Source organism: Salvelinus namaycush, chromosome 42 (assembly GCF_016432855.1).
Source record: "Salvelinus namaycush isolate Seneca chromosome 42, SaNama_1.0, whole genome shotgun sequence".
NCBI classification, from domain to species: Eukaryota; Metazoa; Chordata; class Actinopteri; order Salmoniformes; family Salmonidae; genus Salvelinus; species Salvelinus namaycush.
The window spans coordinates 6,444,973-6,560,803 of NC_052348.1; the positions used below are offsets into that span (position 1 = coordinate 6,444,973).

At 44.4% G+C, this 115,831-nt stretch overlaps 7 protein-coding genes across 12 annotated transcripts; 4 read left to right on the forward strand and 3 right to left on the reverse strand.

Annotated features, from left to right (window-relative positions):
• Positions 1–5,768: 5,768 nt before the first annotated feature.
• LOC120034954 (GTP-binding nuclear protein Ran-like) lies at positions 5,769–16,178 on the forward strand. Of its 2 annotated transcripts, none has more exons than XM_038981671.1 (7): positions 5,769–5,886; positions 14,085–14,143; positions 14,323–14,407; positions 14,674–14,799; positions 15,001–15,188; positions 15,427–15,597; positions 15,840–16,178. In XM_038981671.1, exons 2-7 carry the CDS (start codon positions 14,117–14,119, stop codon positions 15,882–15,884), a joined length of 642 nt encoding a protein of 213 aa, XP_038837599.1. In that variant the 5' UTR covers positions 5,769–5,886; positions 14,085–14,116; the 3' UTR covers positions 15,885–16,178. The 2 variants fall into 2 exon arrangements, with proteins under 2 accessions (XP_038837599.1, XP_038837600.1); XM_038981672.1 differs by having other exon boundaries at positions 5,862–5,898.
• A 6,208-nt stretch (positions 16,179–22,386) lies between these two features.
• Positions 22,387–26,307, forward strand: zgc:165520 (uncharacterized protein LOC571872 homolog). Its single transcript, XM_038981325.1, has 10 exons — positions 22,387–22,416; positions 23,100–23,174; positions 23,284–23,383; positions 23,585–23,659; positions 23,890–23,960; positions 24,129–24,237; positions 24,737–24,810; positions 25,282–25,416; positions 25,541–25,651; positions 26,230–26,307. The coding sequence occupies exons 1-10, from the start codon at positions 22,387–22,389 to the stop codon at positions 26,305–26,307; spliced, it is 858 nt and encodes a 285-aa protein (XP_038837253.1).
• A 2,084-nt stretch (positions 26,308–28,391) lies between these two features.
• On the forward strand, positions 28,392–48,720 carry kdm2aa (lysine (K)-specific demethylase 2Aa). 3 transcript variants are annotated; one of them, XM_038981661.1, is made up of 21 exons: positions 28,392–28,524; positions 34,815–34,953; positions 35,186–35,264; positions 35,417–35,463; positions 37,835–38,013; positions 38,234–38,340; positions 38,516–38,609; positions 38,747–38,900; positions 39,161–39,276; positions 39,422–39,548; positions 39,865–40,097; positions 40,265–40,342; positions 41,679–41,930; positions 42,189–42,323; positions 42,591–42,674; positions 43,646–43,678; positions 43,793–44,979; positions 45,720–45,883; positions 46,451–46,597; positions 46,852–47,067; positions 47,240–48,720. In XM_038981661.1, the coding sequence occupies exons 1-21, from the start codon at positions 28,519–28,521 to the stop codon at positions 47,419–47,421; spliced, it is 3,759 nt and encodes a 1,252-aa protein (XP_038837589.1). In that variant the 5' UTR covers positions 28,392–28,518; the 3' UTR covers positions 47,422–48,720. The 3 variants fall into 3 exon arrangements, with proteins under 3 accessions (XP_038837589.1, XP_038837588.1, XP_038837591.1); XM_038981660.1 differs by lacking the exon at positions 28,392–28,524 and adding an exon at positions 28,713–29,945; XM_038981663.1 differs by lacking the exons at positions 28,392–28,524; positions 34,815–34,953; positions 35,186–35,264; ... (1 more) ...; positions 37,835–38,013; positions 38,234–38,340 and adding an exon at positions 38,423–38,448.
• Positions 48,721–50,328: 1,608 nt separating this feature from the next.
• tcirg1a (T cell immune regulator 1, ATPase H+ transporting V0 subunit a3a) lies at positions 50,329–66,667 on the reverse strand. The gene is made up of 21 exons (XM_038981888.1): positions 66,523–66,667; positions 63,601–63,723; positions 62,873–62,951; positions 62,452–62,600; positions 62,116–62,211; positions 61,574–61,638; positions 60,525–60,651; positions 60,230–60,312; positions 59,955–60,048; positions 59,172–59,384; positions 57,226–57,379; positions 56,967–57,106; positions 56,234–56,391; positions 56,061–56,151; positions 55,507–55,625; positions 55,170–55,383; positions 54,875–54,988; positions 54,566–54,652; positions 54,202–54,322; positions 51,257–51,428; positions 50,329–50,927 (listed from the first exon to the last, which is right to left on the reverse strand). The coding sequence occupies exons 2-21, from the start codon at positions 63,715–63,717 to the stop codon at positions 50,846–50,848; spliced, it is 2,475 nt and encodes an 824-aa protein (XP_038837816.1). The 5' UTR covers positions 63,718–63,723; positions 66,523–66,667; the 3' UTR covers positions 50,329–50,845.
• Positions 66,668–66,885: 218 nt separating this feature from the next.
• Positions 66,886–82,132, reverse strand: LOC120034723 (pre-mRNA-processing factor 19). Its single transcript, XM_038981326.1, has 16 exons — positions 82,114–82,132; positions 80,317–80,466; positions 80,016–80,092; positions 79,761–79,902; positions 77,871–77,935; positions 77,538–77,606; positions 77,294–77,335; positions 76,972–77,046; positions 76,611–76,686; positions 76,243–76,352; positions 75,919–76,074; positions 75,683–75,752; positions 74,640–74,813; positions 68,785–68,867; positions 68,324–68,429; positions 66,886–68,010 (listed from the first exon to the last, which is right to left on the reverse strand). The coding sequence occupies exons 1-16, from the start codon at positions 82,130–82,132 to the stop codon at positions 67,913–67,915; spliced, it is 1,512 nt and encodes a 503-aa protein (XP_038837254.1). The 3' UTR covers positions 66,886–67,912.
• Positions 82,133–86,839: 4,707 nt separating this feature from the next.
• Positions 86,840–105,168, forward strand: wu:fc21g02 (DNA-directed RNA polymerase II subunit RPB1). Its single transcript, XM_038981964.1, has 11 exons — positions 86,840–86,943; positions 94,714–94,759; positions 95,565–95,767; positions 96,079–96,160; positions 96,677–96,961; positions 98,623–98,834; positions 99,096–99,131; positions 101,115–101,195; positions 101,479–101,592; positions 102,558–102,659; positions 102,791–105,168. The coding sequence occupies exons 2-11, from the start codon at positions 94,714–94,716 to the stop codon at positions 102,884–102,886; spliced, it is 1,257 nt and encodes a 418-aa protein (XP_038837892.1). The 5' UTR covers positions 86,840–86,943; the 3' UTR covers positions 102,887–105,168.
• A 3,661-nt stretch (positions 105,169–108,829) lies between these two features.
• LOC120035088 (transmembrane protein 109-like) lies at positions 108,830–111,005 on the reverse strand. 3 transcript variants are annotated; one of them, XR_005474108.1, is made up of 4 exons: positions 110,371–111,005; positions 110,041–110,143; positions 109,499–109,576; positions 108,830–109,288 (listed from the first exon to the last, which is right to left on the reverse strand). XR_005474108.1 is itself a non-coding variant. In XM_038981857.1 (3 exons), the coding sequence occupies exons 1-3, from the start codon at positions 110,620–110,622 to the stop codon at positions 108,930–108,932; spliced, it is 702 nt and encodes a 233-aa protein (XP_038837785.1). In that variant the 5' UTR covers positions 110,623–110,990; the 3' UTR covers positions 108,830–108,929. The 3 variants fall into 3 exon arrangements, 2 of the variants coding, with proteins under 2 accessions (XP_038837785.1, XP_038837784.1); XM_038981857.1 differs by lacking the exon at positions 109,499–109,576 and having other exon boundaries at positions 110,041–110,131; positions 110,371–110,990; XM_038981856.1 differs by lacking the exon at positions 109,499–109,576 and having other exon boundaries at positions 110,371–110,983.
• Positions 111,006–115,831: the final 4,826 nt, after the last annotated feature.

A 115,831-nucleotide genomic window follows, 5' to 3' on the forward strand; every position in this document is an offset into this window, starting at 1 on the left:
AAAAAAATCCACAAGTGCATACATGTTTGGTGATATTTTGCTATTTTGCAAAGTGCAAACAGAGTAAACCGTTGTCTTTGCTTGCACCTAGTTTTTTTTGTTAAACTTTCGCCTTTTATGCTTTGCCGCAAAGTTTATTTTATAGCTAGCTACGGAATCAGTTTCATTAGCAGTTGACATGATGCAAGCAGTTTTCAACAATTAGCTCATTTGCTTAGTAAGAAATGCCTCCAGTCTGAGTGATAAGGAGACCATATAAAAAAATGGATGCGTGATGAAAACTTCCCTTTTCCTCGACAGACCAGGTCAAGCAGGAATATTAAAGTATTGTTGTTATATTGCCTTCGCTCGGTGTGAGCTCTAGAAAACTAGATAATTTTTTTATGTAGCTACAACGATATTACTGTTTGGTGTGTTCAATTGCTTATGCTATGCTGTTACTGGTATGTATACACTAGCTGTATATCTGCTAGCTAGATACAGTAGCTAATTAACTTGCTAGCTAGATGGTACACTGACAGTGTTTGTTTTCAGTATCTAGTTTCTAGCTAGCTAGTTACAAACCTCAATCAACATGGCTCTGATTATTTAGAGCCATGTTGACCCACACACACAGACATTCAGTTTCTTAGCCTCACCCTTGTGAAGTCAGTGTCATGTATTCTAGCTATTATTTTCATTAGATAATGTTCTGTGTTGGTTTTCTCTGTTACTTTTATAGGACCCTCTAACACACCCCAATCAACCTGGCTCTGATGATTTAGACCGTGATAATGCCCCTGAGATGGTTAGTGTCAGGTGCACAAACACACGCACGCACACACACACACATTTGTTTTTCTATCCTTGTAGGGACTTGAGACCTAAACTTGACCCAAAAAAAACATGTTCCCTAGCCCTAAACGTAACCCTAACTCTGATCCTAACCCTAACCTCAATTACCTAAATGTTAAGGCTAAAAATCACCTGGCCCTAATGCCTAACTCTAAACTTAACCCGCAATGCCTAAACCTAATAGTAACCCCAATTCTAACACTATATCCAATTGTATGTTTTTCCCTAAACTTAACCCCTAAGCCAAAAATCGTAATTCCCCTCATGGGGACTTGCCAAATGTCCACACGAGGTCCAATTTGTCAGGTTTCTGTATACATGTGGGGACATCAGGTACCCACATAAATGTGGTACACACACAGACAGACATTCAGTTTCTTAGCCTCACCCTTGTGAAGTCAGTGTTATGTATTCTAGCAAATATTTCAGTTACATAATGTTCTGTGTTGGTTTTCTCCATGTATTCCTAATTTAGGACCCCCTGACACACCCCAATCAACCTGGCTCTGATCATTTAGACTATGATGATGCCCCTGAGATGGTTAGTGTCAGGTGCACAAACACACACAACTCTCAGGCCTTAGCAATCTGTTCTACCTTTGCAGATTTATTATATGTTTCCTTCTGGCTTAATCAAATGTCTAAATATACTTTGCATCTAACTCTTTTCAGAATGAAGAAAGGATTTACCCTGGGGAATCAGTAACAAAGGGGCAATGCCTTATGGCAATAATGGTCTTTGTTCTGCGTCATCACCTGACTGGAACTGCCCTGATAGACCTACTTGCCTTGCTGAATTTGCTTGTCTCCAACATCTAAATATCTCTTCAAAAAGTTTTTGGGTAATCCAGCCCTGACAGCTGTCTCTCATTTCTTTTGTGATGAATGCCAAAATTACTTAGGAAAGCAACCCGAAGACACAAATTGCTCACATTGTGTAACGTCCTTCATCAGAGAAACAAAATGTTTTAATTTTGTCAATACCTGTACCTGCGAGATACACTGGAGAACCATAGAATATATATTTTGAGGAAACCGGTGAAGGAAGAAGAATATGAAATCGAGGATGTCATGGATGGAAAGATGAACCAAAGATTACTGAAAGAGAAGAGGCTATCTGCTGATGATTTAACATGAACCTGGAACTGTGATGGATTACCCATTTTTAACTCCTCAAATTACTCAGTTTGGCCCCTTCAATTTACCATAAATGAACTGCCTTACATACATTGGAAAGAAAATGTGATGGTTGCAGGACTTTGGTTTGGCCCAGAAAAACACAGAATGGATACCTTTTTATTGATTCATGTTGCGATTTAGCCCGAAACCCATACATTTGGAGAGAGAACAGTGGGATTCTGAAGAGGACAAAGGTCTTCTCCTTGATTTGTTCCTCAGATGCAATTGCCAGGCCAATTCTTCATTACTGTAAGCAATTCAATGGTGAATATGGTTGTGACTGGTGCTTGCACCCCGGTAAAGTTGTCCCCAAAGGCAGAGGATATGTAAGATCCTTACAGTCAACAACTCCAAATTGAAAGATCACACAATCAATTTAAGGATAATGCTCGCACTGATATTCCGCAAAATGGTGTAAAGGAGTTGTCAACACTGTTTTTGCTTCCGTTGTCCAACCGAAGAGACAGAAGTTGTAGAGTTATGCCGAGGAATGCATGTAGTCAGGCACAAAACCAAACACAATGTTGAACAATGGAAGCAAAAACAGGATACATGCAACTGTTTGAATCCATGGTACATAGGTCGACAAATGACAGAATTAGACTCTCGACTGCTAAATCTCAAGCCACCAAAGGAAATCACAAGAATGCCGCGATCACTGTATATAAGAACATTTTGAAAAGCATCGGAGTGTTGTGGATTTCTTCTGTTTTATTCAATGACTGTCTGCCATTCAGCATGCATATTTTGCTTCAAGGATCTATTTCACAGCGTGACCTTAGAGTAGCTCACATTTATTTAGTCCTCTTTGTCAAGAAAATGGAAGAATTATATGGACAAGAAAATGTTTCTTTCAATTGTCATCAGCTAATCCACCTTACTGATAGTGTACTGAATTGGCGGCCTCTCGGGGCAACGTCATGTTTTACATTTGAGGGTAACAATGGAAGTTTGAAATCTCTTTTCCATGGGACGCAGTGTGTTCCACAACAAATTTGCAAGCTTTTCTTACTTTGGCGAGTCATTCCCAAACATTCTCTAACGTTGTAGGATTTCACCCAGAGTCAGAGTTCGGTATATTCCTTACGAAGCTTGCAGACAGGAGACTGAAAGGAGAAAAAATCTCGGGCTCCCTTAAAACTCTTGGAAAATCTGTACCTCTTCACCTCACAGCTTCTGTAAAACTTGCTGTAGAATAACTAATTACCGGATCTGTCTCGTCCCAGCCTGTGGAGACATAAGGCCGATTCATTTATGAACAGATTGTTTATCACACAACTAACTACCAAATCTCAGAAAAAAGGGATAATACCTCAGTCGTGTTCAAAAATGGACGTTGTGCACAACTGCTGTTATTTTTCTTTGTTAGACTGAATTGCATTTGTCAAACAAACTGCTTATGTCAACCTACTCCCATTGTTGTGGTTCAACCATATGTAATTCAAGCTGACAGTATGTTCATCAACCGCAATCTAGGCATCTCATCAACAAAAAAAGGTGTGAAGTTGAGAAGTGTATGTACAGTATATATATGTATATATATATATATATATATATATATATATGTACAGTATATACATATGAGATGAGTAATGTAGGGTATATAAACATAAAGTGGCATAGTTTAAAGTGGCTAGTGATACATGTATTACATAAAGATGGCAAGATGCAGTAGATGATATAGAGTACAGTATATACATATACATATGAGATGAGTAAACATTATATTAAGTGGCATTGTTTAAAGTGGCTAGTGATACATTTTTACATAATTTCCATCAATTCCCATTATTAAACTCCAGCCACTTTAATAATGGGAATTGATGGAAATTATGTAAAAATGTATCACTAGCCACTTTAAACAATGCCACTTAATATAATGTTTACATACCTTACATTACTCATCTCATATGTATATGTATATACTGTACTCTATATAATTTACTGCATCTTGCCATCTTTATGTAATACATGTATCACTAGCCACTTTAAACTATGCCACTTTATGTTTATATACCCTACATTACTCATCTCATATGTATATACTGTACTCTATACCATCTACTGCATCTTGCCTATGCCGTTCTGTACCATCACTCATTCATATATCTTTATGTACATATTCTTTATCCCTTTACACTTGTGTGTATAAGGTAGTAGTTGTGGAATTGTTAGGTTAGATTACTTGTTGGTTATTACTGCATTGTCGGAACTAGAAGCACAAGCATTTCGCTACACTCACATTAACATCTGCTAACCATGTGTATGTGACAAATAAAATTTGATTTGATTTGAGGTTGAGACAAAAAAAAAGATATCAAGTGTAAATATATTTATGTGGATGGCTGGCTTGTCCTTCTGCCAAACACTTATGAGCGAGATTAGTTATGGCTGTTTTTTAGTGAGCTGGTTGATGTTATTGAGCTGATTCTCATTTGCAATGGTGACCTGGCCAAGAAAAGCATCAACATACCTTAGTTCAGGTCCGTCCAGTGTGAGGATATGTTAGGGACGTGCAGCTTCCAGTTAAAACGCATGCATTTAGTTTTGAGTAATAGTTGGAGATCACAGAATGTGTGTTGTATGTCATTGAATCTGTGTGATTCTAATAGTATCACACATTGATAACTTATCAGGGACATACATCAGTGATGCAAGGGCCATCGCTTATATATTGTATTGTACATGTTAACCACATGTTCAGTGGAATAGATGTTTTTTTTAAATAAAAAATAAATGAACATTAATATTACTGGTCTGTTTTTACTAAGATGCCACATGTTTTTAATGGATGTAATGTATTTAAAGTATCCATCCCAAAAATGCACACTACTTTAAAAGTAACCTGGCTATACCCATGTTGGCATATAAAATAAATATTTGTTAGCTTTCTGTTTTTGCTTGCAGGAAATGTTTTTCTTGGATAATTTTCATCACCTCAATTAGAATACTATTACAAACCCAACAGGAATAGCCTATAGGAATGCTTTCAATAACTTCAGGGGAATACTACAAAAAATAATGCAGGAACGCTATTTAAATTCATAAGAATACTATAGAGATACTGCATAATATTTATACCATTGAAATCTTATTACTATTGAAAGTTATTATAGGTCAAAATTACATACTATAGATACTCCTATAATCATTCTATAGTATTTTCATAGCAAAATAATATGTCATAGCATACTATACCCTATAACTATAGGGTATTATACAAAACATAGTTTCTTATAGGAATCTTACAGGAACGCTATAGCACTTTTTCGTAATGTGTCGAAAGCGTTCCACAGGGATGCTGGCCCATGTTGACTCCAATGCTTCCCACAGTTGTGTCAAGTTGGATAGATGTACTTTGGGTGGTGAACCATTCTTGATACACAGGAAACTGTTGAGCTCCTACTACCATACCCGTTCAAAGGCACTTAAATATTTTGTCTTGCCCATTCATATTATGAATAGCACACATACACAATCCATGTCTGAAGGCATTAAAATCCTTCTTTAACCTGTCTCCTCCCCTTCATCTACATTATTTGAAGTGACATTAATAAGGGATCATAGCTTTCACCTGGATAGTCTGTCGTGGGAAAAGGTGTTCCTAATGTTTTGTACACTCACTCAGTGTCGTTTACATGTTGTCAACAATCTAGGCCAACCCCGTCGGTTTTGTTGCTTAACAAACAACCCGTCTATTGGAGAAGCAGTTTCTGCCTATACTCATATTGTACTGTCTTTGATAAAACCATCAACAACCTTCTCTGTTGACCGTCAGAGATCACGTGATAACCACAAAAGCGTCACATACATTAGCCAAATTAATCGAAGGCCAATAGCACTTAGCTAACTGTCCCATCCAAAACCGTGGGGGTAAGTGTGGACGTAAGATTTTTGAAAATATTCGAAATTTACTCAGCCATGTCAAAACACAGACATCAATTCAAAGATCTGAATACAGAATGAGAATTATTGTATTGACACTCGTGCCTCGTCCTATTCAAAGTTTACAATTATGTTATTTAGCTAGCTAACGTTGTATAGCTTGTTAGCATAGTCAGAGAAGACTTTGGTTCACGGTGGCTAACGTTAGCATATCGACTTGTTTCGCTCGAGCTGAGATTTATCAGTGCATCATGGTCATGCAGGGTTGTAAATGCAACAGTTTTGTTTTGGTACATTTTCGTAAAAACAAGTTGTTAGGTACTGGACCAAGTGTGACGCGAAGCCTCGTGAAAAGGTGCTGTAGTCCGCTAAATATGGGGGTAGGCGGTTTGACTGGACTTATTGCATATGTAACTTTAGCACGCAGCAAAACGGTGTATACAGTTGGACCACTTCCATAAGGCAACAGTAGGCAGGTTTCTATTGGCCCAGGTTCGTTCGAGAAAATGTTGCAAATAAAATCATTGTAACTTGTAATGGAAACGGTAGATATAATGGCCGTTTTTTAAAGATCAACATTATTTGTATTCGTATGACGGGTGCATTTTTCTTTAATAGAAATGTCCGTATTTGGAGGGGGGGCTGGTCCAGACTCAATGTGTCATAAATATTGATTGATTTCCTTAAATGAACTGTAACTCAGTAAAATCGTTGAAATTGTTGCGTTTATATTCTTGTTCAATATATTTAATACGCAAACGTTTTAATTGTTGCCCCAAAAAAGTCCCGATGATGTGTTGACGGAGATGGCAGCATCCCAACTGGCTCTTACGAAACTCCACTATTTTGTTTGTTCATGTACTATTTTTTTACGCTATTTAGCTCAGGAATTGTTTTGTGTCATTACATACACCTGGGAAGAACTATTGGATATAAGAGCGGCGGTACCTCACCAGAACTTCCAGCATTATGACTTCCCTGAAGCGGATCCTTTGTTTTCTCTCCCCAGGGCAATTTAATTTATTCCAGAGTAGGGTTGCACATTTTGAACAGCAGACTCTGAGGCCTCATCTTCACTGTCACTTTCCAACTTCGTTGTAGATGGCTCGTTGTCAGGCTCAAAAAGCCTCAAATTTGCCTGGATGGCCACCAATTTTTCAACCCTTGTATTGGTCAGTGGGCAAGCGGTATGGATTTCTTCTCTTACATCTGCACGCAGAGTCTGAACATCAGACAGGATGGCATTTTCTCCCTCAATCCGCGCGAATGGCTACTGCTATAGGTTTCAGGCTGCTTACCACTCTCTCCCAAAATATATCATCCAGGAGGATCCTCTTGATGGTGCTGTCCATATCGGCAGACTATGGCCATTTCTTGGAGAGACTCCTTCCCCTCCAGGAGACAGGAGAGGTGGTGACAACAACACCACCCCAACGGGTGTTGCTGGGCAGCTTCAATGTGGTGCTCTTATTCTTCTCACTTTGCTTGGTGAGGTAGATTGCTGCTATAACTTGATGACCCTTCACATACCTAACCATTTCCTTGGCTCTCTTGTAGAGTATATCCATTGTTTTCAGTGCCATGATGTCCTTGAGGAGCAGATTCAATGCATGAGCAGCACAGCCAATGGGTGTGATGTGAGGGTAGGACTCCACCACTTTAGACCAAGCAGCCTTCATGTTCGCAGCATTGTCTGTCACCAGTGCAAATACCTTCTGTGGTCCAAGTTCATTGACTGCCTTCAGCTCATCTGCGGTGTGTTTGTTGTCCCTTGTGTCTGTGCTCTTGTAGAATACTGATTGAGGGGTGGAGATGATGTAGTTAATTATTCCTTGCCCACAAACATTCGACCACCCATCAGAGCTGATTGCAATACAGTCTGCGTTCTCTATGACTTGCTTGACCTTCACTTGAACTCTGTTGAACTCTGCATCCAGCAAATGAGGGGATAAAGCATGTCTGGTTGGAGGGGTGTATGCTGGGCAAAGAACATTCAGAAATCTCTTCCAATACACACTGCCTGTGAGCATCAGAGGTGAACCAGTTGCATACACAGCTCGAGCAAAACATCAGCATTTTCCTGACTACGTTCCTCCATTGAGTCAAAAACACTTCTGATTCCAGGAGGACCATGAGCTGTTGCAAATCGATAAGGTGTCTGATTCATCATTGTCACCTCGAATAGAAGTAGAGGGACTTTAGTCAGAGATTGCTTGTTGTGAGCGCTGAGGGAACTTTATGCACTTGGCCAGATGATTCTGCATCTTTGTTGCATTCTTCACATATGATTTGGCACAGTATTTGCAAATGTACACAGCTTTTCATTCTACATCAGCTGCAGTGAAATGTCTCCATACATCGGATAGTGCCCGTGGCATTTTCCTGTAAAGATTAGAAAACCCCAAAACAATTCCATGTACAGATAAATAGTTAAGCAGTTAGATTAAACAACTCCTTTGTAAGATATTTGTTTTAAGATGAAACATGTATGGAACAGGTGAATTAACACTCCTCAGTTAGCAGGCTCAATCAAACTAAAACTCACATGGTAGCAAAAACGAACTAGCAAATCAAATCAAAGTTTATTTGTCACGTGCGCCGAATACAACAGGTGTAGACCTTACAGTGAAATGCTTACTTACAGGCTCTAACCAATAGTCTAAAAAAGGTATTAGGTGAACAATAGGTAAGTAAAGTAATAAAACAACAGTAAAAAGACAGGCTATATACAGTAGCGAGGCTATAAAAGTACCGGGCTACATACAGACACATGCAGAAATTGTTAACAAGTTAGAAATGATTTAAACACACTTTGCTGTAGGCTACTATTTACTAGTTTAAAAAAAATCATGTATGTCATATAAAATATATTCACCCCACCCAGTATTGTAATCAAAACTTACCAGAAAGCATGTAGTCCTTGGCTCAGACAGCGTAGTAGTGTGGGCTCAATAGCATCTCATTAGTGTGCAAGATCTTGAGAATCAGCTGTACATGTGATGGAAGAATGCACTGTGCATGCAGAGGATTGCAATTCCATTGAATTCGGGATACTTTAACCAAAACATGCCACAAGACCTAGAATTGCCTTGTGTATCCCACAAAAAAAAGGTTCACTGTTATAAGCTTTCTTGTTTGATGAATTTAAGCAAAATTCCCAGGCTTAACTTCCCATGGAAAATTTCTGGAAAAATTCAGACCCTTTGCAACCTATTCCATAGGCTGACCCAAAACAATTCCGGCGGAGGAGAGGTACTCGAGGCTGTCTTCTGGTCTGACTTGGACTCGCTAATGTCCAATCTCTGGATAATGAAGTTGATGAGCTCAAGGCAAGAGTGGCTTTTCAGAGAGACACCAGGGATTGTAACATCCTCTGCTTCACGGAAACATGGCTCTCTCGAGATATACTGTCTGACTCTGTAAAGCCAGTTGGGTTCTCAGTACATCACGCCGACATTATTAACAACTTATGGTGTAACAGGAACTCAAGTTCTTCTGTTCCCCCGACCTAGAATATCTCTCAATCAAATGCCGACCGTACTATCTCCTGAGAGAATTTTCATCAATAATAGCCACAGCGGTCTATATCCCCCCTCAAGCCGATACCACGACGGCCCTCAAAGAACTTCACTATAAACTCTTGACCATTGTTATACTACCTTCTAGAATGCATATAAGGCCCTCCATTCGGAAAATTGGACCACGATTCCATCTTTCTCCTCCCCTCCTATAGGCTGAAACTCAAACAGGGAGCACCCGTGGTGAGGACTTATTCAATGCTGGTCTGACCAATCGGAATCCACGCTTTAAGATTATTTTGATCACGTGGACTGGGATATGTTCAGAGTAGCTTCAGAAAATAATATCGACACGCATACTGATACGGTGAATGAGTTTATCAGAAAGTGCATAGGAGTGGTTGTACCCACTGTGACTATTAAAACCTACTCCAACCAGAAACCGGGGATAGATGGGAGCATTCGCACAAAATTGAATGCGCGAACCACTGCATTTAACCAGGGCAAGAAGACTGGGATTATGGAAGAATACAAACAGTGTAGTTATTCCCTCCGCAAAGCAATCAAGCAGGCTAAATGTTGGTATAGGGACATAGTTAAGTCCCAGTTCAACGGCTCAGACACGAGACGTATGTGGCAGGGTCTACAGACAATCACGGATTATAAAATGAAAGCCAGCCCTGTCGGTGTCTTGCTTCCTGACAGGCTGAACACCCTCTTCGCTCGCTTTGAGGATAATACCGACGCGGCCCGCTATCAAGGACTGTGGGCTCTCCTTCTCCGTGGCAGACGGGATTAAGACGTTGAAGCATGTTAACCCTCGCAAGGCTGCTGGTCCAAATGGTATCCCTAGACGCGTCCTCAGAGCATGCACAGACCAGCTGGCTGGTGTCTCTACAGATATATTCAATCTCTCCCTATCCCAGTCTGTTGTCCCCACATGCTTCAAGATGGCCACCATTGTCCCTGTACCTAAGAAAGCAAAGGTAATTGAACTACGTAGCACTCAGCTCTGTCATCATAAAGTGCTTTGAGAGAGTAGTCAAGGATCATATCACCTCCGCCTTACCTGCCACCCTTGACCCACTTCAATTTCCGCCCCAATAGATCCACAGACGATGCAATCGCCACCATTCTGCACACTGCCCTGTACCATCTGGACAAGTGGCATACCTAATATAAGAATGTTTTTCATTGACTATAGCGCAGCATTCACCACCATAGTACCCTCCAAGCTCATCATCAAGCTTGAGGCCCTGGGTCTGATCCCAACCCTGTGCAACTGGGTCCAGGACTTCCTGACGGGTTGCCCCCAGGTGGTGATGGTAGTTAACAACACCTCTTCGCCAATCCTCAACACTGGGGCCCCACAAGGGTGCGTGCTCAGCCCCCCCCCCTGTATTCCCTGTTCACCCATGACTGCGTGACCAAGCACTCCTCCAACTCAATCATCAAGTTTGCACACGACACAACAGTAGTAGGCTTGATTACCAACAATGATGAGACAGCCTACAGGGAGGAGGTGAGGGCTCTGGGAGTGTGGTGCCAGGAAAGTAAGGAGATGATCATGGAAACAGCAGAGGGGGCACCCCTATCCACATCGATGGGACCGCAGTGGAGAAGGTGGAAAGCTTCAAGTTCCTCGGCGTACACATCACTGACAAACTGAAATGGTCCACTCACACAGACAGTGTGGTGAAGATGGCGCAACAGCGCCTCTGCAACCTCAGGAGGCTAAGAATTTTGGCTAAACACCTAAAACCCTCAAACTTTTACAGATGCACAATTGAGAGCATCCTGTCGGGCTGTATCACCGCCTGGTACGGCAACTGCACCGCCCACAACAGCAAAGCTCTCCAGAGGGTGGTGCTGTCTGCAGAACGCATTACCGGGGGCAAACTTCCCGCCCTCCTGGACACCTACAGCACCCGATGCCATAGGAAGGCTAAAAGAACATCAACCATCCGAGCCACTGCCTGTTTATCCCGCTATCATCCTGAAGGCGAGGTCAGTACAGGTGCATCAAAGCTGGGACCGAGAGACTGAAAAACAGCTTCTATCTCAAGGGCATCAGACTGCTAAACAGCCATCACTAGCACATCCGAGGCGGCTGCCTATAGACATAGATTAGGCATCACTGGCCACTTTTAGGAATGGATCACTAGCCACTTTAATAATGTCTCTGTATCTTGCATTACTCATCTCATATGTATAAACTTTACTCTATACTATTCTACGGTATCTTAGTCACTTTAATTGTGTGTAAATATTGCATCACCCATCTAATATGTAAACTCGGCAAGAAAAGAAACGTCCGCTCACTGTCAACTACGTTTATTTTCAGCAAACTCAACATGTGTAAATATGTGTTTGAACTTAACAAGATTCAACAACTGAGACATAAACTGAACAAGTTCCACAGACATGTGACTAACAGAAATGGAATAATGTGTCCCTGAACAAAGGGGGGGGTCAAAATCAAAAGTAACAATCAGTATCTGGTGTGGCCACCAGCTGCATTAAGTACTGCAGCGCATCTCCTCCTCATGGACTGCACCAGATTTGCCAGTTCTTGCTGTGTGATGTAACCCCACTCTTCCACCAAGGCACCTGCAAGTTCCCGGACATTTCTGGGGGGAATGGCCCTAGTCCTCACCCTCCGATCCAACAGGTCCCAGACGTGCTCAATGGGATTGACATCCGGGCTCTTCGCTGGCCATGGCAGAACACTGACATTCCTGTCTTGCAGGAAATCACGCACAGAACGAGCAGTGTGGCTGGTGGCATTTTCATGCTGGGGGTCATGTCAGGATGAGACTGCAGGAAGGGTACCACATGAGGGAGGAGGATGTCTTCCCTGTAACGCACAGCGTTGAGATTGCCTGCAGTGACAACAAGCTCAGTCTGATGATGCTTTGACACACTGCCCCAGACCATGACAGGCCCTCCACCTCCAAATCGATCCCGCTCCAGAGCACAGGCCTCGGTGTAACGCTCATTCCTTCGACGATAAACGCGAATCCGACCATCACCCCTGTTGAGAAAAAACTGCGACTCGTCAGTGAAGAGCACTTTTTGCCAGTCCTGTCTGGTCCAGCGACAGTGGGTTTGTGCGCATAGGCAACGTTGTTGCCGGTGATGTCTGGTGAGGACCTGCCTTACAACAGGCCTACAAGCCCTCAGTCCAGCCTCTCTCAGCCTATTGCGGACAGTTTGAGCACTGATGGAGGGAATGTGCATTCCTGGTGTAGCTCGGGCAGTTGTTGTTGCCGTCCTGTACCTGTCCCGCAGGTATGATGTTCGGATGTACCTGTCCTGTGCAGGTGTTGTTACACGTGTTCTGCCACTGGGAGGACGATCAGCTGTCCATCCTGTCTCCCTGTAGTGCTGTCTTAGGCGTCTCCCAGTACGGACATGGCAATTTATTGCCCTGGCCACATCTGCAGTCCTCATGCCTCCTTGCAGCATGCCTAAGGCACGTTCACGCAGATGAGTAGGGAGCTTTCTTTTGGTGTTTTTCAGAGTCAGTAGAAAGGCCTCTTCAGTGTCCTAAGTTTTCATAACTGTGACCTTAATTTCCTACCGTCTGTAAGCTGTTAGTGTCTTAACGACCGTTCCACAGGTGCATGTTCATTAATTGATTCATTGAACAAGCATGGGAAACAGTGTTTAACCCCTTTACAATGAATATCTGTGAAGTTATTTGGATGTTTCCGAATTATCTTTGAAAGATGGGGTCCTGTAAAAGGGCTGTTACTTTTTTGCTGAGTTTATATACTGTATTCTATACTATGCCACTATCTTAGTCCAATGCAGCTCTGACATATATGTAAATATATTCTTAATCATTCCTTACTTAGATTTACGTGTATTTTGGATATATGTTGTGAAACTGTTAGATATTACTTGTTAGTTATTACTGCACCGTCGGAGCTAGAAGCACACGCATTTCGCTGCACACGCAATAACATCTGCTAAACACGTATGCAACCAATAAATTTGATTTGAACTTTAGCTAGGTGTCTAACATTAGCTAGGTTAGGGGTTAAGTTTAGGAGTTAGGTTAAAGGTTTAGGGGAAGGGTTAGCTAGTATGCTAAGTAGTTTCAAAGTAGCTAAGAAGTAAGTGTTTGCGCGTTCTAATCTCATCACCATTTTAACAAACTTTGGTTGCTAGACGTTCGCATTATGTACCTAGCTATCCACCCCGACCAACCACCCTCCTATCATATCCTATCATATCATAACTTTCTGTCTTATGTAACCATGCCAAATGTAACATATCATACTAATTTGAGTGTCCTGGACGTATGTTTACAATGTTACGCCTAGTCTGAGTCCAGGCTGGTTTTTCAGCCCCTCTCCACCTTGTCTCAAACAAAACACATTCAAATTGCTTTCCTAGTGCCAAGACTGTCATGTCAACCAAGCATCAGTAACTGAATAATATGTCAATTACTCAAGTAGTTAACACTAATAGGACATGGTTGTCTGTTTGTTGTCACTTTTGCCAGGTATTGTTGTGACGCCACATCACACCAGCAGCACATTTTGTGGCTTCTAATATTGATGATTGATGCTGTCTTTTGAACAGCACTGTAAAGGGAAAAGGGTGGGACACAAACACTGCCAATTGATGACCTGTTCTTCTCTCCTCTTGTTATTTCAGCGTGTAAACACCAACACATAGAACAGACCGCTATGGCAGAACCAGATGTACAATTTAAGGTGAGTCTTTGACTGTGTCTTGTGTCACCCAACTCCATCTATTGTGCACTACCAGGGCCCGTAGGACTCTGGTCAAAAGTAGTCTACTAGAGCTATATTGTTTGGTCTCCCGAGTAGCACAGCAGTCGGTTGTTATTCCTTTTAACCAATGTGTTGTTTAATTACTGTCCGTGTTTCAGCTAGTGTTGTGTGGAGATGGAGGCACAGGAAAAACCACCTTCGTGAAGAGGCATTTAACAGGAGAGTTTGAGAAGAAATACGTTGGTGAGTTTCTTAGAATCCAGACAGTCCTCTCTCCCTCTTCTCTCTCAGCTTTACATACCTCTTCTTTGCCGTCTTCTGCTTCTTCTCCTTCATAACCCCACCATACCTTCAATCAATAATCAGACTTAATTCTCTTCAGAGGGAAATTGAGTTTGCAGGCAAGGGTAGCATGATGGAAAAATATGCTATCCATACAAGAGTTGAAACCCTTCTACATCCCTGAACCATGGCTGACCTGTCCTTCGCTCCCCCTCTTCCCCCTGTAGCGACTCTGGGAGTAGAGGTGCACCCCTTGGTCTTCCACACCACTCGAGGGACCATCAAGTACAACGTCTGGGACACAGCCGGCCAGGAGAAGTTTGGGGGGCTCAGAGATGGCTACTACATACAGGGTACGTCACATTTGTGTGGGTCACATGTCTGTGTATTGTAGTACATACAGAGTAGGTCACATCCTGACCTCAGATCTCTACACAATCTTACCCTCTGGTGCAAAATGACTCGGATGATTACGGGCACCACACATTTAATGATTATCTGATTCACTCAATCACTCTCCCTCTTCTACTTTTCTGTCCCCTACCTCTCTCCAGCCCAGTGTGCGATCATCATGTTCGACGTGACATCTCGCGTCACCTACAAGAACGTGCCCAACTGGCACCGTGACCTGGTGCGCGTCTGCGAGAACATACCCATAGTCCTGTGCGGCAACAAGGTGGACATCAAGGACAGGAAGGTCAAAGCCAAGAGCATCGTGTTCCACCGCAAGAAGAACCTTCAGGTAACCGTGGCAACCCAACGCACACACATTTAGATAGTGTTTTGTACCTGCCAACTACCACACCTGTCTGTACAAGTCTATATTCCTCAGCTGGAGTACTTTGTGTCTGCAGTGTTTCTCCATTCCTGGTTAATTATTTTTAGATGGGAGAGCGACAATAGCGTTTATCATACATATATATATATATGCGAGAGATATGAGACTATACCTAATCAAGACTCTCTCTCCACCTCATCAGTACTACGACATCTCAGCCAAGAGTAACTACAACTTTGAGAAGCCCTTCCTGTGGCTGGCCAGGAAGCTGGTAGGAGACCCCAACTTGGAGTTTGTGGAGATGCCTGCCCTCGCTCCCCCGGAGGTCGTCATGGACGCCTCCCTGGCCGCGCAGTACGAGAACGACCTTAAAGTGAGTACACACACGCATGCAGAAAGCGTACACACACGCATGCAGAAAGCGTACACACACACATGCAGGGGATACGCATGCAGAACACACACAAATGCAGAAGTCGCACACGCCATACTGGGTCAGTGTTTAATGTGTTCTTTATTGAAATTGTATTTATTTACATCAGGAACTTGCATACTAGTATTTAGTTTTACAGGTGACAAAAATAATGAATACACAATTTTTCCTCACACCTCTAGGTTGCCGCAGAAACAGCGCTCCCAGATGAAGACGATGACCTTTAACCTGCGACCTCTCTCTGGCCTCTTCGGTGTTCTGGGGGTGTGGCCTATTGCTGACCTTAACCCTTGACCTTTAATTGTAAAAGCCCCCCCAATGTTTTGTTTTTGTGTTTCAAACTGAAAATGTGTGTCTGGTAGCGTGAAGATTTCAGTAGAGACAAACAGGAGTAGAATTTCACACTGCTCACAGTAGGCGTTACACACACACATACAAATGAAAGACCTTGTTTACTCGCTGTACGATACTGACTATGGGTGATATGAAATCACACTAAATAAAAAGTATTTGAATATAAACTATTTGCTGTATCAATTCATGTGAACAAAATGGGTGCGTGACTGGAATTTAGCAAAAAGCACATTTCACTTCCTTGTGGGACTACCTGACTGATGTTTGACAGCATTTTATTCTTCAGAGGTGCCTGTGGTGTGGTTGACAGGGATTGAAAATGTACTGGTTCCACAACAAAGTTGTATAGTAAATACATGAATACATATTTGTGTACAATAATCCATTTGTACTATTTGTAATATACAGTGCCTTCAAAGTATTCATACCCCTTGACTTATTCCACATTTTGTGTTACAGCCTGAATTTAAAATGGATTTAAATATTTGTTTTTCTTTCTTACCCATCTACACACAATACCCTGTAATGACAAAGTGAAAACATGTTTTTACATAAGTATTCAAACCCCTGAGTCAATACATGTTAGAATCACCTTTGGCAGCGATTACAGCTGTACAATATTTGCACATTTTATTCTTTTTTGAATTCTTCAAGCTCTGTCAAGTTGGCTGTTGATCATTGCTAGACAGCCATTTTCAAGTCTTGACATAGATTTTGTAGTGGATTTAAGTAAAAAATAAAGCTAGGCCACTCATGAACATTCAATGCCGTCTTGGTAAGAAACCAGTGTATGTTTGGCCTTGTGTTCTAGGTATTATCTGGCTGAAAGGTGAATTTGTCTCCCAATGTCTGTTGGAAAGCAGACTGAACCAGGTTTTCCACTAGGATTTTGCCTGTGGTTAGGTCTATTCCGTTTCTTTTTATCCCCCAAAAAACTCCCTATTCCTTGCCGATGACAATGCTTGAAAATATGAAGAGTGCTACTAAGTGATGTTGTGTTGGATTTGACCCAAAAGTAACGCTTTGTATTTAGGACATGAAGTTAATTTCTTTGCCACATTTTTTTTCCATTTTTACTTTAGGGCCTTTTGCATGTTTTGGAATATTTTATTCTGTGCAGGCTTCCTTCTTTTCACTCTGTCATTTAGGTTAGTATTGTGGAATAACTACAATGTTATTGATACATCCATTAAACTGTTTCAAATACACCATTGGCCTCATGGTGTAATCCCTGAACGGTTTCTTTCCTCTCCGGGAACTGAGTTAGGAAGGACGCCTGTATCTTTGTTATGACTGGGTGTATTGATACACCATCCAAAATGTAATTAATAACTTCACCACAGGAGGTTGGTGGCACCTTAATTGGGGAGGACGGGCTCGTGGTAATGGTCGGAGGACGGGCTCGTGGTAATGGTCGCAGAACCAGATGTACAATTTAAGGTGAGTCTCTGACTGTGTCTTGTGTCACCCAACTCCATCTATTGTGCACTACCAGGGCCCATAGGACTCTGGTCAAAAGTAGTCTACTAGACCTATATTGTTTGGTCTCCCGAGTAGCACAGCTGGTTGCCATGTGTTTGATGCCATTCCATTGGCTCCATTCCAGACATTATTATGAGCCGTCCTCCCCTCAGCAGCCTCCAGTGAACACCATGCTCAAAGAAATATATTTTATGTCTTTCTTTTGTAAACATTTTTTGAGACCAATCTACCAATAGGTGCTATTTGTGAGGCATTGGAAAACCTCCCTGGTCTTTGTGGTTGAATCTGTGTTTGAAATTCACTGCTCTACTGAGGGATTTTACAGATAATTGCGTGTGTGGGGTACAGAGATGAGGTAGTCATTCAAAAATCATGTTAAACCCTATTATTGAACACAGAGTGAGTCCATGTAATGTAACTTGTTAAGCACATTTCTACACCTGAACTTATTTAGGCTTGCCATAAAGGGGTTGAACACTTACTCAAGACAAGACATTTCAGCTTTTCATATTTTTTTTGTCAACATTTCTAAAATATAATTACACTTTGACATTATGGGGTATTGTGTGTAGGCCGGTGACACAAAATCTCAATTTAATCCATTTTAAATTCAGGCTTTAACACGACAAACTGTGGAAAAAGTCTAGGGATGTGAATACTTTCTGAAGGCAATAGGTACTTTTCTCATGTTTTGTTCTATCATGAAAAGTTGTCTTGACAAGTTGCTCTCTTTTGAAACAACTAGCAGACAGGATGAACATTTTGTGGCCTGATATATTGGTACCCTTGCACTTTTCTTGAATAATTCATAATTCTGTCTAAAATAAGTTGAAATTGAAAATACATTTGTCTCCACACCTGGTTATTTCTTATTTCCACATTGCAGAACCATTTTTTTGGTTTTGGGGGGGGTCTACAATTTGCAATGGCTGTTTAGCAAATTTTAGAAAATAAAAACAAATGGCATTGTCAGAATTATTATCACCCGTTACTAGTACTTGGTTGCACAGCCTTTGGTCAGCATAACTGCCGGCAAATGCTTCAATTTTGCTCCCTCTTCAGCTGCAAACTGCTCCCAATTCTTCAATATTTGATGGTTGCCTTTGACCAACTGCTGTTTTCAGATCTCGTCGTAAGTTTTCGATGGGACACAGATCTGGACTCATTGCTGGCCACTCCAGTCCAGTGTTTCTTCCTGAACCAGTCCTGGGTGCTTTTTTATGTTCTTGGGTTCGTTGTCCTGCTGGATACCCACGACCTTTGATGGAGACCTAGTTTTTGGACACCGGGTTGAACACTCCACTCCAAAACCCCTTGATAATCTGCTGATTTCATGATGCCTTGAACATGTTCAAGGCCCCCAGTACCAGAGGCATCAAAGCAACCCCACAGCGTTATTGAAACTCTCCCATGTTTGATTGTAGGGAGGAATGCTGTAGGAATGCTTCATTTGGTGATACATTACTGTAGATATTGTTTTTCAATGGGACATGTAAAACAAATAACTGGATTTTTTGTTGTTGAAAAGTGAAAGGGTGACAACTGTACCCAGGGATTGCACATACTGTCTAGACAAACCCAGAGGGGTTGCAACTTTTTATGTGTAAGGGGTTGAGACAGCAGAAAAGAGGAAATACATCTGAGATTAGGATGGAGATTAAGAGGTATGGAATAGGTATATAAGGAAGCAGAGCTGAGTGAAAGAGAGCATCTGAAGCAAGGAGAAGCAAGAATAGAGGAAAAAGACGTTGACATTTACATACCTCAAGGTAAAACCCAAATATTTGATTCTGTTATGAGAAAATGCACCTCTCTCTCATTTGTCTCTGAGTGTGCCGGTGTCTGTTTGCGTGCCCCCACAGATCAGAACTCCCAGTTTCATTTAAAAAATACATATAATAACATTGCTCTTTTCCCAACAGCTGAAGAGAAGTGAAGATCCCATGATCCCATGATGAACCCATTCTGGCCATGATGCTACTCGGGGTGTCTGCCATGGTACTCAATGCCCTAAACTCCACCGGTACAGTAGCCTTCCCTCATCATCTCAACACCACAGTGACTGATGTAGATTCTCTCAATAGAAGATATATTTTGAGGGCTGGTTACCCTGACCGAGAATAAGCCTAATCCTGGACTGAAAAGCATGCTCAAATTAGAATAACCATGTAAAGTTCTGTGTCTGTCCACATAAGAAAATATGTACTATAGTATTCACTGTAGCGTTGTTGCTGACTTTACTGTAGTATTTACTGTAGTATACTGTTTTATTTACTGTAGTATTTACAGTTAACTATAGTATATATACTGTAGTAAAATCTGTCGATGTGCCTTTGAGCAAGGCACTTCACCCTAATTCCTCCTGTAAGTCGCTCTGGATAAGGGCGTCTGCTAAATGGCTAAAATGTAAATGTATATACTATAGTAATTGACGTAGTGTTTTTGTGGATTGTAGTATACTGTAGTATTTACTGTAGTTTTTGTTTTATTATCTTTGACATACAAGTCGAGGCTTTCTCCTTCAGGAAACCTACTGGAGAAATAAGAGCTAAGAGCTAATTTTCTATAACCTGTACGGAACACAATATTTGGTATATACTTGGCATGTAGGTTTCTCACTTATGGGTGGAAAAAATTGCGATATGGGTGAGGGAAATGGGCAGGTTATATGCAAATAAGATAGTGTAGTATTTACTATAGTTTAAAAAAGTGTAGTGTTTTTGCAGACTGGAGTGTTTTGCGGAAATTACTTTACTATTTACTACAATGTTATTTTTTTTGTGGATAATACTGTAGTATTTACTATAGTATTCTACAGTATACTACAACATTCTATAGTAAGTACTACACATGTTTGAGGGATGCAACAGTGTGTAGTATAGTATTCTACAGTTTACTATGGGATTCTATAGCAAGTACTGTAATATTCTATAGTAAACTGTAGTTTCTTTTTCATGTGGGTGGGAAACCAGCCCTGTGAGTATATGGACGGAGCCTCTCTCTCATATCCGTCCTTTTAATCTCTCCCTTGTTCTCCCCTTGTTCTTTTAGAACCTAAACGGGTCTCTGGGAAGGTCAAGGCCTTTCTCCCATGTCCTGGCCATTCTACCTGGTATAAACTGGGTGTCACAACTTCCGACGAAGTCAGTACCTCTCCTTGTTCGGGCGGCGTTCGGCGGTTGACGTCGCCGGTCTTCTAGCCATCGCCGCTCCACCTTTCATTGTCCATTTGTTTTGTCTTGTTTTCCCGCACACCTGGTTCACATTCCCTCATCAGACTAAATGTATATTACCCTCTGTTTCCCCCATGTCTGTGTGTGGAATTGTTCTTTGTGTAGGGTGTTACGCTACAGGCTGTCTTGCGCTAGGTTTGCTTCTAACCTAGCGTATTGTATTAAACGATACATCAAAAGCCTCACGCTACAGAAACAGTAGATAGGCTCATGCCGTTCTGGCTTGGACAAGGCTACTTAGCTACTTATATAGCTCAAAAAGGGACTAATAATGAATAAAACTAACTTTTTAATTTGATCTACATCTCAGTCCAAGGGTGATGGAATGATAAGTCGTGCAGCCAAACCAATTACTTTCTGTGTGCCTTGAAACCTGAGGAAAAGAGAGGAACCGAATGGAGGAGAAGAAAAATTGAGTGGGAGGTTTATCATTTAAAGTAGATGACAGATGAGCAGTATAGCAGTATATACTACCTGTCAGATACATTTTGCGTTTCAGCTTTCTCAGACATCATGACACCAGGACCCTGTAAAATGTTAGAAACAACCCACTGCTCAAAGACTAAGCGTTTGTCAGCTAAAAGTTTTCACCATCACAGTCAGTTTCAGTCCGCCCAAAGATTTAATGAAACAACTGATTGTATTAGAAACCTCTAAACACATTGCATTTGAGCAGTGGTGGGAAAAGGACCCAATTTTCATACTTGAGTAAAAGTAAAGATACTTTAAAAGAAAATGACTCAAGTAAAAGTGAAAGTGACCCAGTAAAATTCTATGTGAGTAAAAGTCTAAAAGTATTTGGTTTTAAATGTACTTAAGTATCAAAAGTATAAATAATTTATAATGTCTTATATTAAGTAAACAAGACAACATGATTTTTCTTGTTTTTTAAATTTAAGGGTAGCCATGGCCACAGTTCAACATTTCAACATTTGTGTTTAGTGAGTCTGCCAGATCAGAGGCAGTAGGGATGACCAGGGATGTTCTCTTGATAAGTGTGTGAATTAGACACTTTTCCTGTCCTACTAAGCATTCAAAATGTAAGGAGTATTTTTGGGTTTCAGGGAAAATGAAAGGAGTAAAAAGTACATTATTTTCTTTAGGAATGTAGTGGAGTAAAAGTATGTTGCCAAAAATATGAATAATAAAGTAAAGTACAGATACCTCAGAAAACGACTTAAGTAGTACTTTACACCACTGCATTTGAGAATCCTATTTGTTTGAGTAGTGTGCTCAAAACAGAGAGCATGCGTGATATTTACTTTGCATGCGTTTTTACGCATGCCATTGATCAGAGAGAGAGGGAGAGATTATTCTCCCTCTACACAACTGTTGCTCTAATCCTCTTTGAGAGGATATGCTTAGTAAAACTACAGGTTGGAGACGCTGCTGCAGCCATATTGAAGAGACATTTTGTAAAAAAAAAAAAAAAAAACGATTGCTATTTTTTTATTTGATTACCATATTCTAATGACCATTTAGCCTACTAAATCTTTTTACAACTAACTTTGAAACTTATTTTCGGACAAATCACTGGATTAATCAGTAGGCTAATAAATTGTAATGGTCTAATTTGGTAACCGTTTAATTAGTGGTTGTAGATTAGAATATCTCTTTTTGATAGTTTAGAGATTGTGACAGTGGCAATACAGTTTTGAAGATGAAGGACCGATTGGAACAGTTGAAGGCGGTAAGCTTAGTCTTTTTATACACTTGTTCATGTTTTCATGGCCTTGCTTGCTATTAGCTTAACATATAACCGTTGCTAATCATATAGAATGATATAATATGGATGGGGGACGTATCTGATTTACTCGTTTGTTTTTGGGGAAGTATCTGATTTACGTGTTTGTTTTTGCGCACCAGATGCAGTTGGTTCTGGATGAGCGGTTTGACCACAACGTTCGATCAACTGTTGATCCCATTTTCAGGCCTAGAAAAGCATAAATAGTCTAGTTGAACATTGCGCTAATAAACATTATAGTATTAAGTTATTCTTGGAAGTAGGTAGGCCTAATTGGGGTGTGATGATATTTAGGCTGTGCACTTGTTTATTGGTGGTGCGTTACAAATGGAGGTGGGTGGGTAGAGAGAGGGGACCAGAAGGGTTGATTAAGGAAATATGAAAGGGTTGTTTTCTCCTAATTTCCTGCACCTCTTCCAAGGTCTCAGGGTCATCGATGTACTGGCTATTCATTGCAGCTTGTGTGCACCGCAAGCTTTATTCTGTCTGGTTTAAAAAAATAACTTTACAGTGGATTCAAATCACATTGTTTCACTGACGTAAGAACCGCTAAAAAAGCCTGTGAGTGTGATTATCTCACCACAAACGCACCACCACAACAACTCTGATGTCTGTGTGTGTGTCAACAGAAAAGTGATGTGGCTGGAGACGATGTGGAGGTTCCAGTGGAGAATCAAGCCTTTATGGATGACTTCTTCGCCCAGGTATTTCTGACCATACTCCTGATGTGTGTGTGAGTGTTCACCATACTGTGTTTGTGTGCGTGTGCGTACGTGTTCACCAGTGTGTCATCATTGCCTGTCTCTGTCTCAGATTGAGGAGATTCGCAGCAGCATCGATAAGATAGATGAGAGTGTGGCGCAAGCAAAGAAGCTGTACTCTACCATCCTCTCCGCCCCTACATCAGAGCAGAGTAATCACCATCATTCAATCCCCCTCTCTCTCTCTCTCTCTATGTCCCTCTCTCTCTCTTTCTCTCCTGCACTCTCTCGCTCTTCATCTCTTTGTTATCTCACCCCCTTTCTTTCCATTCCATATTGTTCATCCTTTGTGGCTTGTTGATACTTCTATGTTACAACCTCTCTTCTTTTCTCCTTTCACTGTGTTCATCCAGAGACGCAAGATGATTTGGAGGCAGTCACCAACGACATCAAGAAAGCAGCCGGGACCGCTCGCAACAAACTAAAGAGTAAGTCCTTCCCTTTAAATATTAAATGCACCATATCTTACCCACAGTCTTTCTGACGACCAACCGTATTCTGACGACCAACACAACAGTCATCAAATTGTATAAATGTAGTTTTCCTGTCAAGATAAGGTGTTTTTTCAATGCCGTGGACGGCAATACCATAGTAGTTATTGTTGTTGTTGTCGATGGCCGTAATCATGGTAACGGTTGCATGTTCCCATCCCTGGCAGGTATCGAGAAGCAACTTGAGACAAACACAGATGAACGGTCGTCAGCAGACATGAGGATTCGGAAGTCTCAGGTAACCCTTTAAGAAACAAACTAACCTCAACCAAACCCTTAACGCTATCGGTTTGCACGTCAATCATGTCCCCATCGTTTTTCCTGTTGGAGACCGGGGTTGGAGACTCAGGTTTCATTCCCACTGGTTACTATAACAACCTCTTTACCCATCTTCACCTTTTCCCAGCATGCCATCCTGGCCAAGAAGTTTGTGGAGGTGATGACCAAGTACAACGAGGCTCAGACGGACTTTAGAGACAAGAGCAAAGGCCGCATCGCCCGGCAGCTGGAGATCAGTGAGTCTGATGCCAGTCGTAGAGACAAGTTATCTGGTATAACTAGGGCCAGGATTTTTGTTCCTGGACAAGTCAATTGTCAGGAAAAAATCCAGGCCCAAGTTGCATTAAGTTGAAGACGGGAGTGCATGTTTCAACCTATCACAGACAGACTCAAGCAAAGCTCAAGCTCTTTACCAGTGCAAATACTTGGAAAATCCTTTCAAATACTTTGAGTGTTTGCTTGAACCTGCCTGGCGTTGGGCAGGGTTGCAGTTTTGTTCATTTTCTTTTCTGGTTTATTAAGCCAGGCAAGTGCTAACAGACACAGATAAAGTATTTGAAGTATTTGTTAAGTATTTGAAACCCAGATCTGCTTTTGATGGCATGTATTAGTTTATTCTATGCCAGCATTAAGGGCCTGTTATATGTTATTAACTTGTTATTAAGCCTTTCAAACATGTTATTAACCCTTTCATACATGTTATTAACCCTTTTCTGTGAAATCTCCATTCCACAGCGGGAAAAACAACAACCGACGAGGAGCTGGAGGAGATGTTGGAAGGAGGGAACGCAGCCGTCTTCACCGCAGGGGTAATTCTGTGTGTGTGTGTGTGTGTGTGTGTGTGTGTGTGTGTGTGTGTGTGTGTGTGCGTGTGTACAAGTGAGAGTGTGTGTGTGTGTGTGTGTGTGTGTGTGTGTGTGTACAAGCGGGAAAGCTTGTGTGTGTGTGTGTGTGTGTACAAGCGGGAAAGCTTGTGTGTGTGTGTGTACAAGCGGGAAGCTTGTGAGTGTGTGTGTACAAGCGAGAAAGCTTGTGAGTGTGTGTGTACAAGCGAGAATGCTTGTGATTGTGTGTGTGTGTACAAGCGAGAATGCTTGTGAGTGTGGGTGTGTACAAGCAAAAATGCTTGTGAGTGTATGTATGTTCGTGCATGCTTGCGAGTGTGGGTGTTAAACCGTTGTGTGTATACTCTCCTATGTGTGTGTTAAACCGTTGTGTATATCTTCTCCTATGTGTGGGTGTTAAACCATTGTGTATATCCTCTCCTATGTGTTTTGTAGATCATGGAGTCAGGCATATCAAAGCAGGCGTTGAATGAGATTGAGGCGCGGCACAAAGACATTGTGAGGCTGGAGAGCAGCATCAAAGAGCTTCATGACATGTTCGTGGACATTGCTATGCTGGTGGAGAACCAGGTAACCCGTCACACCTTTTAGGGTGCATCCCAAATGGCACCCTATTCCCTACGTAGTGCACTGCTTTTGACCTCTGTTTGTGTGTGCCTCTCCCAACACTCCGCTCCGCCCACCCCCTTCAAAGGGCGGTATGATTGACAAGATTGAGAGCAACATGGACCAATCGGTGGGCTTCGTAGAGCGGGCGGTTGCCGACACCAAGAAAGCAGCCAAATTTCAGCAGGAGGCCCGTAGGGTGAGTGGGGCTGAAACCATAGAATTAGAATGAGTAGAATGGCCGTCCCCATTCAGGTCGATGATGCCATAATAGGTGATTCTATTTCTACGGCTGAAACGTCCTGTTTATAGGTCCACTTCAGTCCGGACCATAGACCTATTACCTATCACCTTGGTTCATACAGGAGAAGGGATACATTGGCTTTGTCCCAAATGGCACCCTATTACCTTCATAGTGTATTGCTTTTGAAAGTACTGCACTATACAGGGAAAAGGGTGCCATTTGGGACGCACACTAAATCTACTGTCTTGCTACAGGGGGTTCAGCATTCTCACTGATGCAAAGAATCTCTTAAAACTTCAGAACCTGCAATGACACATTTAGTCTCGAAATACTTATCTTGGGTTATGTTTTCTCTATGCTCAGGTCAATTTTCCCTTTCGTTTTTCTGAGTTTTTTCTCGTTCTGTTTCTTCTCTCCCTTCCCTTCATTGTTTCTTTATATTTCTTCCTCCTCCACTTCCTCCTCTGTGTCCTCTTCCTCTCTCGCATCCTCTGTCTTTCTTTAATACTTTCATTCTGTCTTCCGCCCTTTAGAAGCAGATGATGATCATGTGTTGCTGTGTCATTCTCTGTGTCATCGGAGGGTCCTTCCTCTACAGCTTTATCAAATAGGAAATACCATCCGGGTAAAACTGGTTGTAAAACTGAGATGTGTTCAAAACTCCAATCTTACACTTTTAAATCATGCATTGATGCAGAAGGATGTTAGCCTGGTCACAAATCTGTTTGTACTCTTGCAAACTCCATTCCTGTCTGTGTCAAGCCAAACATGTGTGGCATGATGATGAGTGACAAGGAGTTGGCATGATAGCACAAACAGGCTGGCACTCAGGCTAAAAGGATGCAGATGTGTGTAAAAGATTTCCAGGTGTGATCAGGGCCTGTATTTATAAAGCCTTTCAAAGTATGAGTGCAGATCTGGGATCAGTTGAACCTTTTAGATCACAATGAATAAGATTTACATGGACAACCGGGGCACGATCCTAGATCAGCACTCCTACTCTGAGATGCTTTATGAATACGGGACCAGATTAGATAACGTTAGATCCAGGTTATTCTTAGTCTTTGTCCCACATGGCATCCTATTCCCTTTGTAGTACATAGGGAATAGGGTGCCATTTGGGATGTAGACTTAGGCTGTATTATTGGCCTCAATGTGATAATCACTTGTGACTATGGCCTCAGGTGAAGTTGAAGAGGAGTGTCCCAGATTACCCCCAGTTGAACCTGGGTGGATGGATCAACAGTGGACACTGTCTGTCAAGAGATACATACAGCGCTACTCAGAGGAGATTCACCTCAGTCCGGCTAAAGTCCTTCCACCCTACATTTTCTTTCGTCTTCTCTCTCTCTCTTTCACACACACACTCTCTGTCCCCCTCTTTTCCCTCTCTCTCTCGTTTTTCTTTTCAGGCATGCTTCCCCCCACAGCTCCTTTTCCCACTTCAAGGATTTGTGTCAATTAGCTTTGGTAGTGTGCTTCCTTAATAATCTAGGCGAAAGACAGGTGAACGTTAACACTGTGTAATCATGTCAAGTAACCTAAAGATATTGGTAAACAAAATAATATGATGATAAAACGATGATTAAAAAACTATACCATTTCTCACTGCCCTACTGACAGCTAGTAATCAAAATGACCCCAAAATGGCCCGCTTTTATGTTGTTATTGTATTATTGTGTGTTGAAGTTATTGCATAATATTTCACCCACGCGTTTCATTTTTTATCCTACATGTGTGTCGATGCATGTACCACCAGGGGGCATGCCTGTGTCAAACTGTCACATGCACTCTCTCTAGAAATTATGTGTATAAACCCTGGATGACTGTCAGGGGGCGCTGTATTGAAGCCACCGTGCAGCCATCTTGGTAATCCTCAAGAGTAAAAAATATTTTGGAAGCTATAGAAATGGATTTGTTAATGTCTACATTCGTTTTTGACACTTAAAAAAAAAAAGAAATACACTTTAATGCATACTTTTAAATTATATTATGTGAGCTAAAAAAAAAAATTAAATGGGGAGAGTACTAATGTTACTGTCACCACTACAACAACAAAAATACTTAAATACATGTAATTTTGTCCTTGAAATACTGTAGAATTCCATTAATACCTATGGAGGACTGCACCTTCAAGGGAATGCCAATATGGCCGACCGGTGGTTTCAAAGCATTTCATTGGCCAATACATAGCATCAACAGTCCAGGGTTTATTTATGTAAGTCATTGCTCTATCCTATCTAATAATAGATAAGATAGTATTTTTGTTGTGATGTGAGCAAGCAAGCAGTATCAAGTGAATAGCCAATATATGTGTTTGTGTCTTCAGTCGCATACGTTTGTAGTGATTTTGTAGGCATTTATATGGAAAATGTTATCTGATCAAAATGTAAGGTCAGATTTCAGTTTTAGTAGCCTTTCCCGTCTGTTGACAAAGAATAAAATAAAAAAAGATTCGCCCTTTGCCAAGTGTTTTTATTTGTAAGTTTTCATTATTCAATTATTTTAAACTGCTTTGAAAAATAGAAAATAAAACGAAACGGCTTGCCTTTGACATCTCTCGCCGTCTGTATATTGTTTAATTGGCAGGCCAAAGCCTCCAATTGCTGCCATCCACCCAACTGTGGGACCAATAGACAGCCGCTTCCGGATTACAACTGCCATGAATGGGCGGCTTTGCTGTAGCAACCCAAGACAGAAGTAGCTACCCAGAAAACGTGTCTCAGCAATGCAAAGCTCCGGGAGTCAAGACACAGCAGAAGCCAGGAAGCAGACTACGCAAACTGGCCCGGTCGACCGTCCTTGAACAGTTCTACTCAATCATGGTGGTGTGTAACAGAAATACATTTGATTTTTATGGGTTCATAAGTTGTATGGCTGGTCTGGCAATTTTTGTAAGGTTGAGTTGGGTAACACGATGTCTGAATTGCGTGATAGTTCATTGGCTGCTTTATTGACCCCTTTTGTATGTTGACCAATTATTATTCTCCTCTGAAGATGGTAGCAAAAATGGTCGCCAATTGGAGTTCGAGTCGTCCAATAACTTGCAATGTAATTGGTCATTCACGTGTCGTTTGCACTTTTTGTTGTATGTTTGTCCAGTCCCTATCGACAATGTATTTCTGAGTGACATAATTACCGACCATTTAGCGCCTCGCCGGCTTTGCTGTCGTTGGACGATTTCATTGTTGTAGGCGGGTCTTGAGAAACTAGTGGCGTTTTGTGACGAGATGAAAATGGCGGCGGATGGCCGACTGCCGACTTTATCGGATATTATACATATAAAACTGCGATTTTAAACCAGCGTTCTCTGTCGATTTTAACAGAACTTAATTGTCATTTAATATTACCCGATTTTAATGATTTCCTAAACTCTTTGGGTGGAGTTTTCCAAAAGACAAAACGGAAAGTTCCCTTGGAAATAATAGATTGTTCGCTGTCTGCGGTTGCATTTTAAACTCGGACGTTCGTTTCAGTTTAGCTAACAGTTTGTTGTTCAGCATAAGAAAATGTGTGTGAACTAACGTTACTTGCCGCAAATAACCCAGGACTGGTAACCCCCCCCCCCCCCTCACCCCCCTAAAACTAGCCAGACAAGTGTCTAAATTGTATCAATAGTAAGCTACACTCCATAGCTAACTTTAGCTATAACACGCTAAACGCTAGATAATGTACCACACTATAATCCCAAATGCAATATTGGCGCTATAAACACAAACAAAAATTTGCTAGTTAATCCCATTCTCTCGGTAGGGTTTTGTTTTAGTGATCGACAACCATGCTTCCCTTTAGTGGGGGATAGCTAGCCTCTTTACTATTTCACTAGCTATGTCCTAGTGGTAATTATCTACCGTTAGCTGTAAAAAAAAAAAAAAAAAACTACGTTACAATGTGTAAACGCTCTTTATTCGTACGGTGTTTTTTAATCAAATCAAAATGTATTAACTTGGCTACGTTGCTGACTGTATTTTAGATTTAGTTTGTCCGATTTGAAAGGCTATTTTAACCCGCAAGTGACAGTAGACATAGCTAATTTCTAGTAGTGTAATGTTTAATAAGTTAGTTTAGCTCTGTCAAATAAAGTAAAACTACATTTCCAATCACGAGCTAGTTGTAGTGTTCAGCAGCTTGACAGCGCAGTCAGGTACCCACGTGTATCGGCGAACCGCCTACCAAAGCAGTCCACTGTCTCAAGTGAAAGTCATTAAACATGGAAGATAAGCGTCGACCACGATTCAGCAAGCGACTGGTAAGTAACAAGTTGGCCCAGCGTTATTTCAATGTCTCCCTGTTCTGTCTGTAGTAAGAGTTCTTAGCTAACGTTACTTTAGACGTTGGTGATGAACGATCTGAAATGGCATGGACTACCGATAGTTACTAACTATATTGAAAGGTGCGTAGTATGGATATTTAATTATTTGTTGTGTGTTTTTAAACTATGCATGTGGATTGAGATGTTGGGATTATAAAGACAGAGAGGAAGTGAGTTATAACGTTACTAGTCTACGTTTCAATTCCAATACCTCATCATTTAGGTTATGGGAATAACTGTAGTGTTTTTTTTCTCCCTAAGTAACAATTTAATTTGTTTCCAATACCAAAAAGCTCAGAAGTTTGTCTCTGACTTGTCTTGCTTGATGGTGTCATGTAGTCCAGATTGGCACTCTTGACTGTAATTTGAGAGGGCACGGAAAACAGGCTCTTTGGTCAAAAGTGGTGCATTATAAAGGGAAGCGGGTGTCATTTTAAGACGAGCCAGGTTCATTGTTTGGGGGGTTAAACCCTGCCAGGAGTGTGCATCATGTCAGTCGCGCCAAAATTTTGTAAAAGCAAACCCGAGCAGAAGACATTTGGTTAAAGAGGACCAGATCAACTATGTCTGGAGCAGTGAACATGGTTGTGTTGGTCAATGGCTGGGATTAGTGTCAGATCTAGCTAAATCCTTGAAAAGGAATATTGCACATTTTTGTTACATGGTGCATTTTTGATTGAGGGTCCAACATGTCAGATAAGATTATTGATTGATATGTTTGAGGTGAGTAGTCTTTTATTTATTTTTTTGTATTTGATTGTAATTGCATTTCTGGTTTGTTCTGGGTATCAGAAGCCAGATACCTTGGCTTCCTATCCTTGGCTTCACGCCTGTTGAGCAAATTTGAATGTGTACTGCAGGGTTTAGTAGGGTGACTAGGGTCTCAGCCTACCTGACTGTGCAGAATCTGGATAGTTATAGGTGAGGTGACACAAAGGCTTTTACTAGACAATGGACCGTGGACATTATGTTTATAATATACAATGGTGTGTGTTGTGATTGTTAAAGTTGAGTTTCAGACGATAGTCACGTTTGTGGGAGTATAAGCAGAACATGTATCGCTCAGAGCAGGAGCCAGGCAGCATCACTCCTCTGATGCAGAGATAAAGTTTTATCAATTATGAATAGGATGAGATTTAGGCAGTAGTGGTCAGTTCTACATCTCTTAGTCTCTGGTCTGTTAGGGAGAGGGAGGGAGCTCTTTTTCTTTGCCTGTACTTTGAGCCATACATCTCCAGAAGGCATATTGCATGCAGTACAACAGTGTAAGTCACAGGTGTCAAACTCATTCCACGGGGGGCCGAGTGTCTGCGGGTTTTCGCTCCTCCCTTGTACTTGATTGATGAATTAACATCACTAATTAGTTAGGAACTCCCCACACCTGGTTGTCTAGGGCTTTATTGAAAGGAAAAACCAAAAACCTGCAGACACTAGGCCCTCCGTGGAATGAGTTTGACACCCCTGGTGTAAGTGATGAAACAGGAGGGGAGGATGAGTGGAGAGGACACTGTGGTGAGAGCACGCTGTCTGCTCTGTGTGAAGCGAGAGGAGAAGTTACTGGAGAGGCTGGCTGCCTGACTGGCCATGTGAGCAGAAATGCGGATGGAGATGATGATGATATGGGGGGGGGGGGGCACTGCAGAGGCGAAAGGATGACAGAGCTGGATAGACCGCAGGCCTTTTTTTTCACTCTAAAAAGAGAGGCGAGGGGGAGCGGAGGATTGTGAACAGATGCTGCTGCACTACGCCGGGGATGAAGGGATGTGGGAAAAGAAGAGGAAGAAAGATAAAGAGAGGAAGAGGGATGTAATGGTGACACTGAAGGTGCGAGGTGTGTCGAGTCTCTCCATCCCACAGGATTCCCCAAGGCGCACTGCAAGAGAGGGAAAGGGCAAGAGAAAAGGAGAGAAATATAATACAATTGAGAGGAAAAAGAGGATACTGGATTGCTGCAGTGAGGGGGAGAGAGAGCATCTGTAACCTTGCTTGTACTGGCTCTGAGATCCACCGTCTCTTGGCGATGATCTTTGATAATAAACATGGACAATGCGGTTAGATACTGCGTCGGCCCTTACCCACTGTGGTTGCTCAGGCGTCATGGTGTGATTGTGTAGCTCAGGGTCGTCCATTGTTTCTTCAGTAGCTGAGTGAGTGGGCGGCCTGGAGACCCAGGATCTAGACAGGGGCCCTGGCTGTTTGTCGTTCCCCAGCCAAGGCATCTCCCAGACGGATCCCTCCCGCACCCCTCCAGACTGTTTCTCTCTAGAGTTTGTCGTCATGCAAGCCGAATTCCCGCCTTGGGAATACTAGGTGGAGCTGGACACTGCGGTGTGTGTGTGTGTGTGTGTGACCAGCAGCTGGTCTGTGTGATGTCTCCGTTAAAGGTGGTTGGTTTCGCCGGGTGCTGTGGCAGCGTAGTGCGTCGCTGACAGACGGTATGCTGTGTCACTGTCTGTGTCTCCAATGGCAGCCTATTCCCTACGTAGTGCACTATCTAGGGAGCCATTTGGGTACACGCAGCCACTGTCCGCTGTACTGGGCACCGGCCCAGGGGAGCACAGACGGACTGGCGCACTGCATTACACCGCTCGCTGCAATTCACTGCAATGCCGTTGTGTTCGTCTCCTCTACCAAACCGCCTGAATGGAACAAAGCTCTCTCGTCAAACCTGGCTTAAAGATGGATAATGGACTTTGAATTTACTGGGCCAGGGTTGTCTTTTTGAAGGGTTGGGCTGCCCGGAGCCAAGGAGGATTGCGGCGGCTGGCAGATGGGCAGTGAGCTATTGGAGGTAGTGCAGGTGCCTCGTGCTGCATCTGGTGTCACTGATTTGGCTGCTACAGCGGTGGATACTAGTGCTGCTTAATGTCCTGCTGTGGAGTGGCATTGGCTTGTGGCTGACCGGTGGACAATACAGCGAGGTCGTTTCACATTGTGCGGTGTTTGCAAGGAGTTGTGTGTGTTTCATGTTCAGGCTGAAGATGTTTAGGTGTGTGTGTGTGTGTGTGTGTGTTCAGGGCCGGCTGAGGATGTTTTAGATGTGTGTGTGTGAGACGGGCGGAGAGATTGCGTTCTCCGACATCTCTTATTGTTGTCACTGAGCTCTGGGCTGCTGGACCCCCCCCCTGGGTCAGCTGGTGCATTGCTATGGCAACCCTGGCCCACTCCCTGGTCCACTTTGTGTAGCTGTTAGCAATGCTGCTAATGATAACCATCTGCTGGTAGATGGAAAGGCTTTCTGAAAAATCTTCTCAGTTAAATGTTAACTAAAAAGTAGCCTCTGCCTTTCTGGCAGAATGATATTGTGATTATTTGCGTCAATCCAATGGCCATTTGTTTTTGCAGACTCTGCAATCACATGAGCGCCACAGAAACATGTTAACCAAAGGGCACTTGCTTTAAAGGGTAACTACACCCATAATTGAAAATGTCTTTGATTTTTCCAAGACTGCAAAAGTAGTCTCCTGATGTGGTGTATCCATTGTTGTGCACTTAGAACATTAAATGTTGTATTTCTTAAAAATACAAAAAATAAACTTTTAACAGAAACATGGAAAAACAAAACGGAGAAAATTGAATTTGGGGGGGGGGAAATGATGTGGATTCAGCCCAAACAATCATTTTATGGGGGGCTACATGTCAGCCAGATTGCTTTTATTTTATTACCTACCTAGGTTTTATGAAAAGTCCCCTTTGAACTCACCATGCTTTTTTAATCATTGAAGCTGTCAACCCAATGCAAGGCAGTGAGAATGGATGGACACTAAAAGGGGGTTTACTATAACCTAGCATGTGTTCTTGAGGATGATGAGTGGGGGTGGACATTGGATAACTAGATGATTTTTTTGCTCATATTTATCCAAATTTTATGTGTCCTCTTGAACTTGCGTTGCCGGCTGCTTTACGAACTTAAAATCTATGGACTTCTACCTAATATCTTATAAACCTAGGTGGAAATTTCATTGGCCTTTACATTTTCTAGATGGTTAGATTGGAACAACAACCAGTTAGCCTGGCAATTGTTGTCCAGGAGTGTAAAGATGGAGGAGCACTACCGTCAATGAAGCATCAAGCTTTTCAGCTGACAGATAGAGGTGGTGAAAAAGAAGTGGGGGTGGGGGACATTTTTGAGCGGAGGAGCAGGGGGAAGGGGCATGGTCCTTGAGTCAGGTTTAGGGGAGGGGGGGAAGGAATTATCCTTCTATCTGTTGTGCCCTTGAAGCACTGGGTACAGAAAGGTTCCAAGTACCCGCCCCCCTTCCCCCTGTTCTTTCTCTCCCTCTCTTTATCCCCCGATTCCTGAGAGAAGGGAGAGTCTGTGTGAGGGGAAATTAATGATAGGCTACATTGGAGAATTGATACCCTAGCCTGAACATCAATGTACTATGTGTGTTCTGTGTTGATATGGGTTTGTGTGGGTATGTTCATTCTTCCTTGCCCCAGTGTGTGTTGCGGTTTTGACACTTCAATCTCTTGGCACGAGAGCAGGTTTCTTTTTGTAGGAGGGAGCAGCAGGTAACTGTGTGGGAGCATTGTTAACACAGCCAAACGCTGCTGTCTTTAAGTAGCGTTACATTTGACAGAAATACCTTAAAGAACCTAGAAGTATTAAGCCTAACTATTAAAAAGTACCGTAAATACCCTAAAATAGTGCTCGATGGGATTTAAAGGGTATACAGCTGCTGAACACATTGAGGTAAATCTCTGCTCTTTATTCCCTCTTCCTCACATTCCTCTTTCCTATTCTATTTTGCTCCCCCTCTTACCTCTTCCTCCTCTATTTTCTCTTCCCCCTCCTCACTCCAGCGGTCGGGCACGAGGCGGCGCTACCATGACGATGGTATCTCGGACGACGAGATCGAGGGGAAGAGGACCTTTGACCTGGAGGAGAAGTTGAGGAGCGAAAGGTTCACCTCAGACAGGGTGAAACGCATGGAGGGGAAAGGTCAGTGTTGGGGGGGTCATCGTAATCCTAAATCTATATGTCCTTCTACAGTGGAGGGTTTGGATTTGGCTAAATATTGGAGACATTGGCTGCGTCTGAAATTGCACCCTATTCCCTATATAATGCACTTCTTTTGCCAGTAGTAGTATGCTATAGGGTTACAAACTTGAGTAGCTTATAGGATTCCTGTTTAGTTTATGGATTATCGTGTGTGTGTGTGTGGTTTTTCCAGACCTCACGTTTGAGTACATCCAAAGAGGTGGGTTGAGGGACCCGATCATCTTTGAGAAGCCAGACGGACTGGGCATCAAGTACGTCCTCCTTTTCCCCCTCCAAACTCTGTTGGAAACGCACTCGCTTTATTCTCTCTGGGGCAATTAGAATGGCTGAAATTGCATTAAAGTTTGTAATGAGTAATATGTAATGAGTAATATGTAACCCCGGTTTGTTGTGTTCTCTAAAGGATGCCAGATCCAGACTTCAGTGTGAACGACGTCAAGATATTTGTTGGTAAGATTCCACCCTCCTCCAGTGTTTCTATCCAAACACGCCTCTTCCCTTTTTTTCCCAATTTCTCTCCTTCACCCACACTCTATTTTAATGCTAACTCTTCCTCCATTTCTTTTGGCTTTTTTAACACTCCCTCATTTACATCTCCTTTATTTCCCTCCCTTCCATTTTTAACACCACAGTCGACCAAACAAGCCTGCAGGCTCTAGTTTGATCTAATAGTGATATGGTCAAGTGCTGCAAAGAAGGACTTAGAAAATCTGCAGCTGGCCCAGAGCAGAGCAGCATGTCTTGCCCTTCAATGTACACAGGGGGCTCGTGTCAACCGTCTCTCTCTGCTCAAAGTACAGGAGAGATTGACTGCATCAATTCTTGTGAGAAATAGTGTTAATTTCCAAATTTGTCTGTATAATCATTTTACATATAGCTCTGACAGGCGTACTTACCCACCAGACATGCCACCAGGGGTCTCTTCAGTCCCCATAATCGAGAAGCAATTCAAGGCAACGCACAGTATTCTATAGAGCCATTATTTCACGGAACACCCATCTCAAATGACTCAAGCAAACTGCAAAAAACTGTGCTTCAAAACAACACCTCATAGAACAAGGCCTCTCCCCATCTGACCTAATTAACTGATAGCCAGTATTCAGACTCCTTCACTTTTCCCACTTTTTATCACGTTACAGCCGTATTCTAAAATTGATTAAATACCCCATAATGAAAAAGCAAAAACAGGTTTTTATGCATTTTTGCCTAAAAATATATATGGGTATGACACGCTACAAGCTTGGCACACCTGTATTTGAGTTTCTCCCATTGTTCTCTGCAGATCCTCTCAAGCTCTGTCAGGTTAGATGGGGAGCATCGCTGCACAGCTATTTTCAGGTCTCTCCTGAGATGTTCGATCGGGTTCCAACCCGGGCTGTGGCTGGGCCACTCTAGGATATGCAGAGACTTGTCCCGAAGCCACTCCGGTGTCTTGGCTGTGTACTTAAGGTCGTTGTCCTGTTGGAAGGTGAACCTTCACTCCAGTCTGAGGACCTGAGTGCTCTGGAGCAGGTTTTCATCAAGGTTCTCTGTACTTTTCTCCATTCATCTTTCCCTCGATCCTGACTAGTCTCCTAGTCCCTGCCGTTGAAAAACATCCCCACAGCATGATGCTGCCACCACCATTCTTCACCGTAGGGATGGTGCCAGGTTTCTTCCAGACATGACACTTGGCATTCAGGCCAAAGAGTTCAATCTTGGTTTCATCAGAGCAGAGAATCTTGTTTCCCATGGTCTGAGAGTCCTTTAGGTGCTTTTTGGCAAACTCCAAGCAGGCTGTCATTAGCCTTTTACTGAGGAGTGGCGTCCGTCTAGCCATAAAGGTCTGATTGGTGGAGTGCTGCAGAGATGGTTGTCCTTCTGGAAGATTTTCCCATCTCCACAGAGGAACTCAAGCTCTGTTGGTGACCATTTTGGTTCTTGGTCACCTCCCTGACCAAGGCCCTTTTCCCCCGATTGCTCAGTTTGGCCGGGCGGCCAGCTCTAGGAAGAGTCTTGGTGGTTCCTTAATTCTTCCATTTAAGAATGATGGAGGCCACTGTGTTATTGAGGACCTACAATGCTGCAGGAATGTTTTGGTACCCTTCTCCAGATCTGTGCCTCGACGCAATCGGAGCTCTACAGACAATTCCTTCGACCTCATGGCTTGGTTTATGCTCTGACATGCACTGTCGACTGTGCTACCTTTAAATAGACAGGTGTGTGCCTTTCCAAATCATGTCCAATCAATGAATTTACCACAGGTGGACTCCAATCAAGTTGTAGAAACAGCTCAAGGATGATCAATGGAAACAGGATGCACCAGAGCTGAATTTCAAATATCTTAGCAAAGGGTCTGAATTCTTATGTAAATAAGGTATTTCTGTTTTTATTTTTAATAAATTAGCAAAAAAAATCTACAGCTGTTTTTGCTTTGCCGTTATGGGGTATTGTGTGTAGATTTTATCCATTTGTGAATAAGGCTGTAATGTTACAAAAAGTGGAAAAGGGCAACGTGTCTGAATACTTTTAGAATGCACTGTACATGTACGGATGTGTGGGTACCTGTCAGTAGGACCTTTTTGTTCTATTCTCGTTTTAAATTGGTGTCGTTCAGTCCTTGAGCTGTTCTTGTCTATTGATGTTCTGTATTATTTCATGTTCAGGAAGAGTTGCTGCTGCTTCAGCAACAGTTAATGGGGATCTCAATAAAATACTAAATAATCTCTTACCTTTTCCTCCTCCTCACCTTTTTGTCTGTCTCCTCTTTCTCTCCTTTGTTCCTCTGTCACCCATCTGTCTGTTCCCCCATCCTCTCCCTCTCCCTCCTTGGCTCTCCCAGGCAGCAGGCGTATGATTGACGTGATGGATGTGAGCACTCAGAAGGGTATAGAGATGTCTATGGCCCAGTGGCGACGTTACTACGAGACGCCCCCCTCCCAGAGGGACAAACTCTACAACGTCATCAGCCTGGAGTTTAGCCACACCAAACTGGAGAACCTGGTCCAGAGGCCTACATCGGTCAGTCTGATATATACACACACACACACACACACATAGGAACGCACGGACACTCTCACACACACCAAGCTCACAAACCTGATCCGGAGGGCCGCGTTTGCCAGTATGAGACACACACACACACACACACAGGCATATTAGCACGCAGACACACAAACACATATCGGCACACACACACACCCTCCTGTCTGTTCTTACCTCCTCCCGTGTATCCTATCAGGTGGACATCATAGACTGGGTGGACAACATGTGGCCTCGGCACCTGAAGGAGAGACAGAGAGACTCCACCAACTCCATCACAGACATGCAGTACCCCAAAGTGCAGAAGTAAGGCTCAAATGGCACCCTATTCCCTATGTAGTGCACAACTATTGACCAGGGTCTGCAGGCTCCACCAACTCCCATCACAGACATGCAGTACCCCAAAGTGCAGAAGTGAGACCCTCTCCCTCATCAACTGCATTCTCCTTCCCCCTTTTCCCTCCTCCAACATGTGTTCCAGGTACTGTCTAATGAGTGTGCAGGGCTGCTACACGGACTTCCACATTGACTTCGGAGGTTCCTCGGTCTGGTACCACATACTGCGGGGAGGCAAGGTAAGAGCGAACGACTTAATCTCACACTGCACGACTTGGACTCGAGTCTCGACTTAAGACTCGGACCCCTATGACTTGGGACTCGAGTAAGAGCGACTCTTGTTTCCTCTCACTTCTGACCCCTTGCTTCCTGTCAGGTGTTCTGGCTGATCCCGCCCACGCCTCAGAACCTGGAGCTGTATGAGGACTGGGTGTTGTCAGGGAAACAGGGAGACATCTTCCTGGGAGACAAGGCCCAGGACTGTCAGAGGATAGAGCTGAAGCAGGGCTATACCTTCATGATCCCTTCAGGTACCCACTTAATATGTAGTGAAATCTGGTGTATATGTATTGTAATGTTAAAAAAAAAAAAAAAAATGTGTAACTGCCTAATTTTTGCTGAACCTCAGGAAGAGTAGCTGCTGCCTTGGCAGCAGCTAATGGGGATCCATAATAAATACACTTTGAATTGTACTTGTGCTTTGGCACATACAGATATTTAACCGTTTGAACTTCAACCTAGTGTTGTGTGTTCCTGTTTCTAATGTTTATCTTTGTTTGTGTCCTGTCAGGTTGGATCCATGCGGTCTACACTCCAGTGGACACCCTGGTGTTTGGGGGAAACTTTCTCCACAGCTTCAACATCCCCATGCAACTCAACATCTACAGCATTGAGGACAGAACACGGGTGGGTCAGACACACACACTCTCTCTCTCTTCCATTTAATCTCTCTCCTAAATGTACTGAATGTTTTTATTCCTGAGCACTCGTAGAAGAGAAGTTCCTATATGTCGTGGAAGTTACTAATAAGTTGAACTTGGTGTCTGTGCAGGTACCAGCTAAGTTCCGTTACCCGTTCTACTATGAGATGTGTTGGTACGTGTTGGAGAGATACCTCTTCAGTCTGACCAACACCTCCTACCTCACGCCTGACTTCCAGAAACACTCCCTGGGCATCGGTCAGTGCCAACGCTACCTCCTCTCACTACCCCCTCTGTCTCTCCGTTCTCTCACCCCCCCCCTGCTCTCTCACCCCCTCCATCTCTCTCTACACTCTACCTCTACTATTCCAGCTTTACAGCATGCAGCTCAGCACTTCTCTAACCACCATTACTCTATATTAGGTGGTTACGTTTGAATGACAACACGAGATCTATAACTTGAGGCGTGCGTTCTCCGTATTACGTGTTAGACTAGAAAACCTTGAATTTCTCTGTGAAGTGTCTTATCTTTCCAGCTCCACCTCTTAATCTCTCCGTCCCTCCCTCCCTCCAGGTCTTACTAGAGACCCCTCCACCTGTGAGTCGGTCAACGGCCACACACAGAAGGAGGATGAAGAGGAGGCTCCCCCGACGCGGGGCTCTAAGCCCGGGGTGAAGGTTCACCTGACCCCCTTTGAGCTGGAGGGGCTGTGGAACCTGCTGGGGAAGCTGGAGTCACTGCCCTCACAGAAGAACTGTGTCCCGGCGGGCATACACAATGCTCCCGCGCTGCTGCACGACATCAGGGTGAGTGCTGAGTGGGTACAGGGTGTGTCTGACAGAGTTAAATATCCTAATATCAAAATGGATGCACGCATGACTGACTAAGTCACTTTAGATAAAAGCGTCTGCTGAATGGCATGTATTATAAACTGTCTTTTTGTTCATGTATTAACCTTCTTGTCTTCTCTAAGGCCCTGCTGAAGGAGCATGCTAATGACATCCCCAAACTGTCCTACACTGGAAAGCCCATCGTCAAGTGGCCCACTAGGGTGAGAAGGACACACGCCACATTCAGTCACATGCTCATAGTAACCCGTAAACGGGTTCAGTTTGGCCACTGATAAGCGCCTTAATTGGGACGCCAGCGGCTGTACGGTAACATGCTGTACCTGACGTCAGAGCTCAGGTTCTCCGCTTCACAGCTCCTGACAGCCATTATAAACTCGAGCACCGCACGACAAGAAGTTGACCCCCACCCCTCCTAATTTTTGGGGGGTCTGAGTGAGGACTCTATGTATTTTGAAAGATGAAACGTTGAGGATGATAATAAATACCGCTCTGACGTCATACAAGCCAAACACCTGTGAGTCCAAATGTGCACTTCACATTTCCATATAAAACTCGTGTCGTATACAGCGTCAACGTTTATGATCACTGTTTGACGTACAGTTACAAGATGGCATGGTGTCAGGCTCATTCAGTGCAGAACAGGGTATATGTTTGTTTATTGTGGAGAACATTTTTGGCGTATCACGCACAGGAATGCACTCCTGACTCTGTTCTACGCACACCGAAATTCCGATCTGTTTCTCTGGATTGCCGTGTGAAAGCAAAACACTAAGATCGTATTTTACAACTTAGCTAGTCATGTTGGCAATAGAAACAAGTTTTCAAATGATGCCCACTTGACCCAGCCTGCAGTTTATAATGAGATGTTTTTGGACAGCGTGAACCACAACAGTAATTGTGTGATGGTGGGGATGCAGGGCTGTGTTCCAAACAAATCAACTACAAGTGTACTTGCTCTAGTTCCTCAAAGGCACGACTAGGAGAGCTAAAAAATGACCTTTTTATAGTTGAAGACTCTTCACATAAAAGTGCATTGAATTTAATAATGTTTTAAATAATGTTACTGGAAGTATCCAGATGACAGTAAATGTAAAATGCACATAAAATCAAGTTTAATGTTGGGATTCAATCTTGTCAGGTGAACTTGTCCTCAACTTTGGTTGAATCATTTTCCCATAATAACCAATAAGTTGCTACCATTCTTATTAATTTGCTTTTAATGGTTCTGTAAGAACCATTTCAATGTAGCCCTGTCCATATAGGCCTCTACCCACAAGTGTGAAGGGTTAACGCACGTGTACTGTACATTGTCATAAGACGAGAGCGAATCATGCCAGGTTCTTAGACTGCTCCACACCTCAAACGCTTAAAATCCATCTACTTATCTGACTCCCAAATCAAAGGGTCATTTAATCCACAGAGGGATGCTTTTCCAGACAGAGATTAAGCCTAGTGCTGGACTGTTGCCTGCCTTCGCCCCCCCGCCCCCCCCCAAAACTTTGAATTTACCTTTATCCCATTCATTCTCACCCCCAGCCGTCGTGGTACCAGCCTCCTCCCCCTCCTCCGCCGGTGGCTCGTCCCAAGCTGTCTGCCACGGTGGTGACCCCGCGCCCCCAGAAGCCCGCCTCCTCCATGTCCGTGCTGCGGCGGCGGCGCGTGCGGTGTAAGCGCTGCGAGGCGTGCGTCAGGACGGAGTGCGGGGACTGTAACTTCTGCAGGGACATGAAGAAGTTCGGCGGGCCGGGGAAACTCAAACAGACCTGCGTGCTCCGACAGTGTCTGGCGGTGAGAGAAAGAGGGGGGGGGGGTGTGTCTCTGTGTGAGAGAGGGGGGGGTGTTTGTGTGTGTGAGCTGTCTCATTTGTACAGTAGAAGCATTGTCACTGTCTCCCTCTGCTAGCTGTGTGTCACTTACTGCTTGGCTTTGATGCCTGTGTCCTTACTCTTTATCTCTTTTTCCCAGCTAGTATACTGTGTGTTTGATTCATTCTGACAGAATATACTAGTCTCAGTGTATTAACTCCTCTGTTTCTCTCTCCTCCAGCCGGGTCTGCCCCTGTCAGTGGTGTGTGAGCTCTGTGGAGAGGGGAACCAGGAGGGAGGAGAGGGGCCAGTCTTCGCCCTCACCCTCATGGAGTGTTCCAACTGTGCCCAGATAGCCCACCCCGCCTGCCTCAAGGTAACCCCCGACACACTCCTCAAACTATACCCTACCTTCAAGTTTCAGCTTCATTTGCCGTAAGTACATCTTACTCACCAGAGCTCTCGCAATCTAATCAGCATTCAAACACACGACCACACAAAGTCACTTGTCTGGTGACATCAGTACAGAGGGAGGTTAAACTCTTCCTCCTACCTCTTTCCTTTTGTTCTCAAACAAAATGCTCTAAATATCTCTAACCATCCTTTTCTCCCTCCACCTCTCTCGCTCTCTCTGTCTCTCTAGGTAACAGGGGAGGGTGTGGTGAACACAGATCTGCCCAGCTGCTGGGAGTGTCCCAAATGTGTTCTGGGAATCACCGACACTGAGGTAGACCCTCCTCCTTTATCTACACACACACACACACACACACACACACACACACACACCACTGTGTCCCGGCTAGCTAACGGCCGTGACTCTCTCCCTGTGCTGTGTGTCAGTCTTCGGGTACCGATGATGATGACGACAGCGGGGCGTCCGTTGGCCTCGGCGCTGGCGCAAGCCCCCTCTCCCCCGCCGCCCTCTCCTCCTCCCAGGGGCCTCTAGGGGTCTCCATGGAGCCAGGCTCTGCTCCTGGGTTGGGGGATGAGGGCTGGGGCAGGGCGTTACTGCTACACCCAGGGCTTGTTCCCAATCCCCCCTCCTCCTCCTGGTCCTCAGAGGCGCCCCTTCCCTCCCCTGGTCAGCTACTACCACAGCAGCGCGGCCTCAAGCGGGCGGGGAGATGGGCAAGCGGGCGCAGGAAGAGGGTGAGAGGCCTACCGCCGCCACCGTCCTCCCCCCCCCCCCCCGCCCGTTACATCATCATCACGCGCCTACCGCTGCTCTGACTGACGAGGGGAGGGGCTGGGGGAGACGTGGTGCTTTGGGCTCCACAAATACTGGGCGAATGCAGAACCCTTTGCTTTAGGGTTGATATCAGACCTGAGTTATAAGTCATTTCAAATACTTTATCTGTTCTTGTTTTGCGCTTCACTAGCTTAATGTTCCAATAGAATAGTCCCAAAACTGCACATCTTGCACTCCAGGCAAACTCAAAAGTATTTAAAGGTTTTCAACTATTTGAACCCAGGTCTAGTCGATATGAGACGGTATTTGTGGAGCAGAAAGTCTTTGTAGCCTGAACGACAGCCCAAAGCATGCGGAGGTTTGAGTGAGAGAAACGGCGGCTTGTGACGTGAATGTGCTTGTCTGTGTTCACAGTGCAGCAGGCATTATGTCAACAGAGATGTTACAGTATTCAATGAACAGTGAATTTCTGTTGCATTGATGTTTTTCTTCTTCTTTTTTGATTTCAGGTGAAAGGGGACAAGAATAAAATGTTACACGCGGTAAGTATGCCAGCCAATAAAAGTGTATTCAATTAAACCAAAGACTGTTTTTCATCCCTACCCTAACGGATACATCGCTCCCTCGCTCCTTTCCTCCCTCCTCTCTCTTTCCAGAAACGCAAGTCTTCTTCGTATCTCGACGGCCGCATCGCCAAGATCTATCGTCGCCGAGACGACGACGATGACTCAGGCAGCGATGATGACGACGACGACGATGATGAGGATGATGATGATGATGAAGGCTCCAGGGGCGGAGGAGGCGGCGCGGGAAGGAAGATGTCCGGACCACGCCCTCGCGGCAGTGGCTCCGCCTCTCGAAGAGGCTACGGGACTGGGAGGCGAGGCATTTGGAGAGGCTCCTCCCACAGAGGGGCAGGTCGTGGGAGCGGGCTGGCCCCTCACTCCTCCCTGAAGATGAGGCGTGGCAGAGGGGGGCTGGGGGTGGGGCGAGGGGACAGGGAGGGGGGGCGCAGGGAGAGAGGCGGGAGAGTGCGCCTCCGGGGAGGCACCAGGATGCAGAGACGCAGGGACGAGTCAGAGGACGATGATGATGATGACGACGACGATGAAGATGACGACAGCGAGGAAGATCCGCAGCATCACCACCGGCAACGCCGCAGGCGGAGGAGAACGGACGACGAGGAAGACGACGATGAAGACGAGGAAGACAGCTCTGCTCGGGACCTGGAGGGGGAGGATGAGGATGTGGACGATGAAGACGAGGATGAGGAAGACGACGAGAACCAGTCAGACTCCGAACCAGAGCCTCCCGTTCTCCTGGTGTCTGACCTTAACGACGACTTCCTAAACGGCTCGTACCTGACAGTGACCCTACAACGCCCCCCCAGGGCTAAACGCCACCCCGGCTCCATCGTGCCCAAGCTGGAGGCCGCCATGTCTCCCAGAACCCACGGCGGCGGTCCAGGTTACGTCCAGCATAAAACCCTCGGGAAGACGCGGCACAAAAACGGCACGGTCGCTGCCGGCAACGGCCTGGCACAGCCCGCCAAGAATCCAGTGGGCCGGCCGCCTCGTCACCGTATCAACAATCCCCACGGCGACACAGCAGACAGGGAAAGAGAGAGGGACAATGCCTCTCCTTCCTCCTCTGACTCCTCGGCCTCCCCCACCCCTCCTCCCCACTCCTCCCACTCTCCTTCCTCGCTCCTGTCGCTTCCCTCCTTCAAGGATGTAGGAAACGAGAAAGGAGGGGAGAAGGAGGTGTGGGTGGCGGTGTTCCGTTACCTGAGCAGAGCCGAGCTGGCTAGCTGTATGACTGTCTGTAAGGCCTGGTACAAATGGTGAGTCACACCCGTCCCTCTGTTATTAGAGTAACATTCACAGCCATTAGCATGGCTTGTTTTAGTGATTTTGGGGGGGGGGGGACCTTTACAGTTGCATATTGGGATATTATTTTTTGCCGATATATCGCATTAACAATATCGCAATATTATTTTTGTGCTCGTTTTTCCTTTATAGCTTGTTCTCCGTCTTTTTCAAATATGGAGCAAATTTTGTTTTCAGCACTTATTTCCGTGACTGATTTAAAACTCGTTTTCTCATGGCTCTCTGAGCAAAACGATGAGCAATATGTTTGGAACATTGAATCGCATTAAAATCACAGTATCGAATCACGTTGCAAATAGAATCGCACCGAAGTATCGCGATAATATCACATTGAGTTCCCTGGCAATTACCAGCCCTATTTTATTGTTTCTATAGATAAAGGAGTTTATTTATTGTTTCTGCTTCAACGCAGTTTTAGGATTTTTCATCCGATAAAGTTGCATGACTGTCTCCGTAATCTGTGGACGAAAGGACACTTTCTATAGGGCTTCTCCATAAAGCAGTTTTTTTACACCAGAGGATGAGACTGATGTCATTTTTATGGATGGGAAAATACTTAAGCTTTGTTGAACCAGAAACAGGAGACATCCTTTATCTAACGAGACTGTGTCCAGATCCTCATTTCTTTACCCCCCTCTATTGGCTTCCCCCTCTCCTTTCCTGCCCTCTCCCTCCCTCTGTCTCCTCTCTGTAGGAGTTGTGACAAGCGTCTGTGGAGTGGTGTGGATGTATCGCGTTGTCCCTCTCTCTCCTCCCAGGCCCTGCAGGGCATCATCAAACGTCAGCCCACCTCCCTGGACCTCTCCTGGACCCCCGTGTCCAAGAAACAGATCACCCTGCTCATACACCGCCTGCCAGGTAGGACACACACACACCTCAACCCTGCTGCCTGTCCGACACACCCACACACACACACACACACCTCAACCCTGCTGCCTGTCCGGTACACACACACACACCTCAACCCTGCTGCCTGTCCGACACACACACACACACACACACACACACACACACACACACACACACACACACACACCTCAACCCTGCTGCCTGTCCGACACACACACACACACACACACACACACACACCTCAACCCTGCTGCCTGTCCGACACACACACACACACACACACACACACACACACACCTCAACCCTGCTGCCTGTCCGACACACACACACACACACACACACACACACACACCTCAACCCTGCTGCCTGTCCGACACACACACACCTCAACCCTGCTGCCTGTCCGACACACACACACCTCAACCCTGCTGCCTGTCCGACACACACACACACACACACCTCAACCCTGCTGCCTGTCCGACACACACACCTCAACCCTGCTGCCTGTCCGACACACACACACACACACACCTCAACATTGCAAGATGAATTAACCCCCCCCCCCTCCTCTCTCAGGTCTGAAGGAGTTGATGATAGCAGGTTGCTCCTGGTCGTCCATGTCAGCCCTGTCCACCCCCAGCCTGCCGTGCCTCCGTACCCTGGACCTGCGCTGGGCAGAGGGGGTCAAAGACACCCAGATCAGGGACCTGGTCACACCACCAGGTCAATAGTAACTGAGGTGTTAGGGGTGTAAGGAGTTACATCTCTCTCTCCTTTTCCTACAGGCTGTTATAACTGCAGCAGGCCACTGGTTTGTGGGAGTGTGTGTGTTTTTGACTGTAGTGGTTTCTTTGGGGAATTATCTAGCTGCCCCTATGATAAATTCATCTAGTGTTTTAGGTGGTTGGGTTGGCAAGTATTTGTATTGAATGGTGTGTGTGTGTTACAGTACGTATCTAACCCCTCTATCCTTGCAGGTTGTGACAGTCGGTCTCGGCTGCGTGGCTGTGTGGTGCTGCGTCTAGCTGGCCTGGACATAAGTGACTCCACCCTGAGGCTGATTCTCCGTCACATGCCCCTGCTAGAGAGGCTGGACCTGGCCCACTGCAGAGACCTCACTGACCAGTCCATCTGCCTGCTCACCGCCGCCGGCACACACACACGTAACACACTCACGGAGATCAACCTCGCAGGTAGGCGCACGCATACACACACATCCCATGAAATGCATAGAGATTAACCTTGGAGGTACACACACATATTGCAATCCCTGAGATCAACCTCGCAAGTACACACACTCATTTCCTTCATACAGGTTGTACACCTCTACCTGTGTCTAAGCCCTCCTCCCCCCTCCTCCCTCAGGCTGTAACAAGCTGACGGACGGCTGTCTGGCGTACCTGAAGAGGGCGTCTGGCCTGGGGCTGCTGGACCTGCGGGGCTGCAAAGGTGTGACGCGGCAGGGCTGCGAGGGCTTCATCTCGGACCTTTCTCACTGCGTCCTGTTCTGTATGACGGAGGAGAAACTCATCCAGAGGATATCGTAAAACCGACGCCCCCCCCCCCCCTCGTTCGTACCCCTACGCAAGGGGCACACAGAGACCCCACACCAGCCAGGGGGGAGAGAGGGGGAGCAGCAAACACCCCTCCCCCGAAACGGAGAACAAGCGCTCCAGGAAAAAAGGAGGGCGAGCAAAAGAAAAAGGTGTAAAGACGTTCGCACTCCTCACTACGGGTGATAGAAGGAAGACATGGAGGGGTGGTGGAAGGAGAGGGTAGAATGTGCTGTTGCAGCGTCATGTGTTTATTAGGAGGGTTAGGAATTCTGAATAGCACAGACACTTGTTAGTGTTGTTCACGCTACATGGCTGAAAATGGGAACCCTATGGATTGAATGTGGGTGTTTGTAAGATGTGGTCCCACAAAGCCGTAGAGTGAATCAGGGTTTAGATTTCAGAGGGGGTTGAGAGGGAAGGGGACTGGAGAAGGGGACTGGAGAAGGGGACTGGAGAAGGGGACTGGAGAAGGGGACTGGAGAAGGGGACTGGAGAAGGGGACTGGAGAAGGGGACTGGAGAAGACTCCGACATGACTGGTATCCCACTAGGTCCAGACTCTATGCTGAACTTTCCATGGACTCCTTGGGAAACCGAGCCGTCGGGATGATTAAATGCGAACGGGTGCCAAACCTGTCCTAGAACCCCCCCCCACCCCGCTGTCCCTCCTTCTTTTCGCACCATCCTCACCCCTCTCCGTTTGATACGCTCACAGCCGTGAGGTTTTTTTGGGATGAAAACCGTACTGTATCGCTCATTAGTTTGCGTCCCAAATGGAGCCCTAGTCAAAAGTAGTACACTATATAGGGAATAGGGTGCTATTTGGGACAAATACATAGTCTCTCTTCAGTTTTACTTGACTCCCTTTCTCACTACCAGCCACTACAGGTCTTAACGTTATAGTCTTTGAATTCCCTCATTTGACAGAATATTTTCCTCCTCCTGTCGTATTCATCTCTTTCCTTTCTGTGTCTTTTTAGAGGTGTAACGTTTTGTTCATCCCTCTCTCTATCCCCCATAATGTTATTGTTAGTGTTGAACCAGAGGGCTCGTGGGTTGTGTCCCAAATGTCACCCTATTCCCAATATAGTGCACTACTTTTGAAAAAGAAGTGCACTATATAGAGAATAGGATACCATTTGGGCTGCAACCTTTATCTTGGTGAATTGTGTTGGTTGCCCTACTGCAGTTGCTCAATGGGACTGGAACATGCCTGTAGCATTGCAATCAATTACCGTATATAAATATTTTCTGAAATGTTTTGCAGAAATTCTTTTTTTTTTTTTTTCATTTGTGGTTTTTACAAGAAAAAAAGAGAAATAAAACAAGAAAAATCTTCAATGAATAGTGTGCGCGCACGTCTTGATTTAAATGAAATGGAGGTCAGTAGCCATATACAGTACCATTTAAAAGTTGGTACTGTATAAAAGTTGGTAACCACTCATTCAAGGGTTTTTCTTTATTTTTACTGTTTTCTACATTGTAGAATAATAGTGAAGACGTCAACTATGAAATAACACATATGGAATCATGTAGTAACCAAAAAAGTGTTAAACAGATTTTAGATTGAAAGTAGCCACCCTTTGCCTTGATGACAGCTTTTCCAACAGTCTTGAAGGAGTTCCCACATATGCTGAGCACTTGTTGGCTGCTTTTCCTTCACTCTGCGGTCCAACTCATCCCAAACCATCTCTATTGGGTTGAGGTCGGGTGATTGTGGAAGCCAGATCATCTGATGCAGCACTCCATCACTCTGAAATGGTCCTTACTCAGTCTGGAGGTGTGTTGGGTCATTGTTCTGTTGATAAACAAATGATAGACCCACTAAGCGCAAACCAGATGGGATGGCGTTATTGCTGCAGAATGCTGTGGTAGCCATGCTGGTTAAGTGTGCCTTTTTTGAATTCTAAATAAATCAGTGTCACCAGCAAAGCACCATCACACCACCTCCTCCATGCTTCATGGTGGGAACCACACATACGGAGATCATCCGTTCACCTACTCTGCGTCTCACAACGACACGGCGATTGGAACAACAAATCTCAAATTTGGACTCATCAGACCTAAGGACAGATTTCTTCCGCCCAAGCAAGTCTTCTTATTGGTGTCCTTTTAGTATTGGTTTCTTTGCAGCAATTCGACCATGAAGGCCTAATCCACAGTCTCCTCTGAACAGTTGATATTGATGTGTCTGTTACTTGAACTCTGAAGCACTTATTTGGGCTGTGATTTCTGAGGCTGGTAACTCTAACTTATCCTCTGCAGCAGAGGTAACTCTGGGTCTTCCTTTCCTGTGGTGGTCCTCATGAGAGCCAGTTTCATCACAGCGCTTGATGTTTTTTTGCGACTGCACTTGAAGAAACATTCAAAGTTCTTGAATTGTTCCAGAGTGACTGACCTTTCATGTCTTAAAGTAATGGACTGTCGTTTCTCTTTGCTTACTTGAGCTGTTCTTGCCATAATATACCAGCCCTACCTTGTCACAACACAACTGATTGGCTCAAACGCATTAAGCAAAGAAATCACACAAATTAACTTTTAACAAGGCACACATGTTAATTGAGATGCATTCCAGGTGACTACCTCATGAAGCTGGTTGAGAGAATACCAAGAGTGTGCAAAGCTGTCATCAAGGCAAAGGGTGGCTACTTTGAAGAATCTCTAATATAAAATATATTTTGATTTAACACTTTTTTTGGTTACTACATGATTTCATAGTTTTGATGACTTCACTATTCTACAATGTAGAAAATAGTAAAAGTAAAGAAACCCTTGAATGAGTAGGTGTCCAAACTTTTGACTGGTACTGTAAACTATCATGTCTGTTGGCTGCAGTGTTCATACTCAACATTGTAGTGGATTTTCAGTAAAGTAGAGACAATCCACAAGCTTTTAGGGATTATAAAACAATTCTTTAATGGCATTCATTTATAAGTGGTAATAACATAGAAAGCTCCCATGCACAAAATGGTGCCCCAGTTATCCCTGGGAAATGTAGTGCACTCCTACAGTAGCCATCTTTGTTGTAGGCTCATCGTTAAAGAGAAACTGCAAGTCAAAAACCGCTTCCTGAGCAAAACAACTAAACGCTAACTATATTCACAAGTTCCTCTCCTTTTTAAGAGAGAAAAATTCAAGTCAACATTTTTTAGTATCAAACAATAGCTTATTAGGCTATGGATGCATCTGAAATGGAACCCTAAAACCTATATAGTGCACTACCTTTGACCAGGGTCCATAGGGCTCTTGTCAAAAGTAGTGCACTATATAAGGAATAGGTTACCATCCCAAACACCCTACATCTGTCAGATAACGTCCTGTGTTGAAAGCGGTATATAAAACAATGCAAGCTTATTATTGGGCTATATCTGTGTCGGTACTGCAATTCCTCTGTAACAATGACGTGTGTTGAAAGCCTATAGCGGGTTTAGGATGGAGAAGGAGAAAGGGCTGAGCTTGTATCCCGTTCCACTGTAGAACTTATTCTGGAACTCCACCCTGGGAAGAAAGAAGATGGGAATATTAGGGATGGAGAATGGTGTGGCGTGAAGGACGTCACGCTGCTTATTCAGCGACTACCACTTCCTCCTGACATGACTCGCGCTGAGGCTCGAACCAAGGACCTCTGCTTTGCTAGCACACGTGACTGCCCTCCCAAAGCATCTTACCATCCGCGACACTTCAGGCTGAGAAGTTTCACACATCCCCATGTGGGATACAAATCAACTGGTTGTGTTTGTGGGGGTGAGAGAGAGAACTTTGAGGGGCAACAGTTTGGTGTGTGAATGACAAAGTGAGGGGCAACAGGGTGTTGGTGTGTGACCCACCAGTGCAATCTGAGAGCGTGCAGGAACGCGGACAGCCCCTCCATGACGAGCAGGATGGAGACGGTGAGTGTGGCGAAGAAGGAAAAGATGACGGCTAGAACTACAGATCCCACGTAGCCCTGCCACGACAGGCTGATACGCATCACCATCACCCATAGCACCTCCGACAGCTCTGCAACACACAACTGGTATTATGCCGTGTTCAAAACTACTGGGAATTCTGACTTCAGTGCGTTCAAGACAACTGGTAACTAAGGAAAAACTAGCTCCGACTGGGAAAAATCATTTTGAACGGTCATCCAACTCAGAAACTCTGTCATCTTTCTAGAGCCCCGAACTGAAGCTCGCTGACATGATTTGACCTCGTTTTTTTTGAGTTCCCAGTTGTCTTGAATGAACCATAAGTAGGCTGTCACTTTTCCATTTAGCAAAGAGCATACAAATACATGTCTTTTATTTGATCACCAGGTCACACAAATCTATAAATAATTGGCCATTTTGAGCCTGTAATTGAACCCACAAATGCTGATGCTCCAGATACTCAACTAGTCTAAAGAAGGCCAGTTTTATTGCTTCTTTAATCAGGACAACAGTTTTCAGCTGTGCTAACATAATTGCAAAAGGGTTTTCTAATGATCAATTAGCCTTTTAAAATGATAAACTTGGATTAGCTATCACAACGTGCCATTGGAACACAGGAGTGATGGTTGCTGATAATGGGCCTCTGTACGCCTATGTAGATATTCCATAAGAAAATCTGCCGTTTCCAGCTACAATAGTTATTTACAACATTAACAATGTCCACACTGTATTTCTGATCAATTTGATGTTATTTTAACGGACAAAAAATTTGCTTTTCTTTCAAAAACAAGGACATTTCTAAGTGACCCCTAATTTTCTAACATTTATGTGTACAGTACCAGTTAAAAGTTTGGAGCCCTTGACTTTTTCCACATTTTGTTACGTTATATGCTTATTCTAAAATGGATTAAATAAATAAAAAATCCTCACGCAAAAATGTATGAAAAAATTATTTACATAAGTATTCCACCCCTTTGCTATGAGATTTGAAATTGATCTCCGGTCCATCCTGTTTCCATTGATCATCCTTAAGCTGTTTCTACAACTTCGAGTCCACCTGTGGTAAATTCAATTGATTGGACATGATTTGGAAAGACACACACCTGTCTATATAAGGTCCCACAGTTGACAGTGCATGTCAGAGCAAAAACCAAGCCATAAGGTCGAAGGAATTTTCCATAGTGAGCCTAGACAGGATAGTGTCGAGGCACAGATCTGGGGAAGGGTACCAAAACATTTCTGCAGCATTGAAGGTCTCCAAGAACAGTGGCCTCTCTCATTCTTAAATGGAAGATGTTTGGAACCACCAAGACTCTTCCTAGAGCTGGCCGCCCAGCCAAACTGAGCAATCGGGGGAGAAGGGCCTTGGTTAGGGAGGTGACCAAGAACCTAATGGTCACTCTGACAGAGCTCTAGAGTTCATCTGTGGAGATGGGAGAACCTTCCAGAAGGACAACCATCTCTGCAGCACTCCACCAATCAGGCCTTTATGGTAGAGTGGCCAGACGGAAGCCACTCATCAGTAAAAGGCACATGACAGCCCGCTTGGAGTTTGCCAAAAGGCACCTAAAGGAATCTCAGACTATGAGAAATAAGATTCTCTGGTCTGATGAAGCCAATATTGAACTCTATGGCCTGAATGCCAAGCGTCACGTCTGGAAGAAACCTGGCACCATCCCTACGGTGAAGAATGGTGGTGGCAGCATCATGCTGTGGGGATGTTTTTCAGTGGCAGGGACTGGGGGACTAGTCAGGATCAAGGCAAAGATGAACGGAGAAAAGTACAGCGAGATCCTTGATGAAAACTGTCTCCAAGACGCTCAGGACCTATGACTGCAGCAAATGTTCACCTTCCGACAGGACAACGACCCTAAGCACACAGCCAAGACAACGCAGGCGTGGCTTCGGGACATCTCTGGAGAGACCTGAAAATAGCTGTGCAGCAACCTGACAGAGATTGAGAGGCTCTGCAGAGCAGAATGGAAGAAACTCCCCAAATACAGGTGTGCCAAGCTTGACGCGCCATGCCCAAGACGACTCAAGGCTGTAATAGCTGCCAAAGGTGTTGCAACAAAGTACTGAGTAAAGGGTCTGAAAACTTATGTAAATGTGATATTTCAGTTCAAAAACATTCTAAAAACCTGTTTTTGCTTTGTCATTGTTGGGTATTGTGTGTAGATTGATGAATAAGGCTGTAAAGTAACAAAATGTGGGAAAAGTCAAGGGGTCTGAATACTTTCCGAAGGCACTGTATCAGTGAGTCAGGAGCTATCGCTATCAGTGGACAAGTAGTTATAGGTACTTATGTTATATTGGATTCAAAATGGCATCCCGATAGCCTTTTAGTTTTGGACACAACCAGAACATGTTGGCATCGTTCACATTTGGAGTCAACTTGGGAATAGAATGTGGGCTCTCTTTCGATTGCTTAAAGGTGATAGAAAAAGGGTTTCCTGATAATAAATTTTTTTAAAAAGACCTTAGTCTTCTCCTTGTCTCCTGCCCTTCATCTATTCTGATTAGGAAGTACTTGACAGGTGAAAGAAAGTCATGTGATGAAAGCTCGATTAAGGCAGCCCCCCTGCACCTCTCTGATTCAGAGGGGTTGGGTTGAATGCGGAAGACACATTTCAGTTGAATGCATTCAGTTGTACAACTGACTAGGAATCCCCCTTTCATCATTAGGCTAGCTTTCACCTGGTCAGTTCTTTCAGATCAGTGCCATGAAGGATGGATTTGAAAAACAATTGACAAGTGTGTAGATAAAGGAGACTTAAACTTAAATCTATGTGTGTGTTATGAGAGTGTGTGTGTTAGATATTTGGGTGTGTGACAATGTGACAGTGTGTTTGTGTGTGACTCACGTGCATGTGCGAGGCTGAGGGCCCACAGTCGTAGATAGGAGGCTGTGTTGGAGATGCAGCCCAGACAGTATTCTATAGTGTGGATGGCCTGGTGCATGAACACATCCGCTGTATCAAACTCCTGCAGGGGAGGAGAGAAAGGCTTAAAACCAGAATCACAAATCAACACTTAGCCCTGGTCCATATTCACTAGACACCAAACAAAAAAACAGACCGAAACCTGGAGGGACTGCCTTGTCCAATTAGAAACACCCATTTTCGTTTTCAGTTGAAAAACCTTTTGGTACGGTTTACATTAATTAACAAGACCCAGTTTCCTCAAATGAACCCTCCTACTTTCTACCCCTTCCTCTCCCCTCCTCACCTCCTCCTCTCTGGTTCCTCCTTCCTCCAGGTCTCCTTGTAATGCGTTGATGGAGCTGGTGTCCGTCACAAGGGGGCGCTCTTCTCCCTGTCGCGCGCACACACAACATGTGGCATCTATTACTTAGAATCAGAGGGCTGAGGTCTAGAACCAATGACTCAGTGGGGTAAACAGACTTCATGTCTCACTCACACACACACTTAACTGTTCGCATATGTTACAAACGCTGTCGGACTCCTTCGCGTACAAGCAAAAATGTAGTTATCCACTTCCAATCCCAGTCTCTCTCTCTCTCACTCAGAACCTTACCCCTCTTGTGTTGGCTCTTCTTCTGTGGTTGTAGTAGAGATAGAGTGGTTTCCCTAGTAACAGGACAGGCACTGACGCCAGAGCTACCACCACCAGGACCCTCTGGACTATCATCTAGAGGGAGGGAGGGAGGGAGGGGGGGACAGAAGAGAAACAGACATTCATTCAAGTTGTCCATTGCTAGAGCTTAATGCAGCTAGGTGGACAGGACAGGTACACTCACCTATCCACAATCACGTGTGTGCGTGCAAGTCTGTCTGCCGGCACACGTAACGTGTATGCGCGTGCTCCTCACCTGTCCGTGGTAGAGGGGCGGATTATCCTCATTCTCAGTGAACAGGAACATATCTATGAAGTGTATGAGGATGCTGGGGGCCCGGTCTGAGTCCTGAGGGCTGAACGCCACCCACTTAAACAACACCATGAAGACCAGGTAGCCAAACAGACACTGCATGAACAACAGCTCTGGGATCAGTACCAGGAACACACTGCTCAGCTGGTTCAAGTGACTGGAGGGTGTGAGAGAGACAAAGAGCATGACTATGATCAGATGTGTTACTACGGTCTCCTTGGAAAAGACGGTGTGGTTTTAGGGTTGTAGTGTTTGTGTCAGAGTGGAAGTGGAGACCTACATATAGTTGAAAAAGGACAGGCAGACTCCGAAAGTCATGTGGACGACCCCGATGATGACGGACATCTTCATCTTGTACGAGTTCAGGAACGTCAGGTGGTTGTTGGCCAGCCGCCAGATCTACAGGTCAAAGGTCGGAAAACGGAACACAACAGACATTGTTTTGGAATGTGTCGAATTCAAGTATTCCGTACACAAGGATGTTTCTTTACGGTTAGTCTGTTTCTCTTTTCATTTCTTGTTGAAACCAGCACAATACCTAACATATTTGTACTGTTATAGGCCTGTTAGTAATCGCCATACAATAAAAGGAAATGGAATTGCGTAATGTTAACGCCATGTTTTCATTTGACTCAGTCCTGAAAAATGTTGATGTTGCATCACTGTTTCCAGAGCCTACTCACTCCAAAGCTTCTGTATGAAAGAGCTTGGATACATGTTGCATGGGGGTTTCCAGTGCCGGCTCATTCAGTATGGAATAAAGACGTCGAATGGGAAAATAGGCAAAACCGATATAGATCAAAAGATGGATGGATGTAGTTTAGAGTTAGTTACCGGGTCGATGCCAAATGGATAGGGTCCCTGGAACACTCCGGTCACGTTCGGGTCCAGAGTAAGATACTGGTTCTCTCTCAGAGTCTCATCACTGACACAGAATGGAGAGGACAACGTTAGTGTGTGTGTGCGTCTGTGTGTGTGTGCGCATACATGTGTGTGTATCCATTTACCTCCAGTTGTAGTGCTGGAACATAGGTTGTAGGTGCCATCCCGAGGGGAAGGGGCTGAGGCCTTTACTGAAACACTCGTTGTAGACGGCTCCGGTGTAGATAGAGAATAGACCCATCAACAGGATCAGATACCGACCACCAAACATCATCTGCCAGATCTGAGAGAGAGAGAGATAGAAGAGAGAGAGAGAGTTGCTCTTCAGTTGGATGAAGTTAAGACGGGTACAGTATGTGGCTGGGCCAGTTGAAACACTTTCATTTCCAGTACTGATTTTACATGAAGACAAACTAGAGACAGGAAACTGGGATGATTGTGTGTTTGGGAAGAGGCTCCAGTCCTCTGGCGCCTGATTGGTGACACACCCTGGAGTCACCCACCCCTGCATTAGAGGGCTCTCCCCTCTTCCTGTTTACCTTGTTGCCCCCGAGTGGCGCGGTGGTCTAAGGCACCGCATCTCAGTGCTAGAGGCGTCACTACAGACACCTTGGTTCGAATCCAGGCTGTTTCACAACCCGGCCGTGATTGGGAGTCCCATAGGGCGGCGCACAATTGGCCCAGCGTCGTCCGGGTTTGGCCGGTGTAGGCCGTCATTGTAAATAAGAATTTGTTCTTAACTGACTTGCCGAGTTAAATAAAGGTTACATTTTTTATTTTTTTTAAATAAAATAGTCCTGAGTTTGGGGTCTTTCTCCTGTAGTACCATCCACAAGGAGAGTGGTAAGCTGTGTGTACCTCGTTGTCGTTGGTCCTGAGATTGAGGTCTCTCTCCTGCAGCACCATCCAAAGGGCGGCCATGGTCATGAGGAGGCCGTGGCCCACGTCCCCAAACATCACCGCAAACAGGAAGGGGAAGGTGATAATGGTGTACACCGCTACGGACGGAGCCACAGGAGGGACAAACACACAAAACATACACAGAGAGCGAGAGTTAGGGTTGACAGAGTTGGTGGATGACTGTTGAGTTTTCTGGTGTGTGTGTGTGTGTGTATACCTGGGTTGACCTCTCTGTATCTGGCAACACCGTATGCATCTACGATGCTCTGGAAGCCGGCTGTGAAGGAGTTGGTATGGAAGAGGGTGGGAGGAGGAGTGCTGGGGTCCGGGAGGCGGTTATAGAATGAGTCCACACCACTACCGTTCTTCCTCTGTGGGAGAGGGAGAGAAAGATAGTCCTGTTATTGCCTAAAGTAATCCTAACACCAAAATCTGATTCCACATTCTTATGATGTGTCTACCTAGCCAAAAGCCTATTTTATTTCACCTTGATCATCCCTGTCTATTCCTCCCTCTATCTCAGAGCAACTTAGATGGGGGTGGGGGCCACACAAATCTTAACTGGTCATGAGGGGCTGCAGTAAACTTGCGGGTCTGCGTACCCACATCCATACACACACATGCAGTCAACTGATTTGTGCAATCAATCAATTTGTGCAGTTAAACTACACTGAACAAAAATATAAATGCAACATGCCAGAATTTCTAAGATTAAAAAAAATATATTATTTATTTATTGGTATTTTACCCCCTTTTTTCCTCCCCAATTTCGATCTTGTCTCATTGCTGCAATTCCCCAACATGCTCGGGTGCCGGAGGTCGAGTCATGCGTCCTCCGAAACATGACCAGCCAAACCGCGCTTCTTAACGCCCGCCCGCTTAACCCAGAAGCCAGCCGCAACAATGTGTTGGAGGAAACACTGTTCACCTGACGACCGAGGTCAGCCTGCAGGCGCCCGGCCCGTCACAGGGAGTCACTAGAGCACAATTAGCCAAGTAAACCCCCCCCACCCAAACCCTTCTCTAACCCGGACGACGCTGGGCCAATTGTGCGCCGCCCTATGGGACTGCCGATCACGGCCGGTTGCGATACAGCCCGGGTGTGACGTGTAGTGACGCCTCTAGCACTGAGATGCAGTGCCTTAGACCGCTGTGCCATTCGGGAGCCCAATTTCTAAGATTTTACTGAGTTACAGGTCATAGAAGGAAATCAGTCAATTAAAATAATTAAATTAGACCCTAATCTATGGATTAGCTATTGATTGTGACATGTGGAATGTTGTCCCACTCTTCTTCAATGGCTGTGCGAAGTTGCTGGATATTGGCGGGAACTGGAACACGCTGTCGTACGTGTCGATCCAGCGCATCCCAAACATGCTCAATGGGTGACATGTCTGGTGAGTATGCAGGCCATGGACAAACTGGACATTTTCAGCTTCCAGGAATTGTATATAGATCCTTGCGACATGGGGCCGTGCATTATCATGCTGAAACATGAGCTGATGGCAGCGGTACAGTTGAAACGGGATTCATTCGTGAAGAACACACTACTCCAGTGTGCCAGTGGCCATCGAAGGTGAGCAATTGTATAACTCATTGCATGCAATTCTACCCATCCTGCTATGGGGCAGAGGACAAAACTGTAGTTTTACAGCTAATTTTCTGCAATTCAATCCATTTTGCCATGGGGTGGAGATACATTTTTGCAGTTTCAAAGCAATTTTCCTTCAAGTCGGCACATTTTTACATGACTTAATATGATATCAATGAGGGCCCCCTGGAAGTCAAGGCCTCTGGGCATGTGCCCGGTCAGTATTCATCCATGATTAATTACTACACATTTTGATAGCTGGCTAGACTAACTTACCAATCTAAAAATGATGAGCTGACATGGATAATTGAGTGACTGTCAGTGACTGACATAACGAGAGAAAAACTGCTGATGCACGAACAAATTACGATACTGCACCTTGTATATTATACTATTCTAACTCGCAACAGTAAGTTGAGACCTCGACTGAGTTCTTAAAAAATAAAAAAAATAATGTTTTTGGAAATTGATCCGAGGGCCTACAAAAGCTAAAAAGAGAGAAAGAGAGAGATAGAGAAGCCGCCATTTGCCCATCCCTCCTCTATCTCCTCCCCTCCCTCCTCCTCTCTCACCGTTCCCTCTATCAGGGCGCTCTGCAGCAGTAGCAGTTTCCTGACGGGACACCAGGCCTCAGCGATCAGACACTTGTCAGTGACGGAGGGGCTGCAGAGGTTGAGCACGGCCTGGACGGCCTTACACTTCTGGACCCGCACCTTCCACTGGGGCAGCACGGCCACCGAGCGACACAACAACTGCTGCAGGTAATGTTCCGTCTGGGAGAGGACCTGAGGGAAACCGTGGAGGGAAGGAAGGGGTTTAATAAACACAGAATAGATAAGAATCCATACAAATAGAATGAGAAGCATTCTAATGATATGGATAGAACACCTTCCACTGGGGTAGAACCTCCTGCCTGGGAGACGTGAAATAAATCATGGAGAGGAAGAATGGGTTAACAAACCAGGGTGGTGCCATAGGAGTATTTTTTTTATTTAACCTTTATTTAACTAGGCAAGTCAGTTAAGAACAAATTCTTATTTACAGTGACGGCCTACCCCGGCCAAACCCTAACCCGGACGACGCTGGGTCAATTGTGCGCCGCCCTATGGGACTCCCAATCACGGCTGGTTGTGATACATCCTGGAATCGAACCAGGTTCTGTAGTGACGCCTCTAGCACTGAGATGCTGCGCCACTCGGGAGCCCAAGATAGAGCAGGCGTGGCCTGATATCCACCCAACATCGAAGACGACTGACGAAGACACCGAAAACTGAGAGATGATTGTTCCAGCTCAAAATGATCTTCTAGTCTCTGTCCATCTCTCTCCATCTCTCAATCGCTCTCTCTTTTCTTACCGTTTTGATGTCTACTATCCTTCCCTGCAGCCCGTGCAGAATCTTCTCTCTCTCCGTCGTGCCCTCTGGGTAGTCAAAGGTGTGGGTGTGGAAACTGAGAGAAGGACAGAAGAAAAAAGAGACGGAGGAAAGAAAGAAAGAGAGACAGGAAGAGAGAGAGATAGAGAAGGGGTAAGAAAAAAAGGAGACCAAGAATCATTAGATTAGACAATAAATTAGACAAATTCAACATGTAACTGAAAATTGTTATAAACTTTGGATCTGCTCTCACTAACCAATCACAGATCTTCTTGACTTTCTGTCCAATCTGCTCGCCCCAGAAAGAGATGAGGAAGACTGTCCACTGGACCATCTCACCCTGTGATTGGTCGTAAAAAATGAAGTAAGGAAGTGGGATTTAGAAGGGGGAAAAAATAATTTTGCTTATTTGTGTGGAAAGGGAAATACGTCATTTCTTCATAATGGAACACTCATTAGGATATGATCCTCCAACATTCTTTCCTTTGCTCGTCCATCTTTATTCCTTATTTCCTGTATTCATCCCTCTATTGTCCCCCTGTCATTTCTTACTGTTTCAGGAAGCTCCAGCCTCTCCTCCATCTCCCTGAAGTCGACGATGATGTAACCGCGGCACGCTCGCCATAGCAGCCGCTCAAACGACGGAACCTTCCACGGGTGGACCACGCCAGCCACAAAACTGGGAAGGAGACGGAAGAAGACAAGTGAGAGAAAAATATCTGGTAACTCTTTATTTGGAGAGTCCGCCTGTCTACTGACTATCAGTAACATTTCGACCAACTATCTACTAACCCTAACCTTAGCTCTAACCCTAACCTTGACCCTTATCCTAACCCTAAACTTAACCCTTACTCTAACCCTAACTTTAACCCTTAACCTTATTCTTAACCTAACCCTAACCTTAGAAAGCAGTTGCTTATCAACAGATAGTTTATTGATCGTGTGACCATCTGTTGAGCATCAATCCGGACTATACAAATGAAGTTTGTATAGTGGTTGCGTATTTGACGCAACCAGTGTCAAGAGGAGAAAAGATGAAAGATGTTTGGTAAAACGTATTTTGACCGGGGCCCATAGGGAATAGAATGCCACTTGGGACGCAACCACTTTTGCTTATCACATATTCTCTTTTATATATTGCAATGCGAACTATATTTAGGCTGCTTGTCAAGCCAGTAGGGAAAGTCCATTGGATAGTGTTCTTCCCAAATGGCAACCTATGGCCCCCCAATTGCCTTTATAGTGCATTACTTTTGACCAGAGCCAGACCACTGTATAGGAAATAGGGTGCTGTTTGAGATGCAGCCATTGACAATGAAGCCATTGATATCAGAGGATGCTGGTGGGAGGAGCTATAGGAGGACAGGCTCCTTTGTAACGGCTGGAATGGAATGGAAGGAACGAAGTCAAACGTGGTTTCCATATGTTTGATGTATTTCCATCTATTCCGTCCCAGTCTTTACAACGAGCCTGTCCTCCTATAGCTCCTCCCACCAGCCTCCACTGATTGATATATATATATATATATATATATATATATATATATATATATATATATATATATATATATATATATATATATATATTTGTCCGTCTGTTACCTCAGCCTGATGTCTTGTCTGTTGTCCAGTAAGGCAACAGTCTCCAGAGTAGAGGGAGGATGAGCCTGATAAGAGAGGGAGATAGGAGATGAGTAGAAGGCGCTCAACCAATGAGAGACTAAGTACAAGGCGCTCAACCAATGAGAGGCTAAGTACAACCAAAAATCATGAGAACATTTGGAAGGAATAGGTGCAACTCTCGCTTAAAATTCTAATCTTGATCCTTTATTTATCTAATTCGAGGTAAAATCATGATGTTTCGGCCGTCAATGTCCTTTATCAGAATGAAAGCTTCAGATAAAGAAATCAACGCTTTTCCATACACATCTGCTGTGTTCATGAGTTCCTCGGAAACTTGGCCCATCCCGTTTGAAAATAACTTCCGAGGTTTACTTGAATCGTTTCTTGACATTGGAAACTCATAATTCCAAGAGCGTGTGAGTGCAACAATGGCCGACCACAGAGCAGCAGAGAGAATACTGGGATCTGTAGTTCATACCTGTGAGGTGATTAGAGACCATGCTGGGAGCTGTCGTTCCTACCTGTGAGACGGTGAGAGTGTGTGTCTGGATCAGAACCCCTCTGTATTGGCTGAGCTGGATCAGCTGGTTCATCAGGCAGTCTCTGTTCCTGGACACCTGGACCAATCAGACAGCAGAACAGTATGATTAGCCCAAACAATGAAAGGAATTAAAAATAACCTGGTGTACAGCTGTATATGGTCCCGTAGAATCAATTGCAACGTTTCGACTAGAATGTCTAAGGAGGGATATATTTTCAAAGTAGGAAAACAGTTCCTCTCCCCTTCTCAGTATCTCTCCCCCTCACTCCTCTCCCATTTTCTCCCCCCTCCTAGCTTCTCTTTCTCCCCTTCTCACCTCTCGTAGCTCCCTGGCCAGCCTCTCGCTCTCCTCCTCGATGGCCATGAGTTCTCTGGGCTGGGGGGCGGAGGGCAAGGGGCTGGGGGTGGGGAGAGGACCCACCTGCGGGGGGAACAGGGACCGAACGATCTCCTGCTCCAGGTACGCTGGGGAGAGAGGGATGAAGAGAAAGAAAGGTGGGGTGGAGCGATGAATGAGTGAATGAATGGATGATGAACAGAAGGGTGGATGGAGGGATGGCGAAGGGAAAGAAGATGTGCAGAAAAGGAGAGTGGAAGAGGGACGAGGGAGCAAGTGGATATCAGATGCAGATTATCAAAGAGGAAGTGAGGATATGTAGAGGAGGAGGCTTGATGAATATCCCATATGAGGATGCTCTCTGATCGTATGGTGTGAAGGCCAGAGGTCAGAGACTCACTGAAGGTCTTCTCCATCTCCTCACAGCGCCGCACCTCGTTCACAAACTTCCTCTGGAACGAGTTGACATTGGGGTTCAACTGGAGTGGAGGGGAAGAGAAGAAGAAGGAGAAGGAAGAAGAGGAGGTGGAGTTAGAATACTAGAACGGACGTGAACCTTCTTATGACGGATTAAAAGGTCAGCCATTTTGGTAAGGGAGTTGGTCAACCAGTGCTGTAATAAGATAACTGTGTAAAACAATGAATGTGAATATTATCTGCACTGTATGTTCATTAGCCTGCCAGCCATACAGTCTTAGAGGAATAATTACATCATTTTTTCAAATTAACTGACAATATTCCAACACTCCATTCAAACAATGCAGTCAATACACAGCCATACACTGGCTGAAATCAGTTGATGATAGGACTTAGACAATTTATGTTATACTACATACCTTACTTTTACTTTACTGCTTAAGTAGAAGCAGGAAATGCATAATCTATGCATTTACTGCCATTCATTCCAATTAGACTGGTTTAGATTTCTCACTGACCCCAATGGCTGCCATTTTCACCCCAGTCTGGAACTGAGGATTTATGTCATAGCCCCTCTGGTAATTTAATAGGATATCTATGGTATTGATGTTAATTATACATTTAAAAGCCAAGTAAGCTTATTGTCTAATTAGTCTATTATCAGCGTTACAATAGATGTTCAATACTAAAATGTCAAAGTTAAGAACTCACGTCTCTGAATTCGACCAGTCCCAGCTCTCCAAGCTCGCTGACGCAGTTGTAGGCTGACCCCGATTGGAGAAAGAGCTGCACGAGACACACCTCCTCGCTCCGGAAGAACGCGCCCATGGCGACCTGTAGAAATGAGTGTCAAATAAACAATCAACTTTAAAAGATATTATAAATGACCTGTTCAAAACTTCCGATGGATTCAGTATTGGAAAAAGACAATAGCCTGAGTGTCAATGTTTGGCTTGACACTGACAGCAATGGAGTTCGCAAGAGCACAAACAGATCTGGGACCAGGCTAAAAAGAAAAGGTGTTTCTTCTCAATTTTACCTGTCAGGTTGGTTAAATAACGGTAACAAAAATGTAAATAAGTAAAAGCTAATATAGACCGTCCGGAGAGGATTGTAAGCATCAAGAGAAAGATGGAAAGATGGAGAGTAAGGCGGGATAGGACCAGTCAGGAGGAGATGTAGAGAACTACTGAACACGGAAAAGTTCATTTCTCGATATGTGACTCTGGGACAGATGGCCGGACAATAATTGAGTTAAAATGAGGGGAAGAGAACAGGATACCACCCCATGTGATTGAGAGATGGTAATGAGAGAGAGACTGATAAAATACTACAGTCACTCAAACCTATAATCAAAGTCAGCTGAGGCGTAGCGGGGGCCCTCAAACACACACACACACACACACACACACACACACACACACACACACACACACACACACACACACACACACACACACACACACACACACACACACGTGAGTACTGCAAATAAGAAAAGGAAATCAGAGAGCTGTAGTACACTAGTATATATGGAATTTAGTATATATGGAAGTACTATCACTACTAATATAAATAGTAGCTAGTTACCATCTAATTATATTGTTATAATTAAGTATTCAGACCTACGTAGAGGAAGACATAGCAAGGATACATGTACAGGCTGTATTAAATAGTGATGGACGCTCACGAGGACTGTGTGCTCTCGTTCGCCGTGGCCGACGTGAGTAAGTCGTTTCAGCGCGTAAACCCTCGCAAGGCTGCCGGCCCAGACGGCATCCCAAGCTTCAGAGCATGTGCAGACCAGCTGGCTGGAGTGTTTACGGACATATTCAATCTCTCCATATCCCACTCTGTTGTCCCGACTTGCTTCAAGATGTCCACTATTGTTCCTGTACCCAAGAAAGCGAATGGCAACTGAACTAAATGACTATGGCCCCGTAGTACTCACTTCTGTCATCATGAAGTGCTTTGAGAGGCTAGTCAAGGATCATATCACCTCCACCTTACCCGACACCCCCCTAGACCCACTGCAATTCGCATATCAGATCCACGAACGATGCAATCGCCATTGCTCTGCACACTGCCCTATCCCACCTGGGCACGAGAAATACCTATGTAAGAATGCTGTTCATCGACTAAAGCTCAGCCTTCAACACCATAGTACCCTCCAAGCTCATCACTAAGCTCAGGGCCCTGGGTCTAAACCCCTCCCTGCGCAACTGGGTCCAGGACTTCCTGACGGTAGGAAACTACACCACCGTCACGCTGATCCTCAACAGCTCCCTGTTCACCCATGACTGCGTGGCCACTCCAACTCAATCACCAAGTTCGCTGACGACACAACAGTGGTAGGCCTGATTACCAACAACGACAAGACAGCCTACAGGGAGGAGGTGAGGGCCCTGGCGGAGTGGTGCCAGGAAAATTACCTCTCCCTCAACGTCAACAAAACAAAGGAGCTGATCGTGGACTACAGGAGACGGCAGAAAGAGCACGCCCCCATCCACATTGACTGGCCGCAGTGGAGAGCGTCAAAAGTTTCAAGTTCCTCGGTGTGCACATCACTGACAACCTGAAATGGCATAGGCCCTCAGATCCTGAAAAAGTTAACTATCCTGACTGCCTAGTCACTTTTACCCCTACCTACATGTAGATATTACCTTAACTACCTCGTTCCCCTGCACATTGACTCGTACCGGTACTCCTTGTATATAGCCAGGTTTATTGTTATTTGTGTTACCATTTTTTTGTGCAGATTTTCTTACTTTTTAACTCAGCATTGTTGAGAACGGGTTCATAAGTAAGCATTTCACAGTAAAGTCTAAACCTGTTGTTTTCAGCTTATGTGACAAATACAATTTGATTTGACTTGAAATGGTCTATTCACACAGACAGCTTGGTGAAGGCGGCACACAGTGCCTCTTCGACCTCAGGAGGCTGAAAACATTAGGCTTGGCCCCTAAGACCCTCACAAACTTCTACAGATGCACCATTGAGAGCATCCTGTCGAGCTGTATCACCGCCTGGTACGGCAATTGCACCGCTCACAACCGCAGGGCTCTCCAGAGGGTGGGGCATCCAGCCCAACGCATCACCGGGGGCGCACTGCCTGCCCTCATTCCAGGACAACTACAGCACCCTGTGTCACATGAAGGCCAATTAGATAATCAAGGACCTCAGCCACCCGAGCCACGGCCTGTTCACCCCGCTACCATCTAGAAGGCAGAGACAGTACATCAACGCTGGAACTAGAGCTATGGAATCCTAGGGGCAGTGATGAGCTAGTTTTATTTTCATCGGATTCAGCATAGCTAGCTAGGATACGATGCTAGGAGGTAATACAGTAATACAATGACTCACCACAAGGCAATTTCGCTAACTACTCTCTTTTGAGTCATGCAACACTGTCCCGAATCGTCGCAGTAGGAGACGCTAAACTGGCTAGCGGTCATCAGCAACATCAAAACAGCTAGCAGTAACCTAGCTGGTAAAGACAAGCTAGCTGACGTTGGCTAACATAGCTGTACACATGCCAGTCAAATAGAGATGGTTGACCATTTCATCGAAACGTCTTCACATCGTAGGGCGATAGCTAGCTACGTGAACCGAAAATGAACTTCTGTAACTTACCGTTATCTAGCTAGCTCGCCGGTTAGCTGTCTATTAACTGGGGCATGCTATCCCAGCATTTATCCCTCTAGCAAGTGGGATGGTGCAACGTGCACTATGCAGAGATGTAAACAAAGGGACTACAGTACAGATGACCGTTACGTTAGATGGCTGAAACTATTTGACCGTTTTTTTCCCCTTCTGTGTCACACTGTTACTCTCAAACTCACGTGACGTCTCCAACCCGGTAAAAATTCTGGGACAGTGCTGTTCTCACACACCGGGTAATTGCGTTGTATAACAAGAGGGCATGTGTAATAAGCATGTAATAGACAACACACAATGAGAGCGGATTAGACTATTTTGATGTTTATTGATTGATGATCCAAAAACAAACAGTCTACACCTAGCAAAAGCATAATGCATAAAACAGGCATTTCATGAAGAGAGAAAGGAGGGACAATACGATAATAAAATAAAGATATGAAAAAAAAAATTTAAACAGTGAAATGGAGCAGAGGGTTGAAAAAAATACAAATATTAGAATTTCCTCAAATCAATGCCATCACTTGCCATCACAATGCCATCACCGAAATCATTCACATTGTACAAGAAACATAATGGATAGTAAAAAAAAAAAAAAGGATGAGGAGAATAAAAAGGCATGAAATCAACATGACATTCACAAGCTGTAAAGACTAATACCACATACTGATACTGTAACGATATGAATAAAAATAAAGGTGGCACTGAGCTTCAAATATATATATATTATATATATCTACAACAACGTTCACTCTGAAGTTACCTCTGTGTGTGCTCCCTTGTGTGTGTGTGGGGGGGTCTTACAAGGTACTATATACACATTGATGAATGGACATGGTCTACAATATGCTTGTATGGCTCTTGGTGTGATTCAGTCAATGCCTGCGTCCCAAACGGCACCCTATTCCCTTTATCGTGTACAACCTTTGACCAGGGCCCATTGGGCTCCTGTCAAAAGTAGTCCAGCCCTATATAGGGAATAGGGTGCCATTTGGGACACGCCCCATGGCTCTTAGTATAGTATGGGTCATATACAGTAGGATTGTTGCGTGACATATTTTGGGTGCATTCCAGTAGCCTGGAATCCAAATTTATATGCTCTGTTTCACCATTGTTCATGGAGAATATCAGTTAAAAATCCATTCTAACATTCGAGCCTCAGATTATTATCCAATCAGGCTGCATTTCCCTTCTGATCAACAGCTGCAGGGTCTGTGTGTCCCCCAGATGGCATCCTATTCCCTAGGGTGCCATTTGGGACACAGCCAAAGTCTCTTCCCATGCATACATCATCAGTGTGACCTCAGAGAGGCCAGCCAATCAGAGCCATCCATCACTCTGCCCATATGATCTTTGATCCCTGTTTTTACAGGCTGTAGAACTTGAGGCTTCTGTCCATTCCGGTGGAGGTGAGGAACTGGGCGTGCTCCCCGAACGCCACGCCAGTCACCACCCCAGTGTGTTCTGGGTAGAGAAAAACAAAACAATAACAGGCAAAAATGTTAGACTTGAACTCAACTCAAAAGCATGAGTTGACGCACACCCAATGAAGTTGGAGGTGCTGATAAACGGAATAGTAAACTTCACAGATACACTTTTTAAATATTTCATAAGGTACTGTATATACACACTTGCTATTATTATCATCATCATCCATCCAGGCACTTTGAAGACCCACCTCTAGACCACTGTTTCTGTCCCAAGCTAACTCAGCACCACTTCTCACTGCATCTCTAGCAGTACAGCAGTATAACACACACACTGTGCATTATCTTACCTGTGAAGTTGAGGACCTCGGACCACTGCTTACAGATGTAGACCCTGATGTCAGTGCCACCCACAGCCAGGTACGTCCCACTCTGGTCAAACACCAGGGACTTCACCTGAGGGAGAGGAAAGACTCACATATCATTTACCTACATTGACAGGGTAGTTCAGTACAAGGAGATTACAGTAGTCATACAGGGCAGACCGTTGCTAGCCTGGGTGCCAGTCGGTTTCTGCTCTCTTGCAAACTCCTTATGGAATTGTCATGCCAGTGACAGAAATTAAGAATGCAAGAGCACCGATGTGGGACCATGCTAGATTGTAGCACGACTAGCTTCTGAATGTCCAGTCTACAATGACTGTCTCAAATAGCAGCGGATTTCTTAGATAGTGCACTAGGCTCTGGTCAAAAGTAGTGTAGGGGATAGGGGTCATTTCAGATGTGCACAAATTATTTTCTGCTCTTCTTACCTCGTAGTTGTTGTCCAGGGTGATGGTTTTAAAGTTTTTCAGCTTCCTCAGATCCCAGAGCTTCACTGAGCTGTCCTGGGCACCTGGAGACAGGAGAGAGGTGGTGAGGTGAGCAGGGCCATAAATGTACTCAGATTTTTTTAACCAGACAAAATATTTTGGTTTGCAATAATTACACCAAAACACACAAAAAAAACAGATGAGCGTACTTTAATATTTCTAAAACAATAACATTTATAACTAGTAAGAAGTAGTGGTGTATTGTTTAATTTCATTTCATTTTTTTGTGACCCTAGTCTCTTAACCAAAATATCAGATGACACATAAATGTTCACCTGCCCCTTTAAGGGGGAGGTTACCGTGGTAACGTGAATCAAATCAAGTTTGTGCCAGTGAGTCTGAATAGTAGATGCATTGTTTTCTCTTTCCTAGCAGATGAAACTCAAACATTAAAAAAACAACCTAGCTTGTGAATAAAACAATGTAAATAGCCAAGAAACAAGGACAAAGTCTCACTTAGGTAGACTTTCGTAAATTATACCAACTTTTATGCCAGTGTGCAGCGCTTCTAAAAATGAATATTCAACTCAGCTCTTCATGTGCACTGTTGCAGCACAAGGTGGGATAGGCTATAGGATTTGTAGTGATTTGTCTTGTGATTAAATTTTCCAGCTATGAAACAAATCGGCAGAAATACCTTGAAAACAGTTACTGCATCATTTATTTTGCTATAATGTGATCACACTTGACTACTTATATTTCACAAATTTGAGTGAAATGGAGGTGAGCAGTGGCGACCCGTCATTCAGAGCCCCACCTGTTTTGAGCCCCACCTGTTTAGCTAAAAATATATTTGGGCATTAATAGGTGTCACATTAGTTTGCAAACGATGTAAACATTTTTTTAAATAATAATTGAGTTAATAAAGCCGCATACAAACATGGTCTCTTTCTTGAGTAAGGCAGCTCCAAAATGCAGGTGTTTCAGCCTAGCGGAAAATACAGAGTGTAGGGGTTGGTAATGTTCTCCAGTTGCACCGTAATTGGCTCAGTGTTCTGTCACTCATGGGGACACTACCTCACTGCAAAATCTACAGGGAGAGCTTCGACATTTCAAGCCCCTTGGTGCTGCCATAGAGTTACATTAGAAGTGCCCATCCAAGAAGTTCAAGGTCATTGGCCACAGATAAAATGTATGTCAAATTGCATTATATCTATCGTGGCTTTGATTGGACTGATCATGTCAACATCATACTTTTAAAATCGTAGCTAGCAAGCTAGACAAGCAGTTGTCTTCATGAATCAAGTCGACAATCTACTGGCAAATCCTTTTCAATCCTTGTCATATAAAGATAAATTATAAATAAAACGTATCGGTGCTCATGGGCCATTGGACATACAACTTGGAAATCGCAAATTCAACAATGACTGGTTTGGAAGGAATCAGTGGCTAACTGCAAGCGTTGCATAGCCTGCTATTCAGTGGAGTAGGGTGTGTAGTCCAAGTCTGGGTTTAAGGTCTCTTGTCCAAGATGGCGTAGCAGTCAGACGTCTTTGTCCTGTCGTGTCCCATGTATATATATTTTTCTTCGCATCCTTTTAAAATTATTTTTCCTAAACCTCAACTTCAAAATACTCTCCTTCAACCCGCCTCACCCAATGTGGTGTGGATCTGTTTTCTATTTACCTCGAAATTGGAATCTCTCAACTGAAGCTAGCCAGCTAACTAGCTACCAGCTATCAGTCAGCTAACCACTGCTAGCGGTCATCAGCTAACCTTTAGCTCGGAAAGCTCTCGCCAGTTCGTACAAAGCGTTTCAAACCAGAGCATACCGGACCTATTTTTCTCTCCATATCCCCGAATTCCTACCGCAAACTCTGAACCTTTTCATCTGGATCATCGCAGCTAGCTAACCGCAACCCGGATTGACTACTCCTGGCTAACGTTTCCGTCCTGGAGCAAGCACCAATTAGCCTGGAGCTAGCCCAGGAACCCCGCCGATCCTTCACGACTGGAATACCAACATAATCTGCCCGAGGATCCCAACAGGCCCCTCAGGCGAGACGTCCCCTGAAGGCCCATTCTGCTAACCGCGGCCTGCTAGCTATCTAGAGCATATTGGACTGTTAGCTGATCCATTGGCCAGTTTCTTGGACCACTATACCCATTTTGCCAATTGGACTTGGACCCCTCTGCTACTTGGAACCCTACTAATCCACAACTGGTCTATCGACGTCACCGCACAAGGAGGCAAAAACAGACTTTCCTCCATCGCGACGTCCCTCTAAGGCCCTTCTGCTAGCTTGCTGGCCCCGGCCTGCTAACTGTCAATCGCCGTGTCCCCAGCCAGCCCAACCACTCACTGGACCCATATGATCACTTGGCTACGCATGCCTCTCCCTAATATCAATATGCCTTGTCCGTTACTGTCCTGGTTAGTGATTACGGTCTTATTTCACTGTAGAGCCACTAGCCCTGCTTAATATGCCTTAACCAACCATGTTGTTCCACCTCCCACATATGCGATGACATCAGAAACGTGCCCAGAAACGTGCTCCTTTTACTCTGTTCCGAACGTGCTAGACGGCCAGTTCTTAAAGCCCCTAGCCGTACCCGTATCCTACTTCTCCTCTGTTCCTCTGGCGATGTAGAGGTTAATCCAGGACCTGCAGTGCCTAGCTCCACTCCTACTCCCCAGGTGCTCTCATTTGTTGACTTCTGTAATCGTAAAAGCCTTGGTTTCATGCATGTTAACATTAGAAGCCTACTCCCTAAGTTTGTTTTACTCACTGCTTTAGCACACTCTGCCAACCCGGATGTCCTAGCCGTGTCTGAATCCTGGCTTAGGAAAACCACCAAAAACCCAGAAATGTCCATCCCTAACTATAGCATTTTCCGACAAGATAGAACTGTCAAAGGGGGCGGTGTTGCAATCTACTGCAGAGTTCTGTCTTACTATCCAGGTCTGTACCCAAACAAGCTTCTACTTTTAAAAATCCATCTTTCCAGAAACAAGTCTCTCACCGTTGCCGCTTGCTATAAACCACCCTCTGCCCCCAGCTGTGCCCTGGACACCATATGTGACACCATATGTGAATTGATTGCCCGCCATCTATCCTCAGAGCTCGTGCTGCTAGGTGACCTAAACTGGGACATGCTTAACACCCCGGCCATCCTACAATCTAAGCTTGATGCCCTCAATCTCACACAAATTATCAATGAACCCACCAGGTACAACCCCAAATCCGTAAACATGGGCACCCTCATAGATATCATCCTAACCAACTTGCCCTCCAAATACACCTATGCTGTTTTCAACCAAGATCTCAGCGATCACTGCCTCATTGCCTGCGTCCGTAATGGGTCTGCGGTCAAACGACCACCCCTCATCACTGTCAAACGCTCCCTAAAACACTTCAGCGACCAGGCCTTTCTAATCGACCTGGCCCGGGTATCCTGGAAGGATATTGACCTCATCCCGTCAGTAGAGGATGCCTGGTTATTCTTTAAAAAGTGCCTCCCCCACCATCTTAAATAAGCATGCCCCATTCAAAAAAAATTGAACCAGGAACAGATTTAGCCCTTGGTTCTCTCCAGACCTGACTGCCCTTGACCAGCACAAAAACATCCTGTGGCGTTCTGCATTAGCATCGAACAGCCACCGTGATATGCAACTTTTCAGGGAAGTTAGGAACAAATATACACAGGCAGTTAGGAAAGCTAAGGCTAGCTTTTTCAAGTAGAAATGTGCATCCTGTAGCACAAACTCAAAAACGTCCTGGAAAACTGTAAAGTCCATGGAGAATAAGAGCACCTCCTCCCAGCTGCTCAATGCACTGAGGCTAGGAAACACTTACCACCGATAAATCCACTATAATTGAGAACTTCAATAAGCATTTTTCAACGGCTGGCCATGCTTTCCACCTGGCTACTCCTACCCCGGTCAAAAGCCCTGCGCTCCCCACAGCAACTCACCCAAACCTCCCCCACTTCTCCTTCACCCATATCTAGATAGCTGATGTTCTGAAAGAGCTGCAAAATCTGGACCCCTACAAATCAGCCGGGCTAGACAATCTGGACCCTCTCTTTCTAAAATTACCTCCCGAAATTGTTGCAACCCCTATTACTAGCCTGTTCAACCTCTCTTTCGTATTGTCTGAGATTCCCATAGATTGGAAAGCTGCCGCAGTCATCCCCCTCTTCAAAGGGGGAGACACTAGACCCAAACTGCTACCAACCTATATCTATTCTACCCTGCCTTTCTAAGGTCTTCAAAAGCCAAGTTAACAAACAGATTACCGACCATTTTGAATCCCACCATACCTTCTCTGCTATGCAATCTGGTTTCAGAGCTGGTCATGGGTGCACCTCAGCCACGCTCAAGGTCCTAAACGATATCATAACCGCCATCGATAAGAGACATTACTGTGCAGCCGTATTCATCGACCTGGCTAAGGCTTTCGACTCTGTCAATCACAACATTCTTATTGGCAGACTAAACAGCCTTGGTTTCTCAAATGATTGCCTCGCCTGGTTCACCAACTACTTCTCTGATGGAGTTCAGTAAGTCAAATCGGAGGGCCTGTTATCCAGACCTCTAGCAGTCTCTATGGGGGTGCCACAGGGTTCAATTCTCGGGTCGACTCTCTTCTCTGTATACTTCAATGATGTCGCTCTTGCTGCTGGTGATTCCTTGATCCACCTCTACGCAGACGACACCATTCTGTATACCTCTGACCCTTCTTTGGACACTGTGTTAACTAACCTCCAGATGAGCTTCAATGCCATACAACTCTCCTTCCGTGGCCTCCAACTGCTCTTAAATGCAAGTAAAACTAAATGCATGCTCTTCAACCGATCACTGCCGCACCTGCCCGCCCGTCCAGCATCACTACTCTGGACGGTTCTGACTTATGTGGACAACTACAAATACCTAGGTGTCTGGTTATACTGTAAGCTCTCCTTCCAGACTCACATTAAACATCTCCAATCCAAAATTAAATCTAGAATCGGCTTCCTATTCCGCAACTAAGCATCCTTCACTCATGCTGCCAAAACTGCCAAAACTGACTATCCTACCGATCCTCGACTTCGGCGACGTCATTTACAAAATAGCCTCCAACACACTACTCAACAAATTGGATGTAGTCTATCACAGTGCCATCCGTTTTGTCACCAAAGCCCCATATACTATCCACCACTGCGACCTGTATGATCTTGTTGGCTGGCCCTCGCTTCATACTCGTCGCCAAACCCACTGGCTCCAGGTCATCTACAAGTCTCTGCTAGGTAAAGCCCCGCCTTATCTCAGCTCACTGGTCACCATAGCAGCACCCACCCGTAGCACAAACTCCAGCAGGTATATATACTGGTCACCCCCAAAGCCAATTCTTCCTTCGGCCTTGGAATTCCAAGTCGGGAACTCAAGGCTCTTTCTAGAACTCCGACCTGAAGATCACTGACGTCATGATTCAACCTTGTTTTTTCCCAGTTCCCAGTTGTCTTGAAAGCACCATAAATCCAGAGAATGCTAAACTTTGATGACAAAGTTTGCCCACAAGAAGGACCACCGCGCCACCTTCCTGTTTAAGTGAGCACAGCACAACAGTGTAATTCATGTGTTGCGTTGTGTAGTGGCTTGCATCCCAAAAAATGTGGGGGAGTTTGCACCAACAAAATGTATATGCTAAAATCGCCAGTGAAATCGCCACACACAGGAACAAAGACAACTTTTCACACAGTCACTCAGACAGAGAGTAACAGAGACGGACACACACACACAAGCTAGTCTTCTCTCTCACGTGTGCACTCGCACACACACTTCTCTCTCACACATAGAGAGTCCTCTATCTCACCTGTAGCCAGGTAGTATCCGTTCTCAGAGAAGGCGATGGAGGTGACAGGGCCGATGTGGCCGGGGAAGTTGGCCACGTTGGTGCGCTCCTTCAGGTCCCAGATCTTGATCTGAGAGTCGGCCGTCCCCGTCCCGAAGATCAGACCGTCAGGGTGGAACTGGGCACAGGTCAGAGCTGGAGGGGCACAAGACAGGATGTGTAAAGAACATGCATTTGCAATGTATCAGTGTGCTTTCAGAGAGTACAGGGGACGGGTTGGTTAGAAATATTACCACAGTTAGGTACTAGGTTAGTCAATTCACAGGGGGGAGGGTTGGTTAGAAATATTAACACAGTTAGGTACTAGGTCAGTCAATTCACAGGGGGGAGGGTTGGTTAAATGTTATTGTTTATTTGTCTATCTATTTACATAGGAGACAACCTGGCATTTAAGGGGCCTGATATGTTTTTATTTAACTAGGCAAGTCAGTTTAACTAGGCAAGCCCTAGCAACACGTGGCCAATAAAACGTCTTGTCCCAAGCAACACGTGGCCAATAAAACGTCTTGTCCCAAGCAACACGTGGCCAATAAAACGTCTTGTCCCAAGCAACACGTGGCCAATAAAACGTCTTGTCCCTAGCAACACGTGGCCAATAAAAAGTCTGGGAAGAGAGAGAGGTCCAACGGTGTGGTCCAGCGATTAGAGCTGCCACAGACGCCATGGTTCGAATCCAGCCCACTGCCCTTTCACTCCCCCTACCGCCCTGTGGTAGACTAGTGTCCTGTCTGGGGTTGTATATGCTAAAATCGCCAGTGAAATCGCCACACACAGGAACAAAGACAACTTTTCACACAGTCACTCAGACAGAGAGTAACAGAGACGGACACACACACACAAGCTAGTCTTACATCAAGCTGCCTCACACTACAGAAACAGGACAGATACTCCTGCCCTATGGGCCGTTCTGGCTTGGACAAGGCTACTTACTTACTCCCATCTTTCATGTCTTTTCACCACAATTAAACATAATAATTGGGTGGGAGAGAGATAGAAACACTCACCACATCCTGCAGCCTCATCAGTGACCTTGGTGAGAACACGACCTGTTTGGATGTCAGAGAAGGCCCAGTACTGATGGAGAGAGACGGGAAGAGATAGCAATTAGAGAAAGAGGGGGAGACAGCAGATTGTGAGAAAAATCATAATAATAGGTCTTTACATAACAGTAGCGTTCTCGACATCCAAATCCACGTGTGTGTGTACATATGTTACGTGTGTGTGTGTGTGTGTGTTTTACCTGATCCTCGGAGGAGCTGAGCAGGTAGTCTCCGGTGGCGTGGAGGGAGAGCCCGGTGACGCTCGCCTCGTGAGCCCGCACCACCTGGACACAGTTGCCCCCGGTAACGGACCACACGCGGATAGTGCTGTCTGGAGAGGCCGAGAACACTACCGACTGGAGGGAGAGAGTGAGAGGAGGAGAGTGCGCAGAGAGAGAAAGGGGGGGAGAGAGAGAGAAATTGTTGAGGTAAGGCATATTAGAGTTCGATAGTAATTCCAGTGTAAGACATTGCTGCTGACTATGTCAACGGAGAGTAAAAGAAAGGAAGTGTGTGTGTCTCACCTGAGAGGGGTGGTAGATGACAGAGGTGACCTTCTTGGTATGTCCTTTCAGGGTTGCGATGATCTGCTCCTCCTTCTTATCAAACACCACCACGTTCTTATCAGCCCCGCCTGTAGAGGGGGACAGAGAGAGAGGTTAGGGGATTGTATCTGGGTCTGGCCAGGGTCTCCATCCCAAACGTCACCCTTCTGGTCAAGAGTAGTGCACCATATAGGACATGTAGAGTAACTGTTGGGACACAGCCATAGTGTTTTTTGTTTCCTCAAGGGAGGAAGGAAGCATTTTGATGGAATTCACACAGAAACAATATGTATGTATATCTACAATGGGCAGTGGACAGTGTGTGTGTGTGTATGTGTGTGTCTCACCAGTGAGCACTTTGTTGGTGTCGGAGGGACACAGGTCCAGAGACAGGATCCCAGGCACACTGGCACTGTGGAGACCCTGACAGACAGACAGACACAGAGAGAGAGAGAGACATAGAAACATAATTTAGGGTTGTGTTCAGTAGGCATGAAACGGAAGTAGATCTGAAACAGGGAGGAACTTTTCTGAACTTGCCCAAGGTTTGAAGAATAAGTGTTCCAACACCAGCCATAGCTAGAGGTCACACACACACACACACACACACACACACACACACACACACACACACACACACACACACACACACACACACACACACACACACACACACACACACACACACACACACACACACACACTCACAGCATGGGTAGCGACTTGTCTGTACTTGCTGAGGTCCTCCGTTCGGACCAGCTCTTCTGGAACAGTCTTTCCTCTCTGTGGGAAGAGAGAGACGGTAGAGGTGAGGTTCGGACAAAAATGTCTCCCAGCGTGGCTACGTCCCAAATGTCACCCTATGGCCCCTGTTCAAAAGTAGTGCCCCGTGTAGGGAGTAGGGTGCTATTTGAGACACAGCCCATAGCTTATACTCAGCTGACAACTGGTTGGACATTAGGTCGGTTCTTCTATGAAGAACAACAGGGAAGTTGTTTGAAAAGGACTTCTTTGGCGTTTGAATAGGTACCTTCTTTCTCTCCGTGGTCAGGACAGTGGCCTTGTCTTGCAGCTGTGGAGAGAGGCGGACATCTTAGTATAGATCACTCTGTGCTGTGTAGTGTGACAGCATGGTTGATTGGTTATTTCAAGGTTTTATACACCACGGCCTTATATGGTACTATTTGCAATGAACGCTCATGGTAGTCTAGTATAACGGTGTGGTATCGTTTCTCTTGTACTGTGGATGTGAATGTGCGTGTATCATCTCTTACCTTCTGTATGATCTCTGGTATCATTCCCACCTGCTCACTGACCTCCATGGGTTCTCCTGCACCTCCAGCCTGTGAAACGAAATACAGAATGAATAACAAAACGAGAATTGTACATTTCTTATTCGAAAATGTGTGTTTGGGTCAGCTGTCCAAAATTATTTTTATATTAACAAATAGGTACTACAACTTTACAGGTCTTAGTTAGACCGAAGACTTCAAATCAAGAAACAGACTTTTTGAGCTCATGCGTTTATGAGAAGTTAACCATCAAACCAGTTAACTATCAAATTAAACATATTGACTGAGGGCTGTGAGCTAATCACTGACCATGACAGAGGGCTGGGAAGCGACTGCCTGAGCCACCACCAATCCCGCCTGTGGCTTCAGAGTGGCCAGAGCTACGGGGAGAGAGAAGGGTAAAACATAGAAAAGGAGAAATGAGAAGTGACGCCCCATGGCCACTAACATCCAAAGCTGTTTTCAGATGAACATAAAAGAGTGTGTATGTGTGCGTGTGTGTGTGTGTATGTGTGTGTGAGAAAGAGAGTGTTAGAATGTACAGTGGCAAAAAAAAGCACGTGAACCCTTTGGAATTACCTGGATTTCTGCATAAATTTGTCATAAAATTTGATCAGATCTTCAACTTAGTGACAACAATAGACAAACACAGTGTGCTTAAACTAATAAACACACAAATTATTGTATTCTTCTTGTCTATATTGAATACATCATTTAAACATTCACAGTGTAGGTTGGAAAAAGTATGTGAACCCCTAGGCTAATGACTTCTCCAAAAGCTAATTGGAGTCAGGAGTCAGCTAACCTGGAGTCCAATCAATGAGACGAGATTGGAGATGTTGGTTAGAGCTGACCTGCTCTATAAAAAACAAACATGTGAGTTTGCTATTCACAAGAAGCATTGCCGGATGTGAACCATGCCTCGAACAAAAGAGATCTTAGAAGACTTAAGATTAAGAATTGTTGACTTGCATAAAGCTGGAAAGGGTTACAAAAGTATCTCTAAAAGCCTTGATGTTCATCAGTCCACGGTAAGACAAATTGTCTATAAATATTGAGTTCAGCACTGTTGCTACTCTCCCTAGGCCTGGCTGTCCTGCAAAAATGACTGCAAGAGCACAGCGCAGAATGCTCAATGAGGTTAAGAAGAATTCTAGTGTCAGCTAAAGACTTACAGAAATCTCTGGAACATCCTAACATCTCTGTTGACGAGTCTACGATACGTAAAACACTAAACAAGAATGGTATTCATGGGAGGACACCACAGAAGAAGCCACTACTGTCCAAAAAAACCATTGCTGCACGTCTGAAGTTTGCAAAAGAGCACCTGGATGTTCCACAGCACTTCTGGCAAAATATTCTGTGGACAGATGAAACTAAAGTTGAGTTGTTTGGAAAGAACACACAACACTATGTGTGGAGAAAAAAAGGCACAGCACACCAACATCAAAACCTCATCACAACTGTAAAGTATGGTGGAGAGAGCATCATGGTTTGGGGCTGCTTTGCTGCCTCAGGGCCTGGACAGCTTGCTATCATCGACGGAAAAATGAATTCCCAAGTTTATCAAGACATTTTGCAAGAGAATGTTAGGCTATCTTTCCGCCAATTGAAGCTCAATAGAAGTTGGGTGATGCAACAGGACAACGACCCAAAACACAGAAGTAAATCAATAACAGAATGGCTTCAGAAGAAAATACGCCTTCTGAATTGGCCTAGTCAGAGTCCTGACCTCAACCCAATTTAAAATGCTGTGGAATGACCTTGAGAGCGGTTCACACCAGACATCCTAAGAATATTGCTAAACTGAAACAGTTTTGTAAAGAGGAATGGTCCAAAATTCCTCCAGACCGTTGTGCAGGTCTGATCCGCAACTACAGAAAACGTTTGGTTGAGGTTATTGCTTCCAAAAGGTGGGTCAACCAGTTATTAAATGCAAGGTTCACATACTTGTTCCACCCTACACGGTGTGTTCAATAAAGACATGAAAACGTATAATTGTTTGTGTTATTAGTTTAAGCAGACTGTGTTTGTCTATTGTTGTGAAGATGAAGATCAGATCAAATTTTACGACCAATTTATGCAGAAATCCAGGTAATTCCAAAGGGTTCACATACTTTTTCTTGCCACTGTATGTATAATCACATGTGTTGAGTGTATATACGTGTGTGTGTGTGTGTGTGTGCGTATGTATATGTCTCTCACCCTCTCTGGCGGCAGTGACCTCCTTGGTGAGACGGGCGATGACCCTGCAGGCGGCGTCGTGCTGGTAGAGGGCGTGGCTTAACTCCTGACGTGTCGTCTGTAACTGCTGCCTCAAGGTGAAACTGTGGAGCATCACCGCATCCTGAGAGAGAGAGAGAGTTTTAGAAGACTGTGTGGTACAAAGGGGAGTGTCTGTGTGCATGTCTCGGTTCAGACACAGCAAAGGGGAGTGTAGGAGACTATACGTGGACTCACCCACTCGTCCTGCAGAGCTTTGAGGATGGCTGGGATACTAGTGGATGAGGGAGCTTTGGGTCTGATGGGGTGAGAGACTGAAGCAGGGGGGAGACAAAAATAGCTTCATGTGTTGAGATATCTTTTGACTCCTGACTAGTGGGGTTATCATCGTTGTTGAAGTGGCAGAATGCACTCTAGCCTAGAGATTGCTGGGCACCATGCAGGAATAGTTGGAAGTCAAATGATATGGATAACCCTTATTGTGTTAACTTCAGCTCAGCATCAGATCTGAACACACTCTCCTCCATGTCTCCCTCACCTTTAATGTCTATCAGCTGTTCCTCTGACAGAGGCTGCCCATTCATAGGGTCTGTTCCATTCTCGGCGACGTACTTCTCAATCAGCCGCCGCTCGAACACCTGGTTGGACACCGGCGACACGCAGGGGTGCTCCGGCACCTCATTCGAGACTGGATGGACGGGAGACCGAGAGGGGTAAATTAGCATGCCCGAAATTACTATATAAATACGGCAAACATTACTATAGTCAGAAGATGGATGGACACATTACCGTTTAAGTGTACTTTGCAGATAAACTCAGCAAAAAAAAGAAACATCCCTTTTTCAGGACCCTGTCTTTAAAAGATAATTAAGGTCACAGTTACGAAAAATTAGGACACTAGAGATGCCTTCCTACTGACTCTGAAAAACACAAAAAGAAAGATGTCCAGGGTCCCTGCTCATCTGCGTGCACGTGCCTTAGGCATGCTGCAAGGAGGCATGAGGACTGCAGAGGTGATCAGGGCAATAAATCGCAATGTCCGTACTGTGAGACGCCTAAAACAGCACTACATGGAGACAGGACAGAAAGCTGATCGTCCTCGCAGTGGCAGACCACGTGTAACAACACCTGCACAGGATCGGTACATCCGAACATCACACCTGCGGGACAGGTACAGGACGGCAACAACAACTGCCCGAGTTACACCAGGAACGCCCTCCATCAGTGCTCAGACTGTCCGCAATAGGTTGAGAGAGGCTGGACTGAGGGCTTGTAGGCCTGTTGTAAGGCAGGTCCTCACCAGACATCACCGGCAACAACGTTGCCTATGGGCACAAACCCACCGTCGCTGGACCAGACAGGACTGGCAAAAAGTGCTCTTCACTGACAAGTCGTGGGTTTTGTATCACCAGGGGTGATGGTCGGATTCACGTTTATCATCGAATGAGCATTACACCGAGGCCTGTACTCTGGAGCGGGATCGATTTGGAGGTGGAGGGTCCGTCATGGTCTGGGGTGGTGTGTCACAGCATCATCGGACTGAGCTTGTTGTCATTGCAGGCAATCTCAACACTGTGCGTTACAGGGAAGACATCCTCCTCCCTCATGTGGCACCCTTCCTGCAGGCTCATCCTGACATGACCCTCCAGCATGACAATGCCACCAGCCATACTGCTCGTTCTGTGCGTGATTTCCTGCAAGACAGGAATGTCAGTGTTCTGCCATGGCCAGCGAAGAGCCCGGATGTCAATCCCATTGAGCACGTCTGGGACCTGTTGGATCGGAGGGTGAGGGCTAGGGCCATTCCCCCCAGAAATGTCCGGGAACTTGCAGGTGCCTTGGTGGAAGAGTGGGGTAAAATCTCACGGCAAGTCAATGGGATTGCAGTCCATGAGGCGGAGATGCACTGCAGCACTTAATGCAGCTGGTGGCCACACCAGATACTGACTTACTTTTGACCCCTCCTTTGTTCAGGGACACATTATTCCATTTCTGTTAGTCACATGTCTGTGGAACTTGTTCAGTTTGTCTCAGTTGTTGAATATTATGTTCATACAACTATTTACACATGTTAAGTTTGCTGAAAATAAACGCAGTTGACAGTGAGAGGACGTTTCTTTTTCTGCTGAGTTTAGTAACACCGATGTCAAGCTGATCCAGTATACAATGTTTGTAAAAGGATGCTTGCGAATTGAAATGTGTAACATGCATAGGGTGACAATAATAAGGGAAGGTTCAATAAACATGTTTATACACAAACATACGTGATATTTGCGGTCTATGTAGTTACCGCTAACGTTACGGAAGGGCAGCCAACTCATTCATTTGAACTTACTTGCACAAACCAGAGACATTTTCAGTAGCTAGCTAAACCCTCGGTCGTTCGTTTCCTCCAAGATCACCGTATCAGTACGTATCAGTACAGATAACTGAATGTTCTTCGGATCCAACTGTAGCTTGTTTTTGTGTTGATTCTCATATAATAATAATCCGGCTAAATAAAATGTTGATGGATGAATTTTCCTTTCCGTATTCACGCACGCTGTTCCGCGGCTGCGCGTGTTGGGTACAGCTCCGACTATTGCATGCTGGGATAGCACGAGTCCCCCGACCCCCCTAGTCTGTAGTCCCCAACAAACTATAGTGTTATTCAAAATCCTTGGGACGCCCGCACCCTAATGCTTAACCCCTAGCCGTAACCTTTTTAAATGTAAACTTCAATGGGGGTAAGGACCAACAAACTATAGATAAATAACAGAGATAGCCTAAATACTATATGGTCATCAAAATGTGTCAAAGGCAGTGCTGAAATGTGGGTGAATCTGCTTTCACCATTCACCATTGGGCTCCCGAGGGGCGCAGCGGTCTAAGGCACTTCATCTCAGCGCTAGAGGCGTCACTAAAGACACCCTGGTTCGATTCCAGGCTGTATCACAACCGGCCGTGATTTGGAGTCGCATAGGGCGGCGCACAATTGGCCCAGCGTTGTCCGTATTTGTCCGTTGTAGGCCGTCAAATTAAATAAGAATTTGTTCTTGCCTAGCTAAATAAAGGTTACATAAATAAACCCAGAAGGAGTAGAATTATAGTCTAGACAAGTGGGCTAGGACTATAAATAAAACCAGGCTGGGCACGCCCCCTTCCTCATCAACGGAGCTGCCACGGAGACGGTCAAAAACGTCAAGTTCCTCAGCACTCTGAGGAGCTGAAATGGTCAAACCACACGGACACCGATGTGAAGAAGCCACAACAGCGCTCTCCAAGGAGCTGACATGGTCAAACCACACGGACACCGTGGTGAAGAAGTCACGATAGTGACTCTTCAACCTCAGAAGGCTGAAGAAGCAGCCTATAGGGAGGAGGTCAGAGAACTGGCAGTGTGGTGCCAGGGCAACAACCTCTCCCTCAATGTGAGCAAGACAAAGGAACTGATCGTGGACTACAGGAAAAGGCGGGCCGAACAGGCCCCCATTAATATCAACGGGGTTGTAGTGAAGCGGGTCGAGAGTTTCAAGTTCCTTGTTGCCCACATCACCAATGATCTATCATGGTCCAAACACACCAAGTCAGTCTTGAAGAGGGCACGACAAAACCTTTTCCCCCTCAGGAGACTGAAAAGATTTGGCATGGGTCCCCAGATCCTCAAAAAGTTCTACAGCTGCACCATCGAGAGCATCCTGACCGGTTGCATCACCGCCTGGTATGGCAACTGCTCGGCATCTGACCATAAGGCGGTACAGAGGGTAGTGCGTACAGGCCAGTACATCACTAGGGCCAAGCTTCCTGCAATCCAGGACCTATATAATAGGCGGTGTCAGAGGAAAGCCCATAAAATTATCAGAGACTCACCCAAGTCATAGACTGTTTTCTCTGCTACCGCACGGCAAGCGGTACCGGGGCGCCAAGTCTAGGACCAAAAGGCTCCTTAACAGCTTCTACCCCCAAGCCATAAGACTGCTGAACAATTAATCAAATGGCCGCCAGACTATTACATTGCCCCCCCCCCCCCCCCCCCATTTGTTTTGTACACTGCTGCTATTCGCTGTTTTATTATCTATGCATAGTCACTTCACCCCTACCTACATGTACAAATTACCTCAACTAACCTGTACCCCCGCACACTGACTAGGTACCGGTACCCCCTGTATATAGCCTCGTTATTGTTATACTATTGTTTTACTTTTTATTATTTGGTAAATATTTTCTTAACTCTTCTTGAACTGCACTGTTGGTTAATGGCATTTTCACGGTAAGGTCTACACTTGTTGTATTCGGCGCATGTGACAAATAAAGTTCAATTTGATTTGAAATGTGGCCTGTCCTCGAGGGCCCTCACAGTGTTCTACAGGAGCACCATCGAGCTGCATCAAATCAAAATCAAATCAAATGTATTTATATAGCCCTTCTTACATCAGCTGATATATCAAAGTGCTGTACAGAAACCCAGCCTAAAACCCCAAACAGCAAGCAATGCAGGTGTAGAAGCACAGTGGCTAGGAAAAACTCCCTAGAAAGGCCAGAACCTAGGAAGAAACCTAGAGAGGAACCAGGCTATGAGGGGTGGCCAGTCCTCTTCTGGCTGTGCCAGGTGGAGATTATAACAGAACATGGCCAAGATGTTCAAATGTTCATAAATGACCAGCATGGTCAAATAATAATAATTACAGTAGTTGTCGAGGGTGCAACAAGTCAGCACCTCAGGAGTAAATGTCAGTTGGCTTTTCATAGCTGATCATTGAGATCATTGAGATCGGCTATCTAGAGACAGCTCCTGCTGTCTCTAGATAGTTGAAAACAGCAGGTCTGGGACAGGTAGCACGTTCGGGGAACAGGTCAGGGTTCCATAGCCGCAGGCAGAACAGTTGAAACTGGAGCAGCAGCACGGCCAGGTGGACTGGGGACAGCAAGGTGTCATCATGCCAGGTAGTCCTGAGGCATGGTCCTAGGGCTCAGGTCCTCCGAGAGAGAGAAAGAGAGAATTAGAGAGAGCATACTTAAATTCACACAGGACACGGGATAAGACAGGAGAAATACTCCAGATATAACAGACTGACCCTAGCCCCCCGACACATAAACTACTGCAGCATAAATACTGGAGGCTGAGACAGGAGGGGTCAGGAGACACTGTGGCCCCATCCGATGATACCCCCGGACAGGGCCAAACAGGCAGGATATAACCCCACCCACTTTGCCAAAGCACAGCCCCCACACCACTAGAGAGATATCTTCAACCACCAGCTTACCATCCTGAGACAAGGCTGGGTATAGCCCACAAAGATCTCTGCCATGGCACAACCCAAGGGGGGGCACCAACCCACAACCTGGTACTGCCTCTGGCCCCCCCGATCCTCCCCCAACGGACATTTACCCTGCCTCCACCCCAACGGACATTTACCCTGCCTCCACCCCAACGGACGTTTACCCTGCCTCCACCCCAACGGACATTTACCCTGCCTCCACCCCAACGGACGTTTACCCTGCCTCCACCCCAACGGACATTTACCCTGCCTCCACCCCAATGGACGTTTACCCTGCCTCCACCCCAACGGACATTTACCCTGCCTCCACCCCAATGGGGATTTACCCTGCCTCCACCCCAATGGACATTTACCCTGCCTCCACCCCAATGGGCATTTACCCTGCCTCCACCCCAATGGACATTTACCCTGCCTCCACCCCAATGGGCATTTACCCTGCCTCCACCCAAATGGACATTTACCCTGCCTCCACCCCAACGGACATTTACCCTGCCTCCACCCCAACCGGCATTTACCCTGCCTCCACCCAAATGGATATGTACCTTGCCTCCACCCCAACGGACATTTACCCTGCCTCCACCCCAACGGGCATTTACCCTGCCTCCAACCCAACGGACATTTACCCTGCCTCCACCCCAATGGACATTTACCCTGCCTCCACCCCAACGGACATTTACCCTGCCTCCACCCCAACGGGCATTTACCCTGCCTCCACCCCAATGGACATTTACCCTGCCTCCACCCCAACGGGCATTTACCCTGCCTCCACCCAAATGGATATTTACCCTGCCTCCACCCCAACGGACATTTACCCTGCCTCCACCCCAACGGACATTTACCCTGCCTCCACCCCAACGGACATTTACCCTGCCTCCACCCCAACGGACATTTACCCTGCCTCCACCCCAACGGACATTTACCCTGCCTCCACCCCAATGGACATTTACCCTGCCTCCACCCCAACGGGCATTTACCCTGCCTCCACCCCAATGGGCATTTACCCTGCCTCCACCCCAATGGACATTTATCACTGTTAGTTGTAAATATGTATAAATGATTACCTGCTCCCCCTGTCATGCGGACTTCCTACCCCTGCTATAATTTATTGCTATCAATGTGGATTAATACAATTTCTTTCACTTTAGGTTAGAGGCAATACCATTTTAGAGTAAGCTAAACTAGAATGAACGTCTAAATTAGAGCACATGATTTAGGCCTAGGCTCTGAGAAAACAACGTTTTCTAGGCTTCTAAAGACTATTAATAGTAAGCTATAACAAGTTATCATTGTCAAACAGTAAATATCATTATTTTGAGAGAATCATCTAGATACATTGTCTCCTCTGTATCTTCTAGACTACTTCATCCCAAATGGCACTCTTCATCCCAAATGGCACTAAGAGGAACAGAGTGCCATTTGGGACTATCTTACTGATGAATCAATGTGGGAAGTCACGTGTGCCCTGGACGGGCTTCAGTGTTAATGCCGCGTTTAAGACAACTGGGAACTCGTGACGTCAGTGATCTTGAGGTCGGAAAGTCGAAGCTCTAGACAGAGGCCCGAGTTCCCGAGTTGGAATTCCGAGCGGATTGACCGTTTAAATCGATTATTCCCAGTCGGTGCTCGTTTTTTTTTTCACAGTTGTTTTCAACCCACTAAAGTCGGAAGTCGTAGATTTCCTAGTTCCTAGTAGATTTGAACGCGGCATAAATACGCGAGGAATTTCTGCTGCCCCGTCTGTCATTAGCAGTCTCACCACGCCCGCGCGTTCTTTTCACTACGCTCAGACTACCCTTTTAGTTCTACCATCTCCGGTCACTGCGTGAATCTCCTCCCGGAAAATAGAGAGAGACACTGTTATGAGGAGAAAAACAGCAAAATAATCACCTGGATTCTTTCATATCAAGGTATGTAGCCTATCTATATATTCTGCATGCACAATAAGAAGTGTGTGCGAGCTCCATGTTTACTGCTCAAAATGAAATGTTCCATTGTGGCTTTTAGTTTATTCAGCCCGTTTCTTTGCAACATAGGCAATTGACACTCTTTGTATGATTTACTTCAGTTGCCTTGTTCAGTGATGTTTGTTTGGAATTTACTTTGGAGATTCTTGTTATTTTTATTGCGTCATGTTCCACGGTGTCTGGACGCTTGCGTGCGAGCCTCCCTGTCTCGTGCAAGGTGGGTTGTGCGTGTGCGCATATTGTTTTGAGTCAGACTCGCTATCTCCCGGGTCACACAGTGAACCGCACTATATGCGTTAAATGCCCAGTGCAGTCAAAAACGTGACAATCCTGTGTTTTTATGTATATTTGAAGAGTTTAATTCCAAAACGCTATATAGCCATGTTCAGAAATGTTGTTTAAAACCTGTTTAGGATGGGTGTTCCGCTAGCGGAACTCCTCCCACATTCCACTGAAAAGGCAGAGCGGGAAATTCAAAAAAAATTTGTTGTTGAAATATTTAACTTTCACACATTAACAAGTCCAATACAGCATTTGAAAGATAAACATCTTGTGAATCCAGCCAACATGTCCGATTTTTTAAATGTATTACAGCAAAAACACCACGTATATTTATGTTAGCTCACCACCAAATACAAAAGAGGACAGACATTTTTCACAGCACCGGTAGCATGCAGGTAGCATGCACAAAGCCAACCTAACTAACCTAGAACCAACCTAACTAACCTAGAAACAACTCCCTCAGATGACAGTCCTATAACATGTTACACAATAAATCTATGTTTTGTTCAGAAAATGTGCATATTTGAGCTATAAATCAGTTTTACATTACTGCTACCATCATAGCTAAAGTCAGAAATAGCACGGGAGTAGCCAGAGTAAATACAGACACCAACGTCAACTACCTAATTACACATCATAAAACATTTCAGAAAAATATATGGTGGATAGCAAATGAAAGACAAAGATCTTGTGAATATAGCCAATATTTCCGATTTTTAAAATGTTTTACAGCGAAAACACCACGTATATTTATGTTAGCTCACCACCAAATACAAAAGATAGACAGACATTTTTCACAGCACCGGTAGCATGCAGGTAGCATGCACAAAACCAACCTAACTAACCTAGAACCAACCTAACTAACCTAGAAACAACTCCCTCAGATGACAGTCCTATAACATGTTACACAATAAATCTATGTTTTGTTCAAAAAATGTGCATATTTGAGCTATAAATCAGTTTTACATTACTGCTACCATCATAGCTACCATCATAGTTACAGTCAGAAATAGCACGGGAGCAGCCAGAGTAAATAGACACCAACGTCAACTACCTAATTACACATCATACAACATTTCAGAAAAATATATGGTGGATAGCAAATGAAAGACAAAGATCTTGTGAATATAGCTAATATTTCCGATTTTCTAAGTGTTTTACAGCGAAAACACAATATATCGTTATATTAGCTTACTACATTAGCTAGCACACAGCATCATTGATTCTAGTCGAACGGTAGCATAGCACAGTTCGACAGATATATGAAAAAGCATCCCAAATTGGGTCCTTATCTTTGTTGATCTTCCATCAGAATGTTCTCCAAGGGGTCCTTTGTTCAGAAACGTCTTTATTTCGATCCAGAACGAACGATTTCCCTCTTGAATTAGCAAGCACACTGGCAGTGCGACGCTAACCTCTCCATCTTGACAAAATTCTTGCGTCGCATCACGTCTAAAGTCCAGAATAAATTTCAATAATATAATTAAAATATATTGAAAAAACATACTTTAGGATGCTATTGTGACATGTATCGAATAAAATCGAAGCCAGAGATCATATTCATCAATAACGAACGTTTTCCAGGAGGCGATACCAGGTCCAAATTCGCGCCTCCCAAAAAAAAAAAAATGGCGGTCCTCTCAATCAAAGAGGTTGTATTCAACCCCTGAACGAGATAATCACCTCATTTCTTCTCTCACTTCCGCATGACACCCAGGGGAAGGCGTATGGCGTGTTTCTACAGTCATAAGTGACAAGCCCTTTTATAGACAAGCCTTTGAAGAGAGACCTCGATATTGGAAATCTCACTTCCGGATAGGAAATGTCCTGTAAAAATAGTTCTGTTTCACTTAGAGAAATAATTAGAACTGTTTTAGAAACTAGAGAGTGTTTTCTATCCAATATTAATAATAATATGCATATTGTACGAGCAAGAATTGAGTAGGAGGCCGTTTTAAATTTTGAACGATTTTCCCCAAAAGTGTAAACTCCACCCCTAATCCTAAAGAGGTTAAATAAATCATTGTTTTTTTCACTATGTAATCATGGCATGGGGTTGTTCAATTACATACATGTATTTGTTTAAAATCTCACTTGATTGTTATGTTATTGTTTTACTTTTTATTATTTGGTAAATATTTTCTTAACTCTTCGTGAACTGCACTGTTGGTTAAGGGAATTTCACGGTAAGGTCTACACTTGTTGTATTCTGCGCATGTGACAAATTACGTTTGATTTGAAATGTGGCCTGTCCTCGATGGGCCTTGCACCATCGAGATCATACTGCCGCTGACCCCCAGCCATCCCCCAACGGACATTTACCCTGCCTCCACCCCAATGGACATTTATCATTTTTACAGTTGTAAATATGTATAAATGATTACCTGCTCCCCCTGTCATGCGGACTTCCTACCCCTGCTATAATTTATTACTATCAATGTGGATTAATACAATTTCTTTCACTTTAGGTTAGAGGCAATACCATTTTAGAGTAAGCTAAACTAGAATGAACGTTTAAATTAGAGCACATGATTTAGGCCTAGGCTCTGAGAAAACAACGTTTTCTAGGCTTCTAAAGACTATTAATAGTAAGCTATAACAAGTTATCATTGTCAAAAAGTAATTATCATTATTTTGAGAGAATCATCTAGATACATTGTCTCCTCTGTGTCTTCTAGACTACTTCATCCCAAATGGCACTCTATTCCCTATAGTGCAGTACTTTTGGCCAGAGCAGTACACTAAGAGGAACAGGGTGCCATTTGGGACTATATTACTAATGAATCAATGTGGGAAGTCACGTGTGCCCTGGACGGGCTTCAGTGTTAATGCCGCGTTTAAGACAACTGGGAACTCGTGACGTCAGTGATCTTCAGGTCGGAAAGTCGAAGCTCTAGACAGAGGCCCGAGTTCCCGAGTTGGAATTCCGAGCGGGTTGACCGTTCAAATCGATTTATCACAGTCGGAGCCCGTTTTTTCCCCGTTTTCAGTTGTTTTGAACCCACTAAAGTCGGAATTGGTAGATTTCCTAGTTCCCACTTACGAGTTCCCAGTAGATTTGAACGCGGCATAAATACGCGAGGAATATCTGCTGCCCGTCTGAACACGCCCGCGGGTTCTTTTCACTACGCTCAGACTACCCTTTTAGCGCTACCATCTCCGGTCACTGCGTGAAGCCCCTCCCGGAAAATGGAGAGAGACACTTATGAGGAGAAAAAAATTAAAAAATTCATTATCTAATCATGGCATGGGGTTGTTCAATGACAGACATGTATTTGTTTAAAATCTATCACTTGGTTTAATTTCAGAGACAAAATAATCGTATGTTTTTTTCAGCAAAATGCTATAGGCTACATATATCCGCCTCACTCTCAAATAAATAAGTAGTACTGCTAGGTTTTACACAGTCAAATGTATTTATTTATAAAGAACTATACAAATGATACATTTGTGACATTAATGTTTAAAAAATGTTTACAAAAATAATTCAATACAGTAATATGAGATCTGTATTCAAAACATTTACATTTGACATTTTAGTCATTTAGCAGATGCTCTTATCCTTAACGACTTACAGTAAGTGGATTCATCTTAAAATAGATACTTGAGATACCCACATATCACAGTCAAATATACAGGATATGAACATTCCATTTCAGTTAAACAAAACAAAAAACAATAAGAAAGGTCTATTAACCCATATTCTCCTCCCTCCCCGTTGTCTCCAAACTTCTCTGCCAATAACAGCTAGTTTTCAGTTTTACCCTCCCCACTCCGACCACTCCAAGACAGTCCTAGCAAAATTCTTGCTTGAGAAATATCTCTTTGCTAAGAAGCTTTTTTTTTTTTTTTTTTTTACCATTTATATTGAAAACAATAACAGTAAGATACTTAATTGTTACCCAGAAATGATTTGACATTGAGATAATAACGTCTGCATTGGACCTTTTAAAGAAAATATCAAATAGTAGACTTCCTTCATTCCTAGAAATCTGCTTGATGTGGTTCTGGTTCATCATTGTTTGTTAGATTTTTGTTGTTGCTTAAATTCCATTGTCTCATTCCCAAAGGAAATCACTCTCTGTAGATTATACAGCCCCATGTGAACTGCCAGTTCTCTGCAGAGACGGCCACTACTCACTGTAGTGTTCTATGGATCCTCAACAGTTTGAGGCCGTTTAACATCTACAGTGGGGAGAACAAGTATTTGATACACTGCCGAATTTGCAGGTTTTCCTACTTACAAAGCATGTAGAGGTCTGTAATTTTTATCATAGGTACACTTCAACGGTGAGAGACGGAATCTAAAACAAAAATCCAGAAAATCACATTGTATGATTTTTAAGTAATTAATTTGCATTTTATTGCATGACATAAGTATTTGATACATCAGAAAAGCAGAACTTAATATTTGGTACAGAAACCTTTGTTTACAATTAGAGACCATACGTTTCCTGTAGTTCTTGACCAGGTTTGCATACACTGCAGCAGGAATTTTGTCCCACTCCTCCATACAGACATCCTTCAGGTTTTGGGGCTGTCGCTGGGCAATACAGACTTTCAGCTCCCTCCAAAGATTTTCTATTGAGTTCAGGTCTGGAGACTGGCTAGGCCACTCCAGGACCTTGAGATGCTTCTTACGGAGCCACTCCTTTAGTTGCCCTGGCTGTGTGTTTCGGGTCGTTGTCATGCTGGAAGACCCAGCCACGACCCATCTTCAATGCTCTTACTGAGGGAAGGAGGTTGTTGGCCAAGATCTCGCGATACATGGCCCCATCCATCCTCCCCTCAATACGGTGCAGTCGTCATGTCCCCTTTGCAGAAAAGCATCCCCAAAGAATGATGTTTCCACCTCCATGCTTCACGGTTGGGATGGTGTTCTTGGGGTTGTACTCATCCTTCTTCTTCCTCCAAACACGGTGAGTGGAGTTTAGACCAAAAAGCTCTATTTTTGTCTCATCAGACCACATGACCTTCTCCCATTCCTCCTCTGGATCATCCAGATGGTCATTGGCAAACTTCAGACGGGCCTGGACATGCGCTGGCTTGAGCAGGGGGACCTTGCGTACGCTGCAGGATTTTAATCCATGACGGCGTAGTGTGTTACTAATGGTTTTCTTTGAGACTGTGGTCCCAGCTCTCTTCAGGTCATTGACCAGGTCCTGCTGTGTAGTTCTGGGCTGATCCCTCACCTTCATCATGATCATTGATGCCCCACGAGGTGAGATCTTGCATGGAGCCCCAGACCGAGGGTGATTGACCGTCATCTTGAACTTCTTCCATTTTCTAATAATTGCGCCAACAGTTGTTGCCTTCTCACCAAGCTGCTTGCCTATTGTCCTGTAGCCCATCCCAGCCTTGTGCAGGTCTACAATTTTATACCTGATGTCCTTACACAGCTCTCTGGTCTTGGCCATTGTGGAGAGGTTGGAGTCTGTTTGATTGAGTGTGTGGACAGGTGTCTTTTATACAGGTAACGAGTTCAAACAGGTGCAGTTAATACAGGTAATGTTTGTATTATCTTTTACCAGATCTAATGTGTTATATTCTCCTACATTAATTTCACATTTCCACAAAATTCAAAGTGTTTCCTTTCAAATGGTATCAAGAATATGCATATCCTTACTTCAGGTCCTGAGCTACAGGCAGTTAGATTTGGGTATGTCATTTTAGGCGAAAATGGGGGGAAAAGGGTCCGATCCTTATTAAACGGTTATGCTTGTTTCCTAGATTTTATATATCATGCCGGAGAGACGCCCGAGAATAGGCTATACGTCATAATAAATCATTTATAAAAAAATAAAAAAACACATTATAAATTGCATGCTATGGGCTACAGGCCTGTTGTGGAATGGTCGATGTAGCCTAATCATAGATATGATCAGTTTCTTTATAACATCTCTGTAGTCACTTGAAATGATTATGATCGGTTTAGTGTGACAATGATTAAAATAAAGTTTCAGAGATTGTTTGATGTAACCAGCTACACAAAGGCTATAATAGTTCTATACCTATCACAGAGCCATATTGCCAGAGGATCATGAAATGTGAAGCATCGAATTCCACACTGTGACTCACACACTTCTGAAGCGTGCAAATTCCAGAGGATGTGGGTAGCCTGCGTATTTTTCCACGGTGGCTGTGCTGTGTGTGGGAGAGGACCGTACGCATTACAACAACAGGAAGGGTTGTAACAATAAAGTTTGTTCTGAGACAGGACGGGGGGTAGCGGTGTGGCCGGCCATGTTGTGTAACCTTTATTTAAATGTAACCTTTATTTAACTAGGCAAATCAGAACAAGTTCTTATTTACAATGACGGCCTACACCGGGAAAACCCGGACGACGCTAGGCCAATTGTGCGCCGCCCTATGGGACTCCCAATCACGGCCGGTTGTGATTCGGGAGCCCACGTTACCTTGGTAACTCCATGGACCCCTAAGTGTCTCAGAGTAGGAATGCTGGGGATCAGGATCAGTGTATCTTTTTATAGTATAATAAATAAGAGAGGGGTGTGATCATTTCAGTTTTACGATTTTACTTTAACATTTTGTAAAGGTAAAGCTGCAAATAGCTCAGTTGATTTGCATTATTTGCTCTCATCTCTAAATCCGACAAAAAATCGGAACTCATCATGAGGGGCCGCAGTTGCCCACAACTTTTTTTGGGAAATGTATCTGAGGGCCTTCAAAAGAGGGGCCGCTGACCTCGTTTCCCATCACGGCACTAGAAAAACTGCTCCTGACTCATATCGATGCCACATAGGCCGTTTTCAAATGGATTCGTTGCTTTTTAAAGGCAGTCACTCTTTGTGTTCCATGAAGTTTACTGATTACAATTCTATATTTTTTTTTTTTGGTGGGGGGGGGGGGGGGGGGGGGTTGATCCAAGGGCCTTCAAAAGGGGGTCTGCGGACCTCTAGTTGCCCATCCCTGTTGCTCTTCACATCTTCTCCTGACCCACTAGAGACCTCATTTATAGTCTGGACAGGCTGTGGCCAAAATGGCACCCTGTTCTCTATCAAATGCATGACTTTTGACCAGAGCCATGGTCAAAAGTAGTGCACTATTTAGGGAATCAATGCCATTTGGGATGTGGCCTCAGTCTCTAGTCTCCTCGATCCAGTACCAAAAGGGTTGAGCCAAGACCAAACGTTGGAAACACTGTCCTAACATGCCCTACCCCTGCTTGACTGACTGTAACAATCACTCCACCGGTTTTGTTGTGACTTTAGATTGCACAGAAGACATTTTTGGTGTAGTTGTACTGTATAAATGATCAGCGTCACTGTAAATTGGGTTCTTTTATTTATTCATCATTTAGTTACTTTTGTTGTTTATTTGTTTGTCTGTCTTACACCCCCCCCACAACCTGTTCATAATATAATTTATCATATTTATTGTGATATGCCATTGCTGTCTATGTCAATACAGATGATGTGGAGTCTTTGGATCCTGCTGGGCACTGTTCTCAGTGTGGGTGAGTTGGAGCTTCCTGTGTATTCCCTTGTTTTTTTTTTAAAGAAAGAAAAGACCGTTTAGAAATGACAAAGGGATACAGGGGTGGAGAGGGGAGAAAGCTGGAAAGAACGACAGTGATTTTAACCCGGTCTCCAGCCGGGAGTTGCATGTGCGTTGTGAGCGGGGAGTGTCACCCCACGGCTCTTCCGTTCATTTAGCTCTTTACATTCCACTGAAAGGTCATGAACAAACCCCCCCCCCCCCCAAAAAAAAACGTGTGAGAACACAGTTGATGGACAAATGAAATCCTGGAGGAGGATTCGGTTGACATTTCAAGATGAATGGACAGGAATGTTCAAAAGTAGGTAGGGCCCACTACCGCTAGTACTACGCCGACGTCATTGTACCTGTTATAGCTCCTGCACCACACCTTCCTACACCACCAACTGCATTAGTCAACAGCAGAAAACTAGGGCCCATCACTAATGGCACCCTATTCCCTATATAGGGCACTACTTTTGACCACGGCCCCACAGTGCACTTTATAGTGAAGATAAGATGCCATTTGGGACATTGTCAGCAGATGTCAAGAATTTGTAGATAAAAGTTGTTTTAAAAGCGTTTCAAGCTACATTATCTGTGTTTACCACGGCTTCAGATAATGTTGAATAAAATGTGTTAATCCTCACTACCACACTCACTCTCTCTCTCTCTCCCCCCACTTTCGCTCTCATCCCTATTCTTCTTCTCTTTCTCTCTCCCTCCCTCCCTTCCCTCTCTCTCCAACCCCATCTCTTTCTCTCTCTCTCGCTCTTTTTCTTCAGATGGCTACGTGGTGCCCGACCTGCACAAGCGTCTGTCCCACGGGCGTCAGCTGAAGATCTACCTCCCGAAGAGTGCTGAGAAGCTGGAGTTCACCCCTGCTGCAGAGCCCCTGAAGACATACCAGTACTGGGACCGTGGATCCCGGTCCACCAGGGGAAAAGTGTCTGGGACAGGAACCGACAGGAGCTGGTATCTGGACCAAGTGAGTGACTGTCTCTTTAATTGTCCAAGTCAAATTTCCCCTCGGGGACAACAAAGTATATCAAATCAGATCATACCACCAGAGGTCATTGGTTTGAGGGGATGGTTTCCTACTTATAACAAAAAACACCACTTGGTTTTGACCGGTACTATTAATATTACTTAACACCCGTCCCACCAATGCACCTACCATCCTCTATCTCTTCAATTAATATATTATTAAAACATTTTTGTGAAGAGATTTTAAATGCACTTTTAAATAAAGTTTGATTTGATCGTCCCTGTTAAGTGTTTGACCTTTGCCCCCTGAAGGTGACTTACAAGGACCAGGGGACCTATGTCCAGAGAGACTACTGGAACAAGGAGATCTCCTCGCTCAAAGTGGCCGTGACCAGTGAGTGCTTTGCATGTTATTTAAAGGGATATTTTGGGATTTTGGCACGAAGCCCTTCATCTACTTCCACAGAGTCCGATGAACTCGTGGATACCATTTTTATGTCTCTGCTTAAGTTTGAAGGAAGTTGCTAACTAGCTTCAGCGCAATGACTGGAAGTCTATAGGAACAGCTAGCATGCTCTAGAGCTTGTTAGCATTGGCTCGCAAAACTACCTCTAACTTCCTTCATACTGGACGCAGAGGCATAAAAATGGTATCCACGAGTTCCTCTGACCCTGGGACTACGGCTATCCCTTTAATTATTGCCCTTTGTTATTGTCGGATAGTGTACAGAACTTTTTTTGTCTTGGCCTTTGTCTCTGTTTTTCTCTCACTCTTGCTCGCTCCTTCCTTCTCTCTCTTTCCACCTACTGTCTCTCACCCACCCCCCTCTCTCTCACCCCTTCATGTGCACCCTCCTCCCCTCTTTCTCTCACCCTTTTCCTCTAATGCAACATTTTCTTCCTTTTCTCAGCCAGGCGCGAGTACACAAAGTGCGTGGCGGGCGAGGAACTCCACATCTCATTGGAGGGCATCGACCAGGCCGACGCCACGCTCTCCTTCTCAGGCGCCAACGTCAACGTCACCCTGGTGCATGATGGGGCAGTGGTGGCCCAGGACCTCCCGGACTACTGGAACCGGGTCAAGTCCCTTTCCACCAAGATCAGCATCCAGAAGGTCAACACCTCGGACGTGGGCCACTACACGCTGAAGGACACGAGAGACCGGGTGGTCTCCATCGTCAGGATGGAACTCACCGGTTGTGGTTTTGCCGTGTTGCCATAGATTGTTAGTTAGCTCTGCAGCGTTACTTACTTCTACTGAGTTATCATGAGTGTGTTGGGAGGGGTACCACTTCCCTCCAAACCTTGGTCTGCGCAGACGCTGTCGGCGTTCCAAATCCTGAAAAGAAATCTACAGTTATTTGTCACATGCTTCGTAAACAACAGGTGTGGGACTGGTGAAATGCTTAGTTACGGGCCCTTCCCAACAATACAAAAGGAAAAAGAATAATAAATGTATAATAATAACAAGGAATAAATCCACAATGAGTAACGATACCTTAGCTATATACACAGGGTACCAGTACCCAGTCGATGTGCAGGGGTATGAGGTAATAAGGCTGTAACGTAACACGTTGTTACGTTAGCCTTATTCTAAAATGTATATAAAATAAATAAATAATCGTCATTCATTTACACACAAAGCCCCATAATGTCAAAGCGAAGATAGGTTTTTCGAAACTTTTGTAAAATACAGAAATATTGAGCGTAGGTGCATCCTGTTTCCATTAACCATCCTTGAGTTTCTACAACTTGATTGGAGTCCACCTGTGGTAAATTCAATTGGTTGGACATGATTTGGAAAGGTACACACCTTTCTATATGAGGTCCCACAGTTGGACAGTTCATGTCAGAGCAAAAACCAAGGCATGAGGTCGAAGGAATTGTTCATAGAGCTCCGAGACAGGATTGTGTCGAGACACAGATCTGGGGAAGGGTACAAAAAAAAATATTCAGCATTGAAGGTCCCCAAGAACACAGTGGCCTCCATCATTCTTAAATGGAAGAAGTTTGGACCCACCAAGAGTCGGCCAGCTCTAGGAAGGCTGTAACGTAACAAAATGTGAAAAAAGTAAAGGGGTCTGAATATTTTCCTAATGCACTGTACATATAGGTAGGGGTAAAGGGACAAGGCAACAGGATAGATAATTAACAGTAGCCGCAGCGTATGTAATAAGCACCCCATGGCACCCTATTTAGTACACTGGGCTCTGGTCAAAACTAGTCCACAAATATCCAAGTATGCTTAGTACATAGTAGTAACACATTGTAAGTAGTAACAAGTCAGAGAGATACAAACTGGTGCTGTATAGAGACAAGTGGTGTTGGCTGTATGGAGACACGTGGTGTTGGCTGTATGGAATTCTTAGAATTAAATTACCTCTGTTAGGTCATGTTTGAGTACGTAATGGAAATAGACACAGCATCAGGTTCCCTTCCCAACGGTCTGGTATACTGGCCCTTCGTTCCAAATGGCACACTATTCCTGATATACTGCACTACTTTTGACCAGGACCCATAGTGGAATAGGGTGCCTTTTGGGATACACATTGTTTGGCTCGCAGCTCATATGTCTCTGTCACTAATTAGTTGGTTATTTGTAGGACTACAGGGCTGCTCGGTAAGCTATGGGGGTAATGGGAAAGAGGGGGGTGGGGTGAGAGGGATGTGAGGGGGGATAGAATACAACATGCATAGAGTGAAACACATGTCGTCTGTCAATCACTCCCTCCTGTTCCCCTTACGGCTTTGCTATGTCTCCCAAATTAACTCTCTCTCCTTCTGCATCTCTCTCTCCCTCTCCTTCCTCCTCTCCTCCCTCCCTGTGCCCCCCACCCCTCCCTCTATCCCCCTCCAGACAAACATGAGAATGAAGCAGGCAACCCCCTCATGGCCCTCCTCCTCCTGCTTGGTATCCCCGCCAGTATCTGCTTCTGTTGCCGGAAGAGGATCTTCAAGAACAAATCCCCCGACACCACCGCCATCCAACTGGACAACCCCGAGACTCTGCACCCCCCTCCCGGCTACAACACGCCCGGAGGAGGGGTGTCCCCTGGACCTGGTGTCCCGGTAAGGGATAGTTAGATGGTGGCTTGGCTACGAAATGGCATCCGATTCTCGCCATAGGTCTCCGGTCAAAACTAGTTCACTCTGGAATATGGTGCCATTTGGGACAAATCCCATGTAGAAGTTGCCCTTAGGTTCCTCCCTCTAATCTGTCTCCCTTCCCATGCTGTACTACTGTAATAATGACATTGTTGCAGTAACGCATGTTGTTTTGTAGCTGAACGGTAATAACGTGACGTGTTTTATTTTCTGTGGTTATTGCAGACGTTCTATCATGGCCCAGGCCCAGATCCTAACATGGTACATTATCCATTCATTCTTTATTCACTTAAATACTGTGGTGTGTTGGTTTGAGTATGCCTTGTGTTTTATATGTCATTGGAATAGATAGTGATTCTATATATACAGTCGTGGCCAAAAGTTTTGAGAATGACACAAATATTAATTTTCACAAAGTCTGCTGCCTCAGTGTCTTTAGATATTTTTGTCGGATGTTACTATGGAATATTGAAGTATAATTACAAGCATTTCATAAGTGTCAAAGGCATTTATTGACAATTACATGAAGTTGATGCAAAGAGTCAATATTTGCAGTGTTGACCCTTCTTTTTCAAGACCTCTGCAATCCGCCCTGGCATGCTGTCAATTAACTTCTGGGCCACATCCTGACTGATGGCAGCCCATTCTTGCATAATCAATGCTTGGAGATTGTCAGAATTTGTGGGTTTTTGTTTGTCCACCTGCCTCTTGAGGATTGACCACAAGTTCTCCATGGGATTAAGGTCTGAGGAGTTTCCTGACCATGGACCCAGAATATCTATGTTTTGTTCCCCGAGCCACTTAGTTATCACTTTTGCCTTATGGCAAGGTGCTCCATCATGCTGGAAAAGGCATTGTTCGTCACCAAACTGTTCCTGGATGGTTGGGAGAAGTTGCTCTCTGAGGATGTGTTGGTACCATTCTTTATTCATGGCTGTGTTCTTAGGCAAAATTGTGAGTGAACCCACTCCCTTGGCTAAGAAGCAACCCCACACATGAATGGTCTCCGGATGCTTTACTGTTGGCATGACACAGGACTGATGGTAGCGCTCACCTTGTCTTCTACGGACAAGCTTTTTTCCGGATGCCTCAAACAATTGGAAAGGGGATTCATCAGAGAAAATGACTTTACCCCAGTCCTCAGCAGACCAATCCCTGTACCTTTTGCAGAATATCAGTCTGTCCCAGATGTTTTCCCTGGAGAGAAGTGGCTTCTTTGCTGCCCTTCTTGACACCAGGCCATCCTCCAAAAGTCTTCGCCTCACTTTGCGTGCAGATGCACTCGCACCTGCCTGCTGCAATTCCTGAGCAAGCTCTGTGCTGGTGGTGCCCCGATCCCGCAGCTGAATCAACTTTAGGAGACGGTCCTGGGGCTTGCTGCGCTTTCTTGGGTGCCCTGGAGCCTTCTTCACAACAATTGAACCACTCTCCTTGAAATTCTTGATGATCCGATAAATGGTTGATTTAGGTGCAATCTTACTGGCAGCAATATCCTTGCCTGTGAAGCCCTTTTTGTGCAAAGCAGTGATGACGGCACGTGTTTCCTTGTAGGTAACCATGGTTGACAAAGGAAGAACAATGATTCCAAGCACCACCCTCCTTTTGAAGCTTCCAGTCTGTTATTCAAACTCAATCAGCATGACAGAGTGATCTCCAGCCTTGTCCTCGTCAACACTCACACCTGTGTTAATGAGAGAATCACTGACATGATGTCAGCTGGTCCTTTTGTGGCAGGGCTGAAATGCAGTGGAAATGTTTTTTTGGGGATTCAGTTCATTTGCATGGCAAAGAGGGACGTTGCAATTCAGCTGATCACTCTTCATAACATTCTGGAGTATATGCAAATTGCCATAATACAAACTGAGGCAGCAGACTTTGAAAATTAATATTTGTGTTATTCTCAACTTTTGGCCACGACTGTATGTGTGTGTGTGTGTCGTTTTCTTATCTTTGTCTTGTCATGAACCATAATGTGTTGAGTATATAAGTCCTTCTATCTAACTTTGGGAACTGTGGTTGTCCATGTTAGTATCTGTTTATGTACAGTACTTGTATGAGTATATCGCATATAGTATTCAATTCAAAATACTTGATTTATCCCACGAGGGTTAATTGTGTAGGCAGGAGTGCGGATACGTAAAAATAGCATCCAAGAACATACAACATAATCACAACACCAATAGTGTTTGTATGTTTGAGTCCCTCTGTTTTACTGAGGGAACTGTGGTGCTCCTCCATGTACAGGGAGGTTACCCTCAGGTTTACCCTCCCCCCAACCCTGGGATGCCAGGCCAGCCTCAATGGACCAGACCCCCACCTCAACCAGTGAGTCCATCCATCTCTCCTCTCTCACCTTCACTATTTTCTCTCTCTCTCTCTCTCTATATATATATATATATCTACCCCAACATCTCTCTCTCTCTCTCTCTCTACCCCAACAAGTGAGTCCATCCATCTCTCCTCTCTCTCCATCTGTTCATTATATCAGCAGTTTGTATGGTTATTGTTAGGAAACCCTCATAGTCCCCCTGTCAGGTGTGAAACTCCTCAAGAGAAGGAATAAGGAAGATGGAGTGTGACAGTGTTGTTTTGTTGTGGTTTGTTTCAGTGCTTCAACCCAGGCTACCCCCCCCAGGACCCTATGTACCCCCCTGCCCAGCCCCCACAGTGGAATGGCCCACCACCCAACCAGCCACAGTACAACCCTGGTGTTCCTCCGATGGTAGGGATTTATACTCTACCCTACTCTACACTCTTAGAAAAAAGGGTTCCAAAAAGGTTCTTCGGCTGTCCCCATACAGAGCGCTTTTTGGTTTCAGGTAGAACCCTTTTCCATTCCATGTACAACCCTCTGTAGAAAGGGTTCTACCTGGAACCAAAAAGGATTATCCTATACCCTTCAAGGTTCTACATAGAAAATAATGTACTAAGAGTGTACTCTGTTCTATTCCACTCTATGCTAGTCTACCCTATTCAATTCTATTCTACACAACTCAACTCTACAAATCAGCCCCTACTCCTCTTCCCTCTGTTCTACGATCTAACTCTGCCTCCCCTCTGACCACTAACAGTAGAGTGGGCCGCCCAACCAGTACCCTGTGGCTCCTCTGACCACTAACAGTAGAGTGGGCCGCCCGACCAGTACCCTGTGGCTCCTCTGACCACTAACAGTAGAGTGGGCCGCCCGACCAGTACCCTGTGGCTCCTCTGACCACTAACAGTAGAGTGGGCCGCCCGACCAGTACCCTGTGGCTCCTCTGACCACTAACAGTAGAGTGGGCCGCCCGACCAGTACCCTGTGGCTCCTCTGACCACTAACAGTAGAGTGGGCCGCCCGACCAGTACCCTGTGGCTCCTCTGACCACTAACAGTAGAGTGGGCCGCCCGACCAGTACCCTGTGGCTCCTCTGACCACTAACAGTAGAGTGGGCCGCCCGACCAGTACCCTGTGGCTCCTCTGACCACTAACAGTAGAGTGGGCCGCCCGACCAGTACCCTGTGGCTCCTCTGACCACTAACAGTAGAGTGGGCCGCCCGACCAGTACCCTGTGGCTCCTCTGACCACTAACAGTAGAGTGGGCCGCCCGACCAGTACCCTGTGGCTCCTCTGATTTTGATCCTTCTCCTCTCAGAGTGTAGTTAGTACGAGTGTGTGTGTGGAAGCTTGCGTAACTGTGTGTGTTTCAGGGGTATGCGTCGGTGATGTACAGCGCCCCCTCAGGGAAGGAGGAGATAAAGATGGAGAACATGTCTCCTGCTGATCCCCTCCTTGCCCATCCACCACCCCAGGTCAGTCCTCACTCACTCTCTCATACACACATACACCCTCTCACATACATACACACACACACACACACACACACACACACACACACACACACACACACCTTCTGACATTGTTCCTCCCTCCTCCCCCCCAGGTCCCCCCGCCCGCCTCTGAAGCTCTGCACTCCACAGACGGAGCCTTCCAGGTCAACATTGACACAGGGAAAAACGCCCCCACCAACTTCCTGTAGAACGCCTGTCGTCGGTCCAATCGGGAGCGGCCTTAGTAATGTTGCCACGGCTCCGTCTCGAATACGGTGCAATGGCTTCCTTTCTCCTCTCCTTGACTGTGACCACTTCTATAAATGGATAGGAGAGGAAGCAGTATGTTGTAGATGTAACTGTGACCTAGACATTGCCCCTCAGTTCCCCTATCCAGCCTTTTCTGGTGAGTGTTGTACTGTTTTCTGACATAAGACATATTATTATACCTTTTAAAAAGGCATATTTAGATGACCCCTGTTAAACCATGGGGCCTGTTTGCCATTCAAATTAGGGAGGTGTTAAACAATGGAAGTGTTAATGAATTTCCCTGCAAAAAACAGATCCATTCTCACAGATACCTGTTTTTTGGTTACAGGGTCTGGAAAAAACAGGTTTCATTACTAGGTCTCGAGGTGGTTTTTAAATGTACCCATGTTTTTTTTTTTACTCCCTACCCCATTCACATATACAAAAAAGAAAGTAACCAAATGTAAAAAGAAGGGTTTTTGTCTCTGTGTAAATGGGATATTAGTGAAGGAAAGGAGATCATTTAAAAGGACTATTTCCTGTATAGCTGTGATGAAGTCAGTCAAAATGTCTGGGGGGAAAAAAACTTGTCTGAAACCGAATCAGAGGCCATGATCCCTACCCTTCTCCAGAAGTGTGCGCTGACTCACTCCCTCTCAAGCATTTAAGCATTGGATTGGTGCAAAAAATGTCTTGAGGGAGTTTCCACCATATTCCCAGTCCATTTATTTTTAGAAGTGGAGTGGACAAGAGATTTGGAATGTAGCCAGTGTGTAGCCCATAGAGAATGAGAGGCCTCTAGTGGCCAAAAGGCAGTATTGGCATGGGCAGCGCCATTGAGGGCTTCCACCAATTTAATGTATGGCATCTATCAAACACTGGTCGTGTTCCCCTGCTGAGACGTTGCATGCATCAACCAATGGTTGCGTGCCACGTCATCGATTGTGCCGTCGTGCACAGTCGATAACATGTGGTTAGCTGATAAGTAAAATAGCTATCCAAGAGTTGTATGATCTGGCATTCGTCAGCAATGTCTGAGGAGAGGAACACAACCGATAACTGCCTTTCAGGGTTCTACTGGAACCAAAAAGGGTTCTACCTGGAACCAAAAATAGGGACAGCCGAAGAACCTTTTTGGAAATGTTTTTCTAAGTGTATCATAATCCAATCAGAACCCACATCACTCCTAATCATACAATCAGAAGGCGCTAGGACAACTCATCATCCACTCAGGGTAGACCAAGCAAAGCTCTCCGCCAGTCAGGTAGCTACTTCCTGTTGTGTATATTTAAACAGTTGTGTGTGTGTGTGTGTGTGTGTGTGTGTGTGTGTGTGTGTGTGTGTGTGTGTGTGTGTGTGTGTGTGTGTGTGTGTGTGTGTGTGTGTGTGTGTGTGTGTGTGTGTGTGTGTGTGTGTGTGTGTGTATATATATGCAAATACGATCAGAAATGCCTTTACTTGCCAAAGTATAGCTGTTTGTCATTATATGCATGGTGCATCATTTTAGTTCTACATATGAAACTACTGTCATTTCAACAGTAGAGTCAAATAACTGTTTAGGCAGTTTATTAATACACTGGGAGGGCGCTATTTTATCTGCATCCCCCTCAAAAGTAGTGTACTATAGGGTGCCATTTGCAACACGTGTCTTGGTTTAAAAGGCACATTTTGGTATTTAAATATAAAATCCTATTATCGTATTTAATGTATTTTAAATAATGAAGCACTCCTGAAGGTTTTACAGGCAGTGGGCGCGTTCGAGCGGATCACTTTTTTGTCCACTTTTGTCAAGTCGGTGGCCATCGTTGGTCACCACCTTTTCAAAGTGTGATGCATTATGGGGATAAAAATGATCCCACTTGTGCCTACATATCGACTGCATGAACTTGACAAAAACCATGTGATCAAAGGTCATGAAGTTTTGACTGCAAGTTTCTGCAGTTGCTCTTCACCAACTTCATCCTGCAGCCGTCACCTGCATTGTGGGATGCTCTATTGTCAACCAATCATTAGGGTGTTTTTGTTTGACCCACACGAACGTGACCAAAGACATGACTGAAACAGGAACCAACTTTGCCTTGATTTATGTATACAGTGGATATATACAAAATGAATGTGACATGAGTCTCTCTCATTGTTTGTACAATGTACACACATGATTTCAAATTATGATTGTGTGATATGGGAGTTGGAGACATTATTATTTTAACGTTATAAAGAAATACTTTTATAACAATGGCAACACTGCTATGTTCATCTGAGATTTGTTGTAAAACCACGTGTCCAACTTTAGGCTGTCGCAGTTACTCCTCCCCCGATTTCACTCCTCGAATTTAATCTCGTCGTTTGCTTAAGCCTTACCACGCAAACGCATCCAGTGCCTTCATCTCCTCTGTCAAGGGGAGATTGTCCTGGGGTGTATTCATAAGTGCACAATGCAAACAGTAGAAAAACTTTCTGCAATGGAAACAAGCATTTATTTTTTGGGGACAAATTCAGTTAGTCCCTACCCGTTACAACCTGGTTGCTTCCTTTAGGTTCCTAATGAGTGTACAATCTAGAAGAAAATTGCCACCTTCTATACTTTGTAGAAATTACACAAACATGTTACAAAACCTCCAGGGCGCCCTATTGTAGCGGGCATTGATGCAGTAACAGCCCCTCTATCTACTTTTGTTTACTTTTTTTATTAGACCACTCGCAGAACAGCTCCCCTAGAGGACACCAGCAGTATGATCTCTATTATTGAATCTCTTGATCCTCTCCCTGAGAATACCTTGTTAGTTACTTTTGATGTTGAGTCGTTATACACAAATATTCCACACGAGGGCAGTAATTGAAGCTATGGAACATTTCCTTCTGCAACGTGACCCGAATGAACTACCTTCCAGTGCCTGCATTATAACATTGGCTGAAATAGTACTCACACAACTATTTCATGTTTCTAAATGATTTATTTATTCAGACGAAGGGTACTGCTATGGGATCCCCAAGGCTCCTAATTATGCTAATTTGTATGTGGGTTACATGGAGAAACGGTCTATTTTCAATCCTCTCAATGTTTTCTTGTCTAACATTATTTGGAAACGGTATATTGATATTTTTGTTCTATGGAGGGGTGATGCAAAACAGCTCCAGGCATTCCATGCTTTTCTTAACTCCAGTTCTGAACATTTGAGATTTACTATGCAATCTGATACAAGTCAAATCAGTTTTCTTGATCTTATGTGAAAATAATGTTCTAGACACTGATCTTTACAGGAAACCTACTGATCGTAACAGTTTGAGGGCTGATAGTTGTCACTGAAAGAGATTTGCGTCAGTTCAAATCTGGCATCAGGACAAAATGTGATTCATAGTCACCGAATATATGTTAAGTATTTTAATTAAACTCATACGATAAATGGTAAATGCAATTTTCGTATATACAGGTTCACTGGATCTCCTCGCAGGGTAGATCAGAGAACTGTGGAATGTACTCAAAATAGTAGTTTTATACTATGACAATTTTATTCTCAACTTGCCCAGTTGGCCTATCATAATAGAGGTTTAGCATGGTTCATACTCTTGCTCCTCCTTTGTGGGCCCCCGAACTTGTCCAAGCCCCTTGGCGTTTTCCTTCTCCACATCTGGTTGTTGGGTAGAGCAGCTCCATCCTGTGTCCCCCTCGATTCTACACTGAAACAGTTCCTAATATGGTATTGTCCAGTCTCTTCACCATCCTGGTTGGCCCAGAGTGATGCACCCCTCCCCTCTCCAGACCGTCCACAGCTTTTATGGCCTGTGGTGGTCAGTCCTTACCCACCTACACACACCCCCCTCTATATTGTGTGTGTGTGTGCAACAAAACATCATTCACCTTCAACCAATATGCTAACAGCCTATAGTGCATAAACATAAATCCTAACATCACCCACTTCCCTTGAAAAATAGTTTTACAGCCAATTCTGTCGAATCAAAAGAATTTGCAAAAAACAATCAGATTTCGACAGAAATATGGCTGAGACGCAAAGAAAATTCAAGGAGAGGGGGTACAAAAATGATCAGATTAATTTCGCCATTGAGAAAATTCAAAACAAAACATTACCTTTTTCAAGGTCAGTCTCGCAAAAATACGCATTCTTGCGTTCTAACTACCCGCTATTCAAAGTGCTCTGAACAAATTGAGGAAATCGTTCAAACATTGGCACATTCTAAAATCCGATGACAATCTCGGTAATGTGTTTTCGGACCTTCCCTTGGTCGTATTCTCGCCGGGCAGAAATCTCAGAGACCAATTGGTACTCTGATTTACCACCCCAAGATATTCCGAACAACGTCTATTTGCGCCCCTACTGAATATAAATTACAAATGTAATGGCTGTGCTCAATGCAATGGCACTTATAAATCTAGACCCTTCTGTAATATTTGTGTTGTGGAGAAATGACCAGGCAGGAGACAGGAGTACAGTTAGATTTCGTTTAGTCAAAACCTCGTGCTCTACAGTTCCCGGCACAATAGTGCGCATGTGCAGTTCCTATTAGGTGTAGTAACGTAACACATCACTGCTTAGTAACAGCATAGTAACTAATATAAACAGATGTAGATCCCAGATACTACACCTTCAAACAGGGAAATCGATCCCCATCAAAGGTGTTATCACCTGCTCCACTAAGGCAGTTATTTATCTTATAACTTGTCCTTGTGGTAAAAATTGTGGGTAAAACAAAGCGCGAATTAAAAGTACGTATCTCAGAGCGTCGTAGCACCATTAGTTGCAAAAACTTGACTTACCCAGTTCAAACCACTCGACTTCGTCTCTGCATTATATTGGCATTGAACATGTCACCCTCCCTAGGAGAGGGGGTGACCTTGATAATTTATTGTTAAAACGAGAGGCTGCCTGGATCTTTAATTTAAAGACCCTTGCTCCCTTCGGTCTCAACGTAGACTTTGATCTGAAGCCATTCTTGTGATTACTGTGACTTTGCCATTGTAATTGTTTGTAAGCTTGTGTAGTCTAAAATGAATCTATGACCATATGCTATCCATTTGTTTTTTGTATGGTGTTCTTTGTATGCCATTTTTTATATTTGAGAATTAACCAATGATATTTGGCCATGATTAGATATGTGTCTTTTGACACTATATAAACGAGTCTACCCGCAGTGTTTGTGATTATACCCTGATGAAGACAGCTTGGCTGTCAACGTTGGACATTACATTTTTGCATCTGAGCTCCTAGAGTGTGCGGCTCTCCTTTTGTTTTCAAGTTTCCTAATAAATGTACCCCTGGTCAGCTCAAGGGGACAGGAAAAATAATTTTACATGATTAGATTCAGGGACAGGTCATTTCCTGACCATGTAACCAGAACAGGAAAAACTCCTGGCCCTAGTTGGTCAAGGGGATAATCTCAATTGGAGAAGGTCAGATGCCGCTTGATCACGCTTAAACTTTGAGTCACTTTTAAAACGTTCTTCCAGAACTGCTTTTCTCACCAACTGTCTCATCCCCCTACACGCACATGCTTTAAAAGGAATGAACAGATATCAAATGTAGGTAATAGGAAGTGTGTATCCGTTTGTTTTATGAGAACTTATTTGTGTTGTATGCCGCCATAACTGGAAAGGAGTGAGAATGAAAGGTGATCAGTGTAGACATGAAGAAAACATGATTTCCAACGCCATATCATTAGACATTATGGAATGTTTAGTGTTTCTATTCTACGAATATCAAAAGCATTTATAGTAGAATAGTCTGTAGGACATGCCTATATCCACCTCAATAAACAGAAAAGACCATACTCTGTCTGTTTCCTTTAAAACAAGCTAATCATATTTGCTGTCAATTCTGTTTCACACAAATTAACTAAGAGATCTTTATGAAAAAGGCAAAGTGCTTCATTATGCAAAACGATACCAATTATTTTTTAAACAAAACTTTATGTACAACGTCCTTGTTACGATCCTAGACCTAGATGAATGTACAAAACAAGGCCTTTCAGTTCCCATCCATCCACCCCTCACTTCTCTTTCCTCCTCTCCATTTCTCTCACTCGTCTCTCTAGCACCCTCACTTGATCCTCCAGGTAGGTTTTGTCGCCCCCGGTGCCAGAATGCCCGATACCCAATAGGACGCAGACGCTCACCAGGCCGGCCAATCGCAGCGCCGTAGTCTCTGTTCCAGCACTGCGGTCACTTAGGATCAGGCAAAACAGTCCTAAAACAACACCCAGCTTCAGTAGCCACAGGACCCGCCTCAGAGTGGACGCCACCAATCGGAAGGCCAGGGACAGCAGCCAGTAGCCAATGAGAGCCAGCAGAAGCCACTGACCGATATAGACCACAGCATCTGGGGTGATACTGTTAACAGGCATTTCAACTGGAGGAGAGAAAGAAAGATACACAACATGATATTAGTGCATTTTCTGGCCTACCAATCTTAAAATGCTCCCTTTACTTGTCTCCATTCCAAGACTTGTGGTCTTAGTATGTTGCTATGTAATTATTGTACCGGTAGTTATAGTCACAAAGCCTAGTAGGTTACTGTTGGCAATGTGGAGAAAAAGGTTTTCCCGTCTGGCGCACACACCTAATCCAGGGCATGTCTGTCAGTGGGTAAAGGGCTCCCTTGGCAGGTCAGACTTTCATCCAGTTTTGTGTTGTCTGTCTACAGAGAACAATTACAGTAAAGGACAATGTGAGTGTACCATTGTACTGTATATGGGTTGTGTGTTGGTGTTGCATGATGTGGGATCAATCAATATAATTATTTATTTGAAATTATTTTTGTATTGACAACTGTCTGTTCCATTATTGAATAGTGCACTGGTTATCAACCCTGGTCCTGGGGAGCCACAGGTTGTGCAGGTTTTTGCTCCAGCCCCGCTCTAACACACCCGATCCAACTAGTCAACTGCTCATCAAGACATTGATTAGGTGTGTTAGTGCTGGGCTGAAACAAAAGCCGGCACATGACATGCTTTAGCTCTCTGGGAACAGTGTTGGTGACTGACTAGAGTATTGCAATAGCTTCCTGGGCCTGTATTCCTAAAGTGGGAATAGGAGTGCTGATCTAACATCAGTTTTGCCTTTAATATTATAATGAATGATCCTAGAGCAGCAGCTCTTTACCATCAACTCCTGCTGCCATCAGGAACTGGGCGAGGTACTTCATAACCACATTCGCTCCACTGGCCGCTGCCTCAGCTAGATACTTGACCGCCTGAAAGAAACACTGATAAGAGGGTCGAGAGAGAGTTGATAGAGGCTTGTTTGAGGCAAACACATGGGTCACTAAATACGGAACTAAAACAAGCGTCCATAAGGATTCCCGTATATGGCCAACTTGTTGGTACTTGAACCTACACAATTCGACAAAAGAACTGACATCATTAGACTACGAATTTATGATTCGAACTACTGTTCAATTTAACTTAGAGCAGGCTATTCTTTGTTCCTCACCTTCTGTGCAGTTTCAACGGACCTTGCCCCGACAAGGTGAACCAGGTAACCGTGCGCCTCCTCGGACAAATCCGTGAGCGTCTCCCGGAGGACTTGCATCATTCCCGGGGAATAGTTGAATGACTTCTCGAAGCGACTATTTTCTCCCGAACAAGAAACTACCACGGTGCTCAGCACACACACGACGAAACAAACTTTCATTTTTTCAGACGCCTTATGTAAAGTCAAACAATTACAATTAAAAAAAAACATCCAACGTCTTTAAATTTAGTTGAATATGGTTTCACTGCAAAAACATATGCTACAACAATCTAAACTGGCCACTCTACGGACAGAAACGTATTGGCTACAATGTAGCCTGTCTTATATATATAGCAAGGGGGAAAAAATCAGTTTCTAACGGCAGTTTCCAGGATATAGCAAGTAGGCAGACCAACTCAAAACGTACTACAGTAGTTGCGTTGCCTTTCTTCTTCATCATAAGTTTTATTGGCGAATCGCAATTAACTGACAATTGCATACACCGCCACCTACTGTACTGGAGTGTGACAACCTCTCATACCACTAAATTTTCTTAACTAACCCTGGATTTCTAATAAAATAACTCTGTACAAACCTCACTACTCCCATCACCCCCACCCAAAATACAACCCACTCCCGTCCAACCTCTGACCCTGTCAAACAACCTGTCCCTTTCTACACACATTTCACAAAATGGTAATACATGTTAAACCGTTTCCTCTACCGTATAGCCATTACACATTCCAGTACCATTTTCCCCCATCAATTTCAAAGATAAATTCAATCCCATATGCCCGAATCTCATCCTACACAACATAACCTCCTCCCTTCTGTTCTCATTATATGACACGATCTCCCATACAGATTTCCTTGTACTATAAAAATGTCTGCCCTTACTACTTTCATCCCATTGTCTCTGCCAGCAATCTAACCAATTTTTCGAATCAATGTTTTAATTTCTCCTCTACCCAACTGCACCTGTATATCCACAATAGTACTTTCCACTGTTCTTTTTGCAATTATATCTACTATATAATTTCCATAAACTCCTGTATGAGCCGGAATTCAACTGAACTAAATTGCAATACCATGTATTTGTAACCCCAACAAACTGCATCATTATTTCTAACCATAAATCCTCACGTTCTGACTTTCCAGATCTTAAACTACACAAAACTGATGCAGAGTCCCAGCATATTACTACTCTTCTTGGTTTCGCCTCCTCTATCGGGTGGGTATAATTTGTGGAACGTTCCAACAGGAATCTGTTCCAAAAACTTCGTCAATGACAAGGTTGTCAACAAACAACGCATACAAAGTTGTATAGCGGCAGAATGAGATACCAGGTAGGGAGTGGGCTATTTAATTCAGTTTTTCACTCACCACGTTTATTCCGGAAAATGTCTGTCCTCACTCTGGTAGCCTATGGACAAATATCAAGAACAAGCTACGTGGTGAGTTGATGCCTATTCGTCAGCTAGTTGAATTGATCATGCTACTTTGTATGCGTTGTTTGTTGGCAACCTTGTACTTTACAAAGTTTTTGTGACAGATTCCTGTTCCTCAAATTATACCCACCCCTCTATTCATTGCAATCCAACAATTATCGCACACGTGTATGTTGAATATACAGACAAATCATTTTGTTAGACTTGCATAGATTAACATCGAACTCAGGAATAAATACACCTGCTCCTGTCTTCCCATTCATCGGAACCTTTGAACCATTTGTAGACACTGCGAGACAAGAATAAAACTGATTACTAACATATTGATCCATAATTATTATTCCTTCATTATCTTCTTCACCTCACTGTTTATTTTCTTCGATCAGGCTAAAATCAAGTTACCTTGCCCTAGCCTTCTATTTGCAATTTAAATGAGGGTTCGCGTAGACTGGATGGAATTCCTGAAACGTAAAACCTGCCAACCGAGCAGAAAAAGGGAAGTAGGGTACGCCCGCCACCTACCGTCAAGAAGTCGACATGAAATAGCTTATCGTTCGTTTGGCACGTTCAGCAGGTCGCAACGTTTTGGAACGTTCCGATTGAAATAGGCCATGTAGAACAAACATGCTCCTCTGACATGCAGAATAAGGATTCACATTAGCTCTGTTCATGTCATTTCTATCTGCAACGTTCAACACAGTTTGGCAGTTGACAGCCCCAAATGTATTTTATTTTATACCAACCTTTATTTTCATACTCTCATCTCCCGTTGTCTATTTGTTCAACAACTTTAAAAATTGTAGTAGCAGTAGGCCTATATATCACACACAAAATAACTAAAATAACTGTATGAACAAAATACGTAAAATCAAAGTGTATTTATTCAAGTGTTATCACAGGCCCCGGTGAAAAGTAGTGTTTATTTTATTCCCTATGGTCCTGGTCAAAAGTAGTGCACTAGGGTATAGGGTGCCATTTAGGACACACATCAGGGTCTTCTTCCTTTACTTGTTCCTCTGGGCTTGAGCCTTGCAGGTCAGGTAGGCCAGCTTGGTGGTGAGCTGCTTGGTGAAGACGGGTTGGAACGCCAGCATGATCCTCAACATGTTGCCTTCACGGGCCCCAGATATCTATCTCCTGGGTGGGAGGGGAGGAAAGAGAGAAGAGCAGGAGAGAGGACATGAGAAGAGAGCTGAGGTAAGTGGGAGGAGTAGATCGAACTAGAAGGTGAATTAGGAAAAATGACATTCATTTCCATTGTCAGATTTAGTGGTGGTACGTTGAGGATGATGCTGAAACCCTAACTGTAGAGTAAAAACACTTAGGAGTCATAACGGTCCAGTTGCTACAGTGCTTTGGTGAAGTCTCAATTAAGATCTCTTTTACCTCTCCTACCCCACCCTGAGATGAGCAGGGTCGCACTGTAGAAAAACGTTTCAAAACATTGTGCAAGGGAAAACGTAAACAAGTGTTTCTTATTGCACAAGTTCAGATAGTACCATTTCGGACTGTTTGCTACAGTTTAGTGCCTAGTGAGTAAATATGACCCTGGTTCTTACCAGAGGGTGGCCCCATACTGCCCACGGGAATTTATGCCTCACATCTCTCCTTCTGTCTACCCCATTTGAGTACATCAGGACTGTATTCACTAGGCACGAAATGTAAGCAAATGGGCCGAAACTTTGAGGATATGGAGAGACTACCTGAACTTGTCCAATAAGAAATGCTTGTTTTAATTTTTAATTTGCTCAGAGATCCCTCGCTGGGGTTCTCTCCATAGCTGTGACAAAGAACAGGTGGTGTGTATTACAATAGATAAACACGCAGAATGGGTAAAATATCAAAGCTACCGAGCTATCTAACTACTCTGCTAACGTTACTAGTAGCTAGCTAGCTAATTGCAGCACTTAGCTATCTTTCCTCTACATATAGTGGTGAACTAATTAAAGTAGCTTGCTAACGTTACCTTTCTATAGTATCACCAAATATGTATTGTATGGACTTAATTCGTTGTCATTACGTTACTTTTTAAACACCTAACTGTTCCTGTAGCAAACTAGCTTGCTCATCAAGGTGCCAATGCCAACCAACCAACACAACCGTTGGACGGCGCCTGAGTTGAATGGCCAGATTTGTTTTTTGCTCGTCTTACAATTGATCATGTCCACTAGGTGGTAGCAAAGCCCTATATTGATCTGAATGTGCATACACTTGATCTTCAACCAGGTACAGTAGATTCATTTCACTATTTGTAAAGACCTTGGGTTGTTTAGGCAGGAAAACAAAAGTTCACCCTGTGGCTGTAAGTTGTCAATGAAAGTAATGGGATGTTGACGACCATGGTGATGCTATATTCGTGGCCGTTAGGCAGAAGTCTTCCGTGTACTGAAAATTCCGTGTCAGAAAGAACAGGTAGATATGTAGCTAAATTACTCAAATTACAAATGAAAACGTCTTTCCTTCTGACACCAGGGAGATGTTCAGAGAGAAGGAAAGAGAGGGAGGTGAGAGAAAAATCATGTACACTACCGTTCAGAAGTTTGGGGTCACTTAGAAATGTCCATGTTTTTGAAAGAGAAGCAATTTTTTTGTCCATTAAAATAACATAACATTTATCAGAAATACAGTGTAGACATTGTTAATGTTGTAAATGACTATTGTAGCTGGAAACGGCTGTTTTTTTAATGGAATATCTACATAGGTGTACAGAGGCCCATTATTAGTAACCATCACTCCTGTGTTCCAATGGCACGTTGTGATAGCTAATCCAAGTGTATTGTTTTAAAAGGCTAATTGATCATTAGAAAACCCTTTTGCAATTATACTGATTAAAGAAGCAATAAAACTGGCCTTCTTTAGACTAGTTGAGTATCTGGAGCATCAGCATTTGTGGGTTCGATTACAGGCTCAAAATGGCCAGAAACAAATAACTTACTTCAGAAACTCATCAGTCTATTCTTGTTCTGAGAAATGGAGGCTATTCCATGCGAGAAATTGCCAAGAAACTGAAGATCTCGTGCAACGCTGTGTACTACTCCCTTCACAGAACAGCGCAAACTGGCTCTAACCAGAAAAAATAGAGGAGTGGAAGGCCCCAGTGCACAACTGAGCAAGAGGACAAGTACGTTAGTGTCAAGTTTGAGAAACAGATGCCTCAGAAGTCCTCTACTGGCAGCTTCATTAAATAGTACCAGCAAAACCCCAGTATCAACGTCAACAGTGAAGAGGCGACTCCAGGATGCTGGTAGTGCCGTTTCCAGCTACAATAGTCCTTTACAACATTAACAATGTTTTCACTGTATTTGTGATCAATTTGATGTTATTTTAAATGGACAAAAATGTGCTTCTCTTTCAAAAACAAGGACATTTCTAAGTGACCCCAAACTTTTGAACAGTAGTGTATATTTATTTATAAAGAGCTTTTAATATTTGTCCCTCATAAATAAAATCAAATGTAGTAATGTAGTGAATAAGTATATAAGTAAATGTTAAGAGCAAGAAAGGAAAAATGGAGGATAGGAAGGGTGGATGGAAAAAGAGAGGGGTGGATTGTGTGTGGGTGTCCATGTGGGAGCGAGAGTATGCGATGGAATGGGAGAGGGAGCCAGAGAGGAACAAAACAATGAGTTCATTTCTAGAATAATCTGCAGTCAGACTCCATCAAGGCAGTGAACGCTGCCGTTCCGGCTCAGCCACTCCACTACCCTGTAACCCTGTCTCCCTCCCTATACCCTATATAGTGCAGTACTTTTGACCAGTAGTGCACTATATAGGGAATAGGGTGCCATTTGGGCCACATCCCATGTTTCTGAGAGGAGAGACTGTGAGGGAACAGAACAGGAAGAGATGAGGGTGGTCAGGAGGTCGGCAGCTGGATGGCCCAGTTACAATGTGTGTTTGTTTCAAATGGATGGAGATGAGAGAGTGGATTCTCGCGTGCCTAGAATGGGAGAAAAAGCTTAGATTCGAAAGATACCAGGAAGTGTACTGTA

Coding starts and splice junctions, on each gene's coding strand:
- wu:fc21g02 (XM_038981964.1), top strand. CDS start 94,714: ATGATGTGGAGTCTTTGGATCCTGCTGGGCACTGTTCTCAGTGTGG. Junction 95,768..96,078: donor GGAGCTGGTATCTGGACCAA/GTGAGTGACTGT, acceptor TGCCCCCTGAAG/GTGACTTACAAGGACCAGGG. Junction 96,962..98,622: donor CGTCAGGATGGAACTCACCG/GTTGTGGTTTTG, acceptor ATCCCCCTCCAG/ACAAACATGAGAATGAAGCA.
- tcirg1a (XM_038981888.1), bottom strand. CDS start 63,717: ATGGGCGCGTTCTTCCGGAGCGAGGAGGTGTGTCTCGTGCAGCTCTTT. Junction 60,049..60,229: donor GTCAAGAAGATCTGTGATTG/GTTAGTGAGAGC, acceptor TCCTTCTCTCAG/TTTCCACACCCACACCTTTG. Junction 57,380..59,171: donor GCGCCCTGATAGAGGGAACG/GTGAGAGAGGAG, acceptor CCTCTCCCACAG/AGGAAGAACGGTAGTGGTGT.
- zgc:165520 (XM_038981325.1), top strand. CDS start 22,387: ATGAAGGACCGATTGGAACAGTTGAAGGCG. Junction 24,238..24,736: donor CGCCCGGCAGCTGGAGATCA/GTGAGTCTGATG, acceptor TCCATTCCACAG/CGGGAAAAACAACAACCGAC. Junction 25,417..25,540: donor CTATGCTGGTGGAGAACCAG/GTAACCCGTCAC, acceptor CCCCCTTCAAAG/GGCGGTATGATTGACAAGAT.
- LOC120034723 (XM_038981326.1), bottom strand. Junction 76,353..76,610: donor CACCAACAAAGTGCTCACTG/GTGAGACACACA, acceptor CCCCCTCTACAG/GCGGGGCTGATAAGAACGTG. Junction 75,753..75,918: donor TCAGCTCCTCCGAGGATCAG/GTAAAACACACA, acceptor TCTCTCCATCAG/TACTGGGCCTTCTCTGACAT.
- kdm2aa (XM_038981660.1), top strand. CDS start 29,907: ATGGAAGATAAGCGTCGACCACGATTCAGCAAGCGACTG. Junction 34,954..35,185: donor GAAACGCATGGAGGGGAAAG/GTCAGTGTTGGG, acceptor TGGTTTTTCCAG/ACCTCACGTTTGAGTACATC. Junction 46,598..46,851: donor GGACCTGGTCACACCACCAG/GTCAATAGTAAC, acceptor CTATCCTTGCAG/GTTGTGACAGTCGGTCTCGG.
- LOC120035088 (XM_038981856.1), bottom strand. CDS start 110,622: ATGTTTTTTTTTAATTGTAATTGTTTGACTTTACATAAGGCGTCTGAA. Junction 110,144..110,370: donor CCGTTGAAACTGCACAGAAG/GTGAGGAACAAA, acceptor CCCTCTTATCAG/TGTTTCTTTCAGGCGGTCAA. Junction 109,289..110,040: donor GATGGCAGCAGGAGTTGATG/GTAAAGAGCTGC, acceptor TCTCTCCTCCAG/TTGAAATGCCTGTTAACAGT.
- LOC120034954 (XM_038981671.1), top strand. CDS start 14,117: ATGGCAGAACCAGATGTACAATTTAAG. Junction 14,144..14,322: donor AACCAGATGTACAATTTAAG/GTGAGTCTTTGA, acceptor TCCGTGTTTCAG/CTAGTGTTGTGTGGAGATGG. Junction 14,408..14,673: donor GTTTGAGAAGAAATACGTTG/GTGAGTTTCTTA, acceptor TTCCCCCTGTAG/CGACTCTGGGAGTAGAGGTG.